The 142,086-nt window shown below is 44.8% G+C and overlaps 5 protein-coding genes across 9 annotated transcripts; 2 read left to right on the plus strand and 3 right to left on the minus strand.

Moving 5' to 3' along the window:
* Positions 1-383: 383 nt before the first annotated feature.
* SIKE1 (suppressor of IKBKE 1) lies at positions 384-5,085 on the minus strand. Its single transcript, XM_032710723.1, has 5 exons — positions 4,773-5,085; positions 4,569-4,677; positions 4,076-4,218; positions 2,132-2,245; positions 384-1,769 (listed from the first exon to the last, which is right to left on the minus strand). Exons 1-5 carry the CDS (start codon positions 4,929-4,931, stop codon positions 1,680-1,682), a joined length of 615 nt encoding a protein of 204 aa, XP_032566614.1. The 5' UTR covers positions 4,932-5,085; the 3' UTR covers positions 384-1,679.
* A 7,734-nt stretch (positions 5,086-12,819) lies between these two features.
* Positions 12,820-25,339, plus strand: LOC116798392 (bile acid receptor-like). The gene is made up of 11 exons (XM_032710788.1): positions 12,820-13,298; positions 17,668-17,793; positions 18,944-19,309; positions 20,267-20,407; positions 21,020-21,159; positions 21,250-21,354; positions 21,452-21,551; positions 22,619-22,747; positions 23,221-23,340; positions 24,367-24,480; positions 25,110-25,339. The coding sequence occupies exons 2-11, from the start codon at positions 17,703-17,705 to the stop codon at positions 25,337-25,339; spliced, it is 1,536 nt and encodes a 511-aa protein (XP_032566679.1). The 5' UTR covers positions 12,820-13,298; positions 17,668-17,702.
* An 87-nt stretch (positions 25,340-25,426) lies between these two features.
* On the plus strand, positions 25,427-33,897 carry TSHB (thyroid stimulating hormone subunit beta). Of its 3 annotated transcripts, XM_032710959.1 has the most exons (4): positions 25,427-26,752; positions 27,934-28,035; positions 32,719-32,881; positions 33,571-33,897. In XM_032710959.1, exons 2-4 carry the CDS (start codon positions 27,989-27,991, stop codon positions 33,811-33,813), a joined length of 453 nt encoding a protein of 150 aa, XP_032566850.1. In that variant the 5' UTR covers positions 25,427-26,752; positions 27,934-27,988; the 3' UTR covers positions 33,814-33,897. The 3 variants fall into 3 exon arrangements, with proteins under 3 accessions (XP_032566850.1, XP_032566849.1, XP_032566851.1); XM_032710958.1 differs by lacking the exon at positions 25,427-26,752 and having other exon boundaries at positions 26,756-28,035; XM_032710960.1 differs by lacking the exons at positions 25,427-26,752; positions 27,934-28,035 and adding an exon at positions 30,511-30,920.
* A 4,145-nt stretch (positions 33,898-38,042) lies between these two features.
* Positions 38,043-60,709, minus strand: TSPAN2 (tetraspanin 2). Its single transcript, XM_032710887.1, has 8 exons — positions 60,597-60,709; positions 58,593-58,695; positions 47,310-47,407; positions 46,445-46,519; positions 45,820-45,921; positions 44,542-44,616; positions 43,704-43,787; positions 38,043-42,012 (listed from the first exon to the last, which is right to left on the minus strand). The coding sequence occupies exons 1-8, from the start codon at positions 60,663-60,665 to the stop codon at positions 41,947-41,949; spliced, it is 672 nt and encodes a 223-aa protein (XP_032566778.1). The 5' UTR covers positions 60,666-60,709; the 3' UTR covers positions 38,043-41,946.
* Positions 60,710-89,663: 28,954 nt separating this feature from the next.
* NGF (nerve growth factor) lies at positions 89,664-116,079 on the minus strand. Of its 3 annotated transcripts, XM_032710616.1 has the most exons (3): positions 115,476-115,572; positions 93,648-93,785; positions 89,664-90,530 (listed from the first exon to the last, which is right to left on the minus strand). In XM_032710616.1, the coding sequence occupies exon 3, from the start codon at positions 90,516-90,518 to the stop codon at positions 89,805-89,807; it is 714 nt and encodes a 237-aa protein (XP_032566507.1). In that variant the 5' UTR covers positions 90,519-90,530; positions 93,648-93,785; positions 115,476-115,572; the 3' UTR covers positions 89,664-89,804. The 3 variants fall into 3 exon arrangements, with proteins under 3 accessions (XP_032566507.1, XP_032566506.1, XP_032566505.1); XM_032710615.1 differs by lacking the exon at positions 93,648-93,785 and having other exon boundaries at positions 89,664-90,467; positions 115,476-116,079; XM_032710614.1 differs by lacking the exon at positions 93,648-93,785 and having other exon boundaries at positions 115,476-116,079.
* Positions 116,080-142,086: the final 26,007 nt, after the last annotated feature.

The raw sequence follows: 142,086 nt of genomic DNA on the forward strand, positions 1-142,086 counted from the left end.
CTGGATGATCCTTGTGGGTGTCTTCCAGCTCAGGATGTTCCATGACTCTATGAACATATTTAAACTTCCCTTGCCAATTCTGGCCCACTGCTAGTCAACAATAAACTCACTTAAAGCAATTGCTGTTCAGTTTGTGGCTTTTCTAAATGCACAGCAATGACCAAATTGGAGGGATGTTAAATCTACCCTGGGATAGCGTAGATAAAAATGCATCACAGGCATTTAGGATGATGTTAATTTAAAAGAGACAAAATGCAACATTTTGGTTATTGTAATATTTCACTCAGGCAAGGTAAAAACTAGAGGGAGTGAAAAAAGCCTGGGAACGTGCAGAACACATGGAATTCCCCCCAGGACTCACAAACAGAACACACTTGAGAAAATTACTTCTCACTGAGTTTTTTTATTCTCTCCTAAACAACTCCTAATAGAAAAGGATTGTATGCAAGAACACTCCTGTACAGAAATCCCTTATATCTACCAGTCTTGCTGGATATTCCAGATGTTCACAAGGAAATGTCTCCTAATAAGCACAGGAACAAGTCGCCTTCTGCATCTATCAAAAGTCTCACTTGGGAAGAAGTGGCATAAAAATTCAAACTAATATTGGAAATTAGATGTTTATTGTTCTTGGGGGATTTTTCTTTGATCACAGGTCAGACAGATCTTTATATAAAAGTGTCAATAAAAATATCACCATGTTGATAAATTCCTACAACGCTGCAACTCTAATTTCACTCAATGCAGTAACTATGGAACACCCGTCACTACACTCACCTGTGAAGTGACATTAAAAATCTGTGTGTGTGTTGTCAGTTTTGGTTATTTTTGAGGCAGACCTGAGCTCACTCCTCCTGAGTCCAAAGTGGTGGGAGGACAAAGAGCTCTGATCTGAAGGTGCTGAGCTCTGGGCAGGGTCTGAGCACACCGACAGATCAGGGCTGGCCAGCACCCCCCCCCTGGGAGCACTGGTAAGGCTGGGACAGGTCCAGCCACTGAAAAAAAGAACAGTCAAATATGCAGAGTCCTTCAAAAACACCCAGGTTTGTGTCAGGAAGGGTTGCCCACTGATTGTCACCCCTAAAACAAGGTAAAGTTTGCTCTGAATAGGAGTGACTGCTTCAAGTGCCCTGCTGGCACCTGCTGTTCTCTTACCTGCTCCTAAGTGTCCAGGTAACAGAGTCAACTCAGGTAACAAAGTCAGTCCAGGTAGCAAAGTCAACCCATCCAAACTGAGGGGTCACTCTGCAAAGCAAAACTGCCCCGTGCAGCCAGAGCAAACCAGGTCCCTGCCATTCACAATGTGGTTTTTGGATAATCTCTTATTCCCTCTATCAAGTACAATAATCACAACCTGCATTATGTTCTCGAGCTACAGGTGAGGTGGATTTAAAAGCCAACTGCACAGCTGGAATTAAATTACCTAAAGCTCATTAAAAAAATGACAAAGGGAGAGGAAATGAACGATCACAAGGGAGGACACATCAAATACTTCAGTTAAGCATCCTAAGACAGAGCAACAAACTTCTGCCATCAACATTTCAGGAAAGCGCAGAGAAAACAGCCCACACACTTGAAAGATAAAACAAATATACAAGGAAACAACCTGAAAGAACAAATCCTTGTCAGGCAGTTTCATAATAGTCCCTGGAGGTTTGGAGGTGAGGTTTTTTTGTGGCCTAAGCTTCACAGTCCGGCAGATCTTCTCTCTCCACCTCGAAAGACTCTTTGCTGATTGACAACAGTTCACGCAGCTCTTTGTTTTCAAGCTGCAAAATCAATATTTTTGCTGAAATAGAAACGAGCTAATTCACAACTAAAGGATGACAAACTTTCAATAGCCCCACTCCTTCACAGACAAAACACATACTTTGTAATACAAGCATTAATGCGGTGCTGGCACAAGGGGAACCACGTCATTTAAAGTGTATCTTTTGCTTCTGGCTTCACATATATAAATCTACACATATAAGGACCATCAAGACTCGAAAACTAACAGATCATATTCTGTTTCCTGACTCCACCCCCGAATTTTTGATTATTATAAATCCTTGACACAAACAGAAAATCCAGAGTAAGTCTCTAGATCCCCAAAGCTCCATTTATCCTCAACAGCTGGATCTGCTCTTACCTCCAGCTGAGCCAGTTTCTCCTGAACTTTAAAGAACTGATCATCATCCACTTGAACAGCTTTTCTCATCACCTCTCCCATCTCACATATTCTGTCTATTTGATTTTCAATTTCCTGAAAGACACAAAACATCCAACATGTTCAGGCAAAAGCAACAGTCATAACCTATCCCCTCTAAATGACTTACTTCCATTGTCCCAGTTTTGGATTCTTTCCATGTTTTGAGTTTTAATCCTTTCCCCCCAAGCACTTGCAATCCTTTCTATCTTGTACACTCAGGGATAAGAACATGTACCTCGTTGTCCTTTATCATGAGTCATCAGTGAAAACAGTGAATAGAATCCCAGCAGTCAGCAAGATAAGGCACCCTGACTTGCTAAGAGGGAAATAATTTCAAGTGTGACAAGGACTGAGACAACAGATTCAGGGTCATGTGAATGCAATTACTAGGCAGTAAATTTTATATTGCTTTACTAGACAAGCCTGGCTCTGACTTTATAAAGACATCAAATACAAAAGCAAAGAAGATTTCAAGTAACAGTGTGCAGTAAACAGGTTCATCTTAGAGGGCAATGAAAGCAAAGCAAACAAGACCAGAGCCTCCTGAGGCAGATTTTACAGAATCTGTCTAGAGACAGCTCTAATCTTTCTGAAGAAGCATTTTGTTGAATCTCAGAAATACACATAGACCAAACACTGAAAAATTCCAACATGGAATGTAGCAGCTCCTGTTTGAAGAGCAACATATCAGAAAATGTGACAGGGTGGGGTTTCTCTAAATGCCCACAGTTCTTCCACTGGCTCTGGAAGATAAATGTATCACAGAGCAGAGAATTCAGTTTTGAATTCCACTATTCATAAAGTATGTAAACAGATCAGAGCATCTAGAGGAGAGCTGCAGGAACGAGAAAGACTTCTGGGGGAAGAAAAAAGATTATTATTTCTCTAAACAGTATTACTTTTCTAAACAGGAAGATGGTTATAATAAAAAAATAGATCTTTAAAAGATATTAAAATGTTGTGACTGTTCTCCAAGTGGTGGGTAGGGGAAAACTCATGGACTTTGCCTAGACATTGAGACAGTCATATCCCATCAAAGGTTCCTCCTGAGCCTTTTCAGCTTTGCATTTCCAACTTTTGTTCAAGTGTAAAGTCTTGATAAGCAGTTTGTGCACCCACTGGAAACCAGACACTGCTACACCACTTACCCTCAGAGGAGCCAAGCAACCCACAAAAGAGAAGTGGTGAGCTGCCACATATCAGTACCAAGATACACGTGCAAAGAGTTAGGCTGGCTCCAGTTCCAAAGGAAAACTCAAGATATGAAATGTCAGTTGGTTGAACCAACTTGCTGTTCTCCAATCACACAAAAATGCCTTTTAACAAATGCCTAACACAATTTGTAAGTCTTCAATAGAGATTTAATGTTATTCTATTTTTATTAGATACCTAACACGAAACAGGCCACAGTTATCAGCAGCCACCACATCCCATCAGCTCTAAAGTCACTGAGTCCAGCATGGATAAAGGGACACTTTTAGGCCACTGCAGAGAGTATCTGGATTTAAAAACACTTGGAAGTGAAAATCTCTTAAGAATTAAACATATACAGTTCACAGAGATTCAGGAGGTTCTTTTCCCTGTGTTACAGTTACTGAACAGGAATGACAACAACTCAGGTATTTTGATTTTACTGCAGAGGATCAGAAATGTTAATTCTTAACCCAGGGAATTCACCACCTGGTCGAAAGAACAAGACTCCACCTGGGCTGTGAAGGGGTTGTATTCTGAAAGGAATAGAGGGAAAAATACCAGCAGAGAGAGACAAGAGTAGGAGAAAATGTATTTTGCAGCAGAGACATTGCAGGACTGGAAACAAAGGTGGTATGACAGCGAGCAAGCGACAGGGGTCTTGGGCACTGCCCTGTCCCCATTCCACCTTACCACAGAATTAGCCTGATGGACTTTCAAGACCGGTTCTGCATCTTCCCGTTTTCTCCCTTCCAAAAGCTGCAACATCTGCTTCCTGTACTTGCTCATGATGAGCTCCAGCGCATCTTGGTGCTCCTCCAGCGAGACCCACAGCTCTGCAGAACACAGCCCGTCAGTGCCACGAACGGAAGAGCGGGAGACCTCCCACAGCAGCGGCAGCAGGTGCCCGGAGGTGCCGGGTACCAGCTTATAGTGGGATCGCGCAGCCCACGACAGCTCAGGCCTGGCACTGCCGTGGGGCTGCCCGGAGCCCCTCGGCCGAGGAGCCACCCGGGGCATCCAGCGACTCTGCCACAGGCAACACAGACCCACCCCCACTCTCCCCGACAGGACCCTCCCGCCGGCACCACCGGGCGCATCTCCCGCGGCACATCCCCCGGGGCCTCTCTGACATCACCCACCAGGACCCACCCCCGCTCCCCAGCACCCCCCGGGCCCCGCTCACCCCTGTTCTCCTGCTGCAGGTCGCGGATCTGCGTGTTCTCCTGCGCCAGCACCACGTGCGGCCGCAGCCGGGACGGGTCGGGCCGCTCCGCCGCGACGCCTCCCGGGCCCTGCCGAGACACGGCGGGGGTCGGTCCGGCCGTCCCTCCCGGACCGGGCCGACACGCGGGGGTCGCTCCGCCCGCACCCCCCGCCCCGCGCTCACCTGGTCGGCGCAGCCCGCGCCCGCCTCCCGCATGGCGGCCACGCGGCGGTGCAGCACGGCCGACTGGTCGATGAGCGACTCGGCCGCCGTGTCGTGCTCCTTCAGCCGCTCCAGCAGCGTGCGCGCGTCCGTCAGGATCTTGTCGATGGTGCAGCTCATGGCGGGCGGCGCGGCTCACCGCCGCGGCGGACCCATGTCCCTCCGGGCCCTCCCTGCCCCTCACACCCCCCGGCCTCTCAGCCCCTCACGGCCCCGCCGGGCGCGGGCGGACGCGAACCCGCGGGCCCGGGGGCGCCGCTTCCGCCCGCGGCCACAGCGCCGCCAGTGCGCAGGCGCGGGCCGGCGCGGGACCGCCGCTCCCACGAGGGGCCGCCGGGCGGCGCCAGAGCGCCACGGGCAGAGAGAGGGGCGGGGCCAACAGCGGGGCAGGGTCAGCGGGCGGGAACGGGGTGGGGTCACGAAGGAGGCGTGGCCACATCGAGGGGCGGATCTGCTGTGGGCGTGGCCAGGACGGGGGCGTGGCCAGGACGGGAGGCGGTTTCTCCCGTCCCTTTGCTGAAGGGAAGCTCCGAGTCCTGGAGTTCACTTTGGTTTTGGGGCGTTTTAGGGGGCTTTTAGAGGGTTTTAGGGGGCTTTTAGAGGGTTTTAGGGGGCTTTTAGAGGGTTTTGGGGCAAGGGGACACTGCCCCCACCGGCACACAGCGTTACCGAGCCGCCTGCCCCGGTGAATGCCGCCCCCTCGCACGTTCATTACCACGCCGCGGTTCCTCGTGCCCGAGCCCCCCGCACCGAACCCCCCGATCCCATCGGCGGCAGAAGGTGCCGGAGGAGCCGGGAAGGGCCCTGGCTGCGGGAGGGCGCTGCTCGGCACAGCCTGTTTGTACAGGGCCGGTCCTTGACCCCGGGTCCCGTTATCTCCGGGGCTGCTCCTCGCCCAGCGCGATCAATCCCGCGGGGATCTGTGGGGCTGCCGTCTTATCTGATACTCCTGTTTGTCCCTCCCCACAGTAAACATCCGCCACTCAAAATAACAAACTCTGCGCTGCTGACTTGCTGCTTTGATTCTTGTTTGCTTACTGAAGCTACTGCTGCTGATCCGTGGTGTCCTTGAGGCTTTGCCCAACTTTGTGCCACAAATTTGTTTAGTGTCACTGACTTCATTACAATGTTTTCAACAATAATATTTTAACGGGACTCCCTCTGACTTGAATCATCTTTCAGGTTAAAATCCCCATTCACACACACACACACGAGAAAACTCCAGGATGCTTTCCCAGAGGAAGGATCTCTTGTGACCCCAGAGATAATCAAAAGTGCTGAATGGGATCATTTCATATAAGCAACAATCTCTAAGCATGCACTCAATGCAGCAGAGAATGGAGTAAGCAGCTGCATTTGGAATATTTCATCAAAATCAGATTAATTAGTGAAGTATGAGAGCTATTCTGCAAATTTGGGAACTGTAATCCTGCTTTATAGCAACTTGTGTGGAGCTAAAGGTCCAGCCTGTGCCTTATGGCACGTTGCACCTTGTGGTCCTTCCCTGCTTTTCATCTTATTAGAGAATATTAAAAAATTAAGACAACTTGTTATCAGAATTCTCTTTTCCTAATGGGCAATTCCTGAACATTTGGAAAACTGACAAATACTGCTGTGTTTGCCATTCTGGTTATGGGGTGAGTTGGTCACAGATTGCCCTGCCCATGATGGACACGACATCCCAAAGTTTTAGCCAGGGCTTGTTTCCCTGTCCCACTTTTACATCCCCAAGTGACCCCAGGTGTGCAGTTCAGCAGCTCCTGTCACTTCCCTCTGCTTGCACTCCCAGCTCCGTGTGTGCCTTCCAAGCCTCTCCCAAAACATCCATTTTCCCAGAGCCTCTGTGGCTCATGGAGCAGGCCCGACACAGCTCCATGGAATGATCTGTGTGTTCCAGAGCCACCTTCCTCTTGGTCACTTTATTCAGCAAAAGGAGTTTCAAAGTGAAATCAAACCTGCAGCCCCTGAGGTCCCACTCAGGCACCCAAGGAGCCATTTAGAAATGCAGCACTGGGAGTTCCAGTTCACATCCACAAGAAGTCAGCTGGAGGAAGGATCATTCCACCTCTGCAGGAGCTGTACTGGGATGTGTCTGAACCTCTGCCCTGTTCTGTTCCCTCTGTTTATACTCCTGATTTAACCCTCACCTCTCCCTGGTGGCAGAGATGCCACCCTGCCCTTCCACGCCAACTGCTGTACCAGAGTATAATTCCAGGATCAGTTCATTCCCTCTGGAGCATTCTGGCTGCTTGGGATAAAATTCCAGAATGAGGGAGATGGGAGACCATGACACCACCCCCACACCCAGGGATGGGGCTCACCCCCTCTCCAGCAGATCTTCTGACATGGAATCAATCATTTGTTCAACTCCCAGAGGGCAGTGGAGTAACTCAGTGTGGCGCCAGGACACAGAGTGGATCCCAGTAGGACAAAGCTCCTTGATTTAAATGCTGGGAATGCTTGTCACCAAAACTTGGAGTATGGAGCAACAGAGCTTAAACAAATCAGCGGATGAGCATTTTCTGAGTAGTGGTGCCTTATAATTCCCTTGGCTTTATCACATCAATTCTGTGTAAACTAAAGAGAATGTATAAATTTGGCCTCTCAAACTTTTTAGTGTTTAACTTCAATTCGATTAAACACTTATGTGTGTGTACAAAGTGAAAAATGAGGTTACAAGAGGTTAATGCTTTAATGCTTTTAATAACTCTTAACCACATGGCTGTATTTTGTCAAACAGAACATGGGTTTGTTGTAGCAGGAGAAGGGAACGCTGGATAGAGGCAAACTGAGACACTCTGAGACAGCAACGCTGCTGCAGAGCCCAAACTGCTTCCAGGCCATCTTTGAAAAATCAGAAACAGTATTTCTGTGATGGCATAAACACATAACATTGCTGAGCACAGCTGAGGAGGTTCTTGATCACAGGAGGAAAATCACAAAGAGAAGAAATCCAAACAGACCCAAAGCACAGAAAAAGTTATCAAAGAGATTGGTAACAGGCCCTGGCACAGGTTGCCCAGAGAAGCTGTGGCTGCCCCACCCCTGAAGTGTTCAAGGCCAGGTTGGACGGGGCTTGGAGCAACCTGGGCTGGTGGAAGGTGTCCCTGCCCATGGCAGGGGGTGGAACTGGGTGAGGTTTAAGGTCCCTTCCAACCCAAACTATTCTGGGATTCCGTGAATAATGCACAGAGGAACTGACCTGTAGCAACTGGCAACATCTGTGACAGACTGAGGGACATCTAAATGTAAAGTAGGAAGTAGGGAAAAGAATGTAAATGGAAGTAGGGAAAAGAATAAAGGGCAAATTTCTAGGATAATTGTTGGGGGTTTAATCATAAGTTAGAAAAACTGTGGCTAAGTCTGTGAAAGCACAAGTGCACAGGTCTCCCACAGACACCACCTTTTCCAAAGCATAATGTGACATTTCTGATTTCCACTACGAGTCCTTCCTTCAGAAACTTGGTGTCCATAAACAACCAACTATTCCAGCAGCTACAGCTGTTTGAAAAGCAAATTACACCACACCCCCAACACTTTCTGACTGCTTGCTTTTACAGTTAACTGATGGTGTCAACACAACCATCAGCTACTCTCACAGTTTCACTGGCATTGCCCTCAACAAAACTGTAGCACAGAGACTCAGACCAGGGGGCCTGAAGTGAATCCTCCTCTTGCACTTCCCATACTTCAAGGTGGATTAACGTGGCATAAACCAGAGTTGTCCTGTGACAAAAGTTATTTCCAAGAAACTCACTCTTATTGTTCATCCTAATTATCCTGCTTTGATAAATCTTGAGGAGTCACCCACTGCACCACAGCACTCACATTTATGAGTCTAATATTCTTTTTCCTATTAAAACAAATGTCCTCAAGATGGAATCCAGGCTGGAAAAAAGGAAAAGCATTATCATTGATAAATGGATGTATCCAGTTAGTTCAGTCCCTCAGCAGCGAGACTCCACTGCTGATAAAATGCTGATTAAGGGATTCCACCATAATTATTTTGTAGTGCTTAATACAGAGTGTCAAGATCTTCTGCTTTATGGAAATCAGGTCCAGGACTTGGCTTCCCTTTGCTGTACTTACAAAGTACAGTCACTCCAGTGCTTAAAGTTACAACTCTGAGATCCCTGCAGGAGACTGTAATCAAGCTTAATTAAGATCTTTATCTTCTTCCACATCATGCCTGGATGAATATCAATGTACTGGAGCATTTTATTGACAAATCTTGGTCTTCCAGCCAAGGAGAAAGAGATTTGGCACAAGACACTTAAAAGAGGAGACGTCAGGGTACCCATGCACATTGTGAGTGTAGAAGGGATGGGCTTCTTGTGTTTCTTCTGCCTTCAGGAACAGGAATATTTTGTAGGCTGTCTTGAGATTTTCAGGTGAGTTCAAAGCAGTTTGGCTTTTGCATTAAAATTCAATGTATTTCAACAGTTTAGCTCTTCAAGATTTGCCTTACAAGCCTGTTAGAAAATGCACGGTGAAACTGTGCAACAACTTCATGATTAAGCAAAAAATCAGTCTTAAAAAAAATCAAAACTGGTTTTCCTCTCTGGTCTGATGTTTCAGTATTTCCTCTCATGAAAGCATTTAAGAACTTAACGAGAACTTCCATCTTCTCCGGAGTTATTTCCCTTCCAATCTGACCCTGATGATTTGTCTGAGGCATTTGATGTAAAAGAGAAGAGTATCTGTATTATCTCACACTAAATCACCTGGATGAACTCGTGCTCTACAACGCTGAATGGGAGCTGTTCACTGTGCCAGGTCACACCAACACACAGAATTGTTACTCCTGAGGCTTTGTGCTCTTTCTCTCCCAGGACTGAGGTCCATCCATGCCCATGCAAAAAATCCCAACAGTGCCAGCACTGCTGCACCTTTGGAAGATCAATAAATAATCCAGGAGAGAGGAGGAACAGAAAACTTGCAGGTTTTTCACGAGTTCCTTAACAAATTGCAAATGCAAACTCTTGGAACATCAAATTTTTGGCAAGGATTTGTCTGCCAGTGTATTTTATGCCTCTAAACAGTTTAATCTCTCTAAACCAAAAACAGGTAAAGCTTAAGCTAGAACACTTTAATACATGAGCTGTATTGTTAATACTCAGCTTTCTTTAATATTCCTTAGAACAGTTTACTAGCAGGAGAGATTTAATCCTGTAATAAAATAATCTATATTTCAATATAACCTTTAACTCACATAGAACAACGATTACTGTAATGAGCAATTAGCTTTCCAAGAGCTTCCAATCGTTTCGTATTTGACTCTTGCTTTCATCATTTAATGATTTACAGTAATGAGCTGGAACATCAGTGTTTTGTACTGAAATGGCCAAAATAGTTGTCGAGGCATCCTTGCCCTCATGTGACAGATCTCAGATGGTTTGGGGAGCAGTTAGCCAAGAGCAATAGACGATGCCATCACTTCTGTTTCAGTTCTGCTGAAAAACAACAACAAAGTGACCGTCCTGACTCGCAGTCGGGGCTCAGTAGCTTTTGGAGGACTGCTCCTCTGCTGAGATTCTGCCCTTTGTTTGAGTTTTGTTTGACAAATGCTTTATAAATGAGCAGGAGAGGTGGTTTATGTTTCATTAATGAGGCTGATAGTGGTTAATTACTGAAGTTACGTAAACAATCCAATTCCAGATCAAGCCAAACGGGTCAGTTATGCAGAGAAGATCCAGCTGGAGCAGATACGATTTCCTTTAACTATTGGGATACCAAGCAAGTCACAGAGATCTAAAATCTCCACTTCAGATGAACAGGGAATTCTGCTGAGCTTGGAAGCAGGTATTGATCCAGGGCAACTCTTCCTTCATCTCCAGCTTCCCCACTCACCAAATCCTCAGACCCAGCTGCCCAAAGGCAGACACTGCACGGGGGTTCAGCTGCACAGCAGCTCCCAGTTTCCACTGGTGGCAGTGAACACAGTGTCCAGGTCAGGCTGGTGTCACCACATCTGCTTATTTTCCATGGAAAACATGCCTTATTTCTGTGGAAAACATCCCTTACTCTCCACTTCAGTGCCACTTCTAGATGTGGGTTCACGGCACGAACTTGTTCAGCGGATATTTTCGGGCCGTGTCCATGAGTAGCACTTTGTTTGCTCACCTCTAGTAAATCAGGCTTGGAGTCTGAGATTATTTACTTTGCCCACTGAAATGGCTCTCTGGGCATGGGACTGATCAGAGACTTCATCAGTGAGCAGTGTTTTGTAAAATTGATGTATGTATAGGAAAATAAAAGCAAACAGAGCTGGAAAGGAGCTTAAAAATCCGTTTTCCTCCTTTACAGTCCAAAAAAACAATTCTCAAGTTCTGCCCAAACTGATCTTCCAAATATCCAGTGAAGAAGATTGTACAAGCAACTTACTCCAGTGCTATTTTTACCACAGTAATTGCTTTCCCTGGTATCTAATTTAAACCTCCCTTACTCCTAAACAACCTTTTTGTTTCTTGATTCTTTGCAAGCATGGCAAACAGTTTCTTTTCCTCTTCTTTGAAGCAGTCCTTCAGGTGACTCACGTGTGCCCTCAGATCTCCCATTTGTGTCATGCTGAGCTTTGAGCAGGAACAGTGATTTGTTAAAATAATGTAAATATCTGCATTTAACATAAGTCCATGTATTTAACCTGCTCTGAATCACTGCATGACTGAGCACAACAGTTTTATTACTGCAGCTATGAAAGCAGCATGGGGGTTGGAGTAAACAACCACAGGCTAATACTTAATGTGGCACTGCTGTTTATTCCTACTACAAGTAAGTTTTAGGTTCTTGCATATTTATTTAAGAGATTTAATTTACTCTGAATCCACTAGGCTTTATAAACTGAACAGAATGGGGATTTGATACCTTTTAAAAAAACTGGGCTTCACGTTCCCCAGAGTCAACAGGCTCTAAATACCCATGTCCCACAGCTACATTTGACCAGCTTATCACTTGCTGGCTTCTATGAGAAAAAGTGCTAAAAATACAAGTCAGTAGTATTTACAAGCTAAAGGCAATATTTCACAAACCTCTGCTTGTTTTTCCAGCTTCCACGGGAAAGGTTGGGTGAAAAAGCCAATGGGATATGTGAAAGAAATACTGCTATGGAAAAAAAAAATCTTAGTTCTACCAATTGTAAATTCTTCGGTTTTACCACTGAGGGTTTTTTTGACAATTTAGTAAGCTGGTGTCTGAGGCTGCTTTTGCCAGAAAGACAAATGCTGATCATAATTAAGCTTACAAGATCATTATCTTTGTGTCTACTGCATCATCTATGCACTCCAGCCCTCCATCACCACACCTGACCAATGCGGGGCATCTGAAAACTTAAAAAACCCCATAATATGCTCAAATAACATCTGTCAGTCAATCCTGTTAGTTCTTGAAAGCCAGACTCAAACACTCCACTCCAAGATTCCTAAATGGTGCTATTTTACATGCAAATAAGTAGCCTTATTGCCACTTTTCTCTGGAGCCCATGGAGTACAAATATGACCCTCCTTTGAAGGGTGATGTCAGTTTGCTGTGTATCCATGAAAACCCATGGATCTTTGCTGTAAGATATCCAACAGGAAATTATTTTATCCTTTTGCCACCTAATTCCATGAAGTATAGGACAGAACCATTTTTTCCTGAGGTAAATGGAGAATTGCTCTTACACAGAAGGAAGGGAGTGAGGAGGTTTGCAACCTGCTGGGCAGCATGTTAGGGAGCACATGGAACAGCAGGAGATTCCCTATCCAAAATGTCACATCTTCTACCTAGGAAATGATGAAAACATCAAACAGTAATATTAAGTTTTTAGAAATTATTAATAATGGAAATACTTGGGCGATTAAGAATGGAAATTTGCAAAATTAGCAGCAACACGAACCTAAATTCACCGAAATTGTTAATGACCTTAATGTACAGGTGAGCCTTCTGTGTGCCTGGGATGTCAGGATCAGAACAGGGAGGAGAAGTTTGCTGTTTGGCAATCCTGCCCTAATCCAGTGTTTCCACATGAAATTATCATGTCATGCAGAAATCTCCAGATAATACCACTGCAGTGCTTTCTCTGCCTGGCAAGGGAACATTTTCCATCCCCGCTCCGACGCGTCGACGAGAAGCCACCAAAAAGGGAGAATTTGAAATTCTAGCAAGAAAGCAGAATATTTGGTGGTGGGGCAGGGAGTGCTCTGGGAAGCAGTGACGTGAGGGTCCCCATGGCCTCTGTCCCTGATGACCCAGTTATTATTTGATTGATGTGGGCTCGCAGCTGCCCCCGCTCCGACCCCGGCCAAGGCTGTGTGGGAAGTTCGTGTCTCGGAGCCGTAGGATTGCTCTGTGGAGTGTCTGGAGCCTGGGGTGTGCACACAAACTGATAAATAGGGAAAGGCCTGGATTGCTCCAGCTGGATCAGAGCTGGGATCGGGGCTGGGATCAGAGCTGGGATCGGCGCTGCAGCCCGACGGACTCTCTGGGAGAGAGAAGCTCCCTGGAATTGCAGTGAGTATTTAATTTCCTCCTCTGCATGCCCTGGGATTATGAATTGTTGCTCCAGCCACACGTCAATTTGCCATGGGAAAAGATTTCGGGCACTGGGCTTTTTTCCTTCTTTTTCCCCCTTTTTTTTCCCCTTTCTTTTTAAACATCTGACTAAATGAAAGCAGAAAATATGAGCTTTTAAATTTGGTATCCTACTGCCAAGGGTTTGTTCCAACAGTACTTCATTTGACATAGAGAGGGAAGAAAAACGACTTTTAAATTAAATTATTTGTTTCCCTTCCCAAAAGTACCTGGAAATCCGCGAGTTTCAAACAACCTCTTATTTTACAATGTATAAAAATTATACCTTTGGAATAATTATTCATGAGGGTAACAATTCCAAAGGGAGATTTCAAGCTAATTGCAACACAATCCATTAGTGAAATAAGCCAATTCTTATTATGATTGTTGTATGACCAGGAGGGAACACATCTAAGGAGAAGAAAAGTGGTATTTCTTCAAAGGGTAGCTTTGGGGAGCTTCTTGGCACATTAAAACTGGGAGGAACAGATAAAACCTTAATAATGCACATAATCTGCACATAGGAACAATCAAGTGATCGTACAGCTTCCCCTGCGAAATCATCCTTTAATTAATCAAGTGATTACTAAATTGCTGGAGTGAAGTGGAATGTATCACCTGGCATCACAAATAGTTGCCACTGATCGTACTGAGTTCACATTTTTTTTTCAGTTTTTGGTTTAAATTTTCACAAATAATAGAAAAAAATAAGCTTTGCTTCCAGCAGCAAGCAAAGTACAGGGATTAACACCGAGCCTGAAACGTGCTCTTGAGTTCCACTACGTGACCATTAACGTGCCCCGAGGTGTGTTCAAATAGTTGGTGAAGACCTTCAGCTTGAGCTCCTAAAATTCCTGGTAAACAAGAAATTTCTCCATGACTCCATTGTCAAAATATTTACGAAAGCAGCTGAAGTACTGTCAGTGCAGAGCCCTGCAAGGGCTCCCTGTGCCTCTGCTACATGAGGGATGTTTTGCATCTTAAATAAATTTGAGAAGTTGATGATATGTTACTTTATGATATGGGATTTTATAGCAATAAAAATGATGAAAACCACATCTTTCACCATAAATAGCAGTAAATAGATGTACAGTACAGATTCTGGTCTGAACATGTACATTCTATTTATGGTTCTGCTTCGCTTTTATCAATCAATGGCTTTTTTTTCCTTCATGGTTTCCATCTTTTATACATTGACAAGTTTTTCAGCTGGGACTAAGAACTGAACCTGGCTGAATTTTTATATAAGATGGATAACCAACCCCTTGAATTGACACACATTCTGGGTTATCTTGAACATTTCTGACCACTGACAAAACTAAGCCCGTAAAAGTGCAACATTTTCAAACGTGCTTAAACAACCCCAAGTGTAGGTCACCTGTTCTTCTGAAAAAACACCACTGCCCACCTGGTCAGGATTTCACACATGAAAATTCCCAGCAGAAGAGGGAAAATCAAGGAACAGTGTGTGCCTTTCCACAGATGACATTTTCTTTCAGGCCAGTCTGTGTGACTGAGGACTGAAGAGTCCCATCCTGTCTGTGTCGGGGTTCTACGAAACAAGGGATTAAAAAATTCATCTTCTTTTGTTTTCAGTTATTTCCACTTTTTAGGCTAAAGACCTTTATGTGCCATCTCTGGGAATATACTTAAATTTTTGCTTCCTTTTAAAGCACTCACACAAAAACAATGGTTATATTGTGAATACACGGAAAAGGGAAAAATGGGCACAAAACATTTTGGTTTGGGAATGGCACGACTGCAACTGCCCCAAACACCCAAACCTGTTACTCCAACCTTGTTTCAGCTTTATCCAAGTTATTGTGTTCTGAAAATCACCACTGGGCATGTCTGGTACGTTCTGCCAGGGACTCCACATGCATTGGGCACAGGCAGAATTCCCTTGCCAGCCTGGCAAAGGGTTAATGAGCATCTGTGTGGGCTCAGGAAGTGTCCCTTAGGTCATGGCTCACTCCCAGGAGGTGAGAGGGATTTGGGGTGGCTACTGAGCTCTGGGGAGAGCAGCATATAATGGATCTCAGTTTGGAGGAGGCTTCCCTGCTGCTGCCTCACTCACACACCAGGGGTGAGGCAAAGGTTGGAACACACAACGATCACAGTCACTCTTATAAATAATCAAAACTTTCCTGTCCTGGGAAATGAAGTTCCTTCCTTATATATCTTACTCTGTTCTTTCTAGTTTTATTTTTTTAAAAAGCCCAGTGCTTTATTATATCAGGAGAACAAGCTTGTCAACCCTAAATTGTCAGGTGTCAGAAAATTAAACACTTCATTTTCATGCATAAGTCTCATTTCAAGACACTAAAGCATTCCCAAATAAGCACTGGATTTAAAATTAATAATCAATTAATTAGAACATTCTCTTAATTTCAGTTTACAAAGTCTCATTCTGAGCTGGGAATTTTGTGGTTGCAACCAATCACTGTTATTAGCCATAAAAATCTGTTAAGAAGGGCTAAATCCTTTCTCATACAATACCTGATTTGAGGAAACTTTGTCTAAGGAAAATTTGCTTCCAAGATTTAGAACGTTTAATCAAGTGACCACTTTACATTTGGCAATATGTACTTCATACTCCCAATATACTGGTTTTATCCCACTGGATCAGTGTGACTTTATTTTAGCTTCTATTCCTTTTCTATTTCATTTAAAGAAACTACAGGAATTCAGAAACGCATTTCTTTGGCAAATACGCATTTTTGGGAAAAAATGTGGACTTTGCCCAGGCCAAATTGATCTAACTGATAAGGACCTCACGATTCAGTGAGTCATTCTGCTCTGAAACAAATATTTACTAGCAGAGATAACAAAAACCCCCGACATTCCAGCCTCACCGCATCCTTTCACCTTCTGCTGACAACACAAAGCGAAAGTGTTCAGCCCCCAAAGATGTGTCCAGCTTGGGGGAAGGGATGTGTGTCTTTCCAGGCAGGACTTCAGGTTCCCTGGAATGATACATTCATTATCTCAGACACAGCAAGGCACAGGTATTACCCAAACCCCACCATGGGAGTCTTTCCAGGAAGACCTTTAAACCCAAGTTGCTGCAAATGCTGTTGCAGAGCAGGCTTTTGCTTTGCTGTATTTTCCAAATACTTCCATGCCTTTTTCATCTTTTCTGTCCTTTTCTGTCTGCACAGGCAAAGCCTGTGAGTGGTTCACGGGCAAATTGTCTCACACAGCCCTTTCTCAATGGGCACAGACTCAATATTTGTTTAACCAGTGGCCACATTCCACATGCAGAGGGACAAGGGGGCAAGGAAAACATTTCCTACTTACTCCTCTAATGGCTGCTCCATTACCTCTCACTTGCTCAGCAATACCAGAGGTTTGCTCTGTGAATGTAAACCCAAACCCAGCTCCTGCTAGTGTCCATAGGGACATTACATTTTTTTTTCTAAAACCCTTGCAAGAATTTTTAGAGCACCCTTTTTCACACCTTCTTTCTCAAATTGAATTTATAATTCAAATTACTGAAAAATAAGGTAAATTTTGAAGCCAAAGCACAGCAGCTGTTCTCAGTGTGTCACTGTGAGCTCTCAGCACACTTTGTTGTTGTGAATGTCAGTGCATCCAGCCAGGAGCTCAAGCTCCTTTAGTGTTGAAGGGACAGTGGGAAGCTCTCTCAAGCAAATAAATCCTATAGGATATTAGTTTATTCTGTTTTCACAGGATGCTTTGCACTCTTAAAGAAATACAGGCTCTTAAATATAAATCAGGCAGTGCTTAAGCAAGGCAAAGCTGACTTTTACTGCATAAAAAACTACTTACACTGGGAGAAGAGAGATTCCATGCTGGCCTTTCCATGTTATTTTCCTATATTTACTTGCTTCAGATCTGCATAAAGAGTGAAAGAAACAAATTCACTAAAAGCCCATCTTTGTGCACAAACAGGACACCCACCAGATCCACACTACTGCAAATGCCCCAGCTCATGCCCAAAACATGTTTTTTCCACCCAGTGAAACTCCTTTTAATCTTCCTGAACTAGAGAATTTACCAGGGATTAATCTGATTCCCCCACCATGGTTTTGTGTAAAATTCACAGCAAAACAGTTCTACTATAACTTGGAATATTTAGGAATGGACTCTGTCCTGAGTCTGTACTGTGAGGACAGTCAAACATTCTGTAGCCTCACTGAGGGTGTTACATGACTTTGAACCTCTGATTTTCTTATGATCTGCAAACTCTCCCGTACTGTGGAGTTTTCTGGTTTTAGCTCCCTGCCTAAACCTGCCCAGCAATTCTGTCTCACGGGATGTTTCTCTTGCTTTCCCATTTCTCCAGGTTGCCCTTTAGAAGCCAGCCCCCCAGCAGGGTGAATGAAGCAGTGCAGCTGGGAGCAGAGCATGGCCAACACGTTTGTCACAGTCCCTGATGGGTATTGTCTCCCCGAGCCCATCCAGTACTATGGTGAGTAAAGCAACAGCTTTATATCCTGGAAATACACAGGAAAATGAACATCTGTGGCAATTCCCATCTTTTTCTCTGTTTTAGTTTGTCTTTAAAGCTCTTAGAAGCTACATGTTTGAGTGCCAAGCCTATACTGAAAGTATTGAAATATTGTGATTATTCTGACTGATCATTCCATATAAACATTCCTGGTGCTGCCTCCCTTTGACTTGCATGGAGCAGACACAGCTTTTATTACACTACTCCAGATAATTATAAATAGATAATGCATATTCTATATGTTATGTAACTAGAATTGCAATAACTAATTGGATTCTGGAAGAGTAAAGGCAGGACCTGATGCCCATTAAAAAGAAAAAGAACTCTGAATTGCCTTGAAAACGGTTTCCAATTTGGTTTTTCAGAGATTTGAACAATCCCAAAGGAAGAATGAAACATGATGCATGTTGCACAGGCTTGCTTTGGTACAGTTGTGTGGATTTAAGGGGGGCTGGATAAAATTTAAACTCAACAGACAGAAGGGCAGGAAGAAACTCTCTTTACAATTCCGTACCTACATTTCACTAAAATGAAATCTATAAAGTCTATAAGTCTATAAAGACTTATATGTGGGGAAATACTAAATAAAACAAGATCTGCTTTTTATTCTATTGACTTCAACTTTAAGACTCCTGTCACAGTATTTTTTACCACTCTATAATTTCTAGACCATCCTTCTCAGGCTCTTGTGTAACATTTTCAAAATGATGCCCGAGATATTATTGATAACTAAAATTTCACTTATTAAAAAATTCAGTTAGGGAAGATACTTGACTGTAATGTGGACAACAAACAACCCTCAAGTGTAAGACCTAAAAGCAGCTGTATCATCAGTTGGCAAGTGATATTCAGTTATGTGCCAACAATAATCCAGTGGCATCCACATGACATTGTCCAAACTGTTACTGAGCCATTTTTACCACACTTAAGATTTTACTTAAGAACTTTACAGGTAGCACATTTAAAAACAGTGTGTCAGTCTGCCCGTCTGAAAATGTGTTCCTCTAATATCTGTGATATTAAATCTATGAATTTTTTTTAAACTTTGGAATAGCTGATGCTGAGATATTCTCCAGGCTTTTATCTCACTTTCGGTTTCCCCTGTTTCCAGATGTTCTACCGGAGCACATCAACTACCAGCTGCCAGACACGGATTTCCAGAGTGCCCCTTACTGCCAGTACTCAGCAGTGCCCGTTCCTGCCCCGGCGCTGCAGTCCCAGCCCCCTCTGTCCCCATATGGAGCATACGGGGGGCTGGACCCTCCCTACAGCGACGGGCCCTGCGTGGGCAGCAGCTGCGAGCTGAGCAAACCCCCCTTCGCGGCTCCCCCCGTGGATGACGGGGGGTACCAGGGGTTGAAGAGGCCGAGGCTGCCCCACCCGCTGAGGCTGAAGGGGCAGGAGGAGCTGTGTGTGGTGTGTGGGGACAAGGCCTCCGGGTACCACTACAACGCCCTGACCTGCGAGGGCTGCAAAGGTGAGGACCCGACCCAGGGCTGGGCCCCCAGCGTTCCACACCTGTGATCTGGGCAAACAGGTTTCCTTGGGTTTTAAGCTGTTCCTACAGAGGGTTTTAATTTATCTAAGGAGCCCCTTATTTAACACACTTACTCCCGGATTCACATTTTTACAGCATTTTTTGAAGAAATGCTTTCTGTATTTAATATGAGCACCTCAAGCATCTCATTTTTGCACAGATGTCTCAATAGAATAGTCTCCATTTAAGCAGGTAATGATTTTCTCACAACCATTTATTATAGATTTTCTTGAGTGTGATTACTTATTATTCAAATTAAATAAAAGCAAGTAGTAATGACTTATTAATTATATTTAACTTGTTGTATTGGAGGGGAGGCAGAGGGGCAGCTCCACTCTCTGTGAGCAGTGACAGGACCTGCGGGAAGAGCTGGAGCTGTGTCAGGGAGGTTTAGGTTGGATCTCAGGAAAAGGTTCTTCCCCCAGAGGGTGGTCAGGCACTGAAAAGGCTCTCCAGGGCCCCAAGGCTGCCAGAGCTCAAGGAGTGTTTGGACAATGCTCTCATGCACAGGGTGAGATTTTTGGGGTGCAGGAACAGGAGCTGGACTTGATCTTTGTGTGTTCCTTTTAACTCAGGATATTCTGTGATTCTATGGCTCCATGTATGGAACACAGCATTTAATATCAGTCAGAGAGAACCAGACATAACGATGTTGTCAAAAAGTAAATTTAAAATCAAGGTGACGTTTCCGTTTAAAATCCCCAACCAACCAAACCCGAACGACACTTTTAATTCCTTAAGTTACTGTGAGATAGAGCTCCTTAGATTGCTGCAGCCATGACCTGAGCCTTGTGTGCAGGGTTCAGCTCCTTAGATTGCTGCAGCCATGACCTGAGCCTTGTGTGCAGGGTTCAGCTCCTTAGATTGCTGCAGCCATGACCTGAGCCTTGTGTGCAGGGTTCTTCCGACGCAGCATAACCAAGAACGCGGTGTATCGGTGCAAGAGCGGGGGGCACTGTGAGATGGACATGTACATGAGGAGGAAGTGCCAGGAGTGTCGCCTGAAGAAGTGCAAAGCTGTGGGAATGCTGGCAGAATGTAAGTGCTCCTCCCATGCTGCCCACGTCACTAATCAACCCGGATAAAGCCTTTTCCAAAGTGAATCCCTTCTCGTTAGAGCTAAGTGATACCAGCCTAAGCTTCATGTGGCTGTAGGAAAATGATCTTTGGAGTCTGTAGCACCTGTAGCATCTTCATGTGCAGAAACAAGCAATGCTTGGGAAGTATCTCCCTAAGTTAAGAGGACTACTGTTCAAAGACATTACAAGACAAAAAAAAAGAGAAAGTACTGAGAAGAGAAGTTAAATATCCCGAGCCCTGTCAGGACAGCAGTGAGCAGATCAAAGGTGCTTTAGTGTTTGGGGAAAAAAATTAAATAAAACCAGCATGATGGTCTTTGATGAAAAATTCTGATGCCTGTATGTCACAGAGTCACGAGAAAGGAGGAGACTGGAAACCCTGAGGCCTTTGGTGGGTACTGAACATGAACTCACCTGACAAACCACACATCGCCATATCCTCTAGTGTGTAGTTCCTTACAGGTGATGGCTCCTGTGCTGCAAGACTCGAGTCATCTCTAATAAAAAAGATGATTTCAAATTGTAATTAATTCAAAATACACATACTGATGCCCACTTCCATGCCTTGCAGGTCTGCTGACTGAAGTCCAGTGCAAGTCAAAGCGACTCAGGAAGAATTTCAAGCAGAAGAGCAGTTTCCTTTGCAGCATAAAGCTGGAAGATGAGGGACTGAATAGTAAGCATGTATCATCTACAACAAGATCTGGAAAAGTGGGATATTCTTCTATTTAAAATACCTCCTTTTACCATTTATTTTTACCCCAAGTCATTGTCACCTGATCCGTTTATTTTTTATAACAGACCCCAGAGAAGATGGAACTTACTCCAGGGGAGCACCAGCTTCTCGACCACATCGTAGCAGCACACCAAAAATACACAATTCCCCTCGAGGAAGCCAAGAAGTTTGTAGGTATCCAGCCCACTCAGCCTGCACTGGTAAGTTATTGCTGTCCCCAGCACTGTGCCTTGGTTATATCCCATGTCCAAACGCTCTTTCCTGCAGCTGCAAGAGACTGCAAGTGCTGAGGAGAGTTTTCTCCGGCTCTCTGAGACAGCTGTTGTCCACGTCCAAGTGCTGGTGGATTTCACAAAGAGACTTCCAGGTAAGTTCCTTCCTCTGGGAAACATTACAGAAATCACACTGATGGAATGAGTCCCAGAAAAATACAGGCTTTAAGAAAAAAACGCTTCCAACTGATTATTTTTTATTTCCAGCTCACCATTTAGTTGTCGTGAGGACAAACGTAGAAGCTTTCACTTCAAAACTTTGCTGTGATTGGGTTTCTTTTCCATTTCTCACACGGAGTAGAGACATTTTCTGGAAGCACCATCTTGAGTGAATTACACATTCTCTGAAATCCAGCTGAGTTTTGCAATAGATCATAATCATCAAAATAAAAACCAGATGTTCCTTCAAAGGAAAAGGCAGCACAGAAGGGACTGACCAGGTGCTCCTATTCAGATTTTCCCTCAATAAGGCACAAGGGAACATGCAATTAAATCCACTGCATTTCAATGTAGAGCTGGCAAAATGACATTTGACAGGGAGGGTGATAATTTTTTCGTTGTAAAACTTCCTGACAAAAGTCAATCACCATGTCTAGAGCAGGTATTTGATGCAATTCAGCACCACTGTGAGAAAGAGCTGAAGGAATGGGTGAGCTCTTGGTGTTACAGATCCTGCTTTGATCGGGATCAAGAAGAAATTTCTGCAGGTCCTTTGCTCTTGAATTATAAGTGCAGATAATGAGCTTGTCAAAGGATGAACACAAATTTTAAAAAGATAATAATATAGCAGTGAATAAGGGGAATATACACTAAGCAATGTAGCAATTTTATCAGGTACTCAGCATGTGATATATATCAGAAATAAGGAAAAAAATTTTTATGAAGTCTTGCTTAGTCCCAAAATTTTCACTTGTATCTTCCAGTGAATCTTCTAAAACTGGACACTAAAACTACCTCCTCCTTTTTTTTTCTTTTTAATTGTCTAACCTGCAAACAGGCAAGAAAGATCACAACAGTCCTTGGTACATGCATCACTTAACTAAGGCTCCTCCTTTTCAGTAAAGGCATTTATTATTAAAAAAAATCATTTTATCACCTCGTGTTAGGGGCTAAAAGGCAGCCCCAGCCTTCCTTGATTCTGATCATGTCCCTTTCTCTGCAGGATTTGAAAGTTTAGCCAGTGAGGACCAGATTGCACTGCTGAAAGGGTCAACAGTTGAGGCAATGTTCCTGCTGTCAGCCCAAATATACAACCAGAGAATGAGCCAGTGCCAACCATCAACAAGTGATAGTAAGTTTGACTAACGAGCTTTCTACCCACACCAGTAGGAGGTTCTGCCATTTTAATTCATTTAATCTCAAATAATTACCTACCCAAGCAGAGTGGTACTTAGAATAGTATCATTAATGACAAAATACCTTCTAAAGGCTTTTTATTCAAGCCACACAATTTACTTTTTTAAATAACTAAATAAAGAGAGTTCTGGTTTTTTCCCATTAGTTCTAAACAAAAAGTGACATTTTTGAGTGTTTGCATAAATTGTGGGGTGGATGGGTAATATTAGTTATGTTAATGACTAATTATATATTGTGCCAAGTTTAACACAAGAGACTTTGACCAACAATGATGCAAATGAGCATTTTTTTTATACCTACATGGATCTGGGAAAAATTCCCACATTTTCAGCTATATATCTTCAGATACAGATAAATATTTAAAGTCAGTCTAAGCTTGGCTGGAGACTGTCACCTGTCTTGTTCCAGGTCATGCAAGACTTTCTGATCATGGGACATGTTGTCACGTTCAAAGCCTTGATAAAAACAACATTTATTCCATGGAAATGTCTCACAACGAAGAGAGTCCAACTTCCACTACTACCACAGGTAGAATCTAAATACTGGGAACCTTTTGGTTTGCTGGCCCTCTTCTTAATCACATGGAGCAACACTGTCCCTGTGGCCCCTGGGCTCCCTCTTCCTTGAGCTGCTCTGATCACACACACAGGCATTAAATCCTCGTAGGAAGAGGTGGTGTTCATGTTTGATCATATCCTAGGATAAAGCCTTGAGATATATATAAATCCAAAGCTCCACAGTACAACCTTAACACAACTTCTGTTACTGGTTTAGAAATGAACACTGTTTTCCTGAAGTTTGTTAACTATTTCCCTTGAAAGATTCACTGAATCACAGGATGGCTCAGGTTGGAGGGTGCAACAATGGGTCATCTGGTCCCACCTCCCTGCTCAAGCAGGGTCATCCCAGAGCACATGGCACAGGGTTGTGTCCAGACAATTTTGGGATATCCACAGTGAGGGAGACTCCACAACCTCTCTGGACAATCTGTTCCCACACAGTGATGGAGTTCCTTCCCCAGGTTCAGGTGGAACTTCCTGGGCATCAGTTTCTGCCTGTTGCCTCTTATCCCATTGCTGGGCATCCCTGAGCAGAGCCTAGCCCAGCCTCTGACCCCTCCCTGCAGACACTGACAGGCAGGGATGAGGTCCCCTCTCAGCCACCTCATCTTGAGGCTGAACAGCCCCAGCTCCCTTTTTTAGAGTCATGGAATCATTTAGGTCGGAAAAGACCTCTAAGATCATCAAATCCAGAATTTACCATGAGAGTAAATGAGAGATGCTCCAGCCCCCTCATCACCTTCACATTCTCTGCTGGATCTGCTCCAGGAGCTCCATGTCCCTTGTCCGGGGGCCAGCCCAGCACTGGACAGAGCGATCCAGGTGGATCCAGGGGGGTATCACCTCCCATGCTCCAGGCAAAGATGATTTGCAACTCTTCCTGCACTGAAATAATATCATGATCACTTTGTTTTGGTTTTTATTCAAAAAAATTTTTATTCAAATATTTTTATTTTATTTGTTTGTTTGGTTTTTTTTTCCCCCCATCTTTAAGGCTTAACGGAGGAGTTCATCACCGCCCTGTTCTACTTCTACAGAAGCATGGGGGAACTCAAAGTCACCGAGACCGAGTACGCCCTGCTCGTAGCAACCACCGTGTTCTTTTCAGGTAGGCTGGGAAGGTGACAACAAGCTGTCACCTGCCCCCTCAGGGGAGCTGCCACTTCCCCCTCAGAGAAGCTGTCACTTATCCCGGGGGAACTGTCACCTTCCCCTCATGGGAGCCGCCACTTGACCCCTCAGGGGAGGTGTCACTTATCCGGGGGAAACTGTCCCTTGCCCCCTCAGGGGAGGTGGCACTTGCCCGCTCAGGGGAGCTGCCATTTCCCCGCTATGGGAGGTGCCACTCCCGCCTCAGAGGAGCTGTAACTTATCCCGAGGGAACTGTCACTTTCCCCTCAGGGGAGCCGCCACTTGCCCCCTCAGGGACCTGTCATTGCCCCCTCAGGGGAGCTGCCATTGCCCCTCAGGGACCTGTCATTGCCCCTCAGGGGAGCTGTCATTGCCCCCTCGGATGAGCTGTCATTGCCCCTTCAGGGAAGGTGCCACTTGCCCCCTCAGGGAGCTGTCATTGCCCCCTCATGGGAGCCGCCACTTGCCCCCTCGGATGAGCTGTCATTGCCCCCTCAGGGGAGCTGTCATTGCCCCCTCAGGGGAGGTGCCACTTGCCCCCTCAGGGGCGGCGCCGCCGCCTCGCCCCCTCCCTCTCACCGCGCTCTCCCCGCCGCTCTCCCGCAGACCGCCCGCTCCTGAGGGACAAGCGCCACGTGGAGGAGCTGCAGGAGCCGCTGCTGTGGATCCTGTACAAGCACTCGAAGCTGCAGCACCCGGGGGACCCGCAGCGCTTCGCGCGGCTCCTGGGGCGCCTCACGGAGCTGCGCTCGCTCCGCCACGCCCACGCGGGGGCGCTGCGCGCGCGGGACCCGCGCCTGGCCGCGCCCCTGCGCGACCTCTGGGACCTCCACTAGGCGGCGCCAACAGCCGCCGGGGGGGCGGCGGGGGGGCTGCGCTGCCCTGGGGGAGCCGGCGCGCGCCGCTTCCCGCCCTTCCCGCCCGCCCTGAGGGGCCGGCGGCGCCCGCGGCGCTCCCGGTGCCGGACTCCGGGTCCGCGGGGGTACAAAACCCGCTTTAAATTGCCCTGAGTGCCGAGCAGGTGCCCGCGGTCGAGCCCCAGGCGAGCGCTCGGCTCCCCGGGGATGCGTCAGGTGACTGGCGCGGCCGCCCGGCTCGGGGGGTGCTGCTCTGGAGGGGAAGGGGCGAGGGGGCCTTTCCAGAGGGACGCGGGGGCAGCGCTCCGGCCCGCGAGTGCCCTGAGCCAACCACACACGGTGTTCTATCCCTGGAAGTGTTCAAGGACAGGCTGGACGGGGCTCGGAGCAACCTTGGATAGTGGAAGGTGTCTTCCACTTCCCTGGATGATCTTCAGGGTCCCTTCCAACCCAAACCATTCTGGGATTCTACGCTGGCGTGAAAGCCCCTGCTCTGAGCTCATTCCACTGCACTCTGCTAAGACTGGTGCTGGGGGGAACACCTTCCGTTTCGATTTCAAAGACTTCTGCTGTTACTCTCCATCAAAACTGAAGGGAATCGTCTTCTTGAGCATCTGCTCTGTGTTGTGACTGTACACCACCAGTGATGATCCACGCGGGATGTGGGTAATTCAGCACAGTGAGCAGCGTCCCACTTGGCTGCCCGCTCTGGCCTTGGTGTCCTGCTCTCTCACCAGATCAAATGTGCTGTGAAAATATTCTGTCATCGCACCGAGTTATGGGAATTCAACAAGTTATTTTTTAACTTCGAGGCTCCTTATGAAACATGTTTGGATTCATATGTGATATTCTGGCAGGAGATGAGTTACGCTATTTGCAAGATGAACTTCTGTGACTTAAAAACCTTGTGAAATGACATTTTCATGCTAAAACATAATCGGATGTAGTTTAGAACTACCCATGGGAGTAAAGAAAAAGAAAACAACTGGACTTTAAAGAAGTAATTTTGCTTTCTGAGTCCTTTTCCACGCACCTGTGCACAAACAGATAACAGCTGATGGGTTCTTGGCATCAAAACCTTCCACTTTGGCCACAGTCTATAAAGCAAACCACAAAACCTCAAGAGTTTGATAACCCACTGTGAAGTAAGAAGCAAATAAGAGAGTTCCAAAACCATTGCCAATACCTTGGGCTTTGAAAATTTTAAGCAGTGGATTTATTAATAAAAAATGCTATTTTCACATTAGTTGTACTTTTTTTTTTCCCTTCTGGATTTTTTAATCCTTCTTTACCAATCTGCCATAAAGTAATTTGTGCAGGGGTTTAACAAATTCCCAGGTGGTGATTTTAATTTGCCACTAGGTAGCCCAAACTGTGGTGAAATCACTGATTCTTTAAATTTTTTTAATATTTTGACAACTTGAGGAAGCTCACATTTTTTATCTTACTTAAGCAGGAAGAATGTAATCAGAATTTGAAACTCCAGGACAGGGTAAGCACTTGCAGGCACTTCAGGGACATGTAGCTGTCCCTTGACACTACTGAGAGTCATTTCCTAGTGGTGTTTACAAATCTGTGTTGTATAAAGCTTCAAGAACAGAGGGTGCAAAACAGAATGTGGAAAATAAGAACAAATCTGAAGAAATTAGGACTCACCCAGGAGTGACAAAGCACAAATAGCAGTGTTATTCCTACAACCTTTTTTTTGCCCCTGAATTATCAAAGTATTTAATTTGGTTTGCCTGGCTTCTAACCAGGAGTATCTTGGAGGGGAAGAGTTCCTGAGGGAAAACAGCCTTCCCTATCCCTTCCTTACAGCCATTTTAAATTTTAGTTGGAATTTGAGAGTGGCCTTGGGCTGTCACACCTGGGGCAGACTTTTACCTTCAGCGTTCTTACGACCCTGGGTTGGTATCATCATTCCTCACTGATAATATTGCAGAAGGCTTCTGGCTTGTCTTTGGTGGTGGTGGTTTGTTGGTTGGTTGGGGTTTTTTTGGTTTAATTTTGCCCTCAGCGTAGCGATTGTGTATCTCAGACTAACAAATATCCAGCGCTTCCCAAAGAAATGAAACCGAATCCGAAGAGCTCTATCGTCCGGGCCAAACAGCAAATAGGATTATGGAGTATTTTCAGACCATAAATGGAGATTGCTGGCATATGATATGCAACAAAGAGATTTGCTGGTTTAATCTGTGGCTGATAGGAAATGCTGCAGCTAATCCTAGGAAAGAAAGAGAAGAGCAGTCGTCTGTGAATCTATAAATTTCAGAGATGGGAGCTGTGTTTTAGGCTGTTACAGAGACTTGAAACAGCCAGATTAGCTTTGAAAATTCAGCAGCCACGGGCTGTTTAAATGCAAAATCTGGCAAAACCACTTGTTCCTATGGCAGTGTATCAGGATTGTATTTCCTTTTATCAGTGAAGGGCTGCAACAGGATGGGGTTGGAAATAATTCCTCTACCAGAATACTCATATTTCAGAAATCTGATTGGTTTTGTCTGGTTTCCATCAGCAGAGCTTCCAATTCTCAGTTGTTTGCAAGTTTGGACATGTTTTTGTTTTACCATCCACAGTTCTACGTGTTGGGGAAACAAGAGTGACCCTGCTGTCCTGAGAAGCCTGCTCATGAGACCACGAAGTTTTCATGGTGTTGTGCTACTACCAGGGGCAGAGTGAGTAGGAATAATGTGTGATAACTTCTCCTTGTTCCTACTTTTATCTTAGGCATTGGTCAGTGACAGGGAATCCTGTTAAATTGCTGTCACATATGAGCTTCTGGTATGCACTGAATTTCTGTAGCCCATTACAGAGACTCCTGGGGAATGAACCCAGGATTTTTATAATTACTAAATTCCATTTACAGGTATCACTTGAAACACTTCCTGTAGAACATCAACACACCGTCTTTCACTTAATGAAAGTGTAAACCCCCTGATGTCAGTGAATGGATTGATTTAGCAAAGAGAAAGGTTAAAGATAAATAATTAACAGTGTGACTGGCTGTTCCAGAACAGGGCTGCAAAGCTGATGGCTATAAAAACACATCAAAAATTTCTATCACTGACTATCTGCAGGTCAGCGGGAGGGCAACGGAAGAAACGGATCCATAAGCATCAGACTTGTAATGATGGATTTTGGGAAACTGTCTGGAAGAAGCCTTGGGCAGTCACAGGTTGTGACACTGGGCTTGGTTGTCCTACCAGTCTTTGGTCTTGCTGCTGCTCCCTGTAGGTTGTGGGATCTCACTCCCATCGAGTGTTCAGAGAGGTCAGTAGTGAATGAGCTCCATGGTCACAGCCAGGATGATCCAGGAGGTTTTTTGACAGCTGAATAGTTTGTGTAGATCACTGAAGGGGTGTGAATGTCACCCTGGTGCTCTCCCATCTCTGACAGATGGGCAGGATAATGTGGTGCCAGCAAGGACGAGGCAGTGCCAGGAGATTCTGTGCCCATATGAGCGTGGAGCTGAGCTGAGTGTGAGGAGCAGCAGTCACAGTAGTCCCAAGGTCCACTCAGACTAATTTATTGCCCTTCCAGATAAATGAATTTTCACTCTTTTGGTGTTTCTGTAGTGCACTGAGGTGGGTTCAGAGACTGGGTAAAAACACTGCAGGGAATAAAGGCACTACTGGGATTACACTGCTCCAGGGGCTGATAATTCCCAACATTCAGCATCCACCACTCTGGGCTCTGCCTGACACCTCTAAACCTTCCTGGCAGGGGGGGCTCTGGACAGATGGAAACAAGGGAATTGCATCTCTGTAATTGCCTTAACAACCAAATTTGTAATCACTGCAAAGAATGAAATTGGGTTTGTGTGGCATGACCTATTTTATGTAACATCGTCTTGACGGTCATTAAATATGTTTTCATTTGTTAATTCTTTATTGCTCAAATCCTGTATCAGCTTTCTGTTATTTTACCTGGCTGGTGGAGAGTTACCTGGGTCAACACTCTCTCCTTAAACATTGCCATAATATTATCACTTTTTAAAAATGTTTTGATATTTCCTCAGTATTCCAGGCCTGTTGAAATCAGCATTAGGCAGCTAATCATGTTGAGTTTAAAATACTTATTCCTTATATGATTTATTTCATAATCTTTGTTACAAATCTTTGAGTTGGTTGTTCAGCCACTATGTTTTCAAATGCACAAGTACTTTCTGAAGCTTTTGCATTTACTCTGCATCAACAGCTTGTCTTCATCTCGTAATGTCCCTTGACTTTACTGTTGGCCTCTGGCCTGGCAGAAGTTTATTTCCTACTCTCCAGCTTCCTGTGCAAGTTTTCTACATTTTCTCACTTCCAACAGTGATTGTTGTTGGTTTTCCCCTTTTTTCTTGCTATAGTTTTTATTGTTGCACTCTCTTTTTCATCTTCACTATGGTAGACTTTCAAGCACTGTTCTAATTTGCTGCTGATGTTTGGCAGACATTTCCCTAAATCTTGTTAAAGCAAATTCTTAAACCCTTTTTACCCTAATCTCAATCCTCCTCTCCTTACACCTATTTTTCTCAAATCTGAGAAACTAGCACTTTGAGGAAGCAAAGAATATACGTCTTCACACTCTGACCTGTTCTCTGCCTCTCTTCTTGTTGGGTCACATGTGATACCCTTGCTCTAAGAATGCTACTTTTTAATTCTTATTTTGAGCACTTTTTGTCCTCTCTAGGATTTAATTTTACGAAATGCTTCCTTTTCCTTTCAGATTCTTTGTCTCTGTTGAAATGCTCCTCAGATTTCCCAAGAACAGACACTCTTTTCTGTGATTAAAGCTTCAAACAACCAAACCCATACACATACATGTAGTGTGTATATACATACATATATATATATATATAAATATATATATATATATACATTATCTTTGTTTGGGTTAGGTATGTATATACTCAAAGAGCCTGAGTGTTTGTATCTAAAATATGTGAGAAAAACACAGAGCTAAATAATGTGCTGGAGTAGTAGCAAAGTAAGTCTTACGTTCCTGTTGCTAAGTGAGAGGGACAGATGTTACTGAGAGTACAATTAATACTCTGCTCATGTCCCTAAGCCAGAAAGAATTATATTTAATTCCTGAGAAATTAAACAGTAGAAATTAACCCAGAGTTAAAGATTCCATGAAAGAAAAAGCGTTTGGCTAGTGTTAATAGAGCAAGAACTCTATTATGTTATCCCAAAAAACCCTTGGAAAATTAGCCCAGGGCACAGAGCTGTGTGCAGCAGCCTGAAACCATAGAGAAAGGAGACAATATTACTCAGGAACTGGCTAAACACCAGCTGGGATGGACTGGATCACTCCCCCAACAGCCCAAAGTGACCACGTTTTCCAGCCCAGACTCACGTTTTTCATATTTCTTGTGGCCACATCAATCAGGAATGTGGTTGATTTGCATAAGACATCCCTCAGATCAAATTCCAAATGGCAGTTGGGTGATTACCTGGAAGGGTGAGTGTTCCCAGAACAGCAGACGGATCATCATGGGGAGAGGCTGACAGAGAATAATGGCTTTGTTGAATCCTACTCTTGCTCCTCTCAGGTGATATGCAAAGCACTAAATGTGACTGTTTTCCCCTGTCTGGGAACATCTGTTTCCTTGGTGTTGGTGCAATATTTGGTTTCTCATTGTGCTGTGAGGCGTGGTTTTGTAAAGGTTTTTACCTGTCAATTAGGATTTAATTGCTTGTTACTTCAATATTTGCTCAGTAGGTTCCAGACCAGTGAAGTTCTCAGTGTGTTTTGCTTGAGCAGGGAAATTAGGCTGGACCCAAGCACTGCAGAGCAACTGCTTTGATTGCAGATTTGTTATTTTATGGGCACTGCATGGACTCAGCACATCCCAGAATGGTTTGGGCTGGAAGGGACCTTAAGGCTCATCTCATTCCACCCCCTTCCATGGGCAGGGACACCTTCCACTAGCCCAGGTTGCTCCAAGCCCCGTCCAACCTGGCCTTGGACACTTCCAGGGATGGGGCAGCCACAGCTTCTCTGGGCAACCTGTGCCATCATCTCCCACTCTGCCTGCCTGGTAACCAGCAGAGTGAACCAGAACTCATTAAACTTAAGCAAAACACAGGTGTAAAATTCATCGTCTGAGATTCAGGAGGAGTCCATTTCCATACCAGCCTTCCTGCCATGATGTTGCTGTCCTATGCAGTGATTAAACTAATTTTTTAAGCAGTGGTTAGTTTAAAAGCCCGAGGAGAGAATGACTGTTAAAATAATTAGATTTCCAGCTCCAGTTTCCAGGTTAGGATATTATGGACACGTTTGTTCCTGTCACATTTGCTTTGTGGTCCAGTATGAATTTTCAATAGATGACTTTGTGATAAGAAAGCAGTAATTCAGATGCAATTATATAAACAGTAAGATCAGCCTGGAATTAGCCTGGAGAGTATAAAGCACACACAGAGCTTGTGCTGGGTCACTGCCTCTCCCAGCTCAAGGCAGAGTCAGGTTCCTGTAATAGGGAAGAATTCAGCTGACAAGAGGTTGGTCTTTCCAGACTTTCACTGTGGCAGCTACAGGGTAAACCAGACTGTGAAATGAATGTGTTTTCTATGGGAAACTGGCAGCTGGAAGAGACTAGAGGGTGATGGCCAGATGTTGGTAGACACTGTCATTTAAATTTTGTCATTTAGGGGCTCTAGAGTAATTCCTGGAATTGTCTTGGAGCTAATCAAGGCTTTGTTCTCGGGATCCCCCAGCAGGTCTGAGAAATAAGGTCAGCACAGCAGACAGATAGAGAGGGATTGGTGGAGTTGAACTCTTTGCTGATGTTCTTTATTGTAATTTGCTTGAATCTATTTTTTAATTCTTGGCAGTGTTCCCGTTTCATCACTCCTCTAAGCCAAGTGGAAATTGAAAAATCCAATTTTTTGCGTTATATGCACAGTTGTGTCTTTTCCTCTTTTGAACATTTTAAATGATGCTCCTCTTAGAAAATTGTTTCTAAACGAGTGAGGTTATTTTAATATTTTGGGTTAATTCTAGAGCTCATGTTCTCTAGCATGTCACATTTTCAAATCCTTCAGCTCCTGTTATTTTTTCTTTGTCAGCATTTTGTCACTCACTAGTGAGAAGTTCCATGTAATATGCTTTAGTGGGGGAAAATTGAATTTGTTCTGTTTTTAATGGCCTGTTTTGCTACCCTTGTTTTCTGTTTAGCAGTTGGTACTACTTCAGTTAAAGGTCTGAGATTGAAAAGAAGTTGTCAGGCTGTAGCTAAAAAAATTAATATCACTCCTAATCTGTGACTGTCCTGACTGTTGCAGTTGAATGCCAAGGAAAGGGCTGGAAGGTACATCCCATTTTACTCGGAGTTTGCTTTCTTTCTTTGTTTGTTCTTCCCCACCTAGCATGAGGCCTTTCTTTGTGGTGTCTCTCCTCGTTGGCCTGACTTTCGGACAAACAGCCTCACTCTGTGCTCCTTCTGAGTACACAATCCACGTGGAAAAACGGGAATGTGCCTATTGCCTGGCCATCAACACCACCATCTGCGCCGGATTCTGCATGACTCGGGTACGAGGCCTTGCTCTGCTTTAGGCAGGTATTTCTGTAGCACCACTGCAGCCCAAGTGCCTGTTCTCACAGAAAACAGCGTGTAAGTGATCTCATTCTGAAAACTTCACCCCCAGCACGTTTCCAAGTCAGGTTTTTGCAAAGGTACGGATGAGAAATGCGAAGCCTCCGGAACTACGGAGTTGGTAACGCCGGTGGCACAGCAGAGACCTGGCTGCTGCTGCCACTGCAGAGCCTCTGGAGGCACTTTGTGGGGGCAGGATGGAAGAAGTGAGGAGCAGATTATATTTGGTCACTCTTAATTAATGTAAATAACTTAGGCTACTTCTCCTCCCTCTGCTGCTATCCCAGCTGGCTGTGGGAACAGCTCTCCGGCAGCCACACCACACGTGGTGCTTGAGCTTCACTGCTCAACACAGCACCTAAAGTTCCCTTCCAGCAGGGAGCCAGCACAGATCCCAAAGCACTGGGAGCACTCTGAGCCCAGTGGATTAATTAAACCACAAGAACCAGGTGAATGCATCTCTGTGTGGAGAGAGCCCCAGCCACAAGCAGCTTCAAAACTACAGCTCTGAACAGAGTAATGCCAGGGCCGGGCTAAGCACGAGAGGTTTGGTCTCTGCACTCCCCAGGAAGTTTCTGACACGCAAATGCTTCAGCGAAACAACACATTTCTCTTTTCTTTGTAGGACAGCAATGGCAAGAAGCTGCTACTCAAGAGTGCTCTGTCCCAGAACGTGTGCACATACAAAGAGATGTTGTACCAGACAGCTCTGATCCCGGGCTGCCCTCACCACACCGTCCCCTACTACTCCTACCCCGTGGCTTTGAGCTGCAAGTGTGGGAAGTGCAACACTGACTACAGTGACTGTGTCAGGGAGAGGGTCAGGACCAACTACTGCACTAAGCCACAGAAGCTCTGTACCGTGTGAAGCTTCCAGAGGAGTGTGGGTGAGATGTGCTGCTCTGCTCACCACCAAGCAGAAATAAAAGCGTGTTTCATATTAGGTTTGCAAGCTGGTGTGTGCAAAGATTCATTCTGAAAGTGTATCATTGCCTGTACTAATTAACTGGGTATTCTGTAACTGGCTTAAAAGAATCATAGGGCTGCAGGTTTGTGTTTATAACTCACCCAGATTTACTCTGGGGAAGAAGAAGACGTGACTTTGTGGATGTATAAACCTTTGCTTATAAATCCCAGGTATTTTATGAAGAGATGCTCAGAGATTTGATATATTGACATATTTCAGAGTTTGATATATTTTTGAGTTCATATCTTTCACTTGATATGTTTTGGAGTTAAAAAAAGGCAACACATACTCGTGGTATTGAATGTTTTAATCAGATTTTGACATATACTTGCAGCCTTCAAATTAGCATTCAAATTAGCAATGGTCTTTTTCTATCTCTGTAAGGTTAGGGTTTTTTGTGGACTGTAGCTTCAGTGTTGTCAGCTGGGACTAAGCACATACAGTTTGTTTATCCACATTGTAGATCCGTGTCCTCCCTGCTCTTTTCCAGCCGTGGTTATTGGGAATGCTTCTCCATGTCTCTGCACTGGTGGCATAACCCTCCCTTTCCTGCTGAAATACACTGTTTGAAAAACCTGTCTCTGTGAGCACTGGAGAATCACTGAAGCTTCAAACCTTACGCCAGAAGGGGAGTGGGATGCCCTCAAACTTAAAGAAAAATTCAGTATAAGATTTCTTCTTCCACACACAGGGCAGCTGGTCCCTTGGGAGTGGGAAGGTGAGCTGAGCCCACCCTGTGTGCTGAACATGCACAGGTGGGAGGTGCAGAGCCAGGAATGAAGAAATAAATGTAAACCAACAATTGTTTCCTTTCCCCTGACGTTGTGGCTCCAAAGAAATTAGATATTCCATTCACACTTAGGTTGGAATAGTAAATAAAGGAACCGAAATTCACAGGATACAAATAGGAAATTTAATTTTCTTAGAAAAATCTTGCTTTGGGTATTGCAGCTCTCATGAATGTTCCTGGATACTCCATTCTAGACACCTTCATTTTATTTCATCTGCAGCAAAGCCTCTGAGAAAGCCCAAGGGAACCTGCTGGGTGCACCCCTGGAGCTGGGGGTTGGACCAGATGAGCTCCAGAGGTTCCTCCCAACCTCTACAAGTCTGTGATAAAAGCATTTGGATGCATGTCATGTGTATAACTGGTGATAAAGAAATGCCTTCACAGCCAAGGTTTGAAAATTTAAACTCTCCAAAACCACATTTAAAATGAACAGAAAATCCAGAGGATTTACAGTAGCCCTGTTTCTGAAGGATTGATCCCTAACACTTATGGTTTAAACAATCCAGTTATGGTTAGATTTGTATGAGACTATTTCTACAACTGTTGGAGCAGGAAAGATTAGTTACAATTAAGTTACAAATAATTTCTGGTGGTGAGAAGCCTGGTATTCCCAGCCCCAACACATCTAAGAGCTCTGGGCTCCCAAGCTCTCAGCAAAGAGCTGCAACGTGAACTGCTGCTCTCTAGTTGGTGAAGAGCACAGGGAATGTCAGGGGGAAATTGGGAAATAGGTATTTATTGAACAAAGCAGCCATTGTGTCACCTGGTAAATGGCAAAGAAACAAACTGTTCAGCTTTAAAATCAGCCTGAGCCTTCTCAAGGTGCCTGGGCTGTTAAAAGGGGTGTTTAGCCCAGGGAATTTTGAGCCTGTTTACTGTTGAGCAGCAGTTGCACTTAGCAAAGCGAAAAAAAGGGCACTTGGCCCATGTACAGTATCAGCAGTTCTGTAAAGTCATTGTAATGCCCCTCGTGGCCAGGACTGACAGATTTGTCTTCAGCACAAACAAAACCAGTCTGCTTTTATGGCTAATGCCTGTGCAAAAATCACTGCAAGAAAAATAACTAATGTGCCTTCTTTTACCCTTCAGAAAAATCCAAATTGCTGCATTTGAGTTGTGTTAATGCATCTATTTAAATACACATTTACGTGCCCTCAGAGCACTGAGTCCCTTTGGCCTTTAAGCTGTTGTTGTGTTCAACTTTTAAGACTCCCAGGTCCAGCGATAAAGCTGTGCTTTAGGTGGTGATTAAAGGTGTTTATTACCTTTAAAATCACAGAATCATAGAATCAGCTGGGTTGGAAGGGACCTCCGAGATCATCAAGTCCAACCCTTGATCCAACCCTGCTGTGGTTCCCAGCCCATGGCACTGATGCCACATCCAGTCTTATCTTAAAAACCTCCAGGGATGGAGAATCCACCCCTTCCCTGGGCAGCCCATTCCAATGGCTGATCACCCTCTCTGGAAAGAAATTCTTTCTAATCTCCAACCTAAACCTCCCCTGGCACAGCTGAAGACCGAGCCCTCTTGTCTTGCTGATGGTTGCCTGGGAAAAGAGACCAACCCCCCCCTGGCTCCCCCCTCCTGTCAGGGAGTTGCAGAGAGTGAGGAGGTCTCCCCTGAGCCTCCTCTTCTCCAGGCTGAACAGCCCCAGCTCCCTCAGCCTCTCCTCATAGGACTTAATTTATCTTAGAATCCTTTTCACATAACTGAACGATGGATCTGCACTCAAACCACACATCTTTACCCCTTTTCTTCATCTCAGTCCTGGTGAGGAGGTCACAGAACAGGAAGGGAGCGCTGGGCTGGGGCTGGAGCCGCGCTCAGGGAAGAACAAACCCAAACACATTGAGATGTGGGACCTGGGGAAGGGGAGGGGGAAAGGAGAAGGAGAAGGAGGAGGAGGAGGAGGAGGAGAAGGAGGAGAAGGAGAAGGAGAAAGAGGAGGAGCAGGAGGAGGAGAAGGAGAAGGAGGAGGAGGAGGAGGAGGAGGAGGAGAAGGAGAAGGAGAAGGAGGAGGAGGAGGAGGAGGAGAAGGAGAAGGAGAAGGAGAAGGAGAAGGAGAAGGAGAAGGAGAAGGAGAAGGAGAAGGAGAAGGAGAAGGAGAAGGAGAAGGAGAAGGAGAAGGAGAAGGAGAAGGAGAAGGAGGAGGAGGAGGAGAAGGAGGAGAAGGAAAAGGAGGAGGAGAAGGAGAAGGAGAAGGAGAAGGAGAAGGAGAAGGAGAAGGAGAAGGAGAAGGAGAAGGAGAAGGAGAAGGAGAAGGAGAAGGAGAAGGAGAAGGAGAAGGAGAAGGAGAACGAGGAAGGACTCTCCCGGGGCTGCGGCGGCACCGCCCGCCCAACAGGGGACGCTGTGAGCGGCCACCACAGCCCCCGAGGGGGCGGCCCGGGGCACGGACCCGCCTTGGAGAGACCCCCCCCGTTCCCCCTTGGGTCCGGTGGTGCTGCCGGTGACCCGCCGATGTCCCGCTGATGTCCCGCCTTCCCGTGCTGGCTGCATCCAAATCAGCGTGGGCAGCAGGGGAAGGGGGATTCTGCCCCTCTGCCCCGCTCAGGTGAGACCCCACCTGCAGAGCGCCGGGGTCCAACAGCACGGGAAGGATGCGGAGCGAGTGCCAGAGGAGGCACCAAGGTGAGCAGAGGGATGGAGCAGCTCTGCTGAGAGGAGAGGCTGGAGAATTGGGATTGTTCAGCCTGGGAGAAGGCTTCGGAGTGACCTAATATCTGGAGGGAACTTATGGGAAAGATGGGGCAAAATTATTTACGAGAGCATGTAGTGACACGACAAGAAGGAATGGCTACACACGGAAAGAAAACGGGTTTAGGATATTGAGAAGAAATCCTTCCCTGTGAGCGTGGGGAGGCCCTGGCACAGGCTGCCCAGAGAAGCTGTGGCTGCCCCATCCCTGGAAGCGTCCCAAGCCAGGTTGGACGGGGCTTGGAGCAACCTGGGCTGGTGGAAGGTGTCCCTGCCCGGGGCAGGGGGTGGCACTGGATGATCCCAAAGGTCGCTTCCCACCCGAACCATCCCAGGGCTCTGTGACACGGCCCCGCCCTCAGCGCGCGCAGCCAATGGGGAGCGAGCACTGCCCGCGGTGGGCGGGGCCTCCGCGGCACGCGGGACCCTGAGGGGAGTCCCGGCGGTGCCGCCGGTTCGGATCCCGCCGGGCCCGGTCCCGGTCCCGGTCCCAGTCCCGATCCCCATCCTTATCCATACCCCGATCCCCATCCCGGTCCCGATCCCGATCCCCGACCCGGCGTCCCGCCCGCCCGCCGCAGGTGAGGCGGGGGGTGCTGTGGGGGCTCTGACCGCGCGCACCGAGTTCTCTCCGGGAGCCGCTTGTTCCAGGTTATTTTTATTAGGAAGTCGTTTCAAGTTCAAGACACAAAGCCGATAAAACGCCACTTCGGAACACATCGCAGGGAAGCGAAAGCTAATTTCAGCCACAGAGTGAGTTTGTTTTCTCTCTCAAAGCAAGGAGCCGTCGAGGTAATTCTGCCGCGGACTTTTGCAGCACGAACCGAAAAAACGCCAGTTCTGTCCAAAAATCACAATTTGTGCTGTAAAAACACACACGTTTATCCTGGAAGTGGTTTGTGTCTTGGAAAACCTCGCGGCTGGAGCACCAGTAGAGAGGAAGAAGATTGAAAAGCTTTATTTATGTACATTTTCACCCAACGACAGCTGTTAATCCGCAGCCTCCAAAGGCCGCACAACGCAGCGCCTGAAGGCTTAAGATAACTCAAAGTTCTTTTTTTTCAAGACACGCGAAATGTATTTTGTTATAAAACTATCAGTATCGAGACAAGTGACTCCTCATTGTGGGGATGTCACGGGGCTGAGCTTCATCAGTTCCTGTTCGGTCTCTCTGCAAGGTACCAAAACTGGCTGAGCTTTCCTGGGACAAAGGAAGCTCCCACTGAAGTCAGTTACTTAGAAAAATTAGACAAGGGAAATGTGAATAAGGGTGTTTAGAGACATAATAAGGGCATCGACAGTTTACATCTTTACGCTTCAGAACAAACTGTTCGACTGAGGAGAAGAAAACCCGTGTGATGTGCTTTCAGAATTATCACCTGGAGGGATCTGATCTTTTGTCTTTCCTCTGAAAGGGATGCAAGGGACAGGACTAAATGGGTGTTTCTGCTGCTTTACATGGCATTTACTGGAGCAGGGAAAGAACAGCTGTGTTTGATGCCTCTTGATGAGTCAAAAAGACCTTCAGTTACTAAAATGCAGAGAAAACTGCTTTTAGATTAAGCACCTCACAACAGCAGGAAACGACAAAAGACCTTTATCCCTAGATTCTGTTAAAGGCACTATTATATGAACAACATGTTGATTTCCAGCTTAATTTATACCAATAACTTAGAGAACTAAACCAGTAACAGGTAATATTCTGTTCCTGGTATGCAGTGCAAGTATCCCCTAGACCTAAATAGCAGTAACCCTAAAGCTTGAGCAGTAATGCCCAGCAAAATAAATGCACTCTTCAGAGGAATCAAAAAACAAACCACAAACCCAAAACACTTCAGCAGAAAGTTCGGTGGTTCGAGTCTGAATTTATAGAAGGGGGTTTTTTTGTACCACTTTTCCCTGTTTTCCTAAGGCACTGAGATGGTTTTGTACTTCTGGAGGAGTGGGGGGCTGGGGAAGCAACAGCAGGTTCTGCAAGCTGCCTGTGTGTTCAGTGCATCTCAAAGCAGGAGTGGGCATCTTCCAACTTACTCAAGAAATAACAGATAAAGAGAGAAACTCTGGTGCTATCATTACATTCTGGTGCTGCAAATTTGAGGAATTAAACCCAATTACCTATGTAGATGTGTTTAAAATAAATAAAATACTGTCATTACGAGGGGGAGTGTAACAGAAGGAAATCTCTTTATTTGCAATCATTTTCTATCCCTGTAGGGCAATAATCTTGGAACCTGAACCACTGGCTATGGTGCTGTTGGCATGGTGCTGGTTTTCCTGCTTTTCCTGGAAAGCTGGCTTGCTCTGAGTGGCAAAAATGCCACTCTACACAGGTTTCTTCTTTCTGTCAGTATTACCTTGAGAAAACACAGCCCAGCTGGGCACTATCCCATGAACTGAAGTCTCAGGTGTACCTGGGAGCCAGGGAATCACTTTGTTGGCTGCTGTGGGAAAACTGATTTCTAAGTTTCAGCTTGAGACCCTCATGGATTTGCTGCCACTGTCATTCTCCCAGCTGGGCCTTTCTTAGGAGCAGGGGGTCCTGTTTCCTGGGCTGATACTTCCAGAGTAAGATCCCAGGCCCAGTTTTTAACTGGCATCCATTGCTAACTCAGCCAGAGTGACCCAAGCCTGAGTTGGCAGTGCCAGCACTCAGTGCAGTGCCACAGCTTGTGCCAGGGCAATTTGAAAAGAGAGATCTACGTAAAAGACAGCAAAGATGTGTCAATTCAACCAGATACTTGGGGCAGCAACAGTTATTTCCATTCCTGAAGTGACAGAAAAGTGATGGGAGTTTGAGTTTCTTTTGGAACACGAGATAAATATCATAAAGGGGGTATAATCCACACAAACATGTGCACTGGAATGCACATGTTTCCTGAAATTCCATTTCATTTCACTGTGATTCAGTGAAATAAAGACCCCCATGACTTGTAAATGCTCTTGCTCATCAGGATGGTCCATGATGTCTAGTTTAACTGAACTTCTCCCCATCGTGTGTGGAACAACTGCATCAGAAATCTGAACTAGTGATCACCAGAGAGACAAAGCTGCTGTGGGGATATTGGTAGCAAAAAGCTGTTCTCTGAAATGGTGAATTATCTCGAGTAAGCCAAAAATTAAGAGATTCTGAGCCTTGGCTGTAATTTATTTTCCCTTTCTTGAGACAACCTTTCTCCCTCCCAGTCTGGTTCAAAAGGAACATTCTCTTATGAATAAATATGACAAATAGAAAAATAAAAATATAGAAACAAACTATGTAAACGCAAGCCCTGAGGTATTTCAAGCACACAGTGTAATTTTTATACCTGACATGCAATCTAAAGGTGCCAGTAAGAAACCTTACTTTGTGGCTCTGTAAAAATGTCCCATCTTTCTTTCCTGCTTTGCACCCACAAGAAAGGGTGAGAGGTTGAGGTAAGAGCCCTGTGGAAGCTGTGATAGTCACAGAAGCAGAAATTGAGGATTTTAAAGTGCTGTGTGTTCTTTTTCTGACCGTCTTCACTCTTTGTTTGGCTTCCACAGGCCAGTTAGATTCTAGAGAGATCTGACAAAGGGGCTGCTTTTCTGGCTCTAGGCTCCACTCCTGCACCAGTTTGTAGCCACAGTGAGGCTTCTGGGACAAAGGGGCTGCTGAATATGGATTTTAGTGGCCCCTTTAACTCACAGTTGGGTTTTTTGGTGTATCTCAGGCTCCTTGGGAAGCTTAAGCACACTTTGCACTGCAGTTCCTCCCAAATGACTGCCTTGTCTTGCCAGCTTCCCACCTCTTTCCCCCTCTTCCCTTAGCCTGGATCTCCTTGGACATGTTTCCTCCCCCAGAGCTTTCTGCATTTGCATGAAGGGTCCAGTCCTAAAAAAAATAAATATCCAGTCTCTGCATGACAGTGAAGTCAGTGGGTCTACTCACATGAATTAAAGTTTGCTGGAGCAGGCCCTTAGGCATTAGTTATTTTTAAATAAAGTCCGATTTTATTAATTCTACTCTGTTTGGGCTTTGGAAAGAACAGTTACAAAATGGATGGTGGGTCTTGCTTTTTACAGTGGCATTTGTTCCTCTGCTAATTCTTGTCAAACAGGGGCTCAGTGTGAGAGGGTTCCAAGCACTGTGTCCCTGTGGGATGTGCAGATTCCTGCACAGGGAGACTCTGGATGCACACACAACATATTCCATTTGCAAATACTTACCTAGACAAGGTACTGCACATCCAGGTACCTGCTCACGTGCATATACATTTGTAAGGGCAGATAGGCATGTGCTCACACATGTGTAAACTCTTAACTGCACATATACAGACATTAAAAATCAAATTAGTCTTAGATGAACCTTTTGCATTTTTCATTAAAAAGGACATTTTAACCCCCTTTTTTTTTGTTCACTTCAGTTTTACTGCAACTAATACAATTCACCTGATCGCCTAATGGGATATTTTCCTCTCAGTATGTTAAAACACTGATTAAAATGCATTACAATTATTAAATTGGGTAGAAGAGCACTTCTTGTAAGCTTAGTCTGGAACTCCTGGGACCCAGTTGTGCCGTGACAGTTTTAGATCATGTCCCGTGTGTTACGGATGGCACAGCACAGAACCATGCTGAATATCATGCCAAAGATCTAGAAGAGAAGGGATGTGATTTAGGGATCCACTTGCAAAACAGTGATAAAATAATCTGCAGTCAGAACAATCTGAAGGTCCATCTGGCAGAGCAGTGGCTGCTCCCATCTACAAACCCCAAAACATCAGGCAGCTCACACGCAAGAGATTTCACTGCTCCTCAAAGCCAAGATTTTATCTGCTCCTGCTGGGTTTGCTGTTCTTTGTTCTAAATGTCAAGGCCACCAAAACTGCCCCAAACATTATTAGCATAAATTTAACAGACTAAATAACTGTGGCTATTGGTATTCTCCCTAGTATTGCACCACGAGGTTAAGAGTTGCAGAATGCTTCTACGTGGAATATTATCCAGATCTGAGTGATTCCAGAGGGACCAGGTTCCTGGAGCTGGTGCTGAGCACTGCAGTGTCACAGGGAAAGCTGAGCTATTAACACTCAGTGTGCTCAAGAGCAAGACTACACATTAAATATAAAACTCTGCTCACGTCAGGGAGCTGGTTAACTAGAGGGAATGATAACAGTGAGTGTTGCCAGAGTGTCCAGAAATGTCTTTTTTTGCCACAGGTTGATCCTCCAGAGCAGTTTGCAGCTGCCTCCTGAGGCTTCATTGCTAAGGATGGGAGATGGGCAGTTAAACCACTGGGTTCAAATCCCCTCCTCACACATGTCCTTAAGGAAGGAGCCAGCTGAGCTGTCACACCCCATGAAGTGTCAGAAACAAGCACAGGAAAATGTACAGACGTGGTTTTGGTGCCACTGGGGTTGTTATCACTCCATAATTTGTGTGTATCTGAGGTGGCAGCCATGCAGGAGATGTCCTTGTTCTGAGCAGTGGGGTTGTTGAACTCTGTCCCACCCACGTTGCTCTGCTGTATTTGTGGGTACCCCTTCATGTTTCATACAAATCCCAGGATTGTTTAACCCTGCTGTGCTTTCTGTACCTACAGAAACCCTTCAGCTGCTTTTAAGTGTCCACATAAGCCCATGAACCTCCTGCTCTTCAGAGCACCTAAAGGGCTGTTCCTTTACTAACATTCAGGCTCCTTGTGCTGCTGATGTTTGAGCCTGAAGGAAATAAAGGCACAGATGGGCTGGAAAACTCTTTCTGCTGAAGCCTGGTGAGCTACAGCCTGACCATCCTGCTGTATCCCTGGGTCAGGGTGACATCTGTTGGTCACAGCTCTGTCCTAGAAAACCTGATTGTAAACTGTCCTTCACATTGAACCAAAGCTACAGCCAGCATGTTCCTGGAAAACCACTTCTACAAAGGGTAGGTACTCTCTATTCCTTGTGAAAACTGAGGAATGGATCCTAAAGGGTTTAAAGCATCAGTCTGCAGTTGTTTTGGGATAGATGAAATGCTGCTATGGCCTTTTGCTTTTCAGTTTGGTTCATGAGCACTCCACATTCCTACTGTTACAACAAAACAAGATTACCATTGCTTTGGAGCCTGTCTAAGGACACAAAATGGTAAAACACAGTCACACAGGTCTGCTTGCACTGATGTGGGCAATTCCCAGAGAGAGGACACACTGGAAGTGATAAGAAAAGCTGCACCTTTTTGGAATCTCACCAGCTGCTGCAAAACACTTTCCACAAAGCTTTAAGTGCAAAACACCTTCCACAAAGCTTTAAGTAAGGGACAGGGTACTGGGCTCAAGCAGAGGTTTGCAAACATGGATTTACTCACTGTGATGCCAGCAATTGCAATTCCAACAATTCCAACTAAATGCAGATTAGTATCAATTACATTCTGAATTTCAACCAGGCAGTTCTGTTAAAAACAAAATTGAAAGATTTCTTTACTCCTAGAAAAAATGTGTTCCAACCAACTCCATCAACTGTTCTCAAAGAATAACACATAAATACGAAAAATATTGCAGTTACCATCCTAATTCCTGCATCTGAGCCATGGGTTTTGTCAGGCAATTTTCACAGCATATTCCCTTTTCTAGTGAGACATCTGTACCTCTTGCCTGTACAGGCTGACACAGGTACTTTTCTTACACTCGGTTCTCCCTAAATTTAAACTCATTTATGTAACAGGCCATGCTAAATCAGGAGGTTTCTACTGATGCAAAACCTTCATTTTGACATTGTGCTCACAAACAGATTCCCTAAAAACAGAAAGAACAGAAATAACAGAAATATCCTTCTTAGGCCCAACAGAGTTTCTAGTCCGGAGGCTCCGGGCATGACTAAGGCAAACACTTGCCAAAATTCAGCCTCCATGGGGCCCTTCATTTGGGATCCTGTCCTGTTATCTCCTGCTCCCTTTTCCCTTCAGATGATGTAATATTGTCTCAGCTACCATGGGATGCCACAAACAGCCTTCAGAACTGAGCTCAATACAACCTCCAACTTACATCTGCCTCCAGGCTGCTCCATGTCATAGGGAATTCCATGCTGGAAATCACAAGGTGAAAAAAGGGAAGTTCTTCCTTTCTTTTAGTTATAGAATGTCTCCAATTTTACTAAACAATTGGCATGAAAAAGTGATTAGAACTACCAGGACAGAGGACACTTACCTTTGGCAGCTGGATATTCTCTGGACAGGGTAATCCCACTTGTTGTTCCACGTTACCTTTCCCACAGCATTGGAGCTAAAGGAGAGAGAGAGAGGAAGAATCAAAGAGGAGGAAACCACAGACTGTTTCATACTGAAAGTCAGTTACTACTTTCAAACTGAAAGTGAGACAATAAATAACTAAAAAATAGAAGCAACACAGATCAAATAATAATTTTATTCTCTGTATTAACCACTGCCTCTGGTAGAGTTCCAACTGTGTGGGATGAAATTCTCAAAAACGAGTTTCAATTGTCTGAGGCCACAGTAAACAGGCAAATTTGTATTAACAACAATGTCCAGGAGGGATTTTTATTATAGTATCTCATAACAGAGCAAACAAGTGGACTTGGGAGAAGCTGATCCCTGGCTTACAAGGAAACAGGAGCTGTTGAAGGGAGAAAGCAGAAAGGTCAAGTATCACATACAGAATTATGGGCAATGCACAAGAGCTGCAGCAGAGATTGCTGGAATTTTATTTCTGACACAACATCGTGCTGGGTTTGGAGACAGTAATAAATCAGTGTTTCAGAGGGTTTGTTTTTCCTGTTTGCCTATCTCCCAGAAAATGCTTGGAATTCCTCTTTGGGTCAGAAAAAACGGCTATGGGAGAAGGACAAAAGGGTCTGAGGTTGTGAAATGTTTGTTCTAAAGAACGTGGGAATTGCTGTGAGGAGCAACAAAGCTTGGGCTTGATCTCTGTGGGAGGCAGTGTAGATACAGGACAGACACAAATAGGATTGAGGCAGTCACAGGTTCTAACTCTGATTCAGACACTCACTTTTTGGGTGGCCTGAACTGTGTCACACATGGACTTTTGGTTCTTTTCCTACTTGGTCCAGCCAGTGACAGGATCTGCCACATTGTAGGTCCTGGGACACAGGTCACTATTTTCTCTGACAAATGCAGAGGATTGAGACATTTCTCCTTCTCTCTGCATTTGTGAGTATTTTTTCTTGGATTTCAATACCCAAAAGGGCCTTAATAGTCATATCTTCTGCACAGCCAAGACCAGAAGCATCAGGAATTTCAAGGCCTGGCCCGTTGCACTTCTAAAAGTAGAGATCCAAAAACCAGAACTCTTGACAGGGACCTCAGGAAACTCTCAGGGTTGTGAGCCTCTGGCTCCATTTTAAGTACCCTCAGTTCTATTCTTCCATACCTCAGTGGGAGGAATTCTGGATTCTAGTGGGTGATGTGACAGTGGAGCAGTAGGGAGGTGACAGAGTTGAGTACTCACAGCCACGTGGTAGCGATAGATGGTACTGTTGACCTTCCCCACTGGGTTTTTCATATAATCATCATAAGCATCTTCATAGATCTTCTGGGCTTCCTGTATTGCCTGCAGAAATCAGACTTTCCAAGTGAGTGGCAAATCAGTCTTATCCCCAGCCCAGTGCAAACTTCCAGCTTCTGTGATCAACCTCCAGCTGATTCTATGATTCTATGAAATTGTGCCTGATAAACAGGTACAGGACTGGAAAGACAGGAGGTTTTGTGGCCTGGTGGCATTCAGAGGGTCAGAATGTTCATGGGCTGTATTCTGTCTTTTGGTTAAACACTGTTAGGTGGGGAAGTTCAGTGCCTGAATTTGTTTGCCCTTTTTCTAAGCAGTGCCCTCTTTTCATACTTGATGTTCCTTGTGGATGGAAGGTGGAATCACACCTACAGATTTTCTTTAATAGAGGGGGGCAAAAACTGCATCCTGTTCTGGTCTTGTGATAACACAAGCTCTCATTGACTCCAGAAAAAAATGTCAGAGAGTCTTCCTGGGAGAAATCTCCTGGGAAGTTGCCCTATGCTGTCAGTCTGCACTGGAATCCATAACTGCCCCATTAGCACATTAGAGGCTCTTTGCTACTTACCACTTTCTTGCCTAGAAAGGCAAATACTCCAGCAGTGACCTCAGCTGCAAATATCACCAACAAGCAAGCAAAGAACTGTAGAGGAAGGAGAGAATGTCAATGAACATCCCTTGTTCCTGTGGGCTGCCAGTCCTTGCCCTGCCCCTCATCCTTGCCCAGCCCAACACCCCACACTGAAACAAAGCTGCTGAGCTGGGGCTGTGCAAAGGGGCAGAGTCAGATTCCTTGTCATATGGGAACAAAGGAAAAATGGCAAAGATGTGGCTCAGATGGAGCTTCAGGAAAGATAAAAGGTAATTCCAGGGAAACATTATTTTAAATCTGACCCAGGGTTAGCAGAGCTGCTGGCATTTACTGTTAGCAGGCCTTGTGTAACCCAGAGCAGAAAGCCCTACAAATGGCAGTTTGCAGTTGCTAGAAAAATGTAAAAATAATCAATATATAAGTGCAGAGCATCCAGCTATACAAACTTTTGCCTGCTGCCCACTAACTGCCACATCACTGTCCAGTCTCTCTGTATCAGCTCTGTATATCCCAGTTATTGTGATCCTTCTCTTCCCCTCCATCCCTCTGCCCCAGTTGGCTAGGGATTCCTGCTGAGGAATAAATTCTGCTAAATAGCAATAAAACAATTGGAATTAATATGGCCTTGCTATATTAATTATAATATCTGTGGTGCTGGTGGGAACTCCTTCATGTGGGACAGCTCTGCAGCTGCAGGGTGGTCAGAGAAGCTGGGTTAGCCAGGAAGAGGACATAGGACCTGAAAAGTCTTGGACATTAAAAAGGTATTTCCACTAATGACACACTGAATGCTTTGAATGATTTCCCTGCTCATCCCAGGCCCTCAAAACACTTTACTCACTGCTCCAAGCAAGCACTGAGACTCCCGCGCTGCTCCACAGCACCCGAAAAATCCAACTGCAGACATGATGGCCCCTGCTCCCACCAACACATAGAGCCCTGTGGAAAATCAGAGGCAGGCAGGAACTTAAGAAGGTTTCTCATGTCGAGGTGGAACTTCCTGTGTTTTAGTTTATGGCCATTGCTCCTTGTCCTGCCAGTGGGCACCACTGAAAAGAGTCTGGCACCATCCTCTGACACCCCTTGGAGATATTTGTATTGATTGAGGATATAATTAATGATTAATTATATCAACAACCCCCCAAAACTGTCCCATTCTTAACTGACTGGGGCTGGAGTGTGCTGTACTGCTCTGCAGCAGTGGAGCTTAAAGGAACATGGGAGATGTCAGTGCAGCCCCACACACTTAACATTTGGGACTCTGGCTGTGTTCAGAACTTGACAGGACTAAACTGTGAAGGTGAGGGGAATGGCATTCATCTCTGCCACCTGCAAAACTGCTAGAAACACTCACATTCAACAGATGGTTTGGGGTTTTTTTTGTATGGGCTTTATCTAGGACAAAAGGAAACCAGAGCAGAGTTTCCCTTGTGTCTTCCCCGAGAGGGGACAGGGAGCTGCTGGCTGTGTGCACTAGAGGGCACAGCAAGCCTTTGCTCCCAGCCTGGACTGTGGAAACTTTAATGAGAACCTTTACTGTGCTCATTTACCAATTTAAACATTATTTTAAATCTGACCCAGGGTTAGCAGAGCTGCTGGCATTTACTGTTAGCAGGCCTCGTGTAACCCAGAGTAGAAAGCCCTACAAATGGCAGTTTGCAGTTGCTAGAAAAATGTAAAAATAATCAATATATAAGTGCAGAGCATCCAGCTATCCAAATTTCTGCCTGCTGCCCACTAACTGCCACATCACTGTCCAGTCTCTCTGTATCAGCTCTGTATATCCCAGTTATTGTGATCCTTCTCTTCCCCTCCATCCCTCTGCCCCAGTTGGTTAGGGATTCCTGCTGAGAAATAAATTCTGCTAAATAGCAATAAAACAATTGCAATTAATATGGCCTTGCCATCTTAATTATAATATCTGTGGTGCTGGTGGGATGCTACTGCTGACTGTGCTGGCAGTTCACACTCCGTATTTTCTAGATTTTTAATATTCAGCAACTTGTGTCTTACTAGGACCGAGCATTCTTCAAGCTGATACTTGCACACATCTTCACAGCACCGGTTTTTACTGATGCACAAAGATATATATGGCTCAGGAGAGAAAGGTCAGGCCTCGTGGAAGATGAATTGGAAAAGACAAAAAAAAAAACACAACCCTGCCTCAGGTGCAGAACCTGCTGCTCGACTGCCAAACACCAACACTACCATTTGCTCACATCTCCATGGTGACAAACGCCGTGTAATTACCAAGATGTTTCCTGGGCTGTTTTCTGTCTGTCACTCCCTGCCCCAGCCCCTGTAATTACTTATCAGGCCACTTAGCAGAGCTATTTTAGAGTGAGGAGAGGAGTCTTCCCATTTCTTTTTGTCGTTTCCAGCGAGGAAAGACCAAGCTCTGTGAGCCTGGGGGGGGGGGGGGGTGAGACCACTCTTAGGAGTTTGGATTTGCATTTGTCAGAGAAACAGCCTGAACATTTCACTGGCATGAGTCACAACTGAACCGCTACCTCAATCAGAACTTCCCTTTTAAGGCGTGTTACAGGAAGAACTCACACCACTCACTAAACAAAGCTGAGCCCCACAGCTGAGCCAGCCAAGACTTTAAAACCACCTTCTTCCATCTCCTGCTCGGGAGAGTTCATCCCACTCTGTCCTTTCTCAGCACCAGTTGCTGATACTCCAGAGAGCTATTTCTAGCTGGAAAATAGTGATGGCACTTAAAATTTCCACAAAAATAAAGATTTTTTTTTTTGCTTGTCTGCTATATAAACACACACAGACTTGTGATTTCGGGGCTGTCCTGCAGCCAGGAGTTGGACCTGATGATCCTTGTGGGCCCCTTCCAACTCAGAATATTCTGTGATTCTGTGAGACACATGAAGAGCAGCTCGAAAAAAATTTCAAAGGGAATTCAAGTTATTTCTCAGTTTGCCTTGTGAGGTTTCCCAGCACCCACATCCAGGTATGTTCAATGGAAGATGACTTCCAGGAAGGATGTCAAAGCAGTAGATGCAGGAACATCCTAGATGGTGTAAGTATATGAGGCAGGGGTGCAGTATTTCTTTTCCTAGTGGGCTGTACACAGCAATGTAGGCATGATCACTTCAAATTCTGATTAAAAAGAAACATAAACTCTTAAGTGAGACTCTCTAGAGAGAAAAGAAAAAGCAAAGGGTGACAATTTCTGGCACACACACCTTAGAACCACAGCCTGACCTACAGCCATCATGCACTGAGAGCCATCCCTAGCCCACAAATCCAGAAATTTGGTGGGTTTAATGTTAAACATTGTTATCCCATAGTATCATGTGTCAGAAGTAACTAAGCTTCACTAGAACCCATCCCTTTCCAAAGAGCAGGATGGAAAGCAGAGCCTTAATCAGCTTCTATTCATAAGCACTTCCACTGTAAAACACAAAGCCTTGGCGTGGCCTCCAGCTTGGCATCTACAGCACGGCAGGGAAACAAAATAAGGCACAAAATGGAACATGTTTGAGAGCTAGAAATGCACACAAAACAGCTCAGCACAGAGCACAACGTGGCAGAAAGAGGTGTGTGGGTCAGGTCAAGGTAGAGAGCTTGTTTTGGTGGGTTGAAAATGATGAGGAGACTGTCCAGCTGCAGCCTTTTGTGCAGCAGAAGGCAAAAAAAATACAAGGTAGAAAGGAAGCAAATGTGTTTGTGGCCTGTGTGAAATTTTCCCTCTCACCACTTCTTGCCTCTGTTCATTTCCTGTAATTTGGGCACTTTGATCTGTGTCTGCTAATGAAGAGGAGAGAGGGTGTGATGTGGAACTCGTCTCTGAGGCTGTTGGCAGCACACAACCCAAACAGGGGCAGAGAACAGAAGAACTGGGAATCCTGAGAGCAGGAACACTCCACTGAGGAGGGCAAAGCTGGACCCAATGGCAGGGACCTGCCCCCAGCTCAGCAACATCTATTACACCTCCCTGCAGGACCCACAAACAAGTCACTCTCAACCCCTGAATGCCAAGGGATGAAGAGGCACATTCCAAAGAGTCAAATCCACTCACAAATCCAACAGAAAATTGGTTGATCTGAGCAGACACAGCCAGGGCACCACTGACTCTGAGAGGTTCTGGAGGAAACAGGGGCTTCTTTGTAACCACAAGAGGATGAAGAACAAAGTGTCACAGGACTGGGGGGTTTTTGGACAGAGCCTATTCTCTTGGACTTTTTTTTTTTTTTTTGGTGAGGAAATATTGAGGGTTTGGGGTGGTGGTTTGTTTGTTTTGCTGTGCTAAGACATCCCCCCCCACACAGAGATTTTTATAGCTGTGAAGAGAAATGAAGACTTCCACTTTTAGCAGTGAGTCAAGTGAGAGAGCACCTGATAACAAACTGATTTCCCTTCTGGCTATAAAATAGTGAGTGTAAGGGGGGGGAAAGCCCCTTCTTCAGCCATTGTTCTTTGCAAAGCCATTGTGTCATTTTGCAAAGGACACATCTGGAAAGCAATGAAGCAGCAGCTTTTCTGTATATTTGATCTTCTGATTCATCCCACGGGGAAAATCATTATTTCCTGGAAGGAAATTGTCAAATGGGGGTATTCCCTGTGAAAATTCCAACAGGAGGGATTCCCATTCTCTAGCAGACTCTGCTTTGCAGTTACAAGGGGAATTCAAAAGTTATCTGGCAACCTCAGAGCATCCTGTGGCTCCCTGTAGTGAAGAATGGCAAATCCACAGCTCAGAGGACATCTCTGGATTGGCATTTGTGCTCATGGCACAGAGTTCTTCCCTAAGATTCTGTTTCTTCTGGATATGGGCAATATCCCTTCTGGGGCTGTACTTGGAGACAGTGGATCTCCAGGTGTGAAGAAGCACATCAAGAAAAATTGAGGATATTCTGTGTGTTATTTCTGGATGAACAAAACCTCTGTGATTAGCACTGATGCAAAATCCCCTCATTTTAGACCAGGAAGAAGAAAGGGATGGAATTTTATAGCTGCTGACTGCAATGTGTCTTTATGTGTGCCAAGAGTGAGGGAAGGATCAGCCTGGTAGAGATCTAATTTCAGAGTCTGGAACAGAACCCACACCCAGAGCTGCTTTTTGTTTGTTTGTTTGTTTGTTTGTTTTTCCCCAAATCCTACTGAAGGTTTTGAGACACAAATCCCTGCCTGGAGCCTCCTGCAAAGAGCAGGAGCAGACAGACACACAGTGTCTCTGTCTGGCTTTATTTCACATGGGTTTCTTGTTTACCTGGCTGCTATGGTCACTTTCCATTTTAAATAATTCTCCTTTTTTTTTTTTTTTTTTTTTTCTTTTGGCTGAGTAAATAACAGTGAACAAACCACCAACTGTTCATAATCCACTGAGAAAACAAGCAGCTCTGTTCTTGGGGTGAGGGACCCAGAGGCAGCGATGGCAGGAGCCCGAGAGCCCAGACAGGACTTGAAGGGATTTTCCTGAGGTTGTGTGTTCCTTCCAGTCCAGGAGGTAGATGTGCTCCTCCACAGAAGGACTGAGGCTCTTGAGCCTTCAGGAGAGCACCAAGGAACCTGTAGTACAGACACACTGTTGGAAAATATGAGAAACACACGTAGGAGTTGGAAATAACTGGCCAGACAGGGACAGTTGTGTGTGTGGCACTTGGCAGAAAAAGGCTGTTTCTGAAACAGGCTTGTTACTAGACATTTCCATTGTATATTTATCTATAAAATACATTTACAAAACTGGAGAAAAGCTGCAGAGGCCTCTGAAGGAAGATGGATTTCTGGAGAATTGGAACATAACCCTTAATTCGAGCATAATGGACGTATAGGAATAAATGTCTTGTGTGAATTCCACGAGGATTTTGTGGTTAATCCTCCTGGAACCACAAAAGCATTACGGACAGCAGCCAGTTTGTAGGCTTCTGCTGATGCACAAATCCTGAATTTCAATTTAAAAGCAGCCTCACTGTAATGCAACATCCCAGTCCACTTCCTCCCCTTTCCCACAGAACACCATGTTACCTCTTGCTCACGTGCATCTCACGACCCTAAATAATCACATCCCAAATTCACTTAAGCCAAGCTGTTCCCAAAGGCTCTGTCAGTGCCTGTCACCCCCCACCAAACTGCACTGAAATCAGGTGTAACCAACACACCTGCACAATGGTGGCTGAACTTCACAGAGCCCTGTGGCAACAGATTCTACAACTTAATGATGTGAAGAGTGTGAAAATCTTCCTCATATGGGAGTTGTTCAAAGTGCACACAATGACCATAATCTCATCAAATATCTAAGTACTTTTTCTAGTGTTGTTACATCCTTTCTGAGCAGAACCAGAGAGCATCAGGACACTGAGTGCACTGGGGAGGCACAAAATGACATTAAGATTTTTCAATTGAATTCCCATTTCCTTTCTTAATGATTCCTGACATTTATATGCCTCTGACTACAGGTCAACAAGGCAGTTGGTTGTCAGGAGCAACTGAAAGGGAGTCTAAGATCATGTTCCTGTGTGGTTATAGCTGGTTTCAGGTCTGTCAGTGTTTATTCTGCTCACATTATCTGTTACCACTTGCGTCACTTTGCTTTGTTGATACTGTATTTCATCTGCCCTTGTAATACTCAGTCATTTGGGATCCTGAAATCCTCTCCTGATTCTCTGCAATCCCCTCTAGATTAGGACACCCTGAATAATCCTGTGTATATATGAGCCAGCTCAATCCAAACCCTCTCTGGAGATGCTTTTGAACCGACACATCCCCAAAAGGTTTCTGGCTGCTGTTTTATTTTTTTCCAGCAGACAAAGCACTTTCCTCTAAATGGCTTCAAGAGTGGCCGTTCCAAATGTATTTACAGCTCTGTCAGAATGAAACACAGCATTCCCTTGAAAAGGACATTTCCCTGGAGATGTAATGGGTTATATTGGTTTGGTTGTTTTCCAGAAGCCCATTTGGAGATTGGCATCTAGAGCAGAGGTGGTCCTTTTAAAGAGAGTTTGTATGAAAAAAAAAAAAGCCTGAGCATCCCTGGAGTGTAGTGTGCTGCTCCAGCAAGGAATCACAGAAACATGGAAGGCTTTGGGTTGGAAGGGATCTTAAAATTCATCTTGTTCCACCCCCTGCCATGGACAGGGACACTTTCCACTAGACCAGGTTGTTCCAAAACCTGTCCAACCTGGCCTTGGACACTTCCAGGGATGGGGCAGCCACTGCCAAGGGAGGAGAAGAGGGTGTGCCAGAGAAGGAAATGGTGTAACTGTGAGTTCAACTGCTGCTGCAGGGTGGAACTGGCTTTAGATAGTTACAGCAGAGAGAGGAGGGTGGCAGAAGTCACCCAGGAGCACAATTTAATAGGCAAAAAGCATAAAGTGCATTATCGTGCTTAAGTGATTAATTAAAAAACCAGCCTCCTGAACATCAGTGCATTGCAAATATAAAACCACCCGAGGCAGATGGATGGATGGATTGTTCCATTAGGCTAAATTGGCTTCTCTGGTCAGAATTGCCTTTATTCTTGCTTTTATTTTGCCAGGGGGAATACTGTCTCTTAGGAACTGCTGCGAGGTTTTGTGATCCAGCACAGAGACTTCAGAGCAACTTTCATTTTGAGGGAGGTTTTCTCAGGGGGTGGTAGTGGTGGTGTTGTATTTTTTAAGACAATTTCCAGTGCAGCAGCTTCCATTTTCCACTCAGGGCCACTATCAGCCTCTTCTAAACCACTCTTCCTGAACAGCAGAAGAACACAAGATGATAGGAAGAAAGACAAGTTCATGGCTTAAGTCTTAAGTACAGACTAAAAGGCTCTCCAATACACCATTTGATGCTCCCCTTGTGGTATTGCACCTTTTGCAGAGGCTGCTTTGCCAACAGCCCTCATTTTAAAAGCTGATGGAGTTTGAGAGGTCATGGATTTAGAAGAAAAAATACTGTTGACTAAGGATACAGTGCTTGAGTCCAAAATACATGAATAGAACTAGAACAAAGTGAGGCACAGGAGCAGAGAACTGCAGTTTACATGGATTTAACTGCTGGCCAACTCCTGTTTGTATGGGCATCCACTACTATGGAGAAAAACTACTAATATCCTTCAACTCCAGACATGACTTCATATCCTAAGGCATGTGCCATCTAACTGTACCTTTCAAAGCCAGAAGGATCACTCAGTGCTCTCACAGACCCCAAGAAAAAGCCACAGCCACCCTGAAACTTTTGTCCACAACTGGTTTGGCCCTGATGAATGCCTGGACCACAGACTGGATCATGGAACTGAAACAGAGAACACAACACAGCACAAGGGCTGTGAGCTCTGGCTGTGTAGGAAAAGCAGAGTTTCAGGGCTGAGAAAGAATCACCCAGATTGATTCATTCACATTCATCAGGTTTTGTTACCATTCCTGATGGGGCTTGTTGAGTTCATACACTTCATTTTTATTGCTGCTGGCAGTGATGGGATCCTCTGCACTTCATTTATTAGGGATACAAAGAGTTTGTCCTTCCTGTCGCCCAAGGAACCAAAGCAGACTTTGCCCTTCATCCACCAAAAGCAGAGAGGGGACAAAAGGGGCCTGGAACAGACCCTTAAAAAGTCCCTGTGTTAGTTTTTACTTCACAAATTCTCCACTTGTTCTCAGCAGCACTTGGTCTGTACTGCTGTGCCTTAGGTATTTTGGAAATTAAGAACAGCACAAGGAATTAATTAAGGACCAACTGTGGGACAGCAATGCTGACACCTTGGGTTCACAGAAGCATCTCTGTTTCCTTCTGATTATTGCAGACTTTCCTGCCCAGTAAAACACTTGCCAGAGTCTTGGTACAGGAGTCTCAAGAAGGTTGAGCAATCCAAGGAATTCCCTTTATTCTACAGATCCTTCCTCCATCTGATCAGTACAGTGCCACAGACAACTCAGATAAAAGAGGTAACTGCCAGCTATGGGCCTTTGCTGAAATTATCTTTTTTCTTTCATCCTTTTTTCTCTCCAGTGCAGCTACAAGAGGAGTGACCTGTACAGAGCTGAAAGGCAGTCAAACAAGGAAGCTCCAATTTTGCCTCACCACTTGAAGCACAGGCACAAAAACTGTACTATGAGATGGAGCAACATAAAAAATATTGTCCCACTGTAGCAGAAACTCCAAAAGCTGGGGAGCTGCAGGCAGTGGATGTCCAGTTTTAGGAGTCTGTAAGATACATCTGGTAAAGTGGATGGAGACTGCGTGGGTCAAAGAATTCCAACTCCAGCCCTCTCTGTTGTAGGATTTTAACTGCAGTCTGCAGTGGGGAATATGGATCACCAAACACAAAACCACAGGCAACAGAAAACTAAGAACACATATGTGCTTGCCCTCAGCACTGCTGCCTGGAAGCTGTTCTCCAACCAACAAAAACATCTCAGTGGCTGGAAAAGATGAACAGGCCTCGTTGCCAAGTCATGGCCCGAACTATTCCAGGGGCAGAAAAGGCAGCTGGACTGCTGGTAAAGAGCAAGGCTATTTAAGGAGACTCATTCTGGCCTAATGGAAAATGCAAGGATAGAATTATCAATTATTTTAAACTAAAACAACATTTCAGATCCAGGAAAAAAAACATCACAAGGAAGCACAAGGGAGAAGCTGGTTAGATTGGGCTGGCAGCTCAGTCCAGGTACAGAAAGAGCAGAATATGCTGCTCTTTAGAAGAAAGAAAATGAAATGTTTTCCAGAAGATGGTGATTCTGGACAGTGTTTCAGCCTACAAAGCAAACTCTGAATGCACCTGCACTGTTGTTCCAAGCACTGGCACAAAGCTGATGTGATCACAGGGGCTTGGGTTATCACAAGGCAGCCACAGAAGCAGTCAGGGGGACAGAGACAAAGAAATTACTCTTAGATATTTAGCTATATACTTATTTTTAAGTCATACTGCTTAAGAGGGCTTTCTCCTCCAGCCCTCAGGCCAGCTGCTCCCTGCGTGCTGCACAGTGTTCCATACTAAGAATTCCTATGCAGAGCCCTGGCTGTCAGCCAGGATCCATGTTACAGAGCAAACAGAGCCAAACAAACAACAGTCCCACAGACTCTGAGAAAGGCCCAATACACAACTGTCAAGGGGGACTCCAAGCTGAAATCTAGAGAGGCAAAGCTCTTCAGCAGGACCATCAAGTGCAGCTTTGTCTGCTGCAAAACCCACTGTAACTGAACTTATCACTGTTCTTTTACCACTTAGCCCCAGACTGTTCCCAGCCCCAGCACAGCTGCCCCATCAGATGCTCAGAAGTCACAGCAGCATTTAACATGATTTGTAACGAGGGAGGGCAGCAAAAAACTCTGGTTTTCTTTCACAGGACTGTTCTGTCCAGTGCCTATTACAAAAAAGGGCAAACCCTTCGCTTTAGAATTCAGTCCAAAGTGAAAGTTTAAAAGAATTCTCAACATCTCTGTGCCTTGTTCCTCAGCACTTCCCCTGCTTGCAGTTACATATTTCAGCAGACAGCTCTATAAATACATGTGGCAGCCCAATAGTTCAGTGTCATGGTCTGTGACGAAACTTTTACAAGAAGGTTCCCCAGGACTTCCCAAAATTAACAGCTTTGAACAACTTTTGTAATTCCTATCCAGGACGGAAGCAGATTTGAATGCACATGCACCAGAGAATATCTTGTTTACACAGTGTGTTACAGTCTGCACTGTGGTGCTTATTCACAGCACAGGATGTATTAATTTCTGGCTTCCAACAAACCAACAGCACTTGATTCTGAAGGTCAGAACATCTTTCTGTCTTGTTTTCTCTCCTGGGACAAACATAAGTGGATGAGGCAGGGAACCATTCCAGCACACAGCACAGGAAGTTCAGCAGGTATAAACTGGATCTGGAAATGAAGTTGGTGATCTAATATGCTGCTGTCATAGCAGCTCAGATGTAAGAGAAAAACTAAATCATATTTCCTGCCTCTCTGTGTCAGTGGAGATGCTACAGGGTATTTTACAATAACCCTCAGGTCCCAAACAGCATTTTTGTCTGAATGGTTTTATTCAGCCTCACAAAATCACATGGAAACTTTGCTGGACATCACATTCTCCCCATCTATTCCCACAGAGCTGTACAGCCAGCTCTGTGTCTCCAGCCTGGCTGCATATGTTAGAGGGGCTTGGGTTGGGACTGTGGTGGAGCTGAGTCAAGACCTCCACTAAGAGAACTGGGGTATTTAAAGTAACTGCACAATGTTGCAGTGATGGGTGACTGACTGCAGGACACCCTGGGCCAACTCCCAGCCCTTCCACCCTGTCAGAGTGGCTCGATGGACACAGCAGGGCTGGGAATTCATTCACAACTGGCACTTGGAGATGGCAAAAATGTTTGCACCAACTGGATTTTACTGAGTCAGTCTCCAGGGGTGATGAATTAAACAGAAAAACCCCCTGACTTTTCTGCTGTAAGGACATGTTACAGTTGCCAGTGGCAGAGAAATGCAGTTGCTGGCAGTCCCAGACAGCTGCTATTTAAGGGTGTCTATAGATACATAACACAGGTGGCATTTCCAGAAAACCCGCCTGGAAATCCTAGGGAGAGAAAAATTATCTTAAATGCTAAAATTAGAAGTGACTAATAGCAGATCTGTGGACTTGAGGAACTAGTTGATTCCTGCCTGGGTTGGACAAACACCTCCTGAGATGGCTGAACACCAGGTAGTTTAGTTTGACTTTTCATTAGTGGAAGGATTTGCTCTGATACTTCAGTCACACTGGGGCCTGTGTGAATGAAGTAACACCAGTGCTGACCAGTGAGACACAGGGAGAACTGGGGAGCAAAATTTAACTGCTGCACTGGCACTGGGAACATTCTGAAGTGACACTGTTGTTTTCTTGGCTGGCAGCTGCACAGAAGGAAGGATATATTGGTGAACCCCACGAGTCTCTGACCTGTCTCACCTTCTATTCTGAGAGTATTAGCACAATTCACTTAGGATACGTGAGGACTGGATCAAATCCAAGAGAAGAGATTAGTTTGGACTAAGGAAGTGGATGCCAGGCAGAGAGAAGTCAAAAGCCACCACGCACATGGCACACGCAGAATGCCCAGTTTTGGGTAGTTCAGGGCAGGAACTGTTGACCTTCACAGAATTCAATGCATCACCTGCCCCAGGATGAAGCAAGGGCTGACAGCTGTGTCCTCCCACGCGCTGGAACTTACCCAGGAAGAAATACTCCGGGGACTTTTGGTCTGTAGCAAAGTCTGCCATCGCCCCACCGAAGCGCAGCCACAGCCCAAAGGCAATGACAGCCAGTCCTGCCAGCTGCAACACAAACAGAGAGTCAGCACTGCAGAGACACACGGCCAGAGAGCAGCAGAGAGCACCAGAGAGGTGCCACTGTCACCTGTGCTGTCCTGAACCCCCCCCCCCCCCCAAAATTCAGGGAGCGCTTGCCAGCGTCTGATAACAACAAATTCCTGTTTCAGGGCAGTGTGCTGCTTTGTTTCAGCTCTGCAGTGCAGTGGTGATTCTGAACTTAGTAGTGGCTCTCAAACCTGGTAAGTCATTTAGTCATGAAAACTTGGCCTGAACTCCAACAGGGAATGGAGTCGGGCAGGAGCTCCCCAGCAGAACCAGGAGGTAAAAGGATTGTTACACGTACAGTGTCTTGGAGTACAGATATTAGAAACTAGTGATGGATGCTGCCAAATGGAAGGAAAAATTCCCTTTAATGCAAACAAGACCAGGTCACAAGGGAGTGTCACAGCATGTTGTTTAAGGGAAAAAATCTACAGTCAGTGGTCTCAGCCCCACCACAGGCCAGACAAATTATCAGCCTCCCAGGCAGTGGGTATCCCTGCAGACAGCTCCAGAATCCCACAGGATCAGGCACAGCGTCCTGTTGCTGTGCTGATGGAGGCCCAGAGCCTCAGTCTGTAGCTCCTGCACAACCTGGGCAGGGCTCCCAAACACCTGCTGCTTCCCATGGCCGTGGCAGCCTGGCACGGTGCATTTCTAACCTGCCCTGCACTGCCTGGCACTTGATCCGTGTGGCACAATCTCCACAAGCCAGGAAAGCAGGCGAGTGCCCAGCTGGAGAGCGTGGGATCGTGGCTTTCCTCACAGACGTGTCCTAGCAGAGCTGAGGGTCCCCTGCCACCCTGTCACAGCATGGGGACCTCCTTCCTGCCAGGCAGGGGCTCAGCTTTAGGCTGGCAGTTTGGGATGAATGCCCCAGCCAGCTGAGGAGGTGGTTTCTTCCATCCCAGCAAAAAAGGCAGGACAACAAAACACAGTAGTTGTCGCTTTTGAGAAACAAATAACACAGAGCTTTGTCCTTCTGCTGCCTTGCAGCTGCAGCTGGGCAGCATCACTCTGCCCCTCCAGCTCGAGCACAGCAGCACTGTGTCCCCGGGGCGCCCAGCGCTGTCACCAAGAGGGAACAGCATTTGCTTTAACTGTGCTTCGAGCATAAAGGAGACAAAAGCCCAAAACTGCTCGCTCCAGAGAGGCTGAACAGGATTACTTTGTGACTTCTTTTAAAAGAACCCAGTGAATCAGAAGGAAAGAAAAAGACGTTTAAGAAGATGACACTGCTGATTGTTTTCCAGTGTGAAAAACTGGAAAGCTGAAGGGAGGACAGAGCACGAGGGAAAGTGAAAGAGAAAAGAAAGTGTGAATTCAGCTGTGCTCTGGAACTGTGAGACTATTGAAAAGGTGCAATGAGGGGAGAACGGGCACAGCATTCCCTAAATTTCTCGGGGATGATGCGAGGACCTTCCCTTAGGATGAACTTGTAAACGCAGCAGCTGCTGGCTCGCTGTTTGACATGACAGGAGCAAAACCCACCGTGATGCTGTGAAACGTTCCGCTGCACGCGGTGCTGGGAGAACCTCTCCCAGCCTCCTCCTGCAGCTTTCCGGTTGCCGGGGAAATGGCCACTACTTTAAACTATCAGTTAAGACACAGGTTGCCTTTTCCCAGCGGCGTCATTTCCAATCGAATCGCTGCTTCCCCAGGAGGAGCTGTGTCTCCATGGGAGCAGAAGCCGGGAGCGCCGGCTGAGCGCTGTCACTGCTTCGGGCAGCTCAGCTCCTGGGAGGGACCCCCGCCCGAGCCGCCCACCCTCTCCCCTCCCCCGGGACCCCCCGGTCCCCCCGCCCGGGGCCGCGTCCCGGAGCGCCCGCAGCAGGTGCCCCGGCCCCGCCCGGCCCGGCGCTCACCCAGAAGGTCAGGTTGAAGATGAAGAGCAGGATCTTGATGCAGCGCATCCCCCCGCGCCCCGCGCCCATGACGGGCGCCGGCTCCGGCAGCAGCTCCCGAGGCGGATCGGCCCCGACTCGCCGGCGGGGCGGCACCGGGGGCAGGTGCGGGGCCGGGCGGGGCTGCCCGAGAGGATCCGCCGACCTGGGCCCGCCCCGGGGCGGACTTTGTGCCCGGGAGTTCCCGGGCGGGGCCGGGGAGCGGCGGGGGCTGTGCCCGCCCGGGGCTGTCGGGGCTGTGCCCGCTGGGGCTGCGCTCGCCCGGGGCTGTCGGGGCTGTGCCCGCCCCGGGCTGTAGGGGCTGTGCCCGCCCGGGGCTCTGCCCGCTGGGGCTGTGCCCGCTGGGGCTGCGCTCGCCCGGGGCTCTGCCCACCTGGGGCTGTCGGGGCTGTGCCCGCCGGGGCTGTGCCCACCCGGGGCTGTCGGGGCTGTGCCCGCCGGGGCTGTGCCCACCCGGGGCTGTCGGGGCTGTTCCCACCCGGGGCTGTGCCCGCCCGGCTCGTCGGAGCCCTCCGGGCACCCCGCGTGTCTCAGGGCGTTCAGTGATGCCCGAATGTTGCAGATGCTGCCCGCAAAATCGCCAGCAGTGCCGAGGGTTTGATGTCCGTTCTCCTTAAAATTGTCTCACGCTCATAAACTAAAGCCCCCTCAAGTTAATTTTCCAATCGCTGATACTTTCGCTTCGTTGTCTAGATTTGACCCAAAATGCTGACTCTGCCATCAAAATCTTTCTCCTCTCCTCTGGTGATTTTTTTTTTCAGCTGCTGTTCTCCTTCAGAGTCTTCAGGAACTCTGAATCCAAAGCTGCCTGTGAGGCTTTGACAGAAGAGCACAAGGTAGAGGCTGAGTCTGTGCAAACGTGGGGTTTCTGTGTCAAACATTTCCTCTCAATATTTAATTAACAAAACACTTATTTCCTGCTTCATGCTCTGTTAGTAATTCTACAGTGTTACCTAGTCACATTGTTGTCATATTTAGAATCAATTTTCCCCGAGATGTGTATGGAAACCACGCAAAAAGGCGTAGGAAAAGATGCTTGGTGTTGTTATTTCCAATTACAACCACCTAATGATACAGAAATACCAAAGGATGTTGGAGGCGGTTTCCATTTTCATTTCATAAACTTTACTGTTTATTTTCTGCTGCGTTAAAGCCTGGCAGCATTTTGGGAAAATCATCCCCAATAGTTTATTTGAATTGCAGTGGCAGACTTTAATTAAGAATCTCTCGTTTCATTTGTAATGAAAAAACACTTTATTAGTTGGGGTTTTTTAAAGAAACTTTCAATCTACCTTATGACTCAAAGTAAAGCCTTTCAATTTCCCTTTTTTGCTTCAGTGATGCAAATGGTGTTGACCTTGATCCCTTCTAAAAATAACAAAAACACAAATGCATTTGAATAGACAAAAATAACTTCATGACAATGAGATACATCAAACAAGTAGCAAAAGACTTCATTATCCCCTGATAGATCAGAAGCAATGAAAAAAACCAGTGAGCAGTTTTGTGTTGGATTATGATGGCAACATAGGTTTTGAAAAAGTCTTTTATCAGGCTTCTCTGGTAGTCTTCATGCTAATTTTATCTAAAAGTTTAGGGATGGAGCATTCAGCTTTCACAAGTAGTATGCCTCCTTCCCACATAATTCTTGCAGTGAATGAATTCTAGTATGCTGCTTTTCAGTGCCTGGTTCTTGGCATCTCAGGGAGGCCCTTCACCTCTTCCTCCTGCACTGTGCCAGGGGTCACACAGGTTTGGGTGCCCAGGGGCCAGGGATTACATCAGGCTGGCAAAAAATCACTAGTGGGGTTCTGCACTTTAGGGCCAGTGCTCTTCATAACAACTTCACAATATCACAGAATCACAGAATATGCCGAGTTGGAAGGGACCCACAAGGATCATCGAGTTCAGCTCCTGGCCCTGCACAGAACCATCCCCAAGGGTCACATCAGGTGCCTGAGAGGATCATCGAAACACTCCTTGAGCTCTGGCAGCCTTGGTGCTGTGCCCACTGCCCTGGGGAACCTGTTCCAGTGTCCAACAACCGTCTGGGGGAAGAACATTTTTCTAATCTCCAACCCAAACCTCCCCTGACACAACTCCAGCCATTCCCTGGGTGCTGTCCCTGGTCCCCCCAGAGCAGAGCTCAGTCCCTGCCCCTCCTCTGCCCCTGCCCAGGCAGTTGGAACTGCAGTGAGGTCTCCCCTCAGTCTCCTCCAGCTGAACACACCAAGTGCCCTCAGTGTCCTCACATGGCTTCAAATCAAGGCCCTTCCCCATCTTTGTTACCCTCCTTTGGACGGTCTCTAGTGGCTCAATATCTTTCTTATATTGTGGTGACCAGAACTGCCACAATATTCAAAGTGCAGCTGTCCCTGTTGATGGCGAGTTGAACCTGAGTCAGCAGTGCCCTGGCAGCCCAAAAGGCCACCATGTCCTGGGGAGCATCAGCCCAGCATTGCCGGCCGGGCGAGGGAGGGGATTGTCCTGCTCTGCCCTGCCCTGGGGTGGCCTCACCTCGAGTCCTGGGGGCAGCTTGGGTGCCACAATATAAGAAGGATGTAAAGCTCTTAGAGAGCGTCCAAAGGAGGACACGAGGATGGTGAAGGGCCCGGAGTGGAAGGATGTGAGGGGCGGCTCAGGTCACTTGTTTTATTCAGCCTGGAGGAGAGGAGCCTGAGGTCAGACCTTGTCGAGATCTGCAGCTTCCTCCCGAGGGGCAGTGGAGGGGAGCACTGATCTCTGCTCTCTGTGACCAAGCACAGGACCCCAGGGAACGGCTGGAGCTGTGCCAGGGCAGGGTCAGGTTGGATCTCAGGGGAAGGTTCTTCCTGGGCACTGACCAGGCTCCCCAGGGCAGTGGGCACGGCCCCAAGGCTGCCAGTGCTCCGGGAGCCTTTGGACAACGCTCTTAGACACATGGTGGTATTGTTGCGGCGTCCTGTGCAGGGCCAGGAGTTGCTCTGGATGCTCCAGCTCAGGACATTCCAGGATTCCACGAGGATTCCCGGCCGGTCCGTCCCGTTCCGCGGGCGGCAGCTCCCTCTGGTGGCAGCGGCCCCGCATTGCAGGGACGCGGCTTTTCTGCCTCCGGCGCGTTCATCGCTCCGGGGGCACCGACCCCCCTCGTTCCGCTCCATCTCCCCGCTCGTCCCCGCTGACCGGCGGCTCGGCAGCCCTGGCATTTATCGCAGTCATATCTGTGATTTCCAGGTTCCCGATCCATTCTTGAAGAAAAGCACAGAGGCGATTGATTAATGTTTCCTTTCGCGGGCTGTTTGGAACGAATCAGAATAGTAAAGGAAAGAAGAAACTTATAATATTTCTGTCGACAGGATTATCGAATTGTGGAGGAAAAATTCACGTGTGCACCATTCACAACATTATTCCATGAGCTGTTCTGATCAGTCGTGTTTGCTGGGAAAAGTGTAATTTCCATCTTGAACATGTCCAGCTTCAAAATCTGTGGATTTTATTGTTTTATATCTTAAAGACCCTTCTATTATCAAAGCGACCTTTCCCCCTCGAGGTTCTTACACATTATACCTTAGATGAAACAAGCATATGGATATTTGTAACAGCTTTCCAGCCTGGAAATTTCTTTACAGTTAGATTTACAATTATGCAGATCCTGGGGCACAAGCTATTTGCTTTGGGTTATTTTCCCATTGCAGACCAGGCTGGGAAACTTTTGAAGGAGGTGTTATCCAACTGTAGCAGCAGGTATTCAGATACTGCTGAACATATGGAATTACCTGTATTTGTAATGACAGATGGATAAGAAACTGTCCTTGGTTCAGCAAGTGCTGCTTAATTTCAATTACTACAAGAAAGCACGAGTTTTTGTTGCCATAAAGATCATCCCTAAACTGATTTGAGAATTAAAATATTTAAGATCTGTCTGTACAGATCTAAACTTCACCATTCTCCTTCCAGGTTTGACTTACCCTTCCTCTGTTTTTCCCTCTTCCAAATGGTTCTCTGGTAACCCATCGACCTTTGAGAGGTCAGGAGAGCACAATATTGTTTTTTCCTTTTGGTGTTTGACTGTTTTCTAGGTGGTTTAAAACCTATAGTTTTCCCAGTTTAATGCTTTATGAACAGCAAAACTCCCACGTGTGTTTCTTAGCTCTGCAGAGGATTGTTTAGATTTCACAGAATAACATTATAGAATGGTTTGGGTCAGAAGGGACCTTAAAGCTCATCTCATTTCACCCCCTGCCATGGGCAGGGACACCTTCCACTATCCCAGGTTGCTCCAAGCCCTGTCCAACCTGGCCTTGGACACTTTCAGGGATGGGGCAGCCACAGCTTCTCTGGGCAACCTGTGCCAGGGTCTCACCACCCTCCCAGGGAAGATTTTACCCCTATAATCCAATCTAACCCAGCCCTCTGGCAGTTTAAAGCCATTCCCCCTTGTCCTACCTGCTTCCTGCCTCTCAGCTGTTTCTGTGCATGATAAGCTCAAATTCCCCATTCAAGGTTCAAAATCACCCTTCAGGGAAGCATCAGCCAGGGAACGAGGAGGAGCTTCCTTAAAAAAAAAGTCTTATGTCCTGACTTAAATGTTTAGTTTCCGTGGACCTACAAGTGATTTTAAATTCCAAGCAAATAGCCCCAAACTCATCCTGGACTCCCATTCTTACGGGGACAATGAAATTTGCATCATACCTTTGGCATCTGGGTTGCTGTTTCCATTTCCACTGAGTAATTGCCAGAATGCTTGGCCTGGCAGCTCTGCCTCTGTCTCAGAATGCAGCTCAGGAATTGCTCCCTGGAATACAAAGGAGGTCAGAAGGGACTGTGCTTCTCCAACTGTCTGGTCAAATAGTCTGCTCCTTTGTTTCCTTCCATGCTTTTTGATTTTTTTTTTTAATATATTTACTTGCTTTGCATCAGGCACTTGCATGCAAGATCAGTCTCAAAGCTGTTGAGAACTGGTTGGATGCCTTGACAACTGCCCTGGGCTGGTTTTCTCTTTTTAGGACTGTCCAGCATTTGCTGTGCTCAAATCCTGGCCTCTCTCTGAAAGCTGCTTCTCAGAAAAGGCATTGCAAGGGTGTAATATCCCAGAATCCTGTAAACTACTTATTTTCTACAGCAGGCACAATCCAGGGAGGTGATTCTGCCCCTCTACCCTGCTCAGGTGAGACCCCCCCTGCAGAGCTGCCTCCAGCCCTGGGACCCAGCACAGGAAGGACGTGGAGCTGCTGGAGCAGGTCCAGGGGAGGCACCAAGATGATCAGAGGGATGGAGCAGCTCTGCTGGGAGGAAAGGCTGGAGAATTGGGATTGTTCAGCCTGGAGAGGACAAGCTTCAGGCTGACCCAATTGTGGCCTTTCAATATCTCAAGGGAGCTGACAAGAAACATGGGGGGAGACTGTTTAGAAGGGCCTGGAGTACCAGGACAAACCTACTCTTCAAACTGAGAGTAGGGTTAGTTTGGATATTAGGAAGAAACTATTCCCTGTGAGGGTGGGGAGGCCCTGGCACAGGTTGCCCAGAGAAGCTGTGGCTGCCCCATCCCTGGAAGTGTCCAAGGCCAGGTTGGACAGGGCTTGGAGCAACCTGGGCTAGTGGAAGGTGTCCCTGCCCATGGCAGGGGGTGGCACTGGATGATCTTTAAGGTCCCTTCTCACCCAAACCACTCTGTGATTCTCTGATGAATCACAGATGCAGGAGCTGGAGCTGGTGTGCCTGTGAGGGGCCTCTTTCACACATTTCTGCCACAGCAACATCCAGTTCTCAGCAGTGGAGTTTCCTTGCCTTGGGCTGAAACACTGTGCTGCCCAGAGAGGAACCTTTGTCCCTGGTTGATTTTGCCCCTGGACACAAAGTAGACCTAGAAAAAGCAAGTTTAGCTATTTCTGCTCCCCATTAAGCAGTAGCACATTCTGTGCAGTTGACGTTGATATGTCCATGAACCATCTCTGATAAAATGTAATGAACGCTCATGAAATGTTTTAATTTGGCTTCATTTCCCTGGAAGGATTGTAAAAGTAAGGAGATGCTTTGTTTCCCGGGAAACCTGGCCTAGAGGATAACAACATGATCTGTCAAACTGTGAAAAACACTAAGGAAAAATAGGTTATCAAAACTGTTGCTCAAGGTTTAATTAGAAGAAATTCTTCTGCTGTGCATGATGGCTGAGGTTGTTTTGAGCGAATCTGGCCATTTGGATCAGCATGGAAAATGAGGTATGGAATCAATTCCATGATGAGTCACAGGGGGTCTGGGACAGCTGGACAGGGATAAACTTATTTGGCCCAGGCCAAAGAATCTCCACTGTGGATTTCAGTGTAATCAAGTGGGTCCCTACGTGCACGTGGACTTTTCTCCTGTATTTACAGACTTCCCATCGTGAAGGACTGACATTATAATCCTCATTCTTACAGACTGAACACCTTGAGTTACTGCCAGTGCTCCCTGGTCTCGATGCCCTGTGGCAGAGGAAAAGGCTGTTTGTCCAGAACTTTTGGGTGAACCAGAGTTCTTTGACTCTGGGCTCAGGATGCTTTCACAGGTCTGTGAGACATTGATCACAACCTGTGTGAAGTGGAGGTTTTCTGCAGAGATTTGGCTACTGGAGTGATCCCAGAACTGTAAGTTCTTGAGTACTTGTCCCAGCTCAGCCCTGTGGTTTACTCCCATATAATCTGTTCTTCCCTTTAGGGAATTAAAATCTAATGCATATAAAATGGTCTAAGAATGACTTATTTCATAGTGGTCTGGACTGTTTATTACAGAAAGCTTATTAAAAAGCTCTGCTAATCTCTGAGCTGTATTCCATCATCTTTTCCAACCTTAATGATTCCATGATCTAGAGGAGGGTGTGCAACTCTGCTCGTAGCCTGGAAAGCAGCAGGGCTCCTGTCCTGTATCTCAACAGGAGACACTCAGGGTGCTTTGTGGCACTCCAAATGTTTCCAGCCATTCCAGGAATACCCCTGGGGCAATTCCCTGAGGGCACATGGAATTTCATCCAGTCAGCAGAGGTCCCAAAGGCCCTGACTCACAATCTGCATCACAGGAGGGAACATGCTGCTGCCGCCGTCCTGACTTGAAAATTGTTCGAGCCAAGTAGGAAAAGGAAACTGCTCCAAAGGGCAATGGAAAAAAAAAAAGTTACTCAAATTCAAAGCTTATGCCTCAGGATCAAGGAAGTTTACTAGACAGGTTTTAAACTGCACATTTCTGTGGTCCTTCAGAAATGCATCGTGGCTGGAATGTGAAATCAGAGAAGCGAGTGGTGAAACGTGCCACGTATCCCCTGCCTTTCACTTACTGACATCAGGGGTGATTTGTAACATGATGAGAGATCCCAGTGCCACCAGTGAGGTCTGTAAAGTCAGGTCAGCTCCTGGGGAGGCAGGGAGGGAGGGAGGCAGGGAGGGATGTATTGCCTGGCGTGCTCCCACCAGCAGAGTCTGGCTGCGGTTCAGATCTGCCTCTTGCTGGCAGGAGCTGAGGATTTCACTGACAGCAGGGGCTGAGTGGCACTTGCAGGGTTTGCATCTCGTTGTGGTGGTGGATGGGGGACCCAACAGACACCAGAGATCCTTAAAGAGAAGTGTCTGCTTCCACAGAACTGCCTAAAGCTGGGAATTGATGGAGATTTAGACAACTTTTCAAGTTTAAATATGAGGCAGCAGCAGCAACAGGTGATGTATAAACTGTAGCAGGTGCTCGGTATCACAGAGAAATATTCATTAAAACCCAAGACAAAGGGAAATCTGAACATGTTTATAGTCTTTTAGAATGTAAATTTGTTTGTTGGTTGAACAGAAGGAAACAAGGGAACTGAAAAAGTCTAGTAAACCCATTTATTTTCCTATTTCACTGCGTGCTCGATGGCTTTCCATCAAGAAAGACAGCTTTTAAAACAAACAGACAAATAACATTTTGGAGTTAAAAAGCTACAGCATTATTAACATTTGGTTAATGTTACATCTGGGGCACCACCAAGCTGCCTGCTGTACCCTTACTGTGAGATGTGATCTTCTCTTGGCACAGAAAAACTCTGCCTGTGTTATATCAGAAGAATATTTGGACACAGCATTCAGTTATCTGAGAGAAGTTTTGGGTTCTGTTCAAAGAAATCATCAACCCAATGAGTTTACAGTCAATGATTTTATTAATTTTTTGGGAAGGTTCCTCTGCTATTTAATCTGTTTTGCAGCTCCATGACGGGAATGGCTCCTCTTCCAATAGTGTGACTGGAGTCAGACTGGCAGCAGCAGTGCCTTTCTCCTCCTCCTCCTCCTCCTCCTCACTCCAACAGCAAATTCCTTTGCTGGGCTGCACCTTGAATTCAATAGTTTTAATTCAGCTTCTTCACATGCACCATCAATATTGGGGGAACTTTGTGGCCCAGAGTCTCAGCACCAGTTAAATGTAAAATTACCCCTGCAAGATGAGCTGTTGCTCAGGAACAGAATCTCAGCCACTGACTGAGGAGTCTGAATAGTTTGTTTCTGAATTTTACCTTGAGTTACTCCTCTGCAAGGACAAAATAGAAGGGGAAGGTCCAAAATGAGCTTTGTTGTGTTGTGTGAAAGGTTGATTCTCAAACAAACACAAGCAGTGCTGAGTTTTCAATTCATCTCCCATGGAAAATTGCTAGAAAGCAGAGGAACTGAGAAGAGGAGGGACTTTTAAAAATTATGTATCCAGAGCTATTCTTGTGCTATTTATACAAAGCCTTTGTATCTGTAACTGCATGTTAGAGAGGTACAAAATGTCCTTCCAGAGCAAACTTACTCAGACCAATTCAGACGTGTTTGGCAGCTCATAAAGGTGTTTAACTGTTCATGTATCTGGGTAGAAAACTCAAATACTTTTGATTTTAAGACTGAAATCAGGTGTTAATAGTGACTGTTTTTCTCAACCTGCCACGAAGATGAAAATGTCTTTTTTCAAGTCAAATTTGCCCATGCCTAAAACCACTATTTATTGTATGGCAAGCACACAAAACTCCACTGAGTTTTGTAACCCTCCTTCCCTCCCCCAATTCCTATTAAATCCTGTAAGAAGCACAATTCCTACTAACCCCTGTAAGAAACACTCATTGGGACTGTTACCTTAAAATATTTGGAAATATTTCGTGAATTATGTATTATATATGAAGAAAAATATTTACAAGTGTGGAAAGGAAAATCGTGGCAGTACCAGGACACACTTTACTAGGTTGGTCCTATTTCATATGGATCCCTGTTCCAACCAGGATGGAATCTGATTTGCTCTTCCACTCACATGCATCCCTGAGCACTGTTTTTCTGCTTTTTCTGGCTGGAAAATTTGAAGGAAATCTCTTGGTGTGATCATGGTGTGATACTGTAAGGGTACAATAGGAGAAAATTTCCATCAGGGAGAACTGATCTGAGCACAGCTGCTGCTGCTGCTGCTGCTGCTGCTTGGGAAGTTGCCAGTGTTTTAAATAGAATTCTACATTTTCCCAGGTCTAAGAAGTAATAGAAAAGGCTGTTAAGAGTGGGGTAGGATTAAGTGTTTAGGAAAAATAAGGGGAAAGGTATTGGAGTTTCATAACTGTCTGAGAACTGCCGAGGAGAATTTGGGAGACTCAGTTCTGGTGCTTCAGTGTGTTTGTGTAACAAGGAGCCAGAGGACAGGATCTTCCTTTGAAATCATTCCACAGCTGGACAGCTCAGGCTCTCCTTCAGTTCTATTATTCTCACTCTAAATTTTCTTTTCCTCTTCTTCTTCTTCTTCTTCAAACAAACATTGCTGAATTCCAGAAGGCCAGTACTAGGAATGGGCTGCCCCTATTCCTGCACTTACATTCTCAAGCTGTTCCCTTAAGCATTTACTGGCAGCCACCAGTAAAGTGGGTGGGCAGTTGGTACCACCAGAAGATATGTTTGTTTATCTGGCATTTCTTTCGAGTCAGTTCTGAGAATTTCGCTACCCTGCAAGATTTCTGAAGCAATATCAGTCCACAGCCTGTGCTGTCCCCACTCCCAACCTTCAGTCTGGGAAAAACAAACCCATTTGGTGCCTGGGTCTGTTCGCTCACATGGTGTGCACACGACTGGAGCTAAATAAGTATTAGCTAAAACAGGAAGCTTATTTCAAAGACTGTGCAGCCCAGCCAGGAAAGCTTCCAGAAACATGTGCTCTGAGATGATCTAAGCACGTTCATTATTCAGACTGTGAATAGCTTTAAAAGGGCCAAATTTCTTCGGGTTGAATCAGCGAGGAAAGTGATTCAAATAGAGGAGTAAGAATCACTGGAGCTCAGGAAATGTTTATCGTGGCCACTGAAAGTGTAGGGGGAATAAAAAAATTAATTTGGCTTCGCTAAATGTATATTGGAAGTGTGGGCTTATAAGAAACTGCAGAAGTAAGGAGAAGGACCATGAATTTTTTTTTTCTAGGATGGTGATGCTCTAAACCCATTTATATCAAGAGAAACAATCCAACAACAGCAGCACTTCACAAGGAGATCACGAAAAATTCAGATGTGTTGAGTGAACTTTGCTATTTTGGGGATAAGAGGGGTAATATACCTGTGAAAGTAGCCATAACTATCATTCAGCAATTTTATAAAAACTCACAATCACCATCAATTTTTCGGTCCAACTTTTTTTTTCACGGTGGCTTATGTCGTAAAATTCTATGGATCTACAAAAATGCTTCAAGACAAAGAGAAACCTGCTCATTTAGTGCCAAAAAAGCGGGAAAAGCATGGACTGGATGTTCTAAAAACCACACTAGAGGGCACTTGAGCTGCTTCTTCCTGAGTAGGTAGAGGCCAGAGGAGTAGGATACTAATTCAGGAGCAGCAATGGACTGAATTGAACATGGGAATAAAGCAGGATTTATCAGTATCAGGTTGGTGGAACAATGAGTGATTTCCTCCAGTATACTAATGAGGGGGAATAGGGATAAATTTCCAGGTCTAAATTTTGCTTATGGGCAAATTAGGAGGAAATAAGGTAAAACCTGCTGATTGATTGCAGTAGTGTTTGGTCCTTGTACATGGATCAACCACAGAAATGTGGGATACTTTGGGAGCTTCAAAGAAAATCTGGTCTATAACAGAGCTAATGTCCAAAGAGTTGAGCTTCTCCTTGGAGTTTGCTCCCACTCTATTGCTCTTGCTCCAGTTCTGTCCCCTCCCCAAGTAGAGTGTGATGCCCTAAAATGATTGATTTTGAGGAAATGGGACAAACAGCATTTGGCAGCCTTTCTATAGAGTGTCCATAATAAAACCTGAAAATTAGAAAGGTAGTGCAGACCCCACTGCTTTGTAACACACTTCAGAATTTCAGAGGTTTGGTTAAAAAAGAAAAAAAAATTAAAAATGCTGATCTGATTCCCAGTGTGGAAAACATACATAGAAGTTTGAGTGTGTTTAGCCTGAAGAAAAGGAGGCTCAGGGGGGACCTTCTTGTTCTCTCCAACTCCCTGACAGGAGGGGGGAGCCAGGGGGGGTCCCAGGAACCCAGGAACAAGGGATAGGAGAAGGAGAGATGGCCTCAGATTAGATATTAGTGAAAATTTCTTCCCTGAAAGGGTCATCAGGCATTGGAACAGGTTGCCCAGGGCAGTGGTGGAATCCCCATCCCTGGAAGTGCCCAAAAGATGTGTGGATGTGGCACCTGGGGACGTGGGTCAGTGGTGACCATGGCAGTGACGGTTCATGGTTGGGCTCCACGATCTCAGAGGGCTTTTCCAACCCTAATGGCTCTGTGATCTCTTGAAGATCAAGGCCTGCTTGTCTCTGGTGCTGGGCCCCACATTTCAAGGCCGTGCTCCTGGAGCCCTGTCCCAGCTCTGAGCAGCTCCAGGGCATCTCCTCTCTGCTGTGCTCCGAGCCCGGCTGGCTCCAGATGTTGCTGCACAGCACCACTGACCATTTATTTCCAGCAGATGATCAGAATGTATCTGTAAAACAAACTTTGCTGGAGAATTGGCAGCTGTCTCTGAAGCAGGAGGTATTTGAGTGGCCGGGTTTCAAAGAGCAGGCACAAAGTCCAGCTCACAGCATCCTCGCTCGGTCATCACTGAAACGGAGCTACGAGCTGCAGTTAAATTTCTGGGTGATTTACAGGCCCTCTGATAAGTCAGGTTTGCTACATGGACTTCTTGTATCTGCTGTGGAACACCCACTTTTTGCCAGTCATGCTCCCCCAGTCACAGAGAACTGCTGGCCAGGCCTGTGACCTGTCTGTCCTTGCCTGCTGCTCCTCAATCTCTCGTCTTTCCCCTTTCTGCTGTACCCTCATGAGACCCCACCTGCAGCACCTCTGAAAAAAAAAACCCCCAGAGCTGAATTGCTGACCTATCCCTCTTGGCTTTCAGTGTTTGTTTCCTCATGAACATCCAGTCACAGGGGGGGTTTTCCTGCTCCCAGCACACGTTATTTGCCAGGCTGACACGCGCAGCACGTCCTTGGAGCAGGGAAAAACTGCGTGCAGAGGATAAAGCCTTGCCAAGAGCTGGCTGAGGGCCGTTGGACAAGCCCTCACAGGACCCAGGAACCACCTCAGATCTCTCTGCATTCCATTCAAATGGGAGCTGTGCTCTTTTGATCCGCATCCAGGAGCAACCCAGGCAGAGAGGGAAACAGGAGCACCTCCATCCATGTTCCCGTGGATGAGGAAAGAGGGAGAATGTCCTGTGGCAGATGCTGGTTTTGCTCTTCAGAGAATTATTAGGTTATGCTTGGATACTGTTAATGGGATTAATGCAAAAACTTGAGTGGAATAAAGTGGGTGGAGACACAGATCTACTTTTTACTACAGGCATGTTGATCTAAGCTTTCCATGCTTTCCATGTGTATCTTGGATATCCACGACAGAAGAGCACAGCAGTAGGAGCCCTGAGACCCAAACTCTCCAATTTTTATTAGCTTTTGCAAAGCTTCTCTTTGCAGTATCTTACAGGGTTTTTTTTGCTGTTTAGTTGTAAATCAGAATTTAGAGCTCATGGGTAACAAAAGGAGTTAGATTGGAGTAACCTCCTGAATGGCTAAAGAAGAACTTGTCTGTCTAAAGAGACCATATAATTTAAAATTAATTTTACCTCCCTAGGAGGAGCTTTCTGTGTCTGGAATAAGAAGAAACCCCCTTCCTTCTGCTGAGGGGAGGTTTTGCAAATAATTTTTGTTGTTGTTGGGTTTTTTAATTAATTTTATGTTGGGTTTTTTTAAGCAAATACCATGACTTGAAGTTTTTGGTGAAATTCTTCCTTGCTTAGTGATTTTGGGTGGAATAGAGAACAGAAATGAAAGTTTAGTGACAGTCTGGGGCTAATGATTTTGTTCTTTAGCTTAAATTAGATTGTATCCATGACAGTCCTTCAGTTAAATGCACTTAAACCACTTAATACCAGTTTCTTCCTGTACTGCTGCATCATTGGCCTGACATGAGCTTTCTTCAAAACCAGCTGAAATTGCATCAGAGAAGGCCCAGAATATGGAAAGGAGGAGAGAAGTGAGGAGGAATAAGAGAACAATGGACAATAAGTACGAGCCTGAACCAAAGGGCTGGGATGCACATGGAGCTGGGAGGGGACTTAGGCAGAAAGGAAGGAGCAAAAACTTCTCTCATGGGTTTAAAGCTCTTGGTAAAAGCCCAGGAGTCCCTCCAGTTGCTGTGGTCAAACATGGAGATGACTGTGCAGAGATTTAGGATGTTTGGAACTGTCAGCCTTCCAATTAAGTTACAGAACAGTGCTCTGAACATGGAAAAACCTGCAGGAAGAAACCCTGCTGATGGCACCATGTGATGGCATAAAACTTGATTTGGACAAGAGGTAATTAAAAAGATCCTGCAGGGGCAGAATTTGAAGCAGATCTGGGTTCAAAATTTTGACCTGTTACTGAAAAAACCAGCATTTCAGGATTTATAGATGTCATTGTTTCTCTAAGCTCTGTGGCTGAAGAAAATAAGACAAATGTGAACAAAGATCTTTTAGAAGTTTCTATGATTTTCTAGAATCAGTTTTTTTCCTTTGATGTTTTTGGTAAAATAAACTTGCATTGGTTCCTTGTGCTCCTTAGGGCTCAAGGGGATGTATCAGGTGAAGTTTTGGGGGTAAATGACAACGAATCTTGTGTTGGCCAATATTTTCCTCGGCATAACCTGGATAATGTAATGGAAAGTCTGTAAGGAATTTATGAATGACAACAAGCTGCAAAAAGCTGCCAGAGTGGAGGAGGACAGAACTAGAATTATAAATGACTGACAGATTAGGGAAAACCTCCAAAAGAGCAGCTATAACTCAACCATAACATTAAAGAGCATGGATTTGTGTAGGAATAAGCATCACCACACATTCAGCACTGGGAGCTGATGGCCAGGTGAGGTCTGTAGTGAGGAATTTGGGAGATACTGGCAGGAGATGAACACTGGTTGATATGGAGAGATGACAGCTTGTGGATGACCATGACAGTCAGCACTCACAGCCTGTGTGGGGTTCTCCCCAGGAGAGGTGGGGACCACTAGGGGACAATCCAGCCCAACTTTCAGCTCCCTGATCCCTCTTTGAGCTGTAAACATGAGATCATTCCAGGATGTCTCCTTGCATATGCCCTACATATGTCTCAAATCCTTACACTGTGAACTCTGCAAACAAATAGTGCAAAGATTAATATAAAAGCACAGCCCAGATGAGGCGATATCAGAATGTAGGAAAAAAGTTTAGAATCTAGAAAAAAAAAAAAAAACCAAGTGACAAAAGCAGGGTGAATCTGGAAAATTGCTCCTTCATAGCTCTGTTATTAGAATCCTGATTTCTGTCTTTCTTTAGCTGTCCTGTTTGATTGCTCAGAAATGTGGGAAGTCTGAACCCATTCCCTTAATTCCTACAGTCAGCAGCTGAATGTCTTTTTCCCCAGCTCTCTCCTGCATTTGCAGGAGTGGTGGGTGGGTAACTTCTTGTGGAAGGTGGTGGCTCAGAAAGCCTTTGAAAATTATTGTCCATGGTGCTGTTGAAAAGATGTTGGAAACCACAGGATTTCTGGTGCCTGTGATGTTGGGTTATATCTGGTTTTCTCCTGTGGCTTTCACAGGTCCTGGAGAATTAAGCACCTGGAATTCCACTGGAATTGAGGTGGTGTGGGATGGTCACCGTTCCTAAATCACCGGTTTGTCTTTCCACCCAACATCTCTGTGCCTGCCTGTTGTGTATCACAGACCTGCCCTGTTGGGAGGGCACAGATCAGTGTCTGTTCTGGCTCAGGATGCTCCTCTTTTAATGCTTTTAATGTAAAGATGATTTTTTTTGGTGGTGAAAACGGGACCATCCACCAGCCCTTACTGATCTTCCAGCTTCTCCTGAGCCTGCCCAGGGAAGGACATGGATAGGGCAGGGTTAGTTGGATATTAGGGGTAAATCCTTCCCTGGGAGGGTGGGGAGGCCCTGGCACAGGTTGCCCAGAGAAGCTGTGGCTGCCCCAGCCCTGGAAGTGTCCAAGGCCAGGTTGGACAGGGCTTGGAGCAACCTGGGCTGGTGGAAGGTGTCCCTGCCCATGGCAGGGGTGGCACTGGATGATCTTTAAGGTCCCTTCCAACCCAAATCATTCTGTGGTTCTCTGATTCTACCACCCCATCAGAACAATGCTTATTATTAAACATTTCAATCATTTTAATTTGTTTTTTCCTGAGCAGTAACTTTGGTGTTTGTTTTTAGTGACTGCAGTGGGTTCTGGGCTGAGTTCAGATATCCAAAGTGCTCTTTGTCCTGTATTATTGGTGAGATGTTTACCAACATTTAAATGTGTGTTGTGTCCTGTCTGATAAACCTGACAATTTGCAGCTTCCCCAGAACGACACTTTGCACAGCAAATGGTTTTATATCAGTATCATCTTGCAGGTTTGGTTTCTTTCAGGATAACAAACCCCTCCTATATTTACAGAGGTCTGGGCTTTCTGCTCTCTGCAAGAGTTGCAAACTCTCCAGCAAGGATGCAGCCCCCAGTGTGGGCAGGGGTGCAGTAAAAGGAACCAGAAGGCTGAATTAAGATCCTCCAAGGAGGAATATGGCTGGAAGCAGCTCAGGTCTCTGCACTGAGCTGTTAGAGCTGAGCTTCCAAGTTTCTAATCAAAAGCTGAAACCAGATGGAAGTAAAATGTGAGGAATAATATGAAAAATATGTTGCAGGGGAGATCAAATGGAAGAAAGAAAATGAAAATGTTCTCAATTGCCTGCAGAGTTCCCTCAGAAGCAGCTCTGGAGGAGTCACCTCGTTCATCCTACACCTTTAATTTGTCTCTAGGTACACACAGGTGAAGCAAAGTGGAGCTGGGGCTTTGCCTTTGCTCGTTCCAGCACTAAAGAGCTCAGGTTTTCTGTGTTACTAAAGCAGATTTAGGAACCTAACAGGCTTTCTGTGCTCTCTGGAGGCTTTCCCTGCAGTATCCAGCTGAAAGGACAAAAATTGAAAGTGTCTCCTCTGCAGGTGAAATTTTCTCTCTTTTTCTTTGGCTTTGAGGCAGTAGGAAGATTTCTGTGCCCTCATATGCAAGAGTTAGAAGGATCTGAGACCTCCTGATCCAGAGATCCAGCAATTTGAGAAGGAGAAGGGAAAATAAATAATTAAATCACTCTGACAAGCAAGATGTGTCCTTATTCAGAGAACAGGAATACCATTCTTTCCTTCTTTGGGGAATACATGAGCAGAAAAATGAACCCAGAGACAATAACATAAGAGTGTTGTCAAAGTATTCCAAAAAATAACTGAGACTTGTGCAGATGCCAAGTCTAACTTTGGCTGATTCTCTTTTTTAGGAATGTTGCGGAGCAATTTTCTGAATTCTATTAATATAACAAGCAAATAGAACTTTGGATGCTCTGGATCTACACTGTGGGAAGTAAAGGTGATTTCTTGGTGATTTTGTAGTGGCCAAAAGCCTGCATGCTTTTGAAATATAAATTTGAACATTATTTATAAATTAGAAGATTGTGAAAAGCTGAGGGAAGGGAAAGAGCAATGTCAGGCCTATGATATGTGCTGATAATGGTACAGGATATGTGCAGCCCATGATAAGGGATGATTAAAATGATATATTCTGTATATTCCAGCCATGGCAGGAAAGATGGAGGGGGGTTATGTTCAAGACTCTTAGTTAATTATTTTGTGTAGCACTTTGCCTCCTGCCTCAGAGGTTTGTTTGGATGGACATTTGCTGTGTCCTTCTGCAAAATTCAGGTGGGACTGAACTCCTTCCACTGTTGAGGTGCTTTTGTCTTTCCCAGAACCCTGGTAACCTTCATGTGCCCTCCAGCTCCTTGCAGGGCTGACAGTTTGGATGATGGTGTCCAATATAAGAGGCTGAAATGTTTATTTGATTCATTCCCAGCTCCCTCAGTGTCCCACATTTGTAAAGGAAGAGGCTAAATAGAGGTACAGATACTTTTACAGTAATACCAAAATCCTGTTTAGGTCCAAAAAGAAGCTGGTTTTGACAAGCTTCAGAAGGGTTTTGGTTTTGCTGCAGTTGGCTCAGAGGTCCCCTATTTCTTATCTCTGGGGTTTTTTTCTAATTTCTTTTCCCACCCTGGTAAAATGAACCATTCTGCCCATGGGCCTTAAAGTTCCCCCCCCTCCTTCTTGGACCAGACTGTCCCAAAGGTACCACAATTACCAGATTCCCTGGTTGAGAACAGTGGGCTCAGCTCTGTTACTGCTTCAAATCTCACCTCAGCTGGAGCCTGAGCCAGTGTCTGTGAGGTCAGTTAACAGGGTTTGTCACCAAGTAGCACCACGAGGTTCTGCTGCTTCCATCACACTGGGAAAATAAATACCAGAAATTCACTTTGACCTCTGGCTCAGAATGGAAGGAAATTTAAACACCAAGAATAAACATAAAATGAAGGACGTAGAGTTTAAGTCATTCCTACGCATTCTGGCTGTTTATCTTTTGCTGTTGATTAGTCTCTGGTTTACAAAGGATCTTCTGTGCATTCACAGCAAAGATGTGTAAGTAACAGGAATTTAACAATAACAGTGAATTAGTTCTTGTAATGTTACCTGTCATCAGTGGCAGACAAGAAGCTGTCTCCAGATGATTTCAATTTCTCACATCTTCCATCTTCTAAACAGCTTTATGTAATATTCCAGCAAACAAAGGGCATAAGAAAAGCTGAATAATGGTGTCACCTGAGTCAGGAAACATATTCATAAGCATGTTGTCACAATATGACTGCAGGAATGTAGTTTAAATGAACTTCTAACAACATGTGTGTCAAATTTACAGACGTAATTCATTATTTCTGTGTTGTACAACTATGTGCACACAGTAACTGCTACTCAGAGCAATCTGCTGTGGCAATGAGGAACAAAAATTGATAAAACTCACTTGAAGGGAGTAAAAAATGCAAGGCTGTGCAGGTTGCATAGTCTTCACTCAAAGTGAAGGCAAAGGCAAAAATACCTTTGAGAGTAGAAATGTTTTGAGTCAGAAGCGTTTCAACTTCATTGCCTTGAGTGGAATCTGCAAGTAAAACAAGTCCAAACAACTCTAACACAGGAAGAAAGGGGAAACCAGTAGGAAGGAGGAAAAAAAAACCCCAAGCAACTGTTAGGAAATGTTGTTCCAAAAAGAAATGAGTAGAGGCTTTAGTTTTTTTTGGGCTTAGGAGGCTGGTTATGCTCTGGCTGGTGCAGAATAACAGAGGTGCTAAGACCATTTCCCAGCTGTGAATTTTATGCTGCATTTGCACTTTCCAGCTCAGTCCCCACGTGCTTATCTCTCCTGTTAAATCAGTGAATGAGGAGAGGTCTTTAGCTAAATACTTCCTAAAGACTCTTGAAACCTCACTCTAGTGGGTCAGGAGAGAGAGTGTTTGAAGAGAGGGTTTAAGTGAGACCTTCCTTTCCTAATCTCCTCATGGACCTCCTTCCTTTTTCTGGTTTTCATTTCTCGACTGTCGTATTTAACACAGTGCTGAACCAAATAGTTGTTGTTAGAGATCATGGAGAACCCCAGAATGAGATGGAAGAGATCTTAAAGCTCATCCAGTTCCAGCCCCTGCCATGGGCAGGGACACCTTCCACCATCCCAGCTTGATCCAAGCCCCGTCCACCTTCACCATTCTCCTTCCAGCTCTGACCTCCCCTTCCTCTGTTTCTCCCTCTTCCAAATGGTTCTCTGGTAACCCAGCGACCTTTGAGAGGTCAGGAGAGCACAATATTGTTTTTTCCTTTTGGTGTTTGACTGTTTTCTAAGTGGTTTCAAACCTACAGTTTTCCCAGTTTTGTGCTCTATGAACAGCAAAACTCCCACGTGTGTTTCTCAGCTCTGCAGAGGATTGTTTAGATTCCATGGAATAACGTTATAGAATGGTTTGGGTCGGAAGGGACCTTAAAGATCATCCAGTTCCAACCCCTGCCATGGGCAGGGGCACCTTCTGCTGGACCAGGTTTGCTCCAAGCTCAATCCAACCTGGCCTTGGACACTTCCAGGGATGGAGCAGCCACAGCTTCTCTGGGCAGCCTGTGCCAGGGCCTCACAGGGCAGGACATCAATGTGGCTGCACATCTGCTGGATGCTCCAATTTTTTTCCCCCTGAAACCTCTGTGGGTTGTTTCTCCCTGTGAACACCCAAACCCTGTGTTTGGGGTGTGACATGTTTCTGTGCCTGGCTGTAACCTTGCTCTCTGCTCCAGGCAAACCACAGGCACATCTCTCAGGAGTGTTCTGTGGTGCAGCACTTCTGTCCAAACATTTTCCCACTGGATCTAATCCAGTCTGGGATCGCAACTGTCGTGAGAATGCAACAAATCATTCTGGGAAGTATCTAATTTTGCCCCTATTGGTCAAAGCAATATTTATGCACAGCCAGAACCACGTGACAGAGGAGAGGGTACTCTTGAACCCTGCTAGTAATGTGTGCCAAAAAAATACCAGAGCTCCCAATTTTTTTTGTAGGAGTAGATGGCAAAACTACTGTTTTCTAGTTTGAACAACCCATGATTTGAACATCACTGGAGAAAAGCCAGGAAAGCAACTGGAGTCAGCCCAGAAACATTTTTTATCCTTGTAGCTGCTTTATTTAATCAAACAAACAAACAAACAAACAAAACCCCTCAATAAACCAACAAAATGTCTTTTCAAAAATGTACTTTTTCTTTGAAAGAGTGTTGAGGGCTTTACAGTGATGCTCGAGACGTGGTACCTACATGGAGACTGCCAGTAGGAAATTATCAATAAATGCCATAAAGTGCACACATTTTTGCTTCATTTTCAGTCCTGCCTCAGATAAATAATTAATGAATAAATAAATCGTTGCTCAGTTCCTCTACAGGAACTTCCTCACGTCTCCAAGGCATCTGAAAAGGATCAGCCTTGCAGGGAGGTGCATTTAGCAGTTTTCCAGTGGAGGGAATTGCAGAGCTCTCATACAACCAGGGCAAATGGCCAAGAAATCCACTATTTCCATGGGTTGCTCTGGACCCTGTGGAGGGATGGGTTTATCTCCAGCTGTAACTGATGCTTGAATTGCAAAACACAGCATTTAATGGGTATCTGAGGGAAGGATCTAAGGTAGTTGGATGACAGAGGCTGTGTCAGGGGAGAGTGAAGCATCCTGGCAGGAGCACTGGTGCTGTTGCAGCCTGTTCTGCAGGAGCTCTGGAGGGTAAAATGTGGGTTTTTACTCCATCCACCACTTCATCATAAGCAGTTAAACTGGCCTGGGTGTTCCTGCCTCCAGCTACCATTTCAGTTTGGGGTATTGGCAGGGAAGATCCTTTAGGAAAGGAATAAAACCTGTTTTGAAGGCTCAGATTGACTGACTGGGCACCCTGTGCATGGTCACCTGCCTGGTGGGTGAGGCACAGCATCTTCTGGGTGACAATTTGGGAAACAAACAGGCAGCAAAACAGAAAATGAAGATTATGGCACTAGGTGCAAAGCAGGTAAGTATTGTGAAAACCAGGAAAAATAGAATGAGAGTTGCTGCTGTTGAGGAACGTTTTAAAAATCATATTAATAAGCAAGATCCGGAGCACAAAAAAAAAGTAGTTTGTGAAAATAAAGCAGAGATAAGAATGGGATGGAGAAAATTGGCTAAAACAGACCAGGGACTGGGTGATGCTGAGAAAGCAACAGTATGAAATGTTTGTTGAATCACCTCTGGTGCTCAAACAGGAGATCCTGTTCCAACTAGTTAACACAAACCCGGACTTTGTTGATCGATGGGAAGATAACTCCTGGATACTTTGTCTGCAGAATGACTGGTTGTTATGAACATCAGGAATAAACTATTACAAATCAACATCATTATTCAGCCAAGGAGCCAAGAGCAGACCCAGTTTGCAAAATCTCATCTATTGGATTCTCCCTGTTTGCCCTCACATGGCTTTGATGTTCCCAGGTCGGTGTTCAAGCCTTGCTTGACAGCTGCACTGGGAGTTATTAATCACCAGTGAATCATCTGTTCACTCACTTTACACAATGTCTAAGCAGTGTGATAAAGCTGAAGGTGATCTGAGTTTAGGGAAGATAAGATAAATATTTGTTTCAGTCCATTCCAAATCCATTGTAGATTAGACAGTCTGTATCTTAAATTCTCCAGCCAAAAGTCTGGTTATTTTCAAACAAATCAGAAAATTAGGAACTGTAATGTCTTTAAAACTTTGCAGAAATAGAGGCAATCCAGTGTAAATTTGAAGGAAGTTTTCAGGTTGGTTGTAGCTGGAGTTGCTGGCACCCCATCCTCACCCAATTTCAGAAAGTTAAATCTCCTGATGTAACTTAATTGGATGGTTCTAAACTGAGTGAGAGTAGGTTTAGATTGGATATTAGGAAGAAATTCTTCCCTGTGATGGTGGGGAGGCCCTGGCACAGGTTGCCCAGAGCTGTGGCTGCTCCATCCCTGGAAGTGTCCCAGGCCAGGTTGGACAGGGCTTGGAGCAACCTGGGCTGGTGGAAGGTGTCCCTGCCCATGGCAGGGGGTGGAATGGGATGATCTTTAAGGTCCCTTCCAACCTACAGTATTCCATGATTGATACTCCTGAAATGTATGGCCTTAATTTTCACAGTGCCATTGTGCTGGCTGTGGAAATCAGAATCACAGTAACTGGGTCCACTCAGGACACAACAGAAAGCCTTTAACTTTTCCTAGAAGGTTTATTCCCACAGTTCTCCTGGCTCTGGGCACTATTTTACAGCAGGAACAAGGAGGAAGCATAAAAACTTCAACAGAAGGTTGTCAGGAGCAAGTAAACCAAAGGTTTATTTTTTTTTTTCCTCTTTCCTGTGTCAGCAATTGGTCATTAATTGTGACAGTCCCCTCAATGCAGAGTGAGCTGCATTATGTGAAGGTCACTGTCCTTATGTGGCAAGGGCTGGAACATGAAGATTTTGTCTGTCATAGATGAGTTTTCTGCATCAGCTCATGGCCTTGTGGCAAAAAGTAGCTGTGTGTTGTCTGGCTTTTGCCTGTGGCTCAGTTGTGTGTATTAAACTCTAACAGTGTAGTTGGCAAATAACTCTGCAGGAGCTGCACGTTGGAAATGGTGTTGGTGCTGGAGTGCTCTGATTTTGGCTGCTCTCATAACTTGCTTCACTCAGACATCTGAGAAGTTGTTTGCTTCAGCCTAACAATAGCCCTGAGAAGTTTGTTGTGTTTGGCTGCAGGGACCTGCTTTGGGAGTGCACTTTGAAAGGGAACTTCAAGAACTCTTGTCTCCCTAAAACGAGAGAACTGGGTTTCCATCCCTCACCAGTAAACAGTCCCAGTTTAGAACAGCACTTTCCCATTAGATATTGCTTTTCCTATGTTGCAAATCACTTAAATTTATTTATGGGATGCCAAAATGGTTTTTTTTTTTGTTTTCCTTGTCCATTCTGATTTATAGTTTTAGGAAGCTAATGGAGGACAAGGGACTTTTCACACAATTTTCCATTCTGGTCACCTTCAGTTCTTCATCTTAGCTCATTGCAGCTGTTCTGATTCAGAATATTTTTAACAAAGCCTCCAGTTTTGCTGTTTGCTAAACAACATTTGTGGCTAAAAATTTCTTATAATTGTTGTCAGTTGACGTAAAAGCTCCTGAAAAATTCGTGCAAAATCTGTCTCCCTACTTTTTTTGCTACCTTAATAGGAAAATATTTTTCATGACTTTCTGAAAAGTGTTCTGAACCTTGTGTGAGAAAACAGTATGAAAACTTGGGTCTTACAGTCATAGGTTTGATGCTGTTTAGCAAATTGAATGCACTCATTTGTTATTTACCTGCTGAGCAGCTCTTTCCTGTGATCAGAACATTCCACCCCACTTAAAATGTCATCTCGTGGTGTCTGAGGGCTTGGAATGCACATGTTTTTAGAAATTTGAGTTCCAGTCTGTGTGAAGAACCTAGAACCAAAGCCATCCTCTGGAGCTGGTGACATGGACAATTTCCTACAAACAGAGTTTGAATGTTACTGCAACAGATCCAACCAAATTTTGGAGTGAGTGCATGGTTTTAATTCCTAAATCAAACAAGTTCTATTTTAATTAGAACCTGTAATAAAAGGCTTGTTATTTATTGCTTAATAGACCTCTCACAAGGGAATTGGGGTTGTGCATGCTCCTTCCTTCCTTCCTTCCACAGCTTAACTTGCTCTCGGAGTTGGACTCCGCGCAGTAGAATTGGAATCCAACCAACTCAAATGATTCAGGAGGAAAAAGGGAAATGGAACAAAATCCCCAGAGGACACATCTGAGCAGTAACAACAGCAGATGTGTTTCTGGTGGAGATGCCACGAGCATCTGCGCCCTGTTCATCCCAGGCTGGAGGTGGTACCTGGGCTGGATGTTACTGCAGGGCTTTACAACGGGGTGATTCATTCCTCCAGCGATCACACTGTGTTGGATCACAACCTCGAGGGCAAGATCTTGCTAAATGCCTCCAGAGGGGCCACTGTGTGTGCTGGATTATGTAAATAGAGGAGATAAAAAAAGAGACAATCCATGAGTCAGTGCACTCGGTACAGGCTTGTCTTTTCCAGGCAGGAGGAGCCTCCGCACAGTCACCAAAGCTGAGGATGAAGAGAAGCACCAGTTTGCAGAGAAGGACTGGTGGGGTTTGTGCTGTAACTGGCTGGCAATATTCTATTTAGTGCCTCAAAAGAAAAGGCCATTTGCACTTAAAGCATTAATCCATTTCTCTGATTTACACGTGAGCAGTTTTGAGGGGTTTTTTGTTTTCTTTTGGTGTAAAGCAAGAAAAATTTGTCCTCCGGAACAGTCTGGCAGAAACACAATGGAAGAACCTCCTACTCCCATCCCAGTGAGTTGAATTGCAGTCAGACTGTGGTGTCCCCACCACTCAGACAGCAAAGATGCCCAATAAAACTTGGCAGCTTCATAATTCCTCTTCATGTCTTGGAGAGTTTAGGGAAACCCTCCAAAATCTGTGAATTTACGATTCCACTGGGAAGTGTTTGGTGCTGTTTGAAGTCTGGAAGGACATAAAGGAAAACTCAAAGAACACTTGGGAAGTGCTTGCTAAATTGTTAAAGTAAAAATAATCCCTGCAGGAAGAGTTGGCAGTGGGAGGATAAGGACTCAATATTTTATCTGGTAATCTGAGGCCAGTGCCTGGGATCTGCTGTAAAATTGGGCACATAGGAAAGAGGTCAGATAACTCTGTCCTGGAGAAATTAGGAATGCTCAAGTCAGACTCCAACCTGCAAAGCCCTTTCTGAGGCCTCAGAGTCCATCTCTGAGCATCAGCACCAAGGTGTGCAGGTAATGCCACCATGTCTTCAAACCATTATGGAGCTGGTTTGCTCTCTAACACCAACCAACCAAAGAAATATCTATTTTTCTGATGAGATATTGGTCCTGTCATGATTCCCTTATGCTGTCTAAACCCAATGGATACTGTCTCCTGGGGAGATTGGAAGCTGGATAGTTCTGTCTTGTATTTTCTCAGTTTCAGCCCTGTGTCCAGGTGTTATGATGGATTGTTTTCTCTATGTATTAAACTGCTCTGTAGTGATTATTCCAGATTTTGTTCTGCTTTGGGCTACATTCATCCTTAGATTTTGCTGGGTTTTTTCACTTCATAAAAAAGCAGCTTGGTTGAAGGGCAATACTGAAGTGTCAATGTTCAATCCTCAATGCTTTTACTGACCAAGTGCTGGGATTCAAGGTTGCATGTCAGGTCCAGTGTCTTATATCACACTGGAGATGCCATATCAGAACAGTTTATTTGCAGGCACAGAGAAGCTGACTTGTCCAGAGCAAAGAATTCCTCAGGAAGACAGACTGAGAAAAGTGAAAACACAACACCCAGTGATTCCAAGCCCTGCAAGTAAATTCCCTGAGCGCCTGTAATTGCTCTCCTGAGAGGTGTTGCTTACTGAAGGAGAGCTGACAAGGGTGTGGCTTCTTTTTAATTGCATGTTTGAACAAGGGATTAGAGAGTGGAGCAGCAGTGTCTTGTAAGGGATGAAAGGAAAGGGAGAGGGAAAGCACGACTGTTATGTAAACCATCCCTCCTCAGTGTCAACGTTTCCTGTCTGTATTCCAGCTGAAGTGAAAATAGTCAAGGCCAAGCCCAGTGAAGTGCAACCTGATTGCAGGTCCAGGCGTTAGAATGGGATTTCTGGCATTCCAGGCTTTTGGCATCCCCTCAGCAGTTGGAATGACTGAGTAACCAGTGGGATTTTGGGTGTATGTCGTCGTCATTCCCCTCCCCCCTCGACAGAAAAAACCCAACAAACCAAAACTAATATCAGCAGTGATGAGAGGATGAGTCCTAGGTTATGATCCACACCTTCATCCTTCCAGGGACTGATCTGTTTTCCTCCAGGCAAAATTTAACCTGTGCTCCTTAGTCAGACCAACGGAGCAGGAGTGAAATTGTGGGTGTCGTGCCTGTGGCATTCGGCTAAAGGTGAAACTAAATTGGTCTGATTTGCTTTTCAAACATAAGGATCTTGCTTTTCTTTCCTCAGGACCCAAAGACAATTTCAGATCCTTGCAATAGGTTCAATCCTCATATGGGCCATTCACTTAAAAGCTGGACTCGATGATCCTTGTGGGTCCCTTCCAACTATTCTGGTGATTCTGTGTGTGTGTCTGTGCCATTCTTCCAATAAATCTGTTCCATAGCAGCCCCTCTGGCTGATCTTATTTTACATGAAGTAGCTTTCTTTTTTCTTAGCCACAATTGTTTTCAATCATTATGTTTATAAGGAAGACTTTAAGAAGAAATGAAGGCACTTTATCTTCAGGAAAGCAGTTGGTTGTCAAGCTCAAATACATAAATTGGTAGACTTCTTAAACAGAAGGAAGAGAATTCAGCACACAGTGAGTAGCTTTTGTTTCAAAAGCAGTGGAGGAGCTGTGGGTACCAGAGGTGCTCTTGAGAAATTAATGTGCTGCAAAGCAGCAGAACAAAAGTTGGTTTGTAGAGATCCTTCCTCACAGGTTTTTCAGTTATTGTCACCTTACACAAATAGCTGAGCAGGGCTCTCAAGTCCATTCCACTGCAGAACCCTCCATGCTGAACTACAGTCTTGAATCATCATGCATATTATAATTTCAATTATCACAAAGGAAAGTAACTTAGCCAAATATGGATGGTCCTGTCATTCCTTGGATACAGTGGAAACAACAGCAGAATGAGCTGGTTTGGGTGCCTTTAGCAGCATTTTGGGAGTGTAAGCTGGGCTGTGATGTCACCTGTCTGTTCAGTCCCTCATCCCTTCTCTTGCAGTGTTGTGGGACAGGTTTGATCATGTGAGATCTTGTTCATAATCCAGGGAGTTCTTGCTGAGCAGCAATCCTGTAATTGTTTCCTTCTTTCCTTAAAATCCCGTCAGCAGATTTCCCCCTTTGCTCTGCTGTGATTCTTGGTGTGAATTGCTTTAATTGCTATCAGTCTGTGGAAGGAAGGTCAGCTCCAAGACTGCTTTAAGAATCATGGAATACCAGACTGGTTTGGGTTGGAAGTGACCTTAAAGATCATCTTGTTCCACCCCCTACCATGGGCAGGGACCCCTTCTGCTGGTCCAAGTTTGCTCCAAGCCCAACCTGGCCTTGGACACTTCCAGGGATGGAGCAGCCACAGCTTCTCTGGGCAACCTGTGCCAGGGCCTCCCCACCCTCACAGGGAAGAATTCCTTCCCAATATCCCATCTAAACCTGCCCCCTGGCAGGTTAAAGCCCTTCCTCCTTGTCCTATCATGACATGTCCTTGTCAAAAGTCCCTCTCCATCTTTTCTGAGGAAATAAGTCACCAGTTTCAGGGCTTTTTGAAGAAAAGCCAAGTCTTACACGTGTTTGGAGTTACCAAATGCGTTCAGGAGACACTTTCAATTGCAATCCCATTATGTCAGTGGTGAAACAACATCAGTCTCCATAACCTGGCAGTCCTGAGTGAGCAGCAGCTCCATTTTTCTCTAGCCCCATTGTGTCAGGTACAGGAAAGAGCAGATTTAAAGCAGATTTGTTACTTTGCTCCGCTGCTTTAAGGCTACTGAAGAGCACAGGTGGCACTCTGCTCCAATTGCATGTTTTTCTTTGCTTCAGAACACCCTGTGTCCCTGATCTCCCTCCATCCCTCCTGTGGTGACAGGCAGGTGGGTGCCACTGCTCTTGTGTCCTGCTGCTGTGTCAGGGCATCTGTTTCCTATGGGATTGCTCTCCAAGTGCCCTCAGCCTGCCTTGCCTCCCCCTGCTCCAGAACAAGCTGTTATTTGGAGGATACAGGGCAGTCAGGAGCCTGCCTTCCCCTTGACCTTCCAAACTGACTGTTCCTGCAAATATTACAAATATGTTGTTCTGCAGACAGCAAAACATTCTCCCTGGGCTGTTGCTGCCCCACAGCATAACCACCTGCTAGAGAGGGCTGAAAACTGATGGTCAGGAGTGATCTCAGTGCCTTCCACGTCACGCAGACTGGCATTATCCCACCAGGAAGCACACCTTGCCTGGGTTGGGTTCATTCTGCTGGCATTATTTTGCCCCAGTGCATTTTCTCTGGAGAGCTGCTGCCCTTCTGTGCTGCTTACGTGGAGGAAGCAAATGTCAGCTCTGCTTTTGTCATTAGAGAGCAGCGCATGGAGGGAAGGCAAGGGTGAAAGTGTGCCCTCTAGGATTTGGAAGAGACCAAGCCGAAAAACCTTGGTGGTATTTGTTTTGAAACAGTGTCTGCCACGGAGAACAGCTGCCCTTCCAAAGGAAACAAGAGAATCTGCAGCTTTTTTTCAGTGTGCAGTGACTGAAACGCCCATCACAGGCCTCGGGCTCCACCGTGTATTTTTGGAGATTGATGTTCCCCAACACACAGAAATGTGGAGCTCAGGGTTGTTCTGGGTCCTTGCTAAAACACAGCCTCAGTGGGGGTTTTTTATTCTTATTTTTTTTTATTTTCTTCTATCGTGCATGAAAAGACTTGCTCCTATGTCAGGTCCCCGTTGCCAAAATATTGGCCTGAGAGAATCATCAAATTTGAATTTATAAGCCATGTGAACTTTTGAAATTTATCTAAGTCTATTGACATTTGTAATTCCATCACTCTAATACAGTTCAGAAGTAATGGGCTGTAAAATACCATTTTATCACGAAAATACACACTTCTAGATTCTATTCTTGTGCAGACAAATGTTCCACAATAATTCAAAATGGATTATTATTTTTGCAATGGAAATAGTTTGGCAGTTTTAAAATGTGCACTGAAGGTCTTACTTAAAAAAATTGATGTGGCAACAATGAAGAACTAGTGTCTCTACCAGGAGTTCACTAAGATGATTAATTATATATTATATCTTTATGGGCAATTAGTAACACTGGAAGCAAGTTTTGAAAAGTTCTATTTCAGTTTCCTGGTATTTGAACAAAAGATTTCAATTCAAAATAAACCTGCAGCAAACTGGCAGGTTTTGTGAGGAAAATTTTCTTGTGGAAGAGAGGAATATGTGTCAAAACTGTGTGAAAAATGTCTCTTTTCGTGGCCGGTTTGTTCAATGGCCCTGTGAGCATTTCAGAGCCGTAGGGATGAATGAGAACGTATTTTTGAAGGGGCCCTGCCGGTAAATAAATTACAAAAACACAAAAGGTTTCCAAAAGAGTTTAATAAATAATGAGGTTCTTTCTGTACTGTATAAACTATAAATATACCATGCAGTCCTTTATAACTTAAAATAATTTACAGACTGAGGTAGGGGGGTAGGAGGGTGCTGGAGGGCGTCGCTCCCCGGTCAGGGTCTCCCTGATTTCCTGCTGAGCACACACACGCAGGCCGTGTCGATGCGGATGAACCTCCAGGCCGCCTGTTTGCCCTCCATGGTCAGGGCCTTGACGAAGGTGTGGGTGGTGGTGCAGTACGAGTTCCAGTGCTTGGCGTCGATCCCGCGGCACCCGCCCGACACCGGCTTGGGGTCCCTGCACTTGGTCTCGAAAAAGTACTGCTTGAAGACATTGTTGTTGATGTTGACCTCCCCCAGCACCGTCACCTCTTTGCCTTTAATGTCGGTGGCCGTGGTTTTGTCCCCGACCCACATGCTGACGCTGTCGCACACCGAGAACTCCCCCCGGTGCAGCACGGGGTGCGTGGACCTCTTGGTCCTGGCAGTCCTGTTGAGGGAACCGGCGCCGCCCAGGAATCCCAGACTCTGTCCTTGCCCCGCCACGGGCGGGGGCTCCGTGCTGAACAGCACCCGGGGAGAGCGGAAACGCCTCTTCCGAAAGATTTTGGGGTCCACGGTGATGTTTATGGCTTCTCTCCTGCTCCAAGCGGCGTGGCCGTGGGGCGTCCGTGGGGCTGCCTCGGGAATGTGGTGCCTGTTGCTCCGATGGGCATCGAGCAGGGAGCGTTCTGCTGGATACTCCAGGGGAGCATTGTCCTCTGACTTTGGAGCTGCCTGTGTGCCGATCAAAAAAGCTACAATCAGAGTGTAGTACAGCATGGACATTACGTTATGCACCTAGAACGAGAGAGAAAGGCACTGTTACTGGGGGCCATGTGGGCACAAAGCGCTGCCGTTGCTGGCCATAAATTTGTAAGATACCCAGGATCATACGGATTTCATCAGGTATTCATGTGGGTGCCAGATGTCGTTCTTCCGGAAGACCTCGTTCAGACAGCATAAATGTTCTTAATAAAGCGAGAACATTAGAAAATAATAGCTAGATTATTATTAATTCCTCTGGTATTTGTTATTAGAGCACTGTTTATGAAGCACTTGTTTGGTGTTATTAATGTGGAGACCATATGGCGACAGCATGTTCCCAGGAGTCAAACCTCCAGTGATTTTTGCAGCAACCTTTTTGGCCAGGGCCAGTCTCTTGGCTGCAAACACCCTGCAGAGGAGTGAAACTAGAAGCTAAACCAGTCTAAACCAGCTGTCCATTCCCTAAACTTGTCTGCAGAGGTGTTTCACCATCCCTGGGGGTTTTTAAGATGAGACTGGATGTGGCATCAGTGCCATGGTCTGGGAACAGTGGTGGTGGATAAAGGGTTGGACTTGATGATCTCGGTCTTTTCCAACCCGTTTGATTCTATAATTCTATGATTCTTGGGTGTGGGGGCCACCAAGCCAGTACCTGGTGCCATTATCACACCCTCAGCAGCCACACTCACCTGCCATGTGGCCAGGCCCCGCCACTGGCTGGCTCAGCAGCCTCCAGCAGCTTCCAGCTTTCCCATCTGCCCTTTCAGGACACACCACATGGCTGATTCAGGGCAGATAAAGCCCAGGCTCCTTCCCCAAAATGCTCAGGTCATGTCACAAAGGCAGCTGGGATTTTTCCATATTTAAGGACAAATATGGGTAGAAGCACCATGGGTGCCAGGCTACCTCTGCATTGGCATTTTAGGTACAGCATAGCTGAAGCCATTGTGGCCGTAGCACTGGGAATTCTGGAGGGAAATACCTGCCCTTTTTCAGAATACCAGGAGCAAGAACCTCCTCAAATGTCCCTGCAGAGCTGACGCAGTGCCAGTGCTCATCCTCCTTCCATCCAGAGGATATGCACATCTGTTTGGGTGTGGAAAAGTGCAATCCAAATGTCTAAACCTTTGCTAAGACCCGTTTTATGCTGGAAGAGCAGCAGCAGTAATACCTCATTGGCCAACCAGCATGTGCTGACTAATTCAGCCACATGATGGGAACAAGAGACACTCAAAAATGCTCTGGAAAGTGCAGTGAAGGGCAGACATTGTGTTTCCTCTGTGAAGACTTAATAAGCAGAGACGGGGTATAAACAGAAAAGCCCAAGCAAGGCTCCTCCCCGTCTCTTTGCCTTGTTTTCCTGACAAGTCTCAGCTGGCCCCGAGCTCTACCCTGTCCAGCCAGCAGGCAGCAGGCCCCGTGTCCACTGGACAAACAGGGTTTTGTACAAGAGGAATCGGGCTCTGCAGTTCATGCCCTGATTTCCCAGCATGTCTTAATGTTTTTTCTGGGTGTTGGTCAATTATTGTAGCAGTTCCCCCTCTCTGCTCAGCTTTCTCAGACTAGAATCCCAAGCAGCACTGAAGGACTCAACCAGGGGTTTAGCTTTGCCAGAGAAAAATCCTGTAGAAAATGCAGGATAACCCTAAGATGTCCCACAGGATCCTGTGTGTCTTATCTCAGACAGGAGCTGAAGTGACATAAACAGCAGGGGTTGTGCAGGGCTGAGCAAACATTTAGGAAATCAGCAGGAGATGCCAAGTGAAGGTAGTGACTGAGGAGGGTGGAGGTGCAGGAGGAACAAAGAGAAAGGCCAAAAGCCACGTGAGCACTTTGCCTGTGCAACAGTTGGGCTGGAGGAACTGGGGGCAAAATGATGACGAGGAGAGTCAAATCTTTGTCACTGAGAAAATCCAAAGCTGCTTTAATTTGCTTAAAGCAGGGCTGAGGGTTGCTGCTTCCCCACGTGCTGCTCGAGCTGGAGCAGTCGGCATCATGGTCTGTATAAGGAAACAGAGCTGGGTGTAACTCACAGCTTGGCTGTGCACGATCCAGAGAGTAACCCCTTGTTCTACAACCAAATTAAAATCAGATGGTTCATTATGTGTCTGAAGAGTTAGCTTTCCTGACAGAAATGGTAATGGAAAAGGTTTGCAGAACAAAATCCAGGCACAATTTAGCCATGCCAATAGCAGCCTCAACCTATTGTGTTTATACATAAACCCCTTTTTTATTGTTTCCTTCTATAGGAAAGAGACATTGCAATGTCAGCAAAGAGCTGGTTCTGGTTTTGTGTTGTACAAGATTTGCTGCTCTAAAATTCAGCTACATTTATGTCCCTTCTCCAGGTTGCTTGTGTTGCATGTGTTGACATTTTTGCTTTAAGGCCATTAACACAAAAGCAGAAAAATCTCTCCTGCTTGCCTTTTCCTCTTTTTAATTGCCTTGTATTTCCTCTCCTTGTAGCAGAACATTCTGTGGAGTGTGGAGCAAACACAGACAGAATGTATTTAGGATATGGGGTGGTTTTCCTGAAGATTCAAAGCTGAATCTTTTTATCAATTATTTAGTTAGTGGAGAATAGAAAGTGACACAAAACCAAAAAGTGGACAAGACCTGATGACAACACAAGCAAGATAAGATTTAAAGAATAGGTGTGCCTTAGTCTGTGAGGGTTGTGGACTTTTTTTCTGGCACATACAGGTATTTTACAGACACTTTTGGGATGTTGAAAGGGGTTCTGAGCAATCTGGTCTAGTGGAAGGTGTCCCTGCCCCATGGCAGGGGGTGGAACAAGATGAGCTTTTTCTAAACCATTCCATGATTCTGCATTTAAACTTTGTCACATACTCAGTTACTAGACCCTTTCATGGTGCTTTCCAGAGATGCCCACAGTGGATGCCAAGTGCAGCCACCTGAACTTGCAGGGAGAGGAGCAGCTGCCAGCTCTGGTGCTGGTGGTACTCAGATGTCTGTGGGCAGCATTGGCCACAGAGGCGTTTTGACGCCAAAATTACAAACCCTCTGCACTAAACCCCACTTTTATGGTGGTCAAGTGTCATTTAAACACTTCCTCTGGTGTAAGCTGCTGTGTGAGGTTGGTCCTGGGTGGTCTGAGCCTGCTGGGAGCAGGGTGAGTGCTGTGCTTACCTCGGACTGTACTGCACAAAGAACTGCTCCCCCAGCAAGGTCCTTATTTCATCCAGAGCTGAGCCGGGCTGGGCTGCAGCATGCCATCGGGCCCTGGGCTGCAGAGCTGAGCCTGGCAGTTCCTTATGCTGTGTTTCACTAGAAGTAGAAGTATTTGTTTCAGTAATCAGCCAGCAAATCAGTGTTTTCAGCACCATTCCCCACTTGACAGCAGGAGGACAGGCACAAACCCACTCGCTTGGCTCTCTGAGCTGGGCCTTTTCCCTGCAATAAAGAGCTTGTCTAAAGTAGTTCCAGACTTTGCAGAGAACTGCCTTTATTCAGCACCTTTGCCAGACCCAACAACCCACTGCTTCCCACCCCTCTCAGACACCTTCCAGGCTCACCAAACCCGTGTGGTGCAGCAATACCTGCTGGTGGCACTGCCCGAGCTCTGCCTGCACAGATGGGCACACGAGGGCTCACACCCCCAGCATCTGTGTCTGGGAGGCAAATCTGGTTACAATCAGACTCAGGGGGAGAATCACAGATTGCCAGTTATTGGCAGAGAATCGCCTGATTGTGGCTGATATTTGAGCGGAATTGAAGATGCAAAACTTGCAGACACGTGAAGGCATTTATATGAATGTTTGTCATCTTGCTACTGTAAGGGTAGAAATAACTCCAGTCTTAATGACTGCACTGTGAATGGTCATATAGACACCAGTTAAAAGAAAACCAGTGTTTTCTTCACCAATTAAATCCAGCACACTGACACTTTCTCAGCAAAGTACATTTCCGATTGTAAATTCTCGAGTGCCACTGAAGGGGATAGAAATAGTATTTTATTAATCTTACGTGTTGAATAGCTCATCTGTTCCATTTAATAAGGTAAATAGGGGTTGTATAAGGTACTCCTGTACTGCAGAAATCCTGCTGGATTCAGGGTGGGGATTGAAGTGCATTTGCTAAGGAGAACAGGCTGCTAATGCCAAAGCATGAACTGGATTCATTTTACACCTGCACCGTGTCTGTCCTCGGGAGAGGGGGCTGCCAACAAAGGCAGCCACTGGGTTTGGCTCTTACCAACACCCAAGGACAAGCTACTTGATGTTTAAAACCCCAGCTGAAATCTCCCCAGCCTGTTTTCATCAGTGCAGGGCAGAGGAGTCGCTCTGTGGGTGCTCACTGGGTGGTTGTGCAACACTCTGTGCAGTGATTCCTGGATTTGCTGCTGTCTGTGGGTCGTGCTCAGGTTCTGCCCTACCTGTGTGTCTCTGTATTCAGGAGCTGAGATAGTTACAGTGATATCAACGTGGCAGGAAGGTCAACCAGAGCTCCAAAATCCAAAGCTTTGTGCTACAGATGGGCTGTGCTGGATTTTTGCAGGAACACACCAGTGAAGCACTAACCCTTTCGGTGAACTCTGGGCAGTTTAGTAATGACAGAGCTATAATGTGCTGGCCACTGCCAAAAATAATCCAACAACTTTTCCGACTGTTCTGCCACCCTAAGAAAACACTCTTTCAGTTCCAACTGGCCGGTTTTTAACCACAAAAGAGTTTATTTTCAGCAGGAATTCTTTTTTTTAAAGCTCATTTACCGCCTTTTTCCCGGATTCCTGGTTGTGGCAGAATCCAGTAAATGATGCCGTGTTATTCAGCATCTATATACTATTCCTTTGTACCTACCACTCCCAGGCATTCATAAAATATCCTAGTGAGGTAACTGTTTATTCAGAATTTACGTGCATTCCAGATGACAGACTTGGTGGGTAAAAAAAAAAAAATCACACTTCAATTTTAGTCTCAGCACATATAGAATAGAATCACAGAATCCCAGAATGGTTTGGGCTGGAAGGGACCTTAAAGCCCATCCAGTCCCACCCCCTGCCATGGGCAGGGACACCTTCCACTAGCCCAGGTTGCTCCAAGCCCTGTCCAACCTGGCCTTGGACACTTCCAGGGATGGGGCAGCCACAGCTTCTCTGGGCAACCTGTGCCAGGGCCTCGGTTCTCTGGGCAACCTGTGCCAGGGCCTCGGCTGTATTTCAATTATTACCTTTTTCAGACAGATCCACTGGTAAATAATGAATTTGTTTTTTATTGTAAACCCCTATGGGACATTCCTGTGAAAATAACACTTTATATATTTATAACATGCCACTGTTCCTACTGGACTTGGTTGCCCAGAGAAGCTGTGGCTGCCCCATCCCTGGAAGTGTCCAAGGCCAGGTTGGACAGGGCTTGGAGCAACCTGGGCTAGTGGAAGATGTCCCTGCCCATGGCAGGGGGTGGTACTGGATGATCTTTAAGGTCCCTTCCAACCCAAACCGTTCTGGGATTCTGGAGAGTGAAGAAATGGATCACATCAAAAAGCAACTGGTTCTGTGTCTCGAAAAACACTTTGCTTGCAGGACCTGCAAGTGCAACAAGTGCCAAACAAAACAAGTGCAGGGAATTCCTTTTTAATTGAAGTTACCCACAGAATCTGAGGGAAAATGGACAAAAAGGCTGTGTTGCCTGGAAACTTATTAGGAATGAAAATTTAATAAATTTACTAAATTAATTGCTTCCAATAAGAATAGCAGTCAGTGCAGCCTCCTAATTGCACATTGGCCAGATGCCATCAAGTGGCTCCTACACTAGTGAGAGAAAAGATAAATTAATGCTCAGTTTGGCTCAATCAAACGCAGCAAGTACATTATTTTCTAAATAAAAATAAACATGGGCAACAAACATAAACATCGAATGTTGTAATCTAAAGCCCGATACAATTTGGAATGTTGTTTTCTGTCATTCTTGAAGTTGCTGGCGTGTTTTAGGGATGTGCAAAAAATAAACAGAGCTGCTTGGCTGTCAGTGCAGCAAAAGGGATCGTGGAGGTCACCAAAACAAGCAACAAGTAGTGCTTTAGTTTTGTCTCACTGCTTCTGGAAGTAAGAGAGAAACGAGGGAGGCACTTGGTGCTGCAGTCACTGGTAAAAGAGAAGGTGTCTCTGGCACATCTTCCTCACGGAATCCTTTGAAGAGGTATACGAATTATATGAATTAAAATGTAACATTAGCGATTCAGGGAAATGATTCCTGAGCCCTGGCAGGGAATCCTGAAGCCATTATGAGTAAGAGCAGCGTCAGAGGCACAGCTTGCCCTTGATCTGAGCTGATGAGCAAGAAAACGGGAATTTCTAACGGACTCAACATCTCATTCCTCTATTATATCTGCAGTGACTCAGCTTGGAAATAAGAAGTTTATGGGTGCTGGAGAGCCAGCTGGAAGCTACCTGTGTCTCATACACTTCCCTTTTTTTCTTCCAAATGCCTCCAGCAGTGAAATGTTCCTTTGAGGATTTCTAGGGAGAGCAGTAGACTGAGAAAAATGCTGCCCTGCAGCGAGGAGCCCCGTGTCACCCTGAGCATCGTCATCACAGGATGTGCAACAAGTATCTACCTCCAGATCTCTGACTCATAGAGGCAAAGATAATAACAGGGATGCTTCATAGTCCATTATGCATTAATTTGGGGGTAATTAAGCACTATGAGTCTTGACCCGTCCCTGGAGGAGTTCAAGGCCAGGCTGGATGGGGCTTGGAACTCGGTCTAGTGGAATATTCCCTGCCCATGGCAGGGGTTTGGAATAAGGTGATCTTTGAGGTCACTTCCAACCCAAACCAGTCTGTGATTCTATAATTCTGCAGGGTGGGGATTCACCAAATCAGACACCAGCAAGGCTTTGGAAAACACTTCTTCAGGTTTATTTTATGCTTATCGGGACATAAGTAATAGAAATGGTTTATTTGCAGCAGCCTGATCTTATCCCTTCTATCCTCCTGAACCAGCACATAAATATTTCAATTGCTGGTGTCTCTGTAGAGAAGCTCCAAAAGAGGAAAAGAAGTTTTTTGCCCATTCCCTTCATTTACACCCCGTTCCCTGAAGTGAAGCCACCTGAGGGCAGAGATCCAGCCTGGAGCCACGGGGGGGTTCCTTAGGGTGGGTGACAGGTTTTGTGACACAGGACAGGCAGAGCTCACCTTTAGAAGGCTCACTTTGTAACTCCTGAGTGGTAAAACAAAATTCTAAGAATGTCACAATTTGTTTTGCAACTCAAATTTATTTTACAGCGTTTGGCATCACGATGCTCTCACTTGTAGAACATGCCCATGGGAATTTAGAGTCATCAAGAGTCATCTAAAATGTGAAAAAATACATGATCTTTAGGTGTCAGTGGCCATACCAGTAAAGACTTGCAGTGGGATGCAGCTCTTGCTGTGACAGATTGGCTGTTAGGAAGTGTTAAACGGGCACAGAAGAGAAAAGTTTATCCTTGTTAAGATAACAAACCGACAGTCTTTAAATAAAAGATAAAGAAATTGTCTCTGTCAAGATAAAAATCTCTTTAAATGCAGGGAAGGAAAAATAGTCACTTACAAAACTAGTGACAATCTCTGAAAATAAATGACTGAAAACAGCTTTAGAAGGAGCATGTGAATCTGATTCTCCTGAAGTCAATGACCTCAATGGCAAAAAGCTGGTAAAATTAAATGAGCTAAGAGCAAAAATCCTGGCTAGAAATAAGTTATCTGAGCATGCCACAAGTTGTATATCATCCCTGTATTATCATCCATTAAATAACCCTAAAATTAATGATTGACATGTGATGATTACTTTGGAACTTTCCATACAGCCTCGAAGCTGGATATGTATTTTATAGGGCTCCAGGGTTTCATATATCCTAATTCACAGGCACAAAGGAGAGACTAAAGATCTCAGGCACTAACTGACAGGAAAGCTACTGCAGGATAAATGAGATAAATCCATCTCATTAATATAAAGTTGGATGCCTCCATCCTACCCAACTACCAGCTGGCACGAGGGATTGCTGCTCCCTACAATTCCTGTCCAAAAACAGGAGGACAACTCATTCCCTAGTTTCTGTTAAACAGTGAGTCCAAAGATCTTAATGAGGCTGGTGCATGGCCTGTCCCTCTCCCCTCTACACCCTTCCCAAAGGGATTTATATTTGGGAATAGCTGGCTTGCTCAGTTCAAAACCCTGAGGTTTCCAACACAAAATGACCGGGAATGAAATAACTGGAATTTCAGACTTCACGTAACTACCAAAATCAAACTGGAATTCATCTGGGACCAGAAAGTATGAGGGCAGTCAGACTGTGATGTTACTATCCCATCTTACAGCCAAAAGTAGTTAAGGCAGAAAAATACAATATCTTTAGGGCCAGTAAACTTTTCCAACTAGTGATCTTATTCCAGCTATTCAGAAGGGAATATAAATCCTGATTCTTGTCCAAACCCTGATTAATAAGAACCAGCTGAATCCCAGCAGCAAGGCTAGCATTTAGTTTTTATTCAAGCTCATAATTTTCATTTATATTCTCCTTTTTCCCTTTTCTACAACTGCACAAATAAATTGGAAACAAAGGAGATTTGTAGCATTTGGACGTGTTGGAGTGTGATGCACTAAGTGTGGTGGCTCCAGAAATGAGGTAGAAAATAAAATTGAGCTGGGGTGTCATGATCAGAATCCCAAAGGTAGATTCCATCATCTGCAGTGTTTCTCTAGATCCTGAATTTGGAAAAGAACATTACAGAAGGACAAAGAGCATCCATAAATTATGGCCAAGATCCTCATGACTTTTCAGGCTATTAATTATTTACATCCAAAAGGAATTTTATCTTCTACAAATCTTCCAGTGTGTTTATAACTACTTTAAATGACTCAAGGATATCTTAATGGGGCAAGAATTCTGAAAAATACCAAAGGGAACCTGAAGTGTGTCTGTACTTGGCAATCAAAGTGCAGCAAAGAAGGCAGGAGTTGAGAGAACTGTAAAACCCATGTTCTACTAGAGCTGAGGGTCTGGCTGCACCTGATTAAAAATGTAGCTGGAGAAGTTCAAACTGAGTGTTGGGTTTTTTTTTTTTACGTTAAAAAAACCCCTTCAAGACATAGACAAAAGTCTACAAAATAAAACCTTGTGAAATGGAGATGCTCTTGTGTTCACTCAGAGATTGCTGAGGTAGTGAAGGAACAGCCAATACTGAAACAGAACATTGCTTTGCCTATGCAGGATTTTCCATCCAAAAATGCCAAGACATTTTACAGAACACTTAATAAAATGAACCTCCCCACTCGCTTATGGTCAGTAGAATTTACTTCTGTAGCAAGTGAAGAACCCAAAGAATAACACAGGATTCTTGCCAAGCAGTAGCAATGTTCCCCTTCTCCATTGCCCCTCTCCTTTTTCTTTTTTTTTGAACTTCTAGGATATTCTTTCCTGTTTCTAAATCTGTTTTACCTTCATGAGACCTATAGAATTCAGTTCCTTTCTTAGTGACTGAAATTCCCTCTCTCGTGATTTACTTTACATGACAAGGTGGAAGTGATGGGAAGAAAACTCAAAGGAGACCTTTAGGAATGGAATTCCTAATTCTCATTGCAGTTGGAGATGGGTATTGACCCCACAGGAGTCACAGTCATTCTGTGCCCTCCTTATTGTAACTACATGTAACTCACAAGGTATGGGGATAATATTTTTAACTACATTTAAATGTTAATATTTTTTCTTTAAATCAACATGCCCCAAGTTGAATTGAATGTATAAAAAATTGAATAATTGGGCTGTTGCTCATTTTTCATTTGATTTCTGTATTCTTTGACAACATCTTATAAATTTGAGAAGTTTATTTCCATAATTTCTAGATGACTGGACAGAAGAAGTGGAGGGCAGTGAGCTGTGTCCTGCCCTACATGATCTGAGCAGATCTTTTTCTATCTCCTCATTGCAAAGCCTGAGCTTGTTCTGCAGATTGTAGAGTGATAATGCTCAACCTCTTGTACTCCACCTGCCTTTCCCCTTCAATTTGAGTTCATAACAATTTCCTTAGAATTCCTAAGTACTCCACTACAGAGATGTGAAATATGATGGGGTTTTGCTGTCTAAACCAAGCAAGCAGTTCAGTTGGGTGCAAGGAAAACTTTCAGCCTTGAAGGTTTTTTTACTACTTGCTGGTGACTTAAAAATTCAGTTACTAAAGAGGTGGAAAAGAGGGGTTTATTTCTCTGCACAGCAGGACCCTTTTAGATGTGGTGCAGTTTTGAAATGAGAGGGTAAAACCTCCTAAGAAGCAGGGTCTGTAGTAGAGCTGTCCACAAAAAAATCTGGAAACACCACCAAATAAAACAAAGCAAACCACAGAAACACGGAACGAGTTCTCAGGTTGCAGAGTCATCTGTGTGGCTCTTGTAATGTTCTCCACAGGCACAAGCAGTTCTTGCAGGAGAAATAGGAGTCTCCTGACATCTAGGGTAGTTTACCAAGAAAAACACCAGGTTTCTACTACTGCTTAGGCATTTAAGATGTCCATTCTAATACTTTGGCTCATCTGAACATGAGCAGGAAAAGGAAATGGGCAAACAGGATTTCACCCCTGAGCTCCAGCCCTGCAGAGCAACGATGCTGCAGCGTTTTCCACACAGAGACAGAGCTGGTTTGTAAACCCTGGTGCTGCTGGAATTTTTCCCCTTGGGCTTTCATACTTTATGTGTTTGTGCTCAGCACTTACTGAGGATTAAAGGACAGTTTCTGTGTAAGAGTGTTGACACGATGCAAAATGCTCCATACCTACATTTTTTTCACTGTATGTTTTTCTGAGTTCAGCCTGGAGGATCATCTTGATTAATTGGCAGCAGAGCAAACCATTGCAAAGCATAAGTGTCCAGGGAAACAAATCCTGTTTCTTCACATGCTTTTATTTGCCTTATTGTCCTTATTTGTGCATTGTGTTTTACTGTGTGCGTGCCTCAAGTGGTGGGAAAACAAGTGTGGTTTTGCCAGTGTTTGCAATCCATGGCAGTACCAGCTCCTTCTCTCTTCACCAAAATCCTTTCCTGCGCTTTTATTTATGGAATGAATGGATTAAAAAGCAGGAGAGTGGGGTTGCCATCCCCAAATGCATCGTAGTCCTGCAGTGACTCAGTGGTGCAGCAGCAAACAGGCACAGGGTGCACTGGCACTGAATTATCTCCTCAGGGCCAGACAGACCTGAGCCTTCCCTGGGTGAGCAGAACAGCTCTGCTGGGCAGCCCTTGTGCTCATTTGGTAATGGTTTGCTGGGCAGCACATTCAAGGGCCAAGCAACACAGTTCTGCTGGTACAATCCCCTGTTCTCTGGATCCCAGCCCTGTTCCTGGCCATGCCTATGCCTTGACATACTCTGTTTTGTTTCCTCTCCAGCTCCAAGGGCTGCTCCACATGCCTTCTGACTCCTTTTTTTGCAAGTCTCCCTGCCTTCTCCTTTCACACATTGAGACCAGCTGCCTCAGAGTTCCTGCCCCACACAATCAGAGCACGTGGAACCTCTTGTTGTCGTCAGCACCCTGGCTTTCATCTGCTGTGGAAGGTATTTAGTCATTTTATTAATTCTTTACTGCATTAGCTCTCATGGTTGCAATGCCAGACAACTGCTGGCAACCCTAAGGAGGGGTGGTAACAAGATGTATTGGGTTCTGTACATTAGCAACAAAATACATCTTCAGAAAAAGTAATTCAAACTGCATTTTCTTGCACTGAATAAGTACAGGGACTTGATTTAGGAGTTACCTCATTCCTATGCTCTGAGAATCTCAGCTCTGCTTCATTTGAGACCCTGACACTAAACCTGTGAGGGCAGAGAAATACAGTCCAAACTTCAGCTCTCTGAGCATCCTGAGTGTGTCAGGCAGCTGCTGCTGCACAACAAATCTGTTCATGCTCCCAGAGAGCAAAGACAGTTTGAACTGGGTCCATATTTCAGCTGTATGGTGTGGGCTGCTGGGCTCAGGTCCAGGGAGAAGTGGGGAGTAGGAGTTTTCCATCTTCCTATTATGTCAGAGTTTGAGGGGAGGCAGCTGCTGTGGCTGTTTTAAGATAGGAGGTTTTTATCCCCCACTCAGCCATTTAAGGTGAAATGAAATTTAAGGTGACATTTACACGCAGGAAGGGGTTTGTTTGTCTGGATCTTGAACCTCCAGAATATCCTCACCTCACACAAAGCTTGACTGATGATCAGTGTAATGGGCAGAGAAGTGGATGATGCTGCAGAGTGCAGGACATCCTCCCTTGCTGGGAGCCTGCAATTGTCTCTGAAATAAATGCCTGTGTCTTTGAACAGTTCTCCTGGTCACAAAGTTACTCTGTGAAAAAGGACAGTTCAACAAAAAAGTATCTGTCAAGGAAAGAGCTGATCCTTTCTCGTGCTGTGGGAATCCTTTAAGCAAAGAACAGAGCTCAAAGAAGTTTAAATGAAGTTCAGCAACCTTTGCTTAAGAGCAGGAAACAGGGAGTTGGACTGACCTGGCAGTCTGCACAGCTCTTATAAATCTGTGTTTGGCAACTCACTTGTGTTCGGAGCATTTGAAGGGTCTTTACATGTTCTGTTTTCTGGCATCATCTGGTTGCTGAAAGCATTTTTTGCTACAGTTAAAAAGTATAATGGGGAAGATGCATCTTTTCCTTTCAAGCTGTGCCCTTGCATGTTTGTACCACGTTATCTAGAACTTTCCCTGGCCCTGCTCTGAGACTGAATAACCCTGAATGCCCAAATTGCAACACGATGCTGATGGTGTTGGACATCTTTGTGCTGTTCACACTTCAGCTTTCTGTGGGGTTCACTGACTCCCCTGGAATGCAGAGCTGGAAATGTGGGAATTCTCATAAAAGCGAGCCAGGATCAGAAGATTACTGTTGCTGTGTTTACCAGTGTATTATTTTCTTTGCTGCCTTTTATTATTCTAGATATGAACCCTTTTTCCACTGCCATGGTGAGATCTATAGACTGAATGTGGGAACTCCTGGAACTGGGAGTACTAAACTGTTGTAACAAGTTTCCTCATCCTACATTCATCAAAACAATCTTGCAGGAGCTGATTAAACAAAACCTTCTTCTCTTAGGACTGGACCACAACCCTACAGAAAATACAGGGGAAGGAGTGAGAGTGGGAGGAGCAACTCCTGGAAGTTGTGGAGTGGCACCTTCCTATAGGAAGGAGAACCTACAGAACTAATAACTTGTAAATAATATTTCAAGGCTGCAGCTGGTAAGTGAAATGCAGCTTGAAGTTCACAAAGGTTGGAAGGGATCTTTAAGATCATCAAGTCCAAGCATTAACCCAGCACTGCCAAGTCCACCATTAACCATGTCCCTCAGCACCAAATCCACGTGTTTTTTGAACAATTCCAGGGATGGCAACTCCACCACTGCCCCAGGCAACCTGTGCCAGTGTCTCACCACCCTCACAGGAAAGAATTCTCCCTATTTTCTTATCTAAATCTCTCCTCTTTCAGTTTAAAGACTTGTCCTATCACTATCCCCCCCAATCCATCTCCCCCCCATCCATCCCCCTTGTCCTATCACCCTCTGCCTCTGTAAAAAGTCACTCTCCCTCTTTTTATAAGCCCCTTTCACATTCAGAAAGGCTGCAATGAGATCTTCAGGCACTGGAAGGGGCTCTAAGGTGTCCCCTGAGCATTCTCCAGGTTGCACATCCCCAGTTCTCCAAGCCTGCCCTTGGAGGAGATGATGTTGATCCCACCACCACAAAATGAAGTGTGTTACTCAAACCAGTGTGGATAAAAAGTCCTGGCTGCATGGCAGAGAGCTGTCTTTGTGCAAGCTTTGATGTTGAAAATAGCAACTTGAACTTGCAGATGTACTGATTACCCTGCTAAAAGAAGACATGGAATCTCTTCCCAGAATTACAGCATTTTAATTAGAAGAATGTGAGCAAAGTCTTAATCTTGTTAGGAGGGATAGATACGGATAAGGCAGAAAGAAAATCCACAGCAACACAGCCCAAACATGAAAATCAGTGTCTTGGAGCCTGGTAACAGCAACAGAACTGCTCCCTGTCACTGCTTTTCCTACAAGACTAAGCTTGACAGTGACTAAGTTGCAAAAAATACCTCTTTTGTCTTGTAACACTGAGCTCCATCACACACAGCTGTTTGAAAATTTATGGCTGAAATGAAGGGAAAGGTACTTTAAATTTACAGACCAAATCCACTGGTACATGGTTACTCCCTTCAAATTTGCTTTTAGCCCTCCTAAATTCTTGTGACATTCAAGGATCACTAAGAATCTCATCTGTAGCTGATCCTGACAGATGTTAATCTTTGCCTTGGCTTTACAGTCTGCTGGAAATAGTACTTGTTTCTTCATGTCAGGCCTCTGGCAATGCTTATGGAGTCAGGATTACAGTCTCCAGTGAATCCCATTTTTACTGTCATTAACTTTCTAAACTGTTCCCCATAGCTGGCAACCTTTCCATGCTTGGAGACCTACTTAGTGGGAAGCTGGAGGAGTGATGGGTTTTGCCTGTCTCGAATCATTGTGGCTTTAATTGAGATTTGTTTAATTTTGTCATTAAGTCCATTTACATTGTAGGAATTTCATGACCATGATCACACACTGTGCCTGCTCACTGGTTGCATTTTGTTGTGATTTACCTATCAAAAAAGGAAAAAAAAGCTCCATGTTTAATTAAGGTTTTTACAAGTAGCCAGGTTTTTTCTTCCATTAACTTAGTTAATAAATTCAGCAAAATTTTGGATTGGGAATTGGAGACATGGCTCACCTGCAGAATCTGTACTGTGTTCTGAGGAAGTGACTACATTTATTTAACAAAATCCAGGTGTGGGGTCAGTATCTCCTTGTCTAGAAGGAATTGATACCACTGTCAGAACCCAAAATATCAGGGTTTATGGCAAATCTTGATCAGAAAGCAACGGGAATGGAAATATTTCTCCTAGAAATGCCCAGGACATTGTGGTGAACAGAAACCCCTGGGTGCAGCATTGCAGTCACAGAAATGTGGGACAGCTCCCAACAACCTGGGCCAGTGGAAGGTGTCCCTGCCCAAGGCAGGGGGTGGAATGAGAGGAGCTTTAATGTCCCTTCCAACCCAAACCAGTCTGGGATTCTGTAATTCTGTGACAGATCAGGGGTTGCAGGTGACTTTCCCTCTCTTAGGATGAGTCAGGGGTGACCAAAACTATGTGAGTTACAACACGAGCCTGATAGTGATCACTTCAGCAGCTGGGGAAGCCAAATGCTTGCTTCTTAAAAAGAAAAAAAAAAAGGCTGATTAATCAGCTGAGTCATCCTGCTCTGCCTCACTGTTGGTATGAGTGGCATTCCCTATGGATCAGCCTATTCCGAGGGAAAAGCCAAACCATAATCAAGACTAATTGACTGAGCTCAATCAAATGTTTCAAAATACCACCCAGGAGTTTTAGATCAAATGAAAAGCAGGGATTTTCTCAGCCAGGCAGTTAATTGCTTCCTGAGAACTCGTTCTTCACAATAATTTGAAGATTTTCACTGGTGCTCCCTCCAAGTAAAAGAGTTTTATTCTGTTTTCTGAGTTTACAGTAGTAATATACAGATTAACAGACTGGAACAAGACACCTGCCCTCTCTCATATTCTTCTTTCTGAATGATGCTGCAGTGCTGCCTTGTCTCTGGGACAGGAAATCTGCAGCCTCTAGAGGTTAAAACAACTTTTTAGAAGCTTTCAGAAAGGTAAATCCCACCAAGCAGTACTAGATATCAGTACCAGCAGCAAAAACCACAGTATTTTAAAGTCAGTCAGTTTTTCAGTTATTACATTTAGAGAATTAACCCCAAAAGGATATTTCTGTGGGTTTTGTTTCTTACCTCGAGCAAAAATTGTTTCAAAGAGGAGCTGAAATTTTTTGCAAGGGTTTGTCCAGTGGAAAATAATGATGGTGTTTTAAATCTTTGCCTGGCTCCTGATGTGCCCCAGGTTGTGAGCGGCGATGAAAAATTCATCGTCTGCACATCTGTAGGTGAATCATCTCTTTCCCTCACGCACAGGGGTTGCACAATTTCATTGACTGCTTGCTTTGATGAGTGTTTGATACTTGTCATGTGAAGCTATTCCATCACACACTGGCAATAGTGGGAATTCTGAGCACACTTAACAACTCAAAGCGATGTCGCAGCTGATGGATTTGTGGTCGTTTGGGACGTGACACAGTCCTGTGGAATCACCAGTGATGCCAAGGGAAAAGTCACAGCACAGACATCTGGCTGCAAATCCTGCACCTGGACCCAACATTTTCCCCATCTGTGCAGCACAAGCTGTGCAAGGCAGGTGGTAGGACCTCAGGTGAGATCCAGGATTCCAAAGAATCATCGTGGAATTGTGGAATGATTTAGGTCGGAAGGGACCTTAAAGCTCATCCAGTTCCATCCCCCTGCCATGGGCAGGAACACCTTCCACTAGCCCAGGTTGCTCCAAGCCCCATCCAGCCTGGCCTTGATGATCTTGCAGGTCTTTTCCTGCCTTTATTATTCTATAATAAATTCTGTAATCCTCCCCCTGTCTAGTTATGACTGTAATTTGTATTTCCATTGAATGCAGAACACCCTTCTGCAGGCAGCACAGGCACACCCGAACCATGGCTGCACTTCACACGTTCTGTAGCTCCACAAAAAGCACTCAGAAAAGTCTGATTTCAAACCTGGGGTTTGTGCCCATATCAATTAGTTCAAATAACCTGCTACATTTGAAATTTGCTCTCATTTTACCCCTTAACCCCATATGTAACCACATATTTCCCTCGTCTGGGTATTCGATGTGCACCTTGTATTTATTACAGAGTTATTTGTTAATGCCTTTGTGTGGTGAATCAACTGTCAGGAAGAATCACAGTGGTCACAAGAAAGCAGTTTTATTCTGAATTGGAAGGAAGAGAATATGGATGAGCACAGAGTGGATGGAGACAAAAGATGACCTTTGTAGCCAGATGTGATCTGTAGCATGACAATATTAAATGCCGTTGAAGAGTGGGACAGCACAGATTATTGGCATAATTGTGGCAGTAGGAATAGATTTTTCTTTGCTATTTGCCTATTTTTACAACAATTTTCATCAGATGATGAATATAAGAAAATTTTACATTGTCTAACACAAGAAAAATAAGCTTTTTCTTCTATTCTTTTTAATAACATATGTCCAGCAGATTTCTAACTGAAATATCTTTTAAAGAGGCCTATTGTGTTTGAATTTAGCATCTTTCAACTTTTCTCTGGGGTTTCTTCACATTAATATTGGGTTCAAAGCAGATAATCAAGGTCTAAAGCTTACAAGATCATTTTTTGCCTGCTTAAAATGAAAACCAGAGGGAAGTTTTGCTGATTAGGTGTGTCCTTCATTTCTGTGCACAGTGCCAGAGTTTAAGCACATGCCACTTGGAAATGAGCTTTTGCAACTTCATTTCATTTCAAAGGGAGAGAGGTGAACTTTAAATCTGAACTTTAAACGCTGCATCAGTTTTCCTGTGGCATTGGAAAAGCGTTATTTTCTTAGAAAGTGTTTCCCTTTGCTTTCAAGTGATGGCACAATCACGTGCTGAAGGCTGAATTCAAATGACTTGAATTCTTCTGTAAATCCGAAATATCGAGCAGAGGGGAGAAATTCTACAGTTCATTGAAGAGTTTTCTGATTTCTTTGCTTCTAAGTAGGAGGGGAGAAATGAGAAGGAAAGGGCCACGTGCTTTTCTGCCTCAGAACACACAGAGAAAAGAAGTGGGCTCTGGTACAGCCCTTCCCAGCACCAGTTTGCAGTGCAGGAACGTGCACCCAGGGAGAGCTCATGGAACAAACTCCCTCTGATGCTCTGGATTCTGGATGCTTTGCCAAACCCAGGAACTCACACTTCTGGCATATGTAAAGTGTCCTGGAATGTGAGGCTGAGCAGTGACCCTTTGCACTCTCCTCTTTTCCAGCCTGTCCCTGAGAAAATGATGGGAGGAAGGTTTGGCAAGAGGCACTGGGGCAGGGAGGGCTTGGATCCAGGCAGAACAAAAACGTGGATGTTGAATATTTAGAGCAGTGATAACATCAATCATGGAATCCCAGGATGATCTGGGTTAGAAGGGACCTTAAAACTCATCTCATTCCACCCCCTGCCACGGGCAGGGACACCTTCCACTAGCCCAGGTTGCTCCAAGCCCCCTCCAACCTGGCCTTGGACACTCCCAGGGATAAGGAGCCCACACCTCCCACTGGACCAGGTGGCTCCCCAATAGAAGGGGAGGAATGGAAAAGATTCTTGACATGGAAAATGAAACCACACCTTATTTCTGTGGCTTATTCTGAGTGGATTTATTTCTCTTTTCACACTTTGTGCACTTTCTTTCTCCTTCCAGGTAAGAAGTGCGGTTATTATGAACAGTTTTGCTGAGGGAAATGGATAAAATATCTATCACTGAGCAAAAGAAAGGATAATCAACTTATTCCCCATTAAATAGAACCCCTTTAATATTCTCTCAATAAGAATGACCAAGTGTTATCCTCTTTCTGACAGAGGCAAATGGAAGATCCTAAGAGCAGCACAAGCATATTGTGTTACAAATAATTCAAATTAATTATTTGTATTGCTTTGGAATGCACTTGCCTTCAACACCTTGCTGGTCTGGGACTGAGACACAGAGCATCTCAAAAGGATCCTGGAATAATGGGCAGGAAATGATGCATTTTGGAAAATGCAGGCTGTGTCATCCACCACAGGGCAAAGCTCTTTGTGAACAAGCACAGGTCTTTTTTCATACCTGAGTCATCCAGCACATAAAGTCGTCAAAAAAGCCCAAAAAACCTGTGTTTCAAAATAGAACAACACATCTTCTGTGAGCCAGAGCTGTTAAATGTATCATAATCAAAGTATTACATAGCAATTAGGTGCCTGGCAAATCCCCATCACAAAAATTTCTGAAGCCCTTTTTTTTCTCTTTTTTTTCCTTTTTTTTTTTCTTTTTTTTTTCTTTTTTTTTTCTTCCCCTTTTTTTTTTTTTTTTAAGAGCCTGGATCACATATGGTTGTGTCAGGAACAAAATAAAACAGTCAAAGTAAAGCAGTGAACCAGACCACCAAAAAGAAAAAAAGGCTGTGTCACCTTTGTACCCAAACAATAGGGGAAAATACAAAATGATTAAGAACAGGGAAAAAAATCAAAATAGTAGTTTTTTGCCTAGCAAAGCCATACTTAGCAAATAGAAAGTTATCAAAGACATAATCTGCTTCCCAGCTGTATTTACACTGGGCTAATTTACTCATTGTAGGTCAGAACTGCCAGAATCAGCCTAATCTTTATAAATGTTCTGGGCAGTTAACAAGTGAATGAGCTGAAGCCATTTTTGCTGCATTCTCTTTAAAGCAGTGACATTTCTCACAAATATGACAGTTCAAAAGAGATGACCAGCCCTTTGTATAAAAACCAGATCCATTTTATCAATTATTCATTCATTTCATTCATTTTATTCTTGGAAGGAGCTTCTTATTTGCACGACATAAATGTCACTGTGGTTTAGTGGGCGTGGTGGTGTTAAGCCAAAGGTTGGATTGATGATCTTGGAGGTCTTTTCCAACCTTAATGATCCTATGATTTTGTCAATGATGTGTAAACTGAGCCCAAAACAGCCAAAGAAGTTGTCTTAACTTCTATTTGATATTTTTCTGACTTTGTGCTTGAATCTTTTCCCACTGAAATCAGCGGGAGTTTTGATTCATAACAAGTCAATGGCAGCAGAATTTGATCTTTTATTAGCACATTGTTATGGACCCTATGGGAACAGGAAATTGGATTTTGGAGCCAGGGACATACATGAGAGAAAGACTTTTTGGAATCAGTTTAATGGTCTGTGTTCAACGTTCAGTTTTAGAAAATCCCTGAATAAAAGAAGTCTTGAGCTGCATCAAGTGGTCTGGTCAGTGCAGGTTTGACTTCTGTCAACCTGAGGGGAGATTGTTCAGGTTCAGGTTGTAAAGTCCAAGCCAGGCAATTCCTGAGGATTTTTGCTGTCCCTTGTCCCCATCTCACAGTTTCTTCCAGGAAATACCACTATGGAATGTGGAAGCCACGTCCATGAGACAGGACAAGGGGGAATGGCTTTAAACTGCCAGAGGGCAGGGTTAGATGGGATATTGGGAAGGAATTCTTCCCTGGGAGGGTGGGGAGGCCCTGGCACAGGTTGCCCAGAGAAGCTGTGGCTGCCCCATCCCTGGAAGTGCCCAAAACCAGGTTGGACAGGGCTTGGAGCAACCTGGGCTAGTGGAAGGTGTCCCTGCCCATGGCAGGGGGTGGCACTGGATGAGCTTTAAGGTCTTTTTCCCACTCAAACCATTCTGGGATTCTGTGTGATAAAACTGATCCCAACAACAGAGAATGTGAGTCTTGATTTGGGCCATCTGATAGTGCCAACTACTGTGCCATAAAATCTCAAAGCACTGTTGTAAATGCAAGAGCCAGGGGAAAAAAGAAGAAGAAGAAAAAGAAGAAAGGAAAAAACTCACTTCCTCCAAGATAAGGAAAATTCAGAGGTGTTTCATCCACTGAACAATGGCCTGGGGGAATTCAAAGGATGCTACAGAAGCCTGGCAATAAAGCCATTAAATGTTGTTTCAAACTACCTCATGCAGCCATTTGAGTTTTGGATTTAGATAATGTGCCACAGAAATCTCATGCATGTGTGTGTTTGTAGGGCCTGATTCCTACATGCATTTTCAATGTAATTAATGATGCATTTCCCTGCTACTTTTTGCTTAAGATTTATGTATAATACTGTCAATTAGAGCTGCTGGAAAATATTTTAGTCCAGTAATGAGTTTCAAAGAAGGTGTCTGCTCCACAGAAAGACCACAAAGATATGGGATAAATTTGTACTTCCAATTTGCACTGTATTTCAGCAAATTCCACAAGATCCACCAGATTTGTATTTTCCCAGGCCTTCCTCAGTCATAATCTATTTAGACACTGAATTGCCTGAGGAGCTGTAGATCTCAGCATTAATGCCTTTCTGTAGTGGTAACTTCCATCAACACTGGCCTACACCTAATTCTTGAGCAAAAAATCAAAATGAAGGATGCTATTTTACCAGAATTACTCTTCTTTTTATCAGAGAACTGGCCACCCACAGTAAAGATTACACAGTCACCTCTTTTTTCCAGGGTAGGTCAAGTATTTGCTCTGAGTAAAGCGCTGAGGAGAAGTTTCTAGAACAGAAGTGCATCCAGGTCAGTAATTCTGCCTCCTGCAGCAGCTGATGATTGTGGGGAGTGGTGCATGAATAGGGCAACCACATGGGGATCATCTCCTTGGAGTGCTCTCCCACTCAGCAATCATTTTGGATTTATGGAACCACAGGCAGCATCTTCGCTTTCAGAATGTCTGATTGCTTCCTGAACCCTGTGACCTACAATATCCCATGGAAAGGAATTCCAGAGCTCCATTAGGCCTGGAGAGAGGAACCACCTTCTTTTGTTTGCCCTGAGCTTGCCACCTGCCCGTTTTACTTCCCACTCCTTGATTTTTGAACTGGGAGACGAGACAACAGCCATTTCCTTTAAACAAGGACAACTTTCCTTTAAGGACAACTACGACTATAAATATCTCCCTTACACCCCTCCTCAGCCATCTCTTTTCCAGACTTAGAAATCATAATCTCTGTAGTTTCTCTGAATACAGAAAATGCTCCAGGCTTTCATCATCCTGCACCTTTTCTTGCTTTGCTTTATCCTTTTATCTGTGTAACTGAAGGCCAGAGCCACAAGCAGTGTCCAGGATTTGGGGACAGTATGAGTTAATACTGAGGGTCTGAGATTTTCTTTCCCCCAAATTCCATGGCTTTAATATTAGTGGAACTGGGCAGACAAGAGTGCCCATAACTCACAGTAATTGGCACTACGCTCTCTTGGCAACAGCAAAAATGATCTTGCTTTGCTTGACCACAGAATTTTTGGTATAAATGCACACACACACACACACACACACAAGTATTTAATGAATTCCACAGAGTGCACAAAGGGCATTGTGTCAGGAGAACAAGCCACACACATCCCACAGGACATCTGTCCCCGAGTGGGAGAGACGCTCTGGTTGGAGAAATGTTCTTAAACACATTGGCCTCTGTGACCAGAGGCTCAGGGCAGACCCAGCCCAGGGAGAACTTCCTTCTGGTTGAGGCAGGAACACAGTTGTAGCAGCACCGCTACATGTGCCTCTTGTTTACAAAGAATCATGGAATCATTTTGGTTGGAAAAGGCCTCTAAGATCATCGAGTTCAACCATTAACCAGCACCGCCGTGGTCACCACCCAACCATGTCCCCAAGTGCCACATCTGAGCATTTTTTGAACCCTTGCAGGGATGGTGACTCCACCACTGCCCTGGGCAGCCTGTGACAGCGCCTGACCACCCTTTCAGGGAAGAAATTTTCCATAATATCCAACCAAAACCTCCCCTGGCACAACTTGAGGCCGTTCCCTCTCCTCCTGTCCCTTGTTCCCTGGGAGCAGAGCCCGACACCCCCCAGCTTCCCCCTCCTGTCAGGGGGTTGCAGAGCCAGAAGGTTCCCCCTGAACCCCCTTTTCTCCAGGCTGAGCCCCCCCAGCTCCCTCAGCTGCTCCTGCTGCTCCAGACCCTTCCCAGCTCCGTTCCCCCGAGGCGAGTTTCTCTCCCATGAGACAAGTTTGGTGGGAAGAGGTGTTACCCCGCATTTCTCTGAGTGTATAATCTGATTTAATAAATGCTTTGTTTCGTGGTCACTTGCTGAATAAGGCCCTAAATCCCTGGTTCCTGGGGGGCAGCTGCCGGCAGAGGTCACCGTTGCTGTGGCTGGTCTGGAAGGGGTTGAGTTTCACTGGCTTTTAGTGGCCTCACATTTGGGATTGACAAATATTTATAACCCCACCAATCCAGCACTGGCTTTTGCTGTTAGAGCATTGAATCTTTTGGAATGAAACCATGAATTTTTTTTTTAACCTTTTTTTTTTTTTTTTGTCAGCGGAGTTTGTTCTTAAAATATAGACTGAAAAAAATCACAGATTTCTGTTAACTTCTTTAAATCACCAGTATTTTTCCCACTTGCCTTTAATTTAATTCAATTAATGCTAGTTAATATGTGTTCAATATTCTGTTAGTCCTACAAGCATGTTGTATGGAAACAACAAAAAAAATTTAATAGAATTTGTAATTAAATGAACATTTTTATATGGCCAAAGCTGTGGAGCAGTAGGGGAATTTATGGGGTTTATTAATTTGATTCAAATAATCTAGTTTTAATGTGTTCTACTTGACCCTTGTTCTAGGCATCCCATTAAAGGCACACAGTTTGCACTTGAAAATGCTAATGTGAATACATATTTTAGGTATTTTTCTAATCTGATTTTTTAAATTAATCTCTTATGGTGATTTCATAGACTGCCCAGTTATTCTATGGAGTAATTGTTTATTTAACATATGGGATAAAATGATGCTCGTGCTAGTTATAATTCTCCAGTGAACTTAAATGAAGAAATCTAAAAGGTAATTTCAGGTTTGGACGGAGAAAAGAGTCACTGCTATGGGGATGAGAAAAAGAAAACCACAGTTACTTTCTTTCCCACCTTGTTGTGAGTGACAGATCCCTTCAGGGTGAGTGGCTGGGATTGATCAAGATGTGAAATCACTGTTACTCCACTGCCCAGATGTGTTGGGGGCTCCTCTCCAGATCTGGCTGAGGTTTGTTTAAAAATGATTCATATGGGTGATTATTAATATATTTAAAGGCCAAGTCTTTCTTATCATACTTGAGAACGCTCCAGCATATTTAATTCTTCATTCCATCACTGCAATCTCTTTGGGAAAGTGCAGAAAATATTGTAGCCCTCATAGTTTCAGATAAATGCCTGAAATGGCTGTTGTCAGGGGGATTTTAAAAGCCTGTTTTCCATAATATTTGAACCAGCTCCCAAGTGCCAAGAGCTGGAACGTGCAGACAGATCAGCTCCCTCTCTATCTTATTGCAGATAATTGTCACCTTTCAGTTTGGCTTAGCAAAAAAAGTGCCCAAAAAACTTTATTGTGACACTTTAATGCATGAAAACATCCATAAATTATCTGTCTAACAGTCACAATGCAACTTCCAAGCTGTGACAACTTGGAAAACCAGCCTGACAAGCACGCTCACTTTTGGTGTTTTTCTAAAACTTCTTGAGCATATAAGGAGAATTTAAAGTGAAGAAAGAACCGAAGCACAAATACTTCTTGTTCTCAGCACACAAATTTCTTCTGTCTCCCTGACTGGGGTCCCTGTTTTCATCTCTGTCTCAGCTAAAAGAGTGTTATCACCCTCTATAAATCAATAAACATTGTCAGCTCCATCCTGTCACTACAGGCAGGCAGCAGGGAGGTCGTGAGCTTTTCCAAGTGGACATCCTAGAGGATACATGGTCTTTGGTGAAGTACTGCTCTGTCTGCAGCTAAAAGGGTTCTGCCTTGGGCCAGTCACGCTCTGATTTAGCAAAATTCCTATTTATTTATGTTAGTAAAGGAAGAAAGGAGTTTTTATCCAGAGTAGAATTATGAAAGCCTTAATATTCAGAACAAAGCCAGGAAAGAATTTTCATAGAGGTGTAACTGCTGTAGAATGCAAATAAAACTAAGTTCCCCTATACCTGGATAAAAAGAATAAGAACACTTGCATTTCCCCTAAGATTAAGCTGCTCTTGCTAAGGATGTTTTTCAGGCTTTAAGCTTATCCACAGCTGCTGCAGGAACACCTTCCAGATGTGCGTGCAGCCAAACCTGCCCCGGCAGATGCGATTTTCGGTTTCCCTAGACCGCGCTTTGCTTGCAAAAAGCTGCTTTTAAGCCTCGAAAGTATTCCCCAGACACCCGATCTGTGCCCCCTCCGCAGAGCGAGCAACCCCCGCGACAGCCCGAGCCCCCCGGGCCGGTTGCGGAGATGCCGAAGTTGCCCCGAGCGGGTCCGGCTTTGCGGGTCACTCACCTCAGAGCCGGAGCGCTGGACGCCGGCGGGACAGGGGCTGCCGGGGGGTCTCCAGGCCGCTCTGTGCTCTGCAGCACCCCGGTGCTCGGCCACTCTCCCAAGCCAGAAGATCCATTCACATTCCCTCTGCCTTCGCAGCCTCATTCAGCGCTCGCAGGGCTCAGCGCCGCACTGACTCACAGCGATCCGGCTCCCTCTGGGTCCTAGCGCTGGGGACGGCTGGGAGCTGCACGGGCTCGCAGGAATTCAGCCCCCTTGGCTCGCTGCCGAGCCCGGGCGAGGGATGCGCAGATGTGCAGTGAAAGTTTCAAAGCGTGGCTGGCTGGCTGACCGCGCACACGGAGCGCAGGGAGAACCCTCCGGCTCCCCGGTGCCGCTGGCAACAACTGAAACCCTCTCTGAGGGGTGTTTTGTCCTCAGCCTTTCCACTCTGCATCCTAATCCTTGCCCTCGATTTAAAGGCGAGGGCTCGCAGAGCTCCCTGATGAATGGGTCCTTTGGAAAATCATCTCCAGAGCCCTCTGCTCATCTCGGGCGTCTGTGAACAAACCTGTAGGGACGCCAAGAGTTAACTGGGGAAGCGGTGCACTGTGTTCCCTGCAAAAACTGAGCAGTCCCCATTATCAGCTGGCTCTAACTGGGGTCAGCCAAGCGCTGATCTAGAGTAGCAAAGAAATATTTGACCCTGACTTGACGCAGAGGAAAAGATTATATAAGTACCCTTCCAGCTGTAATATTCCGTGTTTAACACGCTTACCTTAAGTTACAAACAGAGATGGAAATGTTTTCCTGTATGTTGGAGGAGCTGGATTAACCCCACAACAGTGGGGTTTAGGCACTGGTAAATATAGGAAAGAAATGTGAAATGTGAAAATGAAAGATTTCATGGGGTTTTTATATATATATATATATATGTATATATAAAAGGCAATTTGGCTAAAAAACTCCACTCTCAAAAAAGTTGGCAACTCTGTAGAGGATTATGAAGCAGCCCCTTAGAATTTCCTAGTTCTCATTTTGGCATAGTGGAACCTTTGTTGTGATTATACAGACCCGAGGAAAAAAATTAAAAGCAGATCACTGCATTTTATCTCAGTGGAAATAATCAAACACTTTTTGATTCCATCCAGGAGAGGGCAGGCAGCTGGAGAGACTGGTCCTTCAAATCCTTTGGGAAAGATGTGTGGAAGGCATTACAGAAAGGCAAAGAGCAAGAAGGCAAAGTAGCTTTGAGATAATCATGTTATTTGCCACAGGGACATGCTGCTTTCTGAACCTGGAGCAACCATATCTCAGTGTTTTATTAAAATTAAGACAAACCTTAATTTTCTTCCCCACAGTGCCAAAGATAACAGTGGCTTCAGTGCTAGATTGATTCTTGGAGGTGATGTGCATTTAAAATTGCCTGGAATGTCCTTAAGGAAATTGCAGCAAAAAATGCTTGATGTAAGTGCTCAAATTGCCTTCCCCACTTGCCAGGGTTATGGAGATTGCTTTGTTTTTCTCCAAGAAAAATGCTTCCACACATGACAGCAGTCATAGGCCAAAGTGTGATGTCCTCATTTACACAGAGAGACTTTCTGCAAGTTTTGCCTGAAAACCTTGACCTCGGGATTTGGGCTGAGCTTCGGGTTTCGTGGCAGAGCTGCCAGGCTGTTCTTGTGCTGAGCATTTGTCTCACTTCATTAGAATATCCTCAGATTAGGACTTTGTGCTGGAAAATTGGCAAGAGCATTAGAGCCCATTGTGACCGTAGCAAACAGCATCAAGAGAGAGATATAAAATGATGGGCTTTTCCTTTTCTTTACTTAAAGGTTAGTGCACGCTTGTGCTGAGCATCTCTAAGTTGATTTCTTGGCAAGAGCTGCCTGTTTTTTCCTTAAAACCGTGTCACAAAAGCTCGTTTGGACACAGTAATCAGTAATATATTGTGTTTGTGCTTAATCTGTATCACAAGCACTCATCTCTGTCTTGAAGAAACCCTGCCCCTGTCCCATATACCTCTGGAGTTCACACCAGCAGGCTGATATGTGCAAGCAGCAGAGCTGTGACCACCCCTGGGAAGCAGCACGAGCTTGTCTGCTTTTTCTGAGGTTCCCATGTCACCCAAACAAACACCACTTCAGCTTTTGGAGTAGGTGTGGCAGCAGTGCAGGGAGGAATTCCTGATCCCAGGTGGGCTGTTCTGCTCAGAGCACTGCACAGAGGTGGATCCTTCTCTTGCAGCAGTGGTTGGAACCACAGATTTAAAGAGAAAAGTCTTGCTTAACTTTTCTCCTCCATGAGCTGAGCAAGAGACTGTTTTTCCTCAAAACAGAAAGGCTCAGCCACTTCTTCCCAAATGCCTTCCCTGAGACTTTCAGCTGCACAAAAGACACTGACTCCAGGAGGAAGCCATAGAATCACAGGATGGTTTGGGTTGGAAGGGACCTTAAAGATCATCCAGTCCCACTCCAGCACCTTCCATTATCCCAGGTTGCTCCAAGCCCCATCCAACCTGGCCTTGGACACTTCCAGGGATGAGGCAGCCACAGCTTCTCTGGGCAACCTGTGCCAGGGCCTCATCTCTCCCAGAGCCAAGAATTTCTTCCCAATATCCCATCTAACCCTGCCCTCTGGAAGCCATTCCCCCTTGTCCTGTCACTCCAGGCCCTTGTCCAAAGTCCCTCTCCAGCTCTCCTGGAGCCCTTTTAGGCACTAGAAAGGGCTCTCAGGTCTCCCTAGAGCCTTCTCTTCTCCAGGCTGAACACCCCCAGCTCTCCCAGCCTGTTTATGTAGGAGATATTAAGCTTTTAATACTCAGCTGGAAGAAGCTCACCCATGTTTGGCCAAGTAGAAGTTAATCAAGAGGTTGGAAGGAATGATCACAATGCAAGTTCTCCTCTTGTGTTCATTACAGAAAATGAAAAAGTTGATACAGGAATTAAGGGTCTGTTTTGCTTTTGTGAGCTGGTGCAGCATCACTGTGGGGCGTTACGTGCGTGGGAGAAGTTTCTAGAAAAAATCAGAAGCTCACTTATGGGTCATGAATAAATGGGTCAGACAAACAAGTTCATTACTGATTTGCTGCAGGACCCAGTCTCCTGTAAATATTTTCTTAACTGTCTCTGCCTCGTGGCTTCACAGCTGAGTCGATAACACATAGGGAATGTGGCTTGGGCGCGTCGGAAAATCGATGGGAACATGAAGTATCTCCAATACCCTGCAATTCAAGCTGAGTGGGGACAGGAACACTCATCTGTGCTGGATTGCAGCAGTGATTTGCACTGATCTTTCCTTTCTCTTTCGGTTAGTTCTGCGGAAAGGAACTGTTTGACTCTGAATGAAAGCATCTCAAAAGCCTGAGCTGACTAAAAGCAAAATGTGTGTTGATGGTTCAAGTGCTGTTACAGATGGGGAATATAATTGTGATGGCAGTGACACATAGACAGAGCTATGAAAAAACTTCACATTCCGCTTCAGACTCAGCAGAGATTTGGCCTGAGAGTTGTTTGGAGAGATAGAACAACTACAAATTTTTCTGGAATACACAGGCTTACACTTCTGTTGGAATACATTCTTTATTTAATATATATTTTTATTAATGGCTTTAAACAGAAAGAAGGGAGGTTTGCATCAGATATTACAAAGAAATTCTTCCCTGTGAGGGTGGGGAGGCCCTGGCACAGGTTGCCCAGAGAAGCTGTGGCTGCCCCATCCCTGGGAGTGTCCAAGGCCAGGTTGGACAGGGCTTGGTGGAAGGTGTTCCTGCTCATGGCAGGGGGTGGAATGAGATGAGCTTTAAGGTCCCTTCCAACCCAAATCATTCCATGATTACATTGTTAAAGCTCAGCTACTGGTTGGCACTGAGGATCAAATGAGACATTTAAAATGTGTGCTATTTAAAATGTTAAAGGAACGATGGATTTTGAAAACCAGCACTGAGATGTTTATTCCACGTTCTTTTGTGAGGAGGTGAAACATTTTAAGATATTCCACTTAGTATCTGCAAAGTTTTCTCCCAGGATGCAGCTTTTTGTGCTTGGCTGAGCCAGACTTGGGTTGAAGTCTAAATTCTCCTTGGAGAGAAGAATTTCTCATTTGTCAGTCAGAGTTCACTAGTGTTAGGCTTTTGTGTGAGGTCTCTCCTTGGTCAGAAGCTCCTCTGATGGATTTTTAGAAGGAACACACATGCCCTGGTGCACCTTTCACATTCATGTATCTGCGACAGGAACGTTTCAAGAGCCACTAAAATACATCCTTGCCCTGTTTTGGGGTTGAGTATTTTTGCCTGGTTCTGCACTGCTAACACTGTGCCAGCATTAATCTTTCCAAGATCCACAGTCTGATAGTGGTAACCCATTTTTGGGGGGTGTCAGCACTGCCAGTGAAGCTCAGCTGGTCAAAGACTCGCTCGGTGCCAGCATGACATGAGACCTCTTGTTGGCAGGTCTGGATGTGCCACCTGTTGCTGGACAGTGGGGCCATCATCTCCAGATTCCCTGAGAATCTGTGGCTTCCAGCATCCCTCCTCTGCTTCCTGCAAAGGGTTTGGGAGCAGAGAGGAGTATCAGCTCTGGCCTAGGATGATTCCTCTCTGCTGTGATTGATGAAATGAGCCTCATGTTTTCCTCCCCGCTCTCCCACCACACTCTAACAGGAGCTGTGTCTCCTTGTCAAAGCCTGGACTCATCACATGAGTACAGTCCACACTGAGATAATGAGAATAATTTGCCCCTAAGACCATACTTTGCTCATGACCTCTGGGAGCTGCAGCTGCTTAAGGGATTTTATATCCACGGGGGATAAGTATTAAAATCTGATCCTTTTTGCCATGTTAGTGGGCAAATGACTCATGATCATATCACAATTTTTCCTTCTTTCAGGCTCACAAAACTGAATACTCCTGTACAGCAGGAAGCCTCACTGAAGGCACAAGTGTGTAGCAAGAATCTGAGCTACAGGCAGTGCCCACAAGGCAGCAGGTTGTACTTGTTCTTAGGCTTCAGTGGCCCTGAATAACAGATCCATATATACAACATCACAGGAGCTATGGCCACTCTGCCAAAGGTTCTCCCACACAAGTATCCTCTTTTTTTCAGAGTGCCCCAAAACATTTCAGGGCCTGAATATTGACCTGTTGTAGAGCAGACCACAGGAGGAGAACTCAGAAAGGTGGTGCTTAAATCCTGTGGAGGAGGTGGGACAAACACTTTGGCATTTGAGTTGCTGGTGTATAATTTTATAAGTGCAAAATTAGGCTTTTCATTAAATACCCTTTCCTGCTCTTGGTCTTTTTCTATAAACATGCTGTTTAAACCTTCCTTCTCAGAGGCACCAGTTCTGTGGGAGGTTTTTAAGGGAATATTTGTGGAGAGGAGGCTAAAGTACTAAGTAGCAAAATGTCACCAAGCTCTGGAGTTGAGGTAAAAAAGGCAATTTGGTAAAACTAGCAATTATTCTGTGATAACAGGTATTACCTGTCTGCTTTAAAGTTCATCCAGGATTTGTCCAAGCTCTGGTACCAGGACAGGCTTTACAATATCAGCCAATTTCCTCAAAAACTTATGGCCTGTAAAAGTTTTCCAGCTACCTGTGCTTTACCATAAATCAGTTAACCATGAGAGAGGCCAGACCTTGGGGAGAACCCCAGATTGCCTCGCAGTCATTCAAGATTTAATTTCCTTGAGTTGAATTCCGACTTTGAAAAAGAATCCCATCTGCAGGATTCTCCCTGACTGGCCCTTCTCTGTGTTTCCAAGGAGGAGCACACTGAGGAGTTGCTGTAAAACACTGTTCTCTGTTCCTTGCACTGTTGCAGGGCAGTAATTAAAAACAGGACTGTTATTCACTCTTTATGTGCCACTGCCTTTGAGCTTTGTTAGTCTGTGTTCTGTGGGAAATGTACTGGGTTGGGTTGGGCTGGTTTTTTAATTGGATATTATTATTATCATCATCATCATTATTATTATTATTATTATTGTTACTACTACTACTACTACTACAGCAGATTTAGATTAACTAAAAAATGTACTTTGTCCCCAGAAGTGACAGCAGGAGATAAGATTTACCCTCAGTCATTGAAGGCACACCCCTGCCCTAATTCCTTTTATGTGGGGATGAACCTGTTGTCCATGAACTTCTCTGCCTGCAGGCACTGTTTGCTTCGAAGCCTTTTCTGGCAGCAGAATCCAGAAGTTCTCCACCATCTCTTTACTTTCTTGTGCATATTCTGAACTGATCTCATGTCAGTGTCCAGAGATGTCAGTGCTGTCAGGGTTCTTGAACAGCAGTTCCACACTCAGCTTATCCTCCACCTGCATCCTTTTGTAAACCTTCATCATCCCCTGGCCCAACTCCCTCCCCTGTCCAAGGAGCCACTGTGTTTCTTGTCTCCCAAGGCAGCTGTTTCATCATTTTAATCTCTTTACATGCCTTTCTGTGACTCTTTTCTAACTCCACTGTGCCCTTCCAGAGGCTGGAAGGACTGCACATGGACTCAGTGAGTGGGTGCAGAGAGGTGCCCCAAGGTGATTTCTGAGCCTTTCATATTTTTCTGATACATTTGCCAGCAGTGGTGACATCTGATGTCCACAGTATCGAGCCATCTGTTGCACCAGTGCTCATAAAACCCCCAAGGAACCCCTTCTCCATGTGAAGAAATCATTTTGCTGTTCCACAGAGGTGTGTTCAAGCTCCTCAGTGCTGTGTTTGCAAGCCCCTACAAGTTGATCCCTACAACTGCTGTGCTGTCATTTGCTCTTCTCATAGGGTAGTTGTGTTTTCAACATGATATTTTAATTAAGAAGGAAAATGTGCTTGAAGAGGCCTCCACTTTCTGGGTTCACACGGGCTTGTGTAACCTCATAGAGAGAAGCTGCCCAGGCCTAGACCCAGACTCACACCAGGGTAGTGTAAAATGTCTCTTTTCAGCCTTATTCCATGGAGGAGAGCAGTGCTGGTGCTTTGTCAGGCTGATCCCTGGTTTTCCTGTTGGTTTAAATTCTGCAGATATGGACAAAGCCTTTCTGCTTTCACAGGAGTAAAATCATACCTGGCTGCAGTTTTTCTTTGGGCATGTGAGTGATGTCCCAGCCTGGACATCAATCCACCCTGCTGAGCACAGCTCACCTGGCTCAGAGGACCTGGTTCTCTCTCTTTTGGAGGGAGCCCAATTTTTTTGAGACAGTCATCACTAATTATTTAAACCACCTCTCTTTTACTAAGGATCAGAGTATCAGTATTATATTAAAGCATGAGGGCTGTCCCCTGCATTTAGAAGTGTTCTCTTGTTCTGTCTGACCCTGCACTCAGCTGTCATCCCTTCAACACTGTCTGGGGGAGCTACAGGGGATGTAGTAGGGAATTCTGATATGAAATTAGGAATATAAACTCAGCATGAGTCCCAGAGCAAGACCCAATTGACTGTTTGATCCATCTCTGGAAGTGTCCAAGGCCAGGTTGGACGGGGCTTGGAGCAACCTGGGACAGTGGAAAGTGTCCCTGTCCAGGGCAGGGGGGTGAGATGATCTTTAAGGTCCCTTCAACCCAAATCAATGTAGGATTCTATGATTCTGTTGGGGGTGGGACATTTTAAAACAGCTGAAAAAATGTGCCCAGTGGGAGGGAATCCTGGCCTGACACCAGAGGCCCAAAGGATGGACTTGCTCTTCAACACCTCCCTGTCGAGTATCTTCTTGTCTTTAGTGATAAATCTTAAATAAATAGGCTTTGGGGAAGGGCTGAAAAGGATTGCAAATGATTGCATTTAAAGCAATGCTCAAAGAATATTTCATACCCTACTTGTCTTCCAGGACCTGAGCTCTGTATTGTGTAACAACAATAGAACTAATGAAAGTGTAAAAAAGCTGGGACTCCCTGCCAATGTTACAACTTGTTTTTACTACTAAAAAAGGCAGTAAATTGGGAGGGTACACCAAGGAGTGAATTGCTCTGCACTTGCCCTGTTTCTTACACTTGTTTTCTGCACATCTTCTGGGCTCTGCTGGGGGCAGAACTCCAGGCCAGAACTACCTTTGGGCTGAGCTCCTCTGAAAGTGCTCATGTGTGTCAAGTTGTTCTGCAGAAAAACTCATATTTCTGTGTGTGAGAATTATTCTAAGTTGAAGACTGAATGAAAGCAGAGCTTTTCAGTTTTGCTGTGAGGGAAAATACACATGGTGTGAACCCCTGGCAGGGCTGTAACACTCCTAGGCTGGGTTTTTATTTCAATAGTGCAGACTTTGTCTTGTCTTTACTGCGACTCTCACCTCTCTATTGCTGGGTGAATCTTCTCAGAGACTGCAAAATAAAGTCCCCCCAGTTATCAGCAGTGAAATGAAGCTCTCAGCCAACTCATTTTTGTGTGTCCTTTCTTATCCTGTGTGCTGATGTGGGACCATAAGTTTTAACAGGGAGGTGAGGGAGACTGGGGAACACAAAGCTTTAAGGAGAAATAGGGAGACATCTGGAGTAGAGATGTGGAACACTGCAGAGGATGAGGTGAAGTAGTGGTGAGAGGCCAGGTGAGGTGAGGAAGAGGCACTCTGGAAAAGCAGAAAGGTCACCAGGAACCAGCAGTGACCTGCTGCACAGATCCACATAAATCACAGTATTTTCAACAGGCTGGTAGGAGAAAGGAGAATCTTGGGGAAAGGAAAATAGCCTTTTATTTGTTTGCCAAATCACTGTAGTGGATCAAGTCTTGCAAACAAGAATAGCTTTGATTTTCAGGGACACTTTCACACCCCCCTCCCAGGGGTGTCCTGAAGGGCATTGTTAGTAGACCTGCAATGCTTCCACCTGTGGAAGTCTGGCCCTCACACCCAAATGCAGGTTTAAGACATGCAGCTGCAGCATTAGTTGAAAATGCTCTTTGCATGCACTGGAGGAATCCAAACCAATTTGGGTTTGAGGAAAGCAGGGTTTACTCCAGGACACAACACACAATGTTTGCAGATCATTGGACAGCTCAGTCTCTTACAGATCATGCCTTTTTATGGGGACATTCCAGCTCCAAAGAAAGCAAATTCTTCTCAAACACATTGTCTTAGTTAAACTTTTAATATGTTTTGATATAGCTAGCAGCAGCTTTATATAATGTGGTCATGTAGTGCTCAGCAAACAAAAATCACTCTGTGTGCTCTTGAAGAACTGAAGGCCACGGATGGAGTGGATGTTATTCCCATCCTGGGATTTGCAGTGTTTTATCCATGGAATCAATGGGTTAATTACCTTCTCAGCACTGCCTTGGCTCTGGTGAAGTAAAGAGTGTTCTGGAAGCAGTGGGAAGGGGCATGGGTTTGACCAGCTCACCTCGAGCCCAGGTTGTGGAACTAATGTGGGCCCTCTGGATGACAGGAAAAAAAAAACCACTTAGACCAGATGATCCCCAAACTGGTTCTAACCTGGGTACTGATCTTATTCCTCCTTTCCTTAGTGCAGTGCACAGGTCATGTCCTCTTTCCAAACACGAAGAAGACAAGACTGGAGCAGCCGTTGCCATAAAAAGCAGTTTTGATTGTCCATCCTGTGATTGCTGTTCAGAAAAACATTCAGATAATCAGTATTTCTGGAGGCTCTGCCTCATCTCCTCTGTGTCCCTGTGCTCTGGAAGCCTGTGCAGAGCAGGCAGTGACACGACAGGGACATGGGGAGCATCATCCCTGGCTCCTGCATGACTGTCCAAGATCCACAGTGTCCAAGCTCTGCAGGAGCTCCTGCCATGCTGCTCTGGGCCTTGGCACCTTTCCCCTGCTGTGCTGGGATTCTCTGGAAACACTGAACCCAGTTATGTCCTAAAACTGCTCTTCATTATGCAACAAAGGAGAGCTGGTATTTTGGGTTGTCCTCCTCTTACTATTCTCTTCAGGAAAGCAAATGCAATTTTACGTTGCATTTGTCATTCCATAAGCCCTTCCAAAATTTGTGTCATTCCAACTGCAAGCTGTCACATGGATAAAGTAATTCTGCTTGGGAATTAACCTGGGAATTATGAGTGTTGCTATATTAAGAGCAGAACTCAAACTTGTAGATCTCATGCAATAAATTTGCTTGATGTTTTGCTCTTAGGAACAGCTACTCAGGAGTTGTGGAAATCCAGGGTAACTTTGAGGATATCCAAAGAGTGCCTCCCTTATTCTTCAGCCTTAACCCTGATTTTCTGCCTGCAGCTCTTTAGTGGAACCTGAATCATTGTACAACCCTGTGGTCAGTGGTAAAAGTTGTGTTGTTCCCGTGCCTTTATTTTTTTTCATCCTGGATTTTCTGTTTACATGTGGCCTGTCAGTCCCTTTGCCACTTGATCCCAGCACTGTTCCCACAGTCTCCTTTGGGAATGAAACCAGACTTTTGTGACAGCTCTGCTAAGGAGGAAGGGACCTCCATTACCTGCAGTTTGCTTGGGATGCTGGGGAATAGGGAGACACTGAAATTATCATCCTTGAAATTATCAGCCTTGGCTGATAGTAAATGTTCAAATAAATCATCATCCATGGCTGTAAATATTAATTCCCAGGTTCTTTAGGGCATTCTCCAGGTAAAGCAGAAAGAAAGAGGAACATGTTCTCGAGGCGGTGGAAAACACTGTTACTTGTCTGAGGCTTCACTTGAGCACGGGGAAGGCAGGGAATGCAAAGGCTCTGCCCAGTGCTGGAGTGGAAGTGAACTGTTCATCTCTATTTTTAAATATCTCCCCTTCTTTTAGAATTATATTTGACATTGTAATGCCTTTAGATGTCCAGCAGTTAAATTATTAGCACTTAGAGCCCTGATGAGAGCCAGCAAACTGAGCTGCACCATGGCTGGCAAAGAAAGTATTTATGTAAGAGGTGACTGACAGCAACTTGTCCCCCTCTGCTAAGTTTCTTCTGTGACTTCTGTGTCAAAAGCGAGTTCTTCAAAACCTCCAGCTCCCTTAATTTTTTAACCTGTGTGCTGGGAACAAGAAAATGTCTCTTTCCCAGCATTCTCCTTTTCACATTGGCCTGGCTGCGTGGAAGAGCTCAGTGAAAAGGAGAAAAACCCAAACCAGTAGGAAAAAAAAAAAAAAAATTAAAAAAACCCCAACACAACCTTCATTCCAGAGTCAAATTTGCAATGAGAATCTTTGAGTCTATTTTTGTCCAATTCCATTTGGACAAAATTCAAGAATTTGATTTTTCCCATTGCTTTACTTTGTACTCCAGTTGACTCGGAAAGCACAGGCTGAAACCAACGCTGAGCCACAAAATTCAATTAAAACACTGGGAGTAAGCAGGGAGGAGAAATCAATGGGTGGATTAGTCTATCAGCTGCTGTTCCCATGATCTCCTTATCTTATCCTGCACTACTAGAAGTGCTGTTGGGAAGTGGAGTTGTTCTAAAATCAGAACAGACTGCTGGGTCCTCTCAGCCCATAGCAGAAAATTGGATCAATAGCCTGAGCCTATTCCTCTTCGCTTTCCTTCTAAGCAGCTGGACTGCAAATCCACCCATAGTATGGAGGCTAATCTGGTTTTTAATCCTCTGCTCTCCCCCTATGGAGTTAAACAACAGAGCCTGAAACAAGCAGAAATCAGTACAGATGCCTGGCTGCTTAGGGTTTAGATATATTTATATATTTTTTAATAACTTTATATCTTTTACTGCTGTTATTGCATCTAGCAGCTAGGTAAGACATTTGGAACAGAAATATTTATCAATCATGTTTCTATTGAAAAAGAAAATCTAAGGCAGGAGGGAAACATTCTGAAATGACAATATTTAATTTTTAATTTGTTCCTACTTCTGTCATTTAATGTCACTTTTGGTGCAGAACATAACAGCAGCACTTCTGAAATTTCCCATCCAGGCTCCTGGAGACCAGGAGAAGTGAACAGAAAGGAGCAAACGTGTTCTTGAGCTTGTATGAGCTGCCTCAAAAACTACCAGTGGTGATCTCAGAGGTCTTTTCCAACCTCAGTGATTCTAAGATTGGCAGAGGGACTTTGATATAAATTGACAGTTGTCATTTTGAAAAGGCAATGAGCAAAATATGCTCTTTTTTAATCTTTCTCTTTTACTCACCAGTAATATTAAATGAGTTTACTGATGGAGAACTGTGTAAGGCTGTATGGATAGTCCTAAATTGTGGAATGGCCAGAGCACTGGAGGAAAAAGGGATTGGTGGTGGCTCACTCCAGATAACTCACTGTGAGGTATCTGCACTGTGCTGCAGGGCAGCAGACCCCATGTGCCTTTGGTGACAAACACACTGGAACATTTCACTGTAGGAAATGCAGCTCAGCAGGTTCTGGAATGTTTTGGGGTTGCACAGGTCCAGTTCTGATCTGTCAGTCCATGCTTGGAACTTGGTGTCACTGAAAATCTGATATTTTTAACTGGGTTCAGGTGGCAAACATCAATCTTTGGGTGTTGGGGTGGGAACTGGAAGGTATTTGGGTTGTGGGATGACCTGGAGCCTTGTGTAGGGATGTGCTGTGTTCACAGACTCTCCCGTGGAATCAGAGGGAATCATGGAGCCATGAAGAATCCCAGAATGGTTTGGGCTGGAAGGGACCTTAAAGCCCATCTCATTCCACCCCCTGCCGTGGTCAGAGACACCTTCCACTAGCCCAGGTTACTCCAACCTGGCCTTGGACACTTCCAGGGGTGGGGCAGCCACAGCTTCTCTGGGCACCCTGTGCCAGTGAGAGTAACATCCATGTCTGCTTCCAGAACCAGCTGGACAGACACGATCAGCGTTGCTCTGGGCGGTTTGAGCAGCTTCCTAAGTGTTCATCCAAGAGTGTGTTATGTCTCTTAAGCACCTCCAAGCACCCATAAACACATCTCCCTTTCTGCACTTCTCTCAGTATATTTATTTTTGCAGCAGGGAGAAGGGGGAGATGGAAAATCCTCTGAGCAGTAGCCACAGAAGCTGATCCACCACTGAGCAGGCACATGGCCAACTGGATGCATGGGCATACATGCAGACAGCCGAGAGGACAGATGTATCAAATCAGATTTATGAGGTCAGTTTTCCCAGCCAATAAAGCCCAGATTGCTGTCTGCCCTGTTATAACCTTCCTGTGTTTAAATGGATGTGAAACAGATAATCCAGCCTTTGGCGGGAACAGCACTGATAAAACACAAACATTATTTCTGTGGCCACATAAGATTATTTTTCCAATTCAGCAGAAAGTATTGGCTTGAAGATTGTTAAAGAGGTCACAGTATTTTTATACTGGTTGTGTGTGAATAAAAATTTTCTCAGTCCAGGAGAAGGGCCAGAAGATGCTTATTAATTATTATGATATAGTGGAGTATGGCAGGAAGGAAATGTATATTTTAGTGTAATGCAGATCTGTCCTGAGCAAACCTGTGTAGGTGATATCTGCTCCTGGAACTCCAAATGAAAGGTACTGAGCCCTGGGACAGGCTGGTGGTTCCCTCAGGTGTGAGCCTGAAGGTTGTACCTGTCTCAGAGGTTGTTCTATAGAATAGGACAATATTCTGACAACATTTCATCCCACCATTTATCATGAAAACTGAGGATGTTATTTTCCCATACCTATAAAATGAAATGCAAATGTCCCATTAGGATGGTCCTGTATCATTATCTCCACTAGAGCTGTCTGAAAAAATTGCATTTTTGCTCTTATTTTCGGTAAAACAAAGCAGTTTCCCATTGCATAAAATTCTTTATCTCAGCAAACAAGCCCGAATTCTTTTGATATTGTTGTTTGAATCTCTATTTACTTATCCTATGGGAAAAAATGCAAAATAAAATATGAATGTTATACGCAAGACACTTCAAGAAGATATTGAAATTGTATAGTAAAAATAGCTTTCTGATGGGAATACATTAAATAACATTGAACATAAAGACTCATTGGCAGTGTCATTTGCCAGCTGCAAAAACAGTATTAGGATGGGAAACATGCTAGGAAGAAGCAGGCACTTGGGAAGAATACATTAGTAAAAATGCTATTTTTATTTAAAGTTCTATACAGTCAAAGTTCATCTTCCAGTGTTTTCTAAGGATTAGACTTTCAGTGACATTGAAACTTTTGGCCCAAACATTCCTGGAATCATATAGTCCTCACTAGAACTGAATAAGAAGAACCTAATGCATTATATTAAGACTTATTCTTGTTGTGAGCTTCATGAACTACTCTTTTTATTCTCATATTCTTTGTTTTGCCTTGTAAAACTGTGGAATGAAGTGATAATTGGTGGCCCTGGGAAGTGGGTGGTTGTGTTGGTGGTTAAAGCCAATGGGCCACACTGGAAACTTTTGTGGAAAAGAAACAGCAAAGAGAGAAAATTCAGAGTTTGACTTTTACAAAGCTGACAGTGAAGTGAGATGCTCCCTAAGGAACCAGCAGAGTCCAAAGGCATCTTTGGGAGAGTTCTCAGATGGAACTTTCCCCATGTTCTCTGAGAAGAGCTTTTTAAAATTTGGGGTTCTTCTGTACTGAGATGGAGATGTGCTCAGCTGAAACATTTCCTGACTTCTCAAACAGCTTTAGATGAGATCGTGTTTATATTAAAAATTAGGTCTTTGCATTGATTTCTCAGGCTGTGCCTTCAGCACCCCAAATCCCACCTGGTCCCACCCAAACCATTCTGGGATTCCTCCACCTGTTTCTCTACCTCAGCATTCATCACTGTGGAAAGAGCAAGTGTTTGGAATGTGCTACAACAGTTCCATCCAGAGAAGTCAAAAACAGTGTCTTAGCAAACTTTAGCTGGAAATAAATCTTATCATAGAACCATGGAGTGGTCTGGGTTGGAAGGGACCTTAAACACCATCTTGTTCTACCCCCTGCCCTGGGCAGGGACACCTTCCACTAGCCCAGGTTGCTCCAAGCCCTGTCCAACCTGGCCTTGGACACTTCCAGGGATGGGGCAGCCACAGCTTCTCTGGGCAACCTGTGCCAGGGCCTCCCCACCCTCACAGGGAAGAATTTCTCCCTAATATCTGATCTAAATCTCCCATTTTTTAGTTTAAAACCATTCCTCCTTGTCCTATCACTGCCTTATGTAGTTAGGAAAAGACTCAGACAGATTCTGCGTGAGAAGGTGGTTTCACCCCAAAGGAAAAAGAGCTTCTGTCCTTTAGCTCCTGTGCCTGTGGTTACAGTAATTCTGTTAATTTTGTGATGTAAATGTTGAGCACATGGGGAAGATCACTCCAGAAGTCTGACCTTTTCCATTTTTTTTATCCCCCCTTCCTCAGCTGAATGGGGGAGGTAGTGATGGAACTGCCAACAAGCCCTGTGAGGACCAGATAACAATGAGGTGATAGTACACAAATGTCAGATTTCGTCAAATTAATCCCAGGACAGTCACCCGGATGCGTTTACAGCAGATAATCTAAACACAAACATAACATTCTAATCTCTGCCCTGGTGACTCACTGACAGATGCTGAACACATCCCTTTTAACCTTAAGGCAAAGCTTCAGCAGCTGTTCCAGGGATGTTTAAGACTGTTTTGAAGGTATTTGCTTTTATTTTCATTATTATTGCAATCCCATTCCAGAGTATGCAACTGACCCTTGAAATTCTTAGAAGTGAGAACAATAAGCAGTGGAAAACACGCAGGAATTTCAGAAGCAGTCAGAGTAATTAAGGAATTCTTCCCCCAGAGGGTGGTTGGGCACTGAACAGGCTCCCCAGGGCAGTGGTCACAGCCCCAAGGCTGCCAGAGCTCAAGGGGTGTTTGGGATTTTGGGGGGTCCTGTGCAGGGCCAGGAGCTGGACTGGATGATCCACGTGGGTCCCCTCCAGCTCAGGATGCTCTGGGATTCTATGAAGTTAAGGATATTATCCTGATGTACAGCAGTCACTGGTTTCTTTGGATGCTTGTTCTTGGAAAAGGAGAAGTCTGTGGTCCAGAGGACACCTGTGGTTCTTCAAAAAATTTTAGACTGAAATATAACTCCCTGTTACTCCCTGTTATTATCACAGGTTGGTGGAACCTATTTATTTTACCTCTTTTTATCGTGGGTGAAGTGGTTCTGTGCAGCCCTCCAGGCACAGCAAAGGTTTTCTTCCTTGTTCTGGATACTCTGAAGTTTGGCTGCCCTGGCACAGGGTGTGGAATGAAGGGAATTCTGCAGTGCCTTCCATGTAGAAGAACAAAGGCTGATTGCTTCTCTTTGAAGCCTCCACTCGCCCTCAGAGGCAAGGAAAAACCAAGTACACAGTGGCATTTCTGGGGAGTCAACAGTGACTCCCCTTCTACAAAACCAGACTGCAGCATTGCAAATCACCAGCTTCAAATTTTGATAGACTGGTACATTTTACCTTTACCATTAGCAAATAATGTGATATTATTGGATAATAAGATGTTTTACCCATCTAGCATGAAAAAATAATTCCCTACAGTCATTCCTTTGAAAAGAAAACTAAGATCCACTGACTGCCACTAGGAGATGAGAACAAATTCCATGTAGCTCCTGAAATGTTACCAGATGATCAATGTAATATTTGTTCTCAGATAGTGTCACGTTTCACCTTTATTGCTCGTTTGATTTCAAACTCCAGACTTTAAATACGCCAGGATGGTCAATCTGCAGCCTCAGGGAATTAATGTCAGATAATAAGCTCTCCAAAGAGGGGTAAAGAAATCCAAACTTCAGTTTTGGGACGGGGGAACGTGATTCCATGGCACAAAAAAAAGGAGCTGAATGTTCATGCAAACACCGGGCCAAACCACGGCAGAAAGTTCTCAGACCAAGGCTCCCAGAGGACAGGGACAAATAACTACAAAATAAATACTAAGGAATCTGGGACATAAAGAAGTTCTAGAAAAAAATGTAATGCTGCCAAAAATACCACCTCCCATCCAGCCCAGATAAAAGGTGATATTTGTACGTGGTTCTTCATATTCCAAAGGCTTTAAGTGGAAAGATTCAAAGCGGAGAAAAAATCAGAGGGCGAAGTTTGGTCACCTGATTTTAAAATAGTGATGTGGAAAAACCTCTGCTCATTCACTGCTCTTCCATCAGCTGTCATCCTGCTTTTTTATTTTCAAGTTAATTAAGTCCCTGGAGACACAACAATCCTGGAATTGCCCTTCAGTACACGGAGCCAGGGGGCTCTGGGATGGAGGGGCTGCCTTCCCTGAGCCCCTCAGGGGGTAAATTGGAGCAGATTCCAGAAGTGTGTTGATCATCTCTCATGATTCCAGCGGGATTGCATCCAACAAGTGTTCCCAGAAAAGGGTTAGTGCTGACCTGGAGGTTAGAGGGGTTACTCTTCGGGTCTGTGCAGGTTAAACCCGTGGGCTGAGCTGGTTGAACCTCCCTGCACGTGGCACAATCCCTGCTCCCAGGGCCTCGTTCCCTGCACATTTTGGCCCATTTCATCCCAACACACGGCTCTGAATTCCACAGCTGAGACCAACCACGGAAAACTTCAGCGTTTCAATCACTGATTTAAAATCCTCTGTAAAGATTTATAGTGCTGACATGCAGAATTCAGTAAACTATTATTGTTTACATCAGCTGAGAGAGAAACCACCCTGGAAATTATTGGCAGCATTACTGACTTTTGATATCACTATTTTTTGTGAATTTCTGTGAATTTTTGTTCGATGATTTCACTGCCTTATGGAAGTGGAGATTCTGTTTTTGTGGTGGGCTCTAGTCTTCAAACTCCCTGAGGAATTGCAGGAGAATGTTACTACATTATTGTCAAACAGAATGGAAGATAAAGGGCTGTGTAGGTAATGGGAAGTGATGCACAGGATTAAAATATTAAAAAAAAAAAAAACCACAAACCCCCTTAAAACCCAAATGTTACATTTATAGTAATTGGCTCCAAGCTGACTATTCAAAATCAGGGAAAATCCATGTAATAGTCATTGGGGGATTGGCTTTTAATTAGTCTGTAATGGTGGATAAAAGCAAAATGAGTTGTAGAATAAATTCTGTCACTGTAAAGATCCCCTGTGCACACAAGTGCAATTATTCCACTGCTTCAGGGGGAAGAGAGTGGAACTGGGAAAGGTTTAAAGAAGGGTAAGAAGGGGATGTAATTGTTTTCCATGCAGAAGTAGAGAACTAAATGGGACACTTCAGTCTGGAAAGGGGCAAAATAATGGGAAAAAGGAGTAAAATGATGGGGGGAAAAGGGAGAGGTTTGATGGAATTTGGTTGAGAGCCATGATGCTGTGTGATTTTACAGCATGGGAAGCAGGGGGCAACAAAATCCACTCTCAGGAAAGGGGATGGATGACTGTCCTTCCTGTTGCTGTAGAATGTTGTGAACGTGGGAAATGTGGGTGGATTTAAGGGAAAATGAACACATTCCTGGGAAGGGAATCCAGGGAGGACCAACACTGCCTTCTGATTTAAGAAACCCCTAAAAAGCAGATTTCTGGAGGAAGAGGGAATATTCTGGAGCCCTTTAATACTTGTATGTCCTAATCTTACACACTTCCATGTCCTTCAGAGGGTTATAGGAAGGAAGATTAACTAAACAGATATTTGATCTAATCCACAACTTGTGTGAAGGCACTTTGTGTTGGAGGGAAGTTAAATATTTGTTACATTTAGTTGCCACAGTGTAATAAGGAATTTATTGAAAAAGAAAGCCAACTGAAGAGTTTTGCCATTTTTACATTGAATGAGACAGTTGAAAGTGGATGTTTTCTTTCTGTTCAATTTTTTGCCTCCACAGAGGGCTGGGTGGAGGAGGGAAACCTGCTTTCATGTTGCTTATTTACTCCATGAGGCTTTTATATTATTCTGTTCTGGAGAAACAGAACTGAAACTAAAGCAGTTGCCCACCTGAGATACCTTTGACTGTCAGTGTAAGCACAAAAAAGAGTAAAAGGGTACAGAGAAATAGTGAGTAGTTACTGTGGTATGAGGATTTCTAAGAGTGAAAAAGGAATTTTTACATCCTGTTATATTTCTGGTGATTGCATTTATGAATATGTAATGTATTGCATATAATATATCATGTAACATATTATATAGTAATATACACATTGCATTATATTATATTTTCTGTTGTATATATATTTATATATTTTATATATATAAAATATGCATAACAGAGAATATAATGTAATATGTTATATATATAAAACTATATAAATATATATAAATATATACATGTATATAAATATATAAATATATTTAAATATATATAACATATTACATATATAACATGTATATAACATACACATATACATATACATATACACATACACATATATACATATATGTTATATATAACATATATAACATATATATACACATTATATATGTTATGTATATTTATATTTATATATAAATATATAAATATATAATTATATACATATGTATTTATATATAATGTATTACATTATATTCTCTGTTATATATTTTTATATATATTTTATATATATATATATATATAAAAAATATATTTTTTTATATATATATTTCTAGTCTGTTAGTCATGTGGTTTAGTTTTAGGTATTCCTGCATGGAGCAGGGACTTGGACTCAATGATCTTTATGGGTCCCTTCCAATTTGAGATACTTTATAATTATTTAAGGAAAAATATTTTGACTTGTATGGGGTCACAGCCCAGAGCAGGCTCATGTTCTGGCCTGTGCTGTGCTCTCAGCAGACAGTTTGAGCTCAGGCTGTTCCCTCCTGAGCTGGGATCCCACTGAGCAGAACCTGTGGATTGTGGCTTCTGTCGTGTGTCTTCACACATTTCTGCAGGAAAGTCTTATAATTTCGGATTTCTGGGCACAAAATAGAGCACCAGTCTTATGAAGAGTAGCTGAGGGAGCTGGGGGGGCTCAGCCTGGAGAAAAGGAGGTTTGGGGGGACCTTCTCACTCTCTACAACCCCCTGACAGGAGGGGGGAGCCGGGGGGTGTCGGGCTCTGCTCCCAGGGAACAAGGGACAGGAGGAGAGGGAACGGCCTCAAGTTGTGCCAGGGGAGGTTTTGGTTGGATATTATGGAAAATTTCTTCCCTGAAAGTGTGGTCAGGCACTGCCACAGGCTGCCCAGGGCAGTGGTGGAGTCACCATCCCTGGAGGTGTTGGAAAAATGTGTGGATTTGGCACTTGGGGACATGGGTTGGTGATGGGCCTGGCAGTGCTGGGTTAATGGTTGGACTCACTGGTCACAGAGGGCTTTTCCAGCCTTAACAGCTCCATGATTCCATGGTTCTGATGTCCCCAGCAGCCAGAGGGACAGTGGCTGGTTAAGGCCAACACAAGCCCTCGGTGGGTCTGGCAGCAGCAGCAGAAGTGGTTTCAGAGCACACAGAGAAGACACTTACAGTGTGGAGGCTGAAATAACATCAGCACCTCTGTGTTTCTGGCACAGCAGTTGCCAAATCTTCTGGGATTTTTGTGCTGAGAGTGTGTTTTCCTCATCCAAAACACACCTGGAACTCCCTGGGAGCGGCTGCTCTCCCTCTGGCTGGTGCAGGAGGCAGGTTCTGCACTACACAGTCCAAAACCTCCCCAGGCCTCATGACCTCCCAAAATCTCCCCAGGCCTCACATCCTCCCTGAGCAGAACCTGGGACAGGAATTGGATACTGTCACAAAAATTGGACAAACTGTTTTATAGGTTTCACTTAAAAACCACTGATCATAATGTGAAAAATAGTGAAGTGAACTAGAGAAAAATAGTGTACTGCAGCTGGTTATTTGCAATATCTGATTTCTAGTCTATTGGAAATACCTGATTTTTAGTTTATTGGGGTATCTGATTTTTAGTTTATTGGAATATCTGATTTTTAGTTTGCTGGAAAATTCTCCACATTTACTGATTATATGTTGCTTGCTCTGTGGTGACTTAGGATGAAAATCAGACTATACTAACCAGGGGTTTTTTCCAAGAAACAATACACACTTATTAACCTTCAAAAAGTCTCAAGTAACAGTCACAAATCCCTAAAATTTTGGGGAAAATTTACTCCATTAATGAAATACCCACATGAACAGTGGGGCTGAGAGGATCTGGACACTTGTTAAGTGCTGGTGTGACTCAGTTAAACATGTTTCCAGGCTCCACAGATCCAGGAATCACCAAGGCAGTTCTTGGCTCTGCTCCTACCCCAGGACAGCCGACTGTGGGTGTTGGGGCTCTCCCACTGTGCTGTGGGAACCCCTCAGTGAGTGACAGACACTTCTTTAGCTCACTCTTTTCTCTCTGCTTTCCATCCCCCGTGGGACTGATGAGTGGTTTGGTGAAGTGCCCCTGGAGAAGATTTCTAATTTTGCTCCCTGGGTGAGCTGAAGCTTTTCCAGAGCAGGCTGTGGGCTGATCCATGTGGAGGAGGGCTGGGAAAGGTCAGGGATCCCATCTTGGCTCCTTTTGCTGGTAAAGCCCCGTAGACATTCTCCTGGGCTCTCTGCTCATGACACGAGACAGATCATTTCCCCCTCTAGATTTATAAAACTGTTTGAGGTTGTGGCATCCTCAGGACCCAGGAGACAGCCAGGATCCATGGAAATAGCTGGGAAAACTGCAGCCAGAGAAAGTGAGTGAATGGTGCTGGGTTGGTCAAAGCAGTGCCAGTCCCAGCTGCTCTCACCAAACCGCTTGGGCAGAAATCAAGCCTGGCTGCTGCAGGAATAAGCCTGGACAATCTATACTTGGAAGGCAAAACGCTGGAAATTTTGTTCCTGTAACACTCAAAAATATTCCATTTTTGCTATTTGGTTTTTAAAAATAATATGGTCCTTTTTTGGGCGCACATAAATATAGTGATGCTCCTTCTGTGTCTCATGTATTCCGGCAAACAAGCTGTCAGACTCCGTAAACGAAGGGTACATGTAGCAGGAGATTTATGAAACCGTTCCATCTTGCTTTTAAGTGAATTAAAAAACGTTGTGGCTTTGGGAAATCAAAGCTTTCACAGCAGTGTGTTGTGGTTTTGTTTCTTAAATTGGTGAGATGAACCATTTCATTCGAAAAAAAAATCCCTCCTCAGACAATTGTCGGGGAGTTCACACGAACGGGGCTTTTCATTTTCAAGCAGAAAACCTTAATTGTGTGAGTGATGTCATCTATTTTCATAGTCTGTTTAGACAGCCTGGAAGGCTACAAAGGGCATTTTCTGGAATGTGGACCTTACTTTTCTGAGGGGAAATATCAGGTATCTGCGAGGAAATCTTTGGGGGGTTTTGTGCCCCTTTCCCCCAACACAAACCCAGGGTGTTGGTGATCATGGAGCACCCAGGAACCCCAGGAACCCCTTGTTTGCAATGCAAGGTTAAAACACACCGAGTTTAGCTTAGTATTCCAGTGTTTTTTATGGAAAGTGGAAACAGATGGACTAGACAAAGGGATAGTAATCATGTGTCTAACGCTAACCAGAGGGAAAAAAGCAAAGCAACTATTCCCACATTGGTGTTTGCCTTTTCTTCTTCAACATGTTCATGCAGCTCAGCATTTGTTTAAAAAAACTTAATGAGCACATGGATATCTCCTGGCTGTTGGCCTGACGGGGAATTCCAAAGGGGTGGCCTGGCAGAGGGTGTTGGACTGGCAATGTGGGACCACTAAAAGGTGATTCTAGTTTGAAAGCAAGTCTTATCTGAAATCAGGAAAAGGAAACCCAAGTAATTGCCTGTAAGAGTGAGCAAAAGTCTGGTTCATCAGGAAATAGTATTAATTTTTTCTAAGACTTTTCGTGTTAGAGAGGAAATTTGATAGTGCCTTTCTTGGTAAGTCCGAGGGAAAGGTGATGCTGTTCTGCACAAGTCTCTGTGGACACAGAAATATGTTAAAAAAGCTCACACAGAGGTCAGAAATAGTAATATCAAATTATAGTAAATAATACAAAATTGTAGTAAATATAGTAAAAACAGTAATAGCAAAAAATGTCTGTAGTTGAGAATCAGTGAATGAATTATAGTAACACATAAATAGTGTATCTGAAAAATCCAAAACTTTGTTATTGAAGGAAATACTTTTTTGGCACATGCAAGGTATGTATCATAAATCAGTGGTTTTGACAAAGTCCATCCAGAACAGCTGTATTATACTAAATTATTTGTCTTGACCCCTCACATTGAATTGCATTATTCTGGGTCTGTTAATATTTGAGCTCAGGTTTTGTTTCAGAGGATTTCTTCTGCTTTCACCACCTGCTTCTACAGTTCATCCCTGTGAGGAAGACCTTTTCCACATCCAGAATATATTCCTGAGAATAGTTCATTTCTTTGTACCATGTGGGTACTGACACACCAATCAGACAATTTTTATTGAGTCATTAATTACTAAGGTCAAACTTATAAACTAACCAAAGCCAAGACTTCCATCCCACTTTTGTTGTCTATTTTGACTTTTTTCTTAGCTGTGGCCTAATATACATCATATTGCTGCTCAGCATTTCTATACACTTGGATTTTATCTGACCAGGAGTTGTTTGATTTGACAGATTCTGTATTTGCGACATCAAAATATGTTGCTATGGAAAAAGTTACGAGTTCTAATTAAAAATGCAGAGGTCACAAGTTTCCCAGAACCAGTAGGGCATAGATCCTAGGAGAAAAGAATCACAACATAAAAAATCCAGAGAGATATGTCAATCTGCAACTTTCCAGATCTGAAAAGGGAACAGCAAGTGTTCAGGAAAAAACACGAGGCTGAAATCCATTCAGATGCTGAATTCTCCCTCCCCACTGGCACAAGTTGCTTCTGGAATTCATGCAGAGCACTGAGATTTGAAATGTCATCCTCATACAACTGAAAAAGAGGAGAGAGAGAGAGAAAAATTAGATGGGCTTTGGTAGAGAGAGAGACATCAGACCTACCAGGCCATCCTTTCAAATCCAATACCAGTACTGGAATAATTTTCATGTAATGATGTTGAGTGTTTGGTCAACTACCTGTGCCCATCACACCCTTTGGAAGATCATTCATGCTGGAAAACACTCTTGGGCACGTGGTGGGATTTTGGAGTTGTCCTGTGCAGGGCCAGGGTTTGGATTTGATGATCCTTGTGGGTCCCTTCCGACTCAGGACATTCTGTGACTCTTTGATTTTACTTGTCACATTGATTTCCCTTCAATACCTCTTTAGTTGTATAACTGTTTGCAGTTTCCCCTTTTATAAATTTTTATTTGCAAACAGTTATTGTGGTTTTGCCCTCCTTTTGCTCCAGTTTAGCCAGACTACAAGAATTATCAGTCCAAGCACAGGCTCGAGTCACACTGAGCTGCCCCCACCAGTATATCAATATTTCAGTATATCAATATCAATATCACAATATCGATATCTCCATCCACGTGGGATTTAACAAACCCCTGCTCTGATAAACACACCTGTTCTGTGCCAGGTTGACCATTTCTGAATTGTGTGGTGCATGAAATACTTAAGACAGAGAACCACAGAATCAGAACATCCTGAGTTGCAAAGGACTCACAGGGATCATCAAAGTCCAATACTTTAACTCAAAATGTGCTTAACTTCGAATCTTTTGTAGTGTTGGAGCTCTCAGTGCTCCCACTGCAGTAATTTTTGTTATGTTTAAATGACAAATATCATGTAAATGCCTTCCCAGGCTGTGCTCCCTGCCCTGCAGCAGGAGGGCAGAGCACTTTATCCCTCTGAACTCGGTTCTAGAGTCCAGCAGGGAAGTGTTGCTGCTGCACTCAGTGCCAAGTGATCTCCAGTTCCTCTCAGGACAACTGTGAAGTGTGTTTCTGCCTTAGGGAGATGGGAAACCTGCAGGTCCTGCTCCCCAGTGTTTCTTCTAGATTAAAAAAGAAAATAAAATTTAATGTCGCTTCACCGATGGCTGAACAACCTGGTCCAGTGGAAGGTGTCCCTGCCCATGGCAGGGGGTGGAATGAGATGAGCTTTAAGGCCCCTTCCAACCCAAACCAGCCTGGGATTTTGGGAATCCATAATTCTATATTTTGATAAAACATAATGTGAACTTTTGCTCAAGGTTTCAGTTCTTCCCAAAGGTGCAGCACGAGACTCAAGCAGTGGACTCACCATCTCAGCTTAATGTATGTATGGGATTTTTTTTTTTTCCAGTTCCTATGAGAATTCCATCCTTGTTTTATTGCCAGTGTTATATACAGTTCACTGTCATGGCTGTGGCCTCAGGCCACATCCCCCAAACTGAGGAGACAGTCAGTCAAGTGCAAGAGCAGAGCATGGCACTGAGTTTGGAGCTGGCACCACTACAGAGACTGGCACTGCTTTGAGTATTTCAAAGCCTGTACACATCATTTTAGTCTAATTAGAGATGCTGTAATTGGGAAATCAACAATAGATATCTACCTCACCCTCTTTTGTATGTTTTAAACTACTATATCTGATTAGGATGAGGGTTGGATGCCCTTCCTGAGGGCTTACAAATGCTGACCTATAAATGTGAAAAACATCATTCTGCTGCATTTAATGAGTGTTGTGTATTGTTTTGAAGTCTATAAACTGAGCTAATTACCATGAAAAATTCCAGGCAGCTGCCTTGAAACCGTTTTACCAGCTCTTTCCTTTTACCCTGCTTTTTTTAATAAGGCAAGAAGATTTCAGACAGTTACAGACTATGCTCAGGATCAGGATCCACATTTAATGTCTTCCCGTTGAACTGCAGCAATGTCAGATCTTAAATTCCTTGTTCTATTTCTAAGCCAGACTAGATGAGAAAGTGTGTAAATTCAGGTGGCAGTTCAGAGGGCAACTGTGCTTTGGGAAGGTACAAACTTAACTCATTTCTACATTAATACTTTCCTTTACGCTTTTTAAGAAGTGCATGAATTGAGATAATTATTTAAAAATACATATGATATAGTGTATAGAATAGAATAGAGTAGAACAGAATAGAGTAGAACAGAATAGAATAGAATAGAATAGAATAGAATAGAATAGAATAGAATAGAATAGAATATTTGAGACTGAAAATATTAAATATTATATCTTTATAATAATTTAAATTGTTTATATATTTTATTTTTAATATCTAACACACATCATTTAATATTTACTATCTCATATTTGAGACAGAAAATAGTAAAGTTCTCATTTTTGTGTGTAAATAGTGCAGCTCTGTTTTCTATCATAAAGCAAAAAACGCTCAATGTACTATAGTCATTTTACAAAAGCTGATATTTCCATGTTCCCTTGTTAATTTGGAGGCATTTTTATTGCTATCCTGGCTTTCCTTTGAATTTTTTTTTTTTTTTTTTTAAAAACCAAGCAAGACACCCTGAAAGAGCAACACCCCAAAGGGAAGCTGTGGACATGTTCCCTGGAGTGGAGTCCCCTGGAGGATTTCTCAGCCCTGCAGATTTCTAAAAGGCAAAAAGCCAGAGTGAAACTGTTGGGAAGAGCGTGGAGCAACAGGAAAGGCTCCCTAAACTGATTTTGTACCGAAAATTCTGATTCAGAGTGTTGCTAAGTGCGAACAGAAATATTTCTCTGGGAGTTGCCAAACAAGCGGAAGACTTTCTGAGCTCCTTTTCACCACTTGGAGCTCTAAAAAAAAGGTGGTGGGAGGGGATTCTGTGCAGCCTGGCAGGGTCTGGGTCCCGTACCAGGCTGGATTTAACCCCGTTTGTGTTTCTCCAGGAGGGTGTAAAACCAGCCCCAGCCCAGCAGCCCCATAACTGGAAGCCATTTAATTCCAGCACAAGGCCCAGGACAATGTGAGGTGCTGAGCGAGGCAGTTCTGCCCCC

This window comes from Chiroxiphia lanceolata, chromosome 25 (genome assembly GCF_009829145.1).
Source record: "Chiroxiphia lanceolata isolate bChiLan1 chromosome 25, bChiLan1.pri, whole genome shotgun sequence".
Classification (NCBI taxonomy): Eukaryota; Metazoa; Chordata; class Aves; order Passeriformes; family Pipridae; genus Chiroxiphia; species Chiroxiphia lanceolata.

Coding starts and splice junctions, on each gene's coding strand:
- SIKE1 (XM_032710723.1), bottom strand. CDS start 4,931: ATGAGCTGCACCATCGACAAGATCCTGACGGACGCGCGCACGCTGCTG. Junction 4,678..4,772: donor GCGCGGGCTGCGCCGACCAG/GTGAGCGCGGGG, acceptor GTGTCTCGGCAG/GGCCCGGGAGGCGTCGCGGC. Junction 2,246..4,075: donor TCCATCAGGCTAATTCTGTG/GTAAGGTGGAAT, acceptor TGTGTCTTTCAG/GAAATTGAAAATCAAATAGA.
- LOC116798392 (XM_032710788.1), top strand. CDS start 17,703: ATGAAGCAGTGCAGCTGGGAGCAGAGCATGGCCAACACGTTTGTCACA. Junction 20,408..21,019: donor TGTGGGAATGCTGGCAGAAT/GTAAGTGCTCCT, acceptor CATGCCTTGCAG/GTCTGCTGACTGAAGTCCAG. Junction 23,341..24,366: donor AACTTCCACTACTACCACAG/GTAGAATCTAAA, acceptor CCCATCTTTAAG/GCTTAACGGAGGAGTTCATC.
- TSHB (XM_032710958.1), top strand. CDS start 27,800: ATGGGGTTGGAAATAATTCCTCTACCAGAATACTCATATTTCAGAAAT. Junction 28,036..32,718: donor GTGCTACTACCAGGGGCAGA/GTGAGTAGGAAT, acceptor TTCCCCACCTAG/CATGAGGCCTTTCTTTGTGG. Junction 32,882..33,570: donor CCGGATTCTGCATGACTCGG/GTACGAGGCCTT, acceptor TTTTCTTTGTAG/GACAGCAATGGCAAGAAGCT.
- TSPAN2 (XM_032710887.1), bottom strand. CDS start 60,665: ATGGGCGCGGGGCGCGGGGGGATGCGCTGCATCAAGATCCTGCTCTTC. Junction 47,408..58,592: donor CCCGGAGTATTTCTTCCTGG/GTAAGTTCCAGC, acceptor GATTTTCCACAG/GGCTCTATGTGTTGGTGGGA. Junction 46,520..47,309: donor CTCAGTGCTTGCTTGGAGCA/GTGAGTAAAGTG, acceptor CTTCCTCTACAG/TTCTTTGCTTGCTTGTTGGT.
- NGF (XM_032710614.1), bottom strand. CDS start 115,619: ATGAGGCTGCGAAGGCAGAGGGAATGTGAATGGATCTTCTGGCTTGGG. Junction 90,531..115,475: donor TCCAGCGCTCCGGCTCTGAG/GTGAGTGACCCG, acceptor CTCTCGTTCTAG/GTGCATAACGTAATGTCCAT.